A 144,179-nucleotide genomic window follows, 5' to 3' on the forward strand; every position below is an offset into this window, starting at 1 on the left:
ATGAAAAAGAGACACCCTAGAGATATTGAGAGTACCAAGGAGGAGCCCCAACCTTGACTACTTCTGGTGTGTGTGTGTGTGTGTGTGTGTGTGTGTGTGTGTGTATGTGTGCATATGCACATGCATATATGTACGTTGGGGAAAAGACTGAGGCTTACCAGAGGGAAGGCGGTGATTGAGCTGAGTCTTGAGGGAGGAGGAGTTTGAGTAACACTTCAAGTACGGAAGTGAGGTGGGGAGGAGTCATCCAAGCAGGAGAGGTCTGAAAACAAGACCTGGGAGACTAAAGAATGTGTGTGTGCAGAAAGACAAATATTGTGTGATTTCACTTATATGTGGAGTCTAAAACAGTCAAATTCATAGGAGCAGAGAGGGTAATGGTGGTTGCCAGGTGTAAGTAGGGTTGGGGGAGGGGAAAATGGGGAGATGTTGATCAAAGGGTACAACTTTAAGTTATGCAAGATGGATGAGTTCTGGAGATCTAATGTACAGCATGATTATGATAGTTAGCAATATTGTACTGTATACTTGAAAATTGGTAGGAGGATAGATCTTAAATATTCTCACCACCACCCCCCCACACAAGATAACTGTGCAGAGGTGATGGATAAGTTATTTAGCTTGAGCGTGGTGATCTTTTCACAATGTATACATATATCAAAACATCAAGTTGTACACTTTTAAATATATACACCTTTTATATGTCAAAGATATGTTAATAAAGTTGTTTAAAAAATAAAGACGCATGTATAAGGAAAAGGATGCGTGCGGGGGGTGCCTGTTGGGGGTTAATGACGGGAGTCAGGTTTGGAAACATAGTGAGGGAGGGTGAGAAGATGATGGGAAACTACTGCCCAGTTCTAAGAGCCTGCAAGCCACAACTACTGAGCCTGCGTGCCACAACTACTGAAGCCCATGCTCCTAGACCCCGTGATCCACAACAAGAGAAGCCACCATCATGAGAAGCCTGCGCACCACAAGGAAGAGTAGCCCCCGCTTGCCACAACTAGAGAAAAGCCAGCACGCAGCAATGAAGACCCAACGCAGCCAAAAATAAATAAATAAATAAATATAAAAAAATAAGTAGGGGAACTGCTACTGTCAATCTATAAGGGATGGAGGATTTGTGCGTGGAAGCGGAGAGGCAGCAGCTCCAAAGGAGCGTCCTCGGAGTTTGGCGTTCGGGACTTTGGAGGAAATGAAAACAAACCACATCACCCATACAAGTCCTGTGTGAATGCGATGGGACAATAGCCAATAATTGGAAAGCAAGAAAACCATCTTTCAAATAATATAGGTCAGAAAAGCAGTATTTGTTCCACAGTCAAAAACGTTTTTGCGATTAACCAAGATGGCGGAGTAGAAGGACGTGCTCTCACTTCCTCTTGCGAGAGCACCAGAATCACAACTGGCTGCTGGACAATCATTGACAGGAAGACCCTGGACTTCACCAAGGAGGATACCCCACGTCCAAGGACAGAGGAGAAGCCACAGTGAGACGGTAGGAGGGGCGCAATCAGAGTAAAATCAAATCCCATAACTGCTAGGTGGGTGGCTCACAGACTGGCGAACACTTATACCACAGAAGTCCACCCACTGGAGTGAAGCTTCTGAGCCCCACGTCAGGCTTCCCAACCTGGGGGTCCGGCTACGGGAGGAGGAATTCCTAGAGAATCAGACTTTGAAGCCTAGTGGGAATTGATTGCAGAACTTTGACGGGACTGGGGGAAACAGAGACCCCACGCTTGGAGGGCACACACAAAGTAATGTGTGCATCGGGACCCAGGGGAAGGAGCAGTGACCCTGGGGGAGACTGAACCAGACCTACCTGCTGGTGTTGGGGGGTCCCCTGCAGAGACGAGTGGTGGCTCTGTTTCACCGTGGGGATAAGGACACTGGCAGCAGAGGTTCTGGGAAGTTCTCCTTGGCGTGAGCCCTCCCAGAGTCTGCCATTAACCCCACCAAAGAGCACGGGTAGGCTCCAGGGTTGGGTTGCCTCAGGCAAAACAACCAACAGGGAGGGAACCCAGCCCCACCCATCAAAGGTCAAGTGGATTAAGGCTTTACTGAGCTCTGACCGCCACAGGAACAGTCAACTCTACCCACCACCAGAGCCTCCCATCAAGCCTCTTAGATAGCCTCAACCACCAGAGGGCAGACAACAGAAGCAAGAAAAACTACAATCCTGCAGCCTGTGGACCAAAAACCACAGTTACAGAAAGATAGAGAAGATGAAAAGGCAGAGGGCTATGTACCAGATGAAGGAACAAGGAAAAACCCCAGAAAAACAACTAAATGAAGTGGAGATAGACAACCTTCCGGAAAAAGAATTCAGAATAATGATAGTGAAGATGATCCAGGACCTCGGAATAAGAATGGAGGCAAAGATTGAGAAGATGCAAGAAATGATTAACAAAGACCTAGAAGAATTAAAGAACAAACAAACAGAGATGACCAATACAATAACTGAAATGAAAACTACACTAGAAGGAATCAACAGCAGAATAACTGAGGCAGAAGAACGGATAAGTGACCTGGAAGACAGAATGGTGGAATTCACTGCTGCAGAACAGACTAAAGAAAAAAGAATGAAAAGAAATGAAGACAGCCTAAGAGACCTCTGGGACGACATTAAACGCAACAACATTCGCATTATAGGGGTCCCAGAAGGAGAAGAGAGAGAGAAAGGACCAGAGAAAATATTTGAAGAGATTATAGTCGAAAACTTCCCTAACATGGGAAAGGAAATAGCCACCCAAGTCCAGGAAGCTCAGAGAGTCCCATACAGAATAAACCCAAGGAGAAACACGCCGAGACACATAGTAATCAAAGTGGCAAAAATTAAAGACAAAGAAAAATTATTGAAAGCAGCAAGGGAAAAACGACAAATAACATACAAGGGAACTCCCATAAGGTTAACAGCTGATTTCTCAGCAGAAACTCTGCAAGCCAGAAGGGAGTGGCATGATATACTTAAAGTGATGAAAGGGAAGAACCTACAACCAAGATTACTCTACCAGGCAAGGATCTCATTTAGATTTGATGGAGAAATCAAAAGCTTTACAGACAAGCAAAAGCTAAGAGAATTCAGCACCACCAAACCAGCTCTACAACAAATGCTAAAGGAACTTCTCTAAGTGGGAAACACAAGAGAAGAAAAGGACCTACAAAAACAAACCCAAAACAATTAAGAAAATGGTCATAGGAACATACATATCGATAATTACCTTAAACGTGAATGGATTAAATGCCCCAACCAAAAGACATAGACTGGCTGAATGGATACAAAAACAAGACCCATATATATGCTGTCTACAAGAGACCCACTTTAGACCTAGGGACACATACAGACTGAAAGTGAGGGGATGGAAAAAGATATTCCATGCAAATGGAAATCAAAAGAAAGCTGGAGTAGCTATACTCATATCAGATAAAATAGACTTTAAAATAAAGAATGTTACAAGAGACAAGGAAGGACACTACATAATGATCCAGGGATCAATCCAAGAAGAAGACATAACAATTATAAATATATATGCACCCAACATAGGAGCACCTCAATACATAAGGCAACTGCTAACAGCTATAAAAGAGGAAATCGACAGTAACACAATAATAGTGGGGGACTTTAACACTTCACTTACACCAATGGACAGATCATCCAAAATGAAAATAAATAAGGAAACAGAAGCTTTAAATGACACAATAGACCAGATAGATTTAATTGATATATATAGGACATTCCATCCAAAAACAGCAGATTACACGTTCTTCTCAAGTGCGCACGGAACATTCTCCAGGATAGATCACATCTTGGGTCACAAATCAAGCCTCAGTAAATTTAAGAAAATTGAAATCATATCAAGCATCTTTTCTGACCACAACGCTATGAGATTAGAAATGAATTACAGGGAAAAAAACGTAAAAAAGACAAACACATGGAGGCTAAACAATACGTTACTAAATAACCAAGAGATCACTGAAGAAATCAAACAGGAAATAAAAAAATACCTAGAAACAAATGACAATGAAAACACGACGACCCAAAACCTATGGGATGCAGCAAAAGCGGTTCGAAGAGGGAAGTTTATAGCTATACAAGCCTACCTAAAGAAACAAGAAAAAGCTCAAGTAAACAATCTAACCTTACACCTAAAGAAACTAGAGAAAGAAGAACAAACAAAACCCAAAGTTAGCAGAAGGAAAGAAATCATAAAGATCAGAGCAGAAATAAATGAAATAGAAACAAAGAAAACAATAGCAAAGATCAATAAAACTAAAAGTTGGTTCTTTGAGAAGATAAACAAAATTGATAAGCCATTAGCCAGACTCATCAAGAAAAAGAGGGAGAGGACTCAAATCAATAAAATCAGAAATGAAAAAGGAGAAGTTACAACAGACACCGCAGAAATACAAAGCATCCTAAGAGACTACTACAAGCAACTTTATGCCAATAAAATGGACAACCTGGAAGAAATGGACAAATTTTTAGAAAGGTATAACCTTCCAAGACTGAACCAGGAAGAAACAGAAAATATGAACAGACCAATCACAAGTAATGAAATTGAAACTGTGATTAAAAATCTTCCAACAAACAGAAGTCCAGGACCAGATGGCTTCACAGGTGAATTCTATCAAACATTTAGAGAAGAGCTAACACCCATCCTTCTCAAACTCTTCCAAAAAATTGCAGAGGAAGGAACACTCCCAAACTCATTCTATGAGGCCACCATCACCCTGATACCAAAACCAGACAAAGACACTACAAAAAAAGAAAATTACAGACCAATATCACTGATGAATATAGATGCAAAAATCCTCAACAAAATACTAGCAAACAGAATCCAACAACACATTAAAAGGATCATACACCACGATCAAGTGGGATTTATCCCAGAGATGCAAGGATTCTTCAATATACGCAAATCAATCAATGTGATACACCATATTAACAAATTGAAGAATAAAAACCATATGATCATCTCAATAGATGCAGAAAAAGCTTTTGACAAAATTCAACACCCATTTCTGATAAAAACTCTCCAGAAAGTGGGCATAGAGGGAACCTACCTCAACATAATAAAGGCCATATATGACAAACCCACAGCAAACATCATTCTCAATGGTGAAAAACTGAAAGCATTTCCTCTAAGATCAGGAACGAGACAAGGATGTCCACTCTCACCCCTATTATTCAACATAGTTCTGGAAGTCCTGGCCACAGCAATCAGAGAAGAAAAAGAAATAAAAGGAACACAAATTGGAAAAGAAGAAGTAAAACTGTCACTGTTTGCGGATGACATGATACTATACATAGAGAATCCTAAAACTGCCACCAGAAAACTGCTAGAGCTAATTAATGAATATGGTAAAGTTACAGGATACAAAATTAATGCACAGAAATCTCTTGCATTCCTTTACACTAATGATGAAAAATCTGAAAGAGAAATTATGGAAACACTCCCATTTACCATTGCAACAAAAAGAATAAAATACCTAGGAATAAACCTACCTAGGGAGACAAAAGACCTGTATGCAGAAAACTATAAGACACTGATGAAAGCAATTAAAGATGATACCAACAGATGGAGAGATATACCATGTTCTTGGATTGGAAGAATCAACATTGTGAAAATGAGTATACTACCCAAAGCAATCTACAGATTCAATGCAATCCCTATCAAATTACCAATGGCATTTTTTACAGAGCTAGAACAAATCATCTTAAAATTTGTATGGAGACACAAAAGACCCCGAATAGCCAAAGCAGTCTTGAGGCAAAAAAATGGAGCTGGAGGAATCAGACTCCCTGACTTCAGACTATACTACAAAGCTACAGTAATCAAGACAATATGGTACTGGCACAAAAACAGAAACATAGATCAATGGAACAAGATAGAAAGCCCAGAGATTAACCCACGCACCTATGGTCAACTAATCTATGACAAAAGAGGCAAAGATATACAATGGAGAAAAGACAGTCTCTTCAATAAGTGGTGCTGGGAAAACTGGACAGCTACATGTAAAAGAATGAAATTAGAACACTCCCTGACACCATACACAAAAATAAACTCAAAATGGATTAGAGACCTAAATATAAGACTGGACACTATAAAACTCTTAGAGGAAAACATAGGAAGAACACTCTTTGACATAAATCACAGCAAGATCTTTTTTGATCCACCTCCTAGAGTAATGGAAATAAAAACAAAAATAAACAAGTGGGACCTAATGAAACTTCAAAGCTTTTGCACAGCAAAGGAAACCATAAACAAGACGAAAAGACAACCCTCAGAATGGGAGAAAATATTTGCAAATGAATCAACGGACAAAGGATTAATCTCCAAAATATATAAACAGCTCATTCAGCTCAATATCAAAGAAACAAACACCCCAATCCAAAAATGGGCAGAAGACCTAAATAGACATTTCTCCAAAGAAGACATACAGATGGCCACGAAGCACATGAAAAGCTGCTCAACATCACTAATTATTAGAGAAATGCAAATCAAAACTACAATGAGGTATCACCTCACTCCTGTTAGAATGGGCATCATCAGAAAATCTACAAACAACAAATGCTGGAGAGGGTGTGGAGAAAAGGGAACCCTCTTGCACTGTTGGTGGGAATGTAAATTGATACAGCCACTATGGAGAACAATATGGAGGTTCCTTAAAAAACTAAAAATAGAATTACCATATGACCCAGCAATCCCACTACTGGGCATATACCCAGAGAAAACCGTAATTCAAAAAGACACATGCACCCGAATGTTCATTGCAGCACTATTTACAATAGCCAGGTCATGGAAGCAACCTAAATGCCCATCAACAGACGAATGGATAAAGAAGTTGTGGTACATATATACAATGGAATATTACTCAGCCATAAAAAGGAACGAAATTGAGTCATTTGTTGAGACGTGGATGGATCTAGAGACTGTCATACAGAGTGAAGTAAGTCAGAAAGAGAGAAACAAATATCGTATATTAATGCATGTATGTGGAACCTAAAAAAAATGGTACAGATGAGCCAGTTTGCAGGGCAGAAGTTGAGACACAGATGTAGAGAATGGACATATGGACACCAAGGGGGGAAAACTGCGGTGAGGTGGGGATGGTGGTGTGCTGAATTGAGCGATTGGGATTGACATGTATACACTGATGTGTATAAAATTGATGCCTAATAAGAACCTGCAGTATAAAAAAACAAACAAAACAACTAATACTAAACTTTCATTGGGTTATTTGTATGGAAATATGTTAATATAAATGTTTCAGACATTACATGAAATTTCTAAAAATCTTATATTTGTATTTGTATGGAAATATGTATGGAAATATGTTAATATAAATGTTTCAGACATTACATGAAATTTCTAAAAATCTTATATTTGTATTTGTATGGAAATATGTATGGAAATATGTTAATATAAATGTTTCAGACATTACATGAAATTTCTAAAAATCTTATATTTGTATTTGTATGGAAATATGTATGGAAATATGTTAATATAAATGTTTCAGACATTACATGAAATTTCTAAAAATCTTATATTTGTATTTGTATGGAAATATGTTAATATAAATGTTTCAGACATTACATGAAATTTCTAAAAATCTTATATGTTCTGGTATAATGTTCTAAGTAATAATCCTACTTACTTTAAAATGTATATCTCAGAAATAACTAATTTTCTTGTCAACTGCATTATTATGAACTTTCATCAAATCTTTAACCGTGGTCATTTTTAAGTCTTTTGTCATTTACAGACAGTTGTGGGTGTACTCTGATGATTTTGCAAATATGTTCCTATAAAAGGGTTTCATCTTCAAGAAATTCATGGAAAAGACTCTGACAAGTACAGGTTTCTGGTAACTGACTGTACCGCTGAACTGAATGAATAAGCATTTTCAGAACTCTAATGAAAAACTGATGAACTCATAAAAGTGCTAACAAAAGATCAAGATGAAAAAAAAATGAATTACATGGGACTGAGTGTACTGATGAGGATGAGTATAATTTTTGTGACTTTCTGTCTGAATTAAAAAAAAAAAAAATCCCACAAGGACTCAGAGGCAAAGAATATACAAATCAATTTTCACTGCAAAGTAAAGGAGCTGTTACAGTGGAGGATTACTGGACTGAATGTCAATATTATGACATAGTATGAGTGTGTTTCATGTTTGGTAATTGCAATCATTGTTGCTTTTGTTGTGGTCATCCATGTACAATGCTTGGTGTCAGTCTATCCTTGTAAAAATAAAATACAGTGTGTGTGTGTGAAAAAAAAAACAAAAAAAAAAAAAACGTTTTTGCTCCCCTAAAAAAAAAAAAAAAAAATCTATAAGGGATGGAGTGGAGTGAGGACAAGTCTGAATGGAAGGAGATGGGTAAGAGGGTTGTAAGAGAGTCCTCGCACTCTGGGTTAGAGTAGATGAGTGCTTCAATTAGAGCAGGGGTCAGCAAACTACAGCCCATGAGCTAAATCTGGCCCATCACCTGCCTGTTTTTGTAAATAAAGTTTTATTGGAAAAAACCATGCCTATTTATTTATGTATTGTCAATGGCTGCTTTTGTGCTACAATGGCAGAGTTGAGTAGTTGTTACAGAGATTGTATGGCCCATGGAATCTAAAATATTCATCAATACTATCTGGCCCCTTACAGGAAAAATTTGCCAACCTCTAAACTAGAGCAGTGGTTGGGAATGAAGAGAAGTAGATGATTCTAGAGATATCATAGATGGACTTTTAATCTTGTGTTTATGCTTTTTATTTCTTTATTTTACTTCTTATTTATTAAAATTTTCAAACAAGAAGAAAAATAGAGAATAGGTTAATGAATACCCATCATCTAAATTTAAAAGTTGTTAATATTTTGTCGTATATGCATCATCTATTTTTCCCTGGAGATGTAAAGTAAATTAGATAGTTACACCATAAATACATCCATATGAATCTCTAAAAAATTTAAGAACATTTTCTCAAATGGCCATACTGGACTTTACACACCTAACAAAATTAATTTCCTGATATCATGTAATAACCATAAATTTTTAATTTTCTCAGTTATTCCAGAAACACTTTTTCTATATTGTTTATTCAAACCAGGTTAAGAATCTAATTTAATAATAAGAATAACTAACCATTATAAAGCTCTTACTGATTTTCTTATATGGGAATCATGACACAAATGGTTTTCAAGAATTATTTCCTTGAAAACTCATATTTATGCTGAGAAATATATATTATTACTTTTTCAAGCTTACAGACATAAACAGAGAAGCTGCTTTCCCTAAATTATGTAACTAGTAAATGGCAGAGCCTGGACTTGAACCCAAGACTGTCTTCTTTTAAGGGCTGTAGTTTACACTGTATGCTTTAAAGGACTTGGTGCCTGATTGTGAGTTGTGGACGAGTGGGTAGAGGTCAAGGATGAAGCCCAAAGTTTTGGATTGGAGAACTGGGGGCCATTCACTGAAAGAGAGAATTCAGAAAAAGGAGCAGGTTTGGGGTCAGGTTTGAGTTCAGTTTTGAAACTTTTGTGCCTAAAGTACTTATGGGATAGAAATGCAAGTTTTAGAAAGAGCCCTCTAGGGGCAGTGTAGGGCAAGAATAGAAGAAGGCTAGCTAGGAGGCTATTACTGTGGTCAAGAAGAGAAAGGATTGGGGGTCTGGACTAGGGTGAAGGTAGAAATGAATGGAAGGTTTGTGGCAGTTTGGTTCTATTTGCTGAGATGGGAAACACTGGAGGAGGAAAATCAAGAGAAGATCAGAGTGACCAGGGTGTAAAACATGAGGCAGAGACATGATGAGAGAAGAGGTAGGAGACGTGGGCAGCAGTGGTAAGGGGTTTAGACTTTCTTCTCAGGGCATCGGGAAAGTATGGATGGGTTTTAAGGAGGGAATGCAGGATCCGATTTATGTTTTTGCAAATTTACTCTGGCTTCTCTGTGGAAAATGGATAAGAGGAAGCAGGGGTGGAGGCAGAGAGATCATTTAGAAAATGATTGCAGTGTTCCAGGGAAGAGAAGACAAAGACCTGAACTAGAGCAGTGGTGGAGGGGATGGAGAGAAGGGAATAGTTATGAGAGGTGTTGAGACATTATAAACAAAAGGTGCCACGAAAGGGGTTGTGGCAGTTTAACAAGATGGCCACGATTCTTTGACACTCTGCCCATTGATAAGTGGAGTCTATTCCCTCCCCTTAAATCTAGTTGGGCTTGTGGCTGCTTTGACCAGCAGAGTATGACAGAAGTGACACTATGTAAGTTCTGAGGCTTGGTCATAAAAGCCAAACCACTCCATCTTGTTCTCTGGAATACTTGCTCTTGGAGCTGTGAGCCGCCATGTAAGAAGGAAAACTACCCTGAGATGGGCATGTTGAAGAAAACACAGCCAGTGTTTCCTATGGATAGTCCCAGCTAAGTCAGTTCTTCAGCCATTCCCACCCAGGCACTAGATATGTGAGTGATGAAGCCAGCTTGGAGGTGGATCCCCCAGCCCCAGCTATTGTAGCCCCCAGCTGTTCATGTTACTCCACCAGTCATTTGGGTCATGGAGCTGACCCTCAAGCCATCATGATGTAGAGAAGAGCCAACCGTGCTGTCTCCTTTCTGAATTCTTGACCCACAGAATTGGTGAGCATAAGAAAATGGTTGCTGTTTTATGCCACTGAGTTGTGGGGTTGTTTCTGACAAAACTATTGATAATCAGAACAGGGCTAAATATAAAGGTGTATAGGATATGGTCTTTGCCTCCCAGGAGCCTACAATACAGGGAGGGAAGTGAGAAAAATACAAAGATGCAAAATAAAGGAATCATATATGCATGTTAATAGTCGTGTAAGCCACATTTTATGAAAATACTGGGCAAAGGCACTCAATAATAGCAATACTGTAGTACTTTCTGCCAGTGCTTTATAAGTATTTTACATATTAAATAAATAAGGTCTTATGCATTTACTCCTCACAACAGGCCTATGAGACATAACCACTTATTGTGCCTGTTTTTCAGATGAGAAAGATAAAGGCACAGAGAGGGTAAGTAACTTGTCTAAAGTCTCAGCAGTTCAGATTTAAACCCATAGGCTTGGCCTTAAGAGTCCTTGCCTAGTACCCCTATGGTGTATGTCTTCTTTTAGTCATGAGATATTAGTCATGGGATAATAAGGAATCTGAGAACATGTGCTCACGCCCCATGTTATCTTCCATAGGAAATTTTGAATTGGTTTTTCAGTGACAGGGGGATTATGGAAAACTCCAGTCCTCAATGTAATTAAATAAATTACAAGTTCTCAAAATTCCTTTCTTCTTTACCTTTGCATGGATTGCGTCTTCACATTTTTTGTCTGTCTTTAGTTAAAACTCCATGTTTTCTTTCAAAACAAACTTCATTTGACAATCCTCTCAGTTTCTGCATGCACGCAAGGATGAATGGAGTGTTTCCTGAGACCAGCATCCTACAGCTACAAAGCCGCAGCAGCATCTTGTGGCTCCTAAGGAGAAAGGCACTTTGGGGTTATTCCATGCACCTCCTCTTTTGCTGGATCACGCCCGCTAACTTGCCTTCTTAGAACATTCTCCCTGATCCTGGACTTAATTCTATTCTTGGCTCAAAAATATTGTTTGACTTGGGCAGAGTTGGTCAAATACAAATACAGTTACTCCACCAGGACCCCCACTGCTGCTCAACAACCCTTTTGATTAATTTGGATTTCCTAGGACACTCCTGCTCAGAACATTCCAAACTCCCTTGCTTTCTTCACATCTGCAAGCCCACCCCTCACCTCCTATTGTATGAGCTCCCCCTCTACCTCAGCACATCTCGCACGTAACTGTCCTCTCCTCACGTCCCAACTCACCTCGCAGATTGTGCTTCTTCCCTCTGCGTCTCCCTATACCTCTGGGTGTTCCGAACCCCATTGTGTGTCACTACCTTCAAAACCGTGCTTCTCCAGTTACCCCCTTTGTCAGCTATATTTAGTGTCTCCTACAAAATAAATTTTAGAAGGCATAGGTCACCTCTGTCTTGAAACAGACAAGCAATTCCACTCTTCAGGTTAGTGTCAGGTTTATTTTTCTCATTCTCTTTCAACCCCTTTCCGTATATGCTGTATTTCCATATAAGTCTGTTTTATCCCCTCCCCTCCATGCCTCCTTGAAACCTGATTATTAAGCGTTGTACTCTACTTGTACTCTTAGAGGTCCAATGACCTCCCGAACTCCAGTCTACTGGCCTTGTAACAGTCCTTGCCCCCTTGAACATCTTGCAAGCTTCTCATAACACTTCTTCAAAACCTTTCATTCCTTGCAAATCTGGGATTTAGAGGAAGGCTGATTCTCCTCCTTTCTCAATCACAGCACCTTCTGTGATTCCTTTGCCATCTTTGCTCTGCTTCCAGCTATCCCCAGCTGCGGCCATTCCCTGAGATTCCCTTCTTACCTCCGTGGAAGATAGAGAACCCCAGTGCTCAAGACTGAGCGTTTTTGCCGCATTCATCCTCCTGTATCAACTCCAAATCATGTCTGAAACATTGTCCTCCCTTAAAGCTACTTCTCTTCCTAATAACGACTCTGAACTTCAGAGTCGCCTTTGACTTCTCCCTCTTTCTGCCACTAATTATGTGCTTGAGGCATAGAAATCCATGCAAATATTAGCATAAGAAAAAGTAATTAGGAGGCTACACCTGCCACACATACACACAAATCACATAGTGAATTCTCAGAACCAAATCTAAGTGATTTTTGGATTATTTACTGTTTCAGCATAATGTGTGCTCAGGCTTGGATTGTTGAGTGTGCATTAACAGCCCCTTCCAGAGTTATAGTCTGGCATCCTAATAGGGTTACATTGTGGAACAGCCATCTTATTTAATAGTTTGAAATTTGGGATCCTCCTTTCTTCGAACCCAGAAGAAAGCAGTGTTCAAACCATGTTAATTGATGTGTTTTGATCAAGAAGAAACCAAGGTTAGTATGAGGCTTATTTCCACAGTGACTAAGTGGAAGAGTCAACACATCAGTCTTTCCGAGCCCACCATAGAACTCTCATTTCCATTCTTCTATCCAACAACTGACACTCTAAGTAGCTCAGATTCAAATGCAAATGCAAGCACGAGAATGCAGACACTTTGAAATCAATAACATCGTTTTGTCAGGCAATTCATTTAGTATTTCTAAAAACCAGTGAAGTTTAAAAAACAAGGGAGTTGAAAGCTTGCTTTCCTGTTCCTCGAGTTTTAATGAGCCTATTCCTCACTCTGGGACAGAGAAGCTCTCATTATAACTTGTCAATAGAACATTAGCACCCAAGATGGAGGGAGCCCTATGATCCCAGTTAATTTTCTTTCTTTTTTTCCCCATCTGGATATAGTTGAAAAATCTTCTAATGGGAAAACTAGCCATTTATTTGAACTGCCTCTTTCTAAATTGTAGATTCATCTACTTAAGCATAGCATGTTACTCTTGCCATGTTGGTAAAAATGTTCTTGACTGAGACTTTCTGTGCTGAGATATTATGTGCTCATAGATGACGTGCGGCTCTCTCCTCTCTCAGACGAGCTCTGTGAGGCCGCACGAAGAGACTCCAGGCAGCCCGCTGGGCCCTCCGTGCTGCCGGAGCACTTTTATGCCCCCCTCCCCCATACCTCGCCTTAGCCTTTGGAAATGGGGGAAATCAGATTTAGGATTCCGCTTTAGAGGGGCCTTTTGGAGTTAGAGATGAACACAGGGCAAGAGTGGGTAGCGGAGGGAGCAACTCGCCTACGCCCTGAAGTTTTCACTTGATGTTACAGCCCTTGAGACCGTCAACAAATGTGAGACGAAGCAAAGTATAAGTCACCCTGGTTTCCTTTGCTGTGCCTGATAGGTGGTTTCATGTGCTACCATGTTATATGAGTTAGGTTTTGCTGTTTTTAATTATGAGGTCTCATTGACCATTAGGAATTGCTGTGAGGTAACGTTTTAGGAAAAAAATCTTACTGCTTTTTTCTCCATCTACTGTACAGGTCAATCTAGTGCATGTAATAGACCCTTTAATCACATAATGCTCTTTCACTCCCCAGATCCTCTACCGCACACCCACTAGCCAAGCCTAGTATTCAAAACTGAAAGAACCAGGCTCACATTCCGTGTCTTGGTGGAGCAGTCTAAGAGACTTCTAGAAATTGAACTGGATGTCCTTGTTCATTTCCACAAGTTGTTTAAAGTAGAGAAATGATCCCAGAGACTAGAATTTTCATGGTCATTCATATTCTACCAAAAGCCCTATTTGGTTTGGTTTCTAGGATGGTCTATTAAGTCCTGTGGACGTAGCTGCAGTGCATTCACTCAGTAAACACGCATTCAGTTCCACAAGCCTTTTTATGAACATCTGTATGTGTCAGGCACTGTGCTTGGCACCAGGAATACAAAGGAGAAAACACAAGGTCCTCACTCTTTAGGGAGACTGTGTTCTTTCTGAAAGGAAAGATGTGTGAACAAAAAAATTACACTAAGGTGTGCTAAGCATTCAAATAGAAGGAGAAACCAAAAAACTGAGTGCCATGAGGAATAACTAACGAACAAGCCAAGGCTGTCTTGGCTCAAGTTCTTTTCTTTTCCTTTCCTTTAGTTCCTTTTGCCCTCACCAATTTTAGACAATTGCTGGTCAAAGCCCTTTACATGTGTCTTTGCAACAAAAATATCTGATTAACAAAGAGCATCAAATTCATGCAACTAGCCTGCTTAGTGATGCGATATTCTCCACAAAAAATTGGATTATGTTTACCGCATTTGGAGAGGCTTTTTGCTCCTTATGAGACGCCAGGTTCTGCAATGTTAGTCAAAGTTTAAAATACAGCCTGGCAGGATACTTAAAAGCATACTCTTGACTCAGTACTTTCATCTTCTTCACCTCATTCTAGAATCAAGATGGCAATGTGCTTTACAGTCATATAGGTCCGAGTTAGAATTCTGGCTCTGATTCTTGCTAGTTGTGTAGCCCTGAGCAAGTTACTTTGTCCATCAGTTTCTGCATCTGTAAAATGGGGATAATAATAGTATGGGTTAATGTGTGGAAAGGGTTTATCTTTGTGCCTGAGGTATAGTCAGTGCTCAGCAAATAACAGCTCTTACTTTTATAATTCTCTGTCCTTGCTTAAGAAAACATACAAATAAAAATGATACCTGGGTTCTAGTCCCGGCTTTGGGAATAGCCCCATGGTTTGGAGTAAACTGCTAGTGTCTATGTTTCCACCTGCACTATAATGACAGCTGCATTGTCCCTTTCAGTGCTGACAATTTGTGGTTGGCTTATTGCTTGGAGTGACATTGTGAGCTCCCGGGCATGACAGTCACCCTGGATGTCCTGCAGGGTCTAGGAGCACCCTACGTCCTGTGCAGTATCAGGATAATGTTCTGCTCCCAGAAAGAGGTTCCAAAGACGTTAAAAATGATGTCCCAGAAGGCTTGGTAATGATTTGTTACCCAGAGTTTTAAATGGAATATGTAACTGCTGAGGAGGCAAAGTCTTCTATTAACCCCATAGGGGTTCTCTTAACTGTGTAGAACTAAAGAGATTGTCACTCAAAAGAGATCTTAATTCTAGGGTTTATTCAGTTATGCTTCTTTTTCTTTTCTAGCAAAGACGCTGAAAATGAAAAAAAAGGAGGAAAGATCGAGCATTTTGCAATTACTGTTCAAAATTTCTTTGAACTTGTTAACCCTGTGGTATTCTCAGAAGCATTTGAGTGCTTGTTATAAAACTACCCTGCATTTTTATTACACCTTGAGTATAAGCAACTCAGAGCACTTGAGTTGAAATCTCATCCTATCATCATGAAATCTCGTCCTGTCTCTGAGGTATTTCTCTGCAAAAAAGCAAGCACCATGTCAGCCATGAGTCAAATTAGTCACTTTACTCGGCTAGCCGTAGAGGATCGCATTCCAATGACTCTTATCTCTCTAGCCAACACTCCTTGATGTTGTTTGAATTTCCACAAGGTTTGAGGCAAAGGGTCTTGTACACTAGGAATCTATTTGATGACACTCCTCTGTCCGCCCCCTTCTGTCTGCCAGGGTCAGGGTGAGCCGACCCTTATTTGGCTTTTCCTATACCAAACAAGAAACAAAAGCGGGGTAAGGTTGGAGGGTCCCCAAAGGGGGAAGTACCCTGTTCCACTTTCATAATTCAGCCCATGAAGATTACTTCCACACAGTTTTATCCAGAAGGTTCACACATTGAAATAAAGCAACTGAGTGACTGTGCTAGAGCGTCTCTAAAAGGTGTTGGTCCAAGCCGGTTTATTCCCAGGCTGTGTCCTGTGTAGACATTATCTGACTAATTCTTTTTTTTCCTCTCAAAGCTGCTTTCAGGTAACAGCAAGGATGTTGTGATGAAATGCTTATAACAGCCTCAGGACTCAGTCTGATTTCCTCTATCGGTTTGGTTTCCTCTATCGCCATGCCCCACACTCACACTCCATATCCTAACTGGACTGAACTTTTGATTTCTAGGATGAGTTATGCTCTCTAAACAACTTAAGGCACACACACACACACACACACACACACACACACACACACACACACCGTGAACAACGCTTATATTTTAGGTCTCAACTTAAATGTCACTCCAGGAAGCTTTTGTCTCCCATAAATGACTCTGCTCTGTGCTCTATGGTATCCTGTCCTTTCCCCAAACAGCACTGATCATATAGTTATCATTTTGCTCTCTTCCATTAGACTTGCAGGCATTCTGAAAGTAAAGATGTTGTCTACTCAACTGTTTTGCCACCAATGCCTAGTACAATGTGCCACAACTGTCTGTTGAGTAAGTTAAGAGATTGATTGGGTATTTTACTTTCAAATATTTATTTTGGCATTTCACATTTGACCTCATCAAATACCACAGCTTTTGTTAGATAATCACTCAAATGTCTTTAACTGAGTCTTTTAATAAACCATACCTGTAGATTCCTGGTCTTTTGGGACCTTTATATCCTAATCACATCACCATGAATGTGTGATGCAAACATTTAGATCTTTGTAGTCCCTTCTACTTCCAAACTGAAACATATCTCCAGGTTAAACTGCTATGATACTAAATGGTTGCATATCCAGTTCAGATTACAACTAATTTGCCAAGAGAAATGAAAGAAACTGGCTACTAAATGTCATGTGTAAATGCATATCTCTCTGTAGTAACAATGGATCTGAACATTAATAAATCCCCCCACTTTACTATCACGACTACATACCCTGTGATGAATGTAAAAATTTGCAAATGAACTATCCATTTGAAGATGAAGATTTACTTGCTATTGGTTTTGTTGCCTTGGAGTTGACTCTTCCTAGCTTTCTAGAATGAAGATGTATAAAACTTGTTTTTGTATCTAGAGGAATATCTGTTCGTCCAATTATCACTTGACGTATTTATGCTTGTGCATATTGGAAGCAGTTGTAGTATTTGTTGGGCAAAGTGTAAATAGAAGTGGATAAAAATATAGACTCTGAGCTGTATGCTTAGCGTCCATCCAAATCATTCCATACAAAGAGTGAAGAAGAGTTGTTGCACGTCACTACCTGCTCAGCTGGGCCACCAGACCTGGCTTTCTATGCCTCTTACTCCTCATTTCTACCTACTGAAATTCTGACCATCTTTTAAAGATATCCTTAAATTTATCCTCATTAACAACCTCCCTTCCCCACCACCACCATGGAAAGGGATCTCAGTTTCACACAGGAACTCGGAAATCATCTAACTCAGTAGTTCTCAACCTTGGCAAAATGTTAGAATTGCTCGAACGAATTTATAGAAAATACCAAAGTCTGGATCCCACATGAGATCAATTAAATCAGAATCTCTTGGTCTGAGATATAGCCTGAGCATCAGGATGATTCAAAGTATGCCAGATGATTCAAATGTGCAGCCAAAGTTGATAGCCATTGCTCCAACGTGGCTGGATCATGAAGGGTGAGGGCGTAGGGTGGCGGCAAGGAGGAGAGAATGGAAATGTTGGCAAGGCTCAACTATGTAGGCCTTATAATCCCTGCCGAGGAGTTTGGCCTCTGTCCTGGAGGCCATGGGAGCCAGAAGAGGGTTTTAACTGGGAAACAGTGTGATCACTGTGGTGTTCAAGGAATTAAAGTTCTTTCATTTCTCTGAGCTTTCTTTTAACTATCATTTAAGCTGTGAGTGGAGTAGATGACTTCCAACGACCTTTCTCATCTAACAGGAAATTATTGGCAGAGTCATCATTCCTAATAGAAATGCTAGAACTAATGCCTCCTATAAACAGAGACTCTTCATCTTCCCCTAAATACAGGCTTGTGCACAACATAGTAATTCTTTTAGAGGGAAGATTCTTCTAAGGGTTTTTTAGAGGGCATGGCTGCTAACAATCAGCTTCTGCATCACCAAGGAACTGACCTCGATGGGATAGAGGGCCTGTTAATTAGCAGCAAAAGCCATGCAGGCCAAAGCTTACAGGAAGATTTCTCCTTGCTCTGGAAACAGAGACTGGCAGCTGTGGGACACTAGCTCCAGGCTCTTCCCTGCCCTTGTAAGTATGGGTCAAGAGTCCAACGTGGATATTTGTTGAATTGAATTGAACACTGCTTTTTAAAAATCATACTTGAAATAATTATAAGCAGACAGGCCTTTAGTTTCTGACTCTCTAGTTCTTGGCTATATCATGGGTAAGTGAGGCTCCCAGAGAGGTGACCTCTGAATATGGCATTATGTGAGCATGCACATAGAAGCATTTACAAATACTGTCAGTAATTCATAATTGTGACTTTTTGAAGGGCTAGGGAAACATTACCAGCTGTAATAATGGAAACTGAATCTGGCTAAGTTGTCTTCAGTGGCATTTCAGGTCACCCTTCCTAATACTAATAATGCCCATCATTTGCATTGGGCTGGGAAACAGTCTGCTCGGTAGGTATTGTAACTAGTTGCTTGGGCATGGGCAGACTTCGTTGAGATGCAGAGGGGGCCGTGCACGTGGATCTAGTTCAGAATATGCTCCAGAGATCCACGCTGTGTGCATTTAAGTGCTGGAGTCTCATCTCCCCTGCCTTCAGCCAATGCCAGCTTCTTTTTCCTCTTTCAGATTCATAGAAAAACCAGCACATCTGTTTGAAATTATATTTACTTTTCATTGTCATCTGGAAGAAAAGGCTTTTGCTAATGAAACTGGTGAATTAATATGGAGTGCTTGGGACTAAATATGATGGATACTCTCGACAAACACCTGCACCATTAAAGGCAATTTTCTGAGACCAAATGCTGTTTTAGGGAAGATAGAAGCTACTGTAATTGAAGTCTTGGGGAAATGTGACCCTTTATGCCTTCCGTTGCACAGAAATCATCACATGTTGTTATGTTGAGGTAAGCATAAAATTTCAATTGCATTTTGGATCTGAAAATGAGAATGCCCTAGTTTGCCCCCATTTAATTCTCTGGCTATATCAGCTGTTTATCCCTTCCTTTGCTGGGCAAGAAAGAATTAGGGATTAAAAAAAAAAGAAGAAGAAACCACCAGAAACAAGAAATCTTAATCCATGTAATTACTCTAATTGGCTAATGGGAGTCTTTTCTCAATAGCAGACAATTCGTTGCAGTTTACGGACACGTGTTTACATTTCAAGAGGATGCAGTAAGAGGGGTTCACTTTTCTGTCTCTCGCTACATGGATGAGCAGAAAACATGAACATGCGTGGTGCAAATTCTGGGCAAACAGATGCAGCCCTTGAAATTTTCCTCCGAACAACTTATTTTTCTTAAGTTTCCACTCCACTTTTTTTGTTGCGATGATGCCTAATGAAGTATTCCTTAATGGCAGCACCGCCAATAAAACATAAATCAAATTGGGCTCAACATACCATTCATATGCTAGAAAGAGGCAGCAGTGTGAGCTGGCACTTGTTTCCAGCTGTTTTCTTGTCATTAGCTTTTAATTTCAACAGCTACCTACTTGGGCCGCCCCTCTCTTTTCTCAGCTCAGGTATTTGTGCTGTTAGTGTGATTGTCAGTTCTGTTCTGCTTGAAAGGTTTCAGTGTACGTTGCTATGGTTACAGGTGCCAGAATTGGAAAGAAATGAAGGGGGTATCAAGTGTTTGACGTAGCTGTGATGAAGGCTTACTGCTGAAATATTAGCTATTACTTTGGCGGATTCTATGTTATTTGACAATGAATCCATTTTAATAGAATATTTAAATGCATTCTTGAATATATGGTACATCAAAATGGAAATACGGAAAGCTGGATTTAAAGTAAATGAATATTTTAAAACAGTTTTGAGTGTATACCCTATGGGACACTTGGGAACTAAATGAACACTGTTAGTGTAATAGGTAGTATCACCTGAGTAAGTAATATGGGCAATTTTATTAGCTCTCTGCGACTCCTTAGCATACCACTGTCTTCTTGTTTTCTCTTCATTTGTTTTCTTTTTTCCTCAGCAGCAGAGCTTGAATTCTGTAAATTTGGTGTTTTGGAGATGAGTGCTGTAGTTGTTAAGGTACGTGGGGAGACAGGACTGGTTCTGAGGTTCCACAAAAGTCCCTTTTCTGTTTGCTGCTGGAAATGTTAGAGGACAGGCCTGGGGTATTGGCTGTCTCCCTCTTTCCAACGGGAGACACTCAGGAAAGCTGATTACAGGATGTCCCCCTCGATCTTGCTGCGATGCTCTGTGTGCCTGCCTTGCTGTTCAAGATGAGCATCCCTTCTTAAAGCAGTCAAAGATGCTGCCCCCTGTTGCCAGTCTTCCTCCCCAGCCCCCATTCTTTGTGTCTCTGGGGCCTTGCTTCTCTTCACTTCCATGGTCTCCAAGGTGGCCTCCCCAGCTTCCCAGAGCACTCACACCAAGCTTTTCCTGGCCTACTGTGTTTAGTATCCGTCTCCTTTCACTCAGTGATTTGAGGGAATGAAGACCTTTGTTTCTTTTAAAATAATTTTGATTTGAACAAACCTTGGAGCGGTCTTACTGCCTTCGTACTACTCTCTGCATGAGGAAAACCACTGTCTTACTATTCTTGGTGTCTACAATATGCTTGGAATAGAGCATAGTGGTTAAGAACATGGACAGGACATTGGAGCCCAAAGCCTGGATTCAAATCCCAGCTCTGCCACTTACTAGCTCTGTGACCTTAGGGTGATTGTTACTTAACGTCTATGGGCCTCAGTCTCCTCATCTGTAAACTGGGATTAATAATTGAAACTAGTCCATACAGTTTTCGTTATATATATATATATATTTACATATACACACACACACATACACACACACACACACACACACACACACACACACATATATATATATGAAGAGTCAGTCTTAGAATATTAGATAGGCACACATTAAGTAGTATTAAGTAGTATATAAATGTTTGCTTTTATTCAGCAAATATTTATTTTCTACTATGTGCCAAGCTCTGTACTTGACCCTGGGCATAGAATAGAGCAGGGAACAAAATAGATTTGGTCTCATAGAGCTTATATCAAGTGGAGAAGGCAAGCAGTAAGGAAGTAATTACAATAAAGGGTGATGAAAGCTAACAGTTCTCGCAACCCACAGTTTTCAGAACTGTCTAAACATGTCATCTCATGAAAAACACCTGTAGAGCCATGACAAGGAATGCTCTGCTCTCTGAAGTGTTTGGGTCTACCTAGACAGATCCATGAATGAGTAAAGGTAGTGGGCCTTTCAAGAAGAACTCCCACAGACGATTCAGGCTGGAGGGACCGTGTGACTGACAGCAATAAAAGTTTCACTTAAGCCAGGGTCTGGCTGGGACTTTCGTGCTTTTACAAACAACACAAAGGACCTAATTCTCTAATAAGCAGAGCTACCAACAGCAGTCTGTACAATAACTTTTAGAAACCTGACCTTGTGACCCAGAGGCCATCCTGAAACCACTGCACCCGCCTCCCCCGCTTTCCCCCATCACTCAATAAACGTCCAGCCTGATCTATTGTCCTGTCGAAGAGAAGGCCCATGAAATAATTAACAATCCCCTCTCTGTTCTGCAATACTTGCTCCAAACGTTGACCCTTCAGGGGCTCTGGAAAGGCTAAGCGAAGATGATGTTCTTACCAGGTGATTAGATGACAAAGAGCCCGCTGCCAGTCTTCCGGAGCACTGTTGAATGCAGACCGTGCCTCAGCGTTCCTGGAAGCGGCATAATTAAGAGCTGGCCCTTGTTAAAGGACTAACTTCTTCCCACCCTAGAGGCTTGTCTGGTTACAACAGGACTACTAAAAAAACATTGCGACTCTGCCTTGTTTTGAGTCTCTCTATTGAAAGATTTAAAGCTGTGGGTTGTGCTAATGCTTCTAGTTACAAGGGAATGGTTTAGCAGTCGATGTACCACTATGGTAACTTTCTATTGAGAAAAAAAAGCCCTATTATGTAGGTTTGTGGAGCTCTTTGCTTTTAGCATGTCCTTGCAGAAATTTCTGAGCAGTAACTTTGGTGGGAAATAGGAGGGGCAGAGGCTTAGAGTTCTAAAAGGGAAGGCTTGGGCTTTGCTTGGTCCCTAGTGCCAGAACTGAGAAAACTCACACAGGCTGTGGTCAGAGCAGATGGAGAGACTTGGCTGGGTTGGCCTGGAGAATTGCCTGGAGCAGCAGAATGTATCTTAACAGAAGAAGGGAGCCACAGGTCAGAGCCAGAAGGGCGGCATCCACTTTCAGAGCCATAGTCATATGCGAGGCCACAGTGAAGAGTTGAAGCAAAAGATCAGAAGATGAGGATATAAGGACAAGAAGGCAGTAAAAGCAGTGATTAAGAGCATGGCCTCAGAGACAGGCTACCTGTGTGGGTGTAAATCCGGGCTTTGCCACTTCCTTGCTGTGTATGACAGTTACATGACTGTTCTGTGTTTCTGTTTCCTCATCTGTAAAATAGAGGGAGAATAATGCTACGTGCATGTGCCATTCATTTATCTGCTTGGTCTTAGATTTATTTCTCGCCCTTCCCCTGCCTCATAGGATTTTTGGGAGGACCAATAAAGCTTTTGCATATAAAGCATTTGGGATAGTGCAGGCAATTAGTAAGTGCTCAAGACATGGTGGTATTTGAAAAGTTAAGGTCTGAAAAAGAAATATAAGACAGCTGGACAATATGAGCAAATATGATTAAGAGATTAAACATGGAAGCATAGTGACATTGCTATCTACCACCCCTGGGACCATCTCCAAACAGCTCCTTGGACAGATATCTCCACAGCCTGCTTGGGTACCTTTCTGTTGTCTACCACCACACAAAGAAGAATCTGGGAGGGAGGAAGAGATCATTGTCCAAAATACAAGGCTTCTATGAGGGATGACATTTGCCTCTCACTTCTTTGAGGGCACCACCCTCATCCTGTCACTAGAAGAACATATAGGTGGTACAGGCAGCCATCCAAAAACGTTTTTGCCACAGCCAAATATGTGCTGTGAACAAGTTATGTGATGCAGCACTGAACAAAGTACATTAGTTTTTAAATCTGGTAGAACAGAATTTAAATTCCTGTATTGTCACTTTCTCCCCTATAAGCATGGACAAGCCACAAATGTTCTCTGCACCTCAATTTCCTCATCTTTAAAATGAGTGATGGTACTGCTTACTGCATTGTGAGGATTAAATAAAACATATGTGTAAAGCAACTAGCACATTGCCTGGCTTAGAATCACTGCTTAATACTAGATGCCAGTTTCTATCCTTCCTTCTCCTAGAGAAATTACAGACGCAATCATGACCTCTCAGTTTACTTAACGTGGGCTAAAATATCACTCACTCTCTTCCAGTCTGCCATCATATTATCTCCTGTTGGCCGTTGTTCTTCCTTGCTGGTTTACCTCCTTGTCCGGGGCTGGGCTGTTGAGCACATCCGTGTGGAGCTTTGGCAGTGTCCTTCTCTGTCCATGCACTGGCAGAGTGCAGTCTAAATCATCATGTACAGAGAGAAAAAGTGGGCTCGGGCTCCCTCCAGGCCAGTGTTGCTGTCCAGAGAAGCCCACTGGGGCATGGCAGCAGGAATCCCAGGCAGTTCTGACCCTTGAGGTGGGAAGAGAGGGAGCAGAGTGGCACAGAGTAGTCTGCCTTAGCTGGAATAGGACCCCAGACTGTGGCTGGAGAACGTGGAGCGGTATCCATCCTCTAGTGAGGAGGGCTAACAGGCACATGGTCAGGGGTCGTGGCTCTAGCCGAATGGGCTTCCAGTCAGGGTAGGTCTCACTGCCCAGTAGGATAGTAGTATAAGTTCATAACTGACATGATTACATAGATTTACGGATTATGTTCTACATGGCAGTGGATGGGACTTGAGCATGACAGTGCCTGAGCTTAGGGTAGTAAGACTCAGAGTAGGCCCTACCAGCTGGTGGGGCTGAGTCTTCTCGGGCCTCTCAGGCCCAGAGGCTGTGTGGATTGTGCCTATAGCTGCAAGGGCTGGGGGAAAACTGTCTCTCCTGCCAGACCTTCCGTGCTGAACAATCATAGTTTCTGCCATTCCCACAGCCCTGTTCTCTTATACATTACCTTGTTTTCCAGCCCTTGCTAATGGGCCAGCCCTAAGCAGCCAGGTTGTACGCCACATGATCTCGCCCTCACCTCTCTCTCCACCCAGATACTACAGCTTATTGAAGAGCAGGTAGAAACCTGGCCAAAGAGCAGCCATTCATTAAACCAGCCATTCGCCTATGAGGTGGCCTGGCACTGACAACTCTATTCGATAGGAATAAGCTAGACCAGTCGGGTTCTAGCTACAGGAAATATAAAGGGAACTAGATAGCAGTGGGATTCTAAGGTGTGAAAGGCCCAAGTAGAAGCGCTTATGAGGGTCCAGGAGCAAGTTGAAGTCATAAGGAAACAAGAACTATGAGTAGGCTGTAGGTAAGTCATGGGCGAAAATAGAGAAAAGTGGAAGGAAGCCAGATGAAAGTGAGAGAAGCGAGAAGGAACACAAAGATCAGGTTGTACGTGGGTCAGATCAATCACATAGCACCAGAGAAAAAGCCCAAGAATTCCTGCTCTCGAGGTTCCCAGAGGTATCTTAGATCCAGTTCCAGTTATCGTAAGGCCTGGTCATAGTTTGGTCTCTGGATGTGGTGGTTAAGGGATGGATAGCTGTTGTAACAATGAACCTGCCTTCTCAGTGGCTTAATACAATCACCCTTTCTCACTTCATGTCTAATACAGGTGCTTCCAGTGAAGCACCCTTCCACCTGTGCTCACTCAGGGACTCAGGCTCCTTCCGTCTTGTGGCTCTGCACTCCTCTAGGTCCTTGGAGTCCCCTCCATTCAGCTGGTGGATGGGGAAAGAGACCATGAGGAAGGCATACCTCCTTTTTATCCACTTTGTCCTGTAAGTGACACACACTAGCTTCTCCACACTCCCTTAGTGAAAACTAGTTTCATGGCTGTACCTAGGTTCAAGGAGTCTGGGAACTAGAGTCCCTGGCTGGGCAGCCTCATTCCAACAACAGTTCTACATTTTGGAAGGGCAGCGTCAATGTTTGTCAGCTGACCTTCCCTACCACAGTTCTTGGATTCCCTTGAACTCTCTGTTTCCCTTATTGCGCCATATCTATAATATCCTCCTTTTCCCTATCCTCCTTACTTAAGCTAAGCTGAGCAAGTCACTCTTCTTCTCAACTGATGAGCTTAGTTAAAACCAGTGCCTTTGGGAGAGAGTGTCTTTCCCATGGTCAGTGGAAGTCTTTGTACTGTTAGTGCTTCCAGAGGAGAGTTTTGGGGCAGGGAACACGTTCTATTGTCTAGGTCCCTTGTCATCACACCTGAACAGGACAAATGATACTGTCTCTCACTCCCTAAGCTTTCCTGTCATCTTGGGTCCTGTTTCTCATTTCTCCCTTTTGTCTGCAAGTTAGGAACCCGCCAGCTCCGGAGAGATCTTTCACAAAACCTGGGCTCTTCCAGGCATCCCCATAGGATGAGGGGGATTTTCTCTCAAGGTCAGGGAGTACGTAGCATTGCCATATGTATGGGGGTGCTGTCACTCCAAGTTCCTCCTCATCCTATCAAGCTAGGTTTAGCATTCTCTGGAATATGCTCACTTACTTGGGAAAAGCCTAGGGAAACAGACTCTTAGGTTTGATGTCTTATTTGGGTCACTCCTAATTTCATGTTGATATTGGGGATGTCTCTGCCATTTGCATCCTTCTTTTATGAATCAGGCCAACTCTGGGTGGGAAGGAGAAAGAGAGAAGCAGAGGAAGGGCCATGAAATTGAGGTCTGCACCGCTCCCCCCATTGAAGCAGGGGCAAAATTGGGTTGGAGATTCTGTAGCATGATGATTTTTAACAATGTTTTGGATAAAAGTAAACATTTTTATTTTCAAATTGTTTTAAACAGTATCAGTTTAATACTGTCAGTCATTGAAATAATAAAAAAAAAACAGACAATATAAACTAGAAATGAAAAGTGATGAAAATAAGCCATTTTATCATGGAGCTCCATCAGGAAATATAAAGAATATTCCTTTTCTAATATGTATATTTCCAGTTTTAATTTTTTAAGAAGTCTCCTCTTGCCTTTCAGATGACAACCTTGTTTTTATACCCAAAAGCAAAAATCACATTTCCTCCAATAAACTCCCTCCCTAGGGTCACACTAGAGCTGTACCACTTCAGTCAATTACATATTTAGATTTTCTCTGTCAAGTGTGGACTGAATATATGGGCAATGCTGTGCAGTGATCCCAGAGCAGTACAAACACCATTGATTAGAATTTTTGAGCTCCTCTTTTGAGGGTAAACCTAAACTTACTGAGGATTCCAGCCAAGTGGGACAAGCTTAGCATTTGTTTCTGAAGGGGCTTGTGCTAGGACAGGGCCCTACTTGAGGTTTCTGGGAGCTGAGAGAACCATAGAGTGAGTCTGAGCCAAAGTCCTTAGTGGCTATAAAGGGTCATGCCAGGAAAACCAGGTACCAGATGCAAAGTCTAGAGGCGTAATATTAGGGCTGTAAGCCCATGACCAAGCTGAGTCAGGATTCTTGCGGAAGTAAAAGCAGAATAAGACCAGCCTGCAAGGGAAGTAAGAATGGTCTGGGACAAGTCCTGGGATTCATTTATTCATTCAATCATTTATTCACCAAATTTTTACTAAGCATTTATTATATACCATGAATTGTATATGACCTTATTAGCAGTAATGATCAGCCTCATTTGAAGGTGTAGATTTAAGCAAGACAGTCTGAATTTAAATCCTGGCTTAGCAGCTTACTAATGGTGTGACATTAACGTCATGTAACCTTTCTATGTGTCAGCTTCCCATCTATAAAATGAGGGATGATAGAAACCTACTTCATAGAGTTGCAATAAGAATTCTTGTAAAGCACTTTTAACACCTGGCACATGATAAGTGCATCGAGATGTTTTTTAAATAACTAAGATAGAGTTGGAGAGGACCCCTGTTATCAAGTTGAGATGGAATAGATATTGGGCTAAAGGATTCCTTTGTATTGTATGAAGAAAGGCTTTGAAAAGCAAATGAGTGGCATACAGTAGATTTTAGAAATAATTTTTAAACCAGAAAGAGAACATATCCATTTTATTTTATTTATATACATACTTTCTAAAATTTTTTATTGAGATTTAATTGATATATAACATTATATTGGTTTCAGGTGTACATCATAATGATTTGATATTTGTATACAGTGCGAAATGATCACCAAGATAAGTCTAGTTACCATTCATCACAATACAGAGTTAAACTTTAGAATTTATTCTCTTGACAACTTTTAAGTATGCTCTAAAATATTATTGGCTGTAGTCATCATGCTGTATGTCACATCCCCATGACTTATTTACAAGTGGAAGTTTGTACCTCTTGACCCTCTTCACCCATCTTGTCCACTCCCCAAGCCCCTCCCCATGTCAGTCACCATTCTGTTCTATGTATCCATGAGTTTTGTTTTGTTTTGTTTGTTTGCTTTTTAGCCACAAAAGATTCTGTGTCTTACAACAAAAAATAATCACACAGAACTAATAATAAAAATAGAAATAGAAATTGAAAATTCAGTCTAAGGAAAGAAAATCCCTCAAATACCCCAAGCATGAGGGCCAACATAATTGCTGTGGTTGAGCTTCAAATCTGGTTCTCAACTTTTGAGTGGTGAAGGTAAAGAAGGAAACACAATCAGCTGTATAGTTCTTACTATCACTAAGTGGGAAGCATACAAATTCATTATTAGAAACCAAACATTTTTCCTCCAATCATTTTAAAATACATTTCTCACATCAGACTTATCCCTCACTATATGAGGGATAGTAGTTTTGTACAGAGGTACAGAATCAAGCAGATCTGGTTTCATTCCAGCTCCATACTCAGTAACTCTGTGATCTGGGGCATATAACTTAAATTCTTTGAGACTGACTCATCTGTAAAACGTGGGTAATAATAGCTCCTACATCTTAGAGAATTAAATGAGATATATAGTCTTTAACAGTGCCTGGTACATATCAATCCCTCAATAAATGGAAGGTCTTTTTTCCCTCTCTGTTTGCTCCTCTTCTTCCTCTTCCTCTTCTTCTCCTCTCCTGCCTATTTTTAATCTCCACCCCTTCCTCCTCCTCTCCCACTACCTGATACATCATATTTGGAAACCTCTCAATGTTCATTCTGGTGCATATAATACAAAAACAATGACAGCTAACAGATATGGGACACTTAATATGTGCCAAGTACTATTCTAAGCACTTTACATTCCTTGATTCATTTAATCTTCATTTAAAAAAACTAGGCCAATTATGTGCAAAGGGTAAAAACCATGTGAATATTTAAAGGAAAGTGTTTTATTGGAATCCAGTGAAATATCAACAAATAGATGATGTCAAAGGAGTTGCAGGGCTTAGCAGGTATGTTTTATTAACATTTTAACCTTCCCATGCACTTATCTCTCCTTTGGTTAAAAGGTAGAGTGGGAGCCCAAAAGAGAAAGGAGGCCTGGGGTAGATGGCTTATGCCAACTCAGATCTATACCTTGTGGATAATGGCTCTTACTTTCCTTGGCTCTGCCTTCATCGCTAGACCCCCTCACTCAATCACAAGCATAAGACTCAGTAACCCAAACAAAGATATGATTCTAATAGAGGTTTGTATCCTGGGGTCCATCCCTATGACCCCCCTCAGTGTCTCTGCATGGGCTGCAGGGGGTCTGGAAAACTTGTGTTGTTACATATGACCTTGTGTTTAGTCTATATGTGTAGGTTCCTGGGGCGGTTTTTAACATATTCCATTAGATTCCTCAAGAGATCTGTGCTCCCACAATGTCAGGAACTACTATTGTAAAGAAACCAAGAAGACTCACATACATAGTTCAGTCTAGCTCACCAAAGTAGGATCACTCCTTGATGTGGGGGGATTTTCTGGGAGATACTTTGAAACCATATGTTAAGTGTCTTGGGAAACTATAGCAATGATAAGTGGCTAAACAGTAAGGATGTTGGTATTTGGGCATTCTGAGATCTTAATGCTCTCACTGCTCTCAAAACTGACAGGAACATAGGTGTTAGCTGAAGCCATGGAGGTGAAGTGGTGACTTATGAATACTCAACAGACGGAAAAAAGCAGAGAGCCAAAGAAAGATCCCTGGGGAACCACAAATGTTAAAATATGAGTACAGGAATAAAAATGGCAGCATGTAATATGCTTCAGACACTATTATACATGTTTTACCTTTATTAAGGAACTTAATTTTGTGACAACTTCATGAAGTAGGTACCACTATTCTTCCTCTTTTACAGAGGGGGAAATTGGAACACAGAGAAGTTAAGCAATTTGCCAGAGCTCACACAGTAAATGGCATAACTGAGACTCAAACCCAGGGAGTGTGGCACCAAGGTCCACCCTCTTAACCATTATACTATACTTCTTCACCCACTTGATCATTGGAACATATGTTTCATTGGTACCTGTCTCACATGGTAAGTCTTAGCCCATAAAGACAGTAATGAGCCTTCACATATCTTTTGGGTTCCCTTCTGGACCTAGCATAAGCACTTATGTGCATCTAATAGGTCAACAACAAGTAATTGTTGAATGAGTGGCCTGGACTACAGACCCCCTAGGTAGCTACAGACTCATTACAAGTGGCCTATGACCCCGTAAAAGGGCACTGAGCATTGTCTGATGATGGAACAAACAAGATATCCATTACAAATATTGTAATTTTTTAACAGATATGTGGATCCCCTTATTATCTGTAAAATACACATTCATTTTAAGATGTTATAGAATTCCTAGTAGCTTTGTGTTATTATGAATTATCTTAATCAATAGATACTTAAAATATAACTTCTATTATCTGTGATGTTTTTATAGAGTCATAGTATTTTAAAAGTTAGTAGCCACTGAGTTGAGAGCGTGTTAGAAAAACACTTATCAGTCATGATAGGCTGGGTTATTCTGTGACAGACACACTCCAAATCTCAGTGGTTTAAAACAACAAAGACATTTATTGCTCACACTACATGTCACAAGACAGCTGAAGATGCTGTTCTATGTCATCTCACTCTAGGACACAGAATGTTGCAAGAGCGACCATTTAGAATTTTGCCTGTTGCTGTGGCACAGAAAAACAAGGAACTTAAATTTTCTGCTAGGAAGTAACATACATTACTTCTATTAACTTTTTATTGACCAAAGCAAGTCACATTGCCACATCTAAGTTCAGATGTGTGGGGAAGTGTCATTTTACCATGTGCTAACAAGAAAAACTAGAAATATTTTGTGAGCAGTGCTAATAACTCCTATACATGTGGGCTTCACTTTCTACAATGTCTGGGTGAAAAGCAAGTTTGTGTAGAGTCAACTTCCAAATGATGAATGGTATTTACTCTTTGAAGGACTCCTAATAGCTCATGATTTTTGCAATAAAGCAAAGACCCAGCTCATAACGCAAAAAATCAAGTCCTTTTTTAATTTCCATCCTCTTACAGACTTTTAGACTTTTGTGTAGTTTGTGCCCATACACAAATTTTTTAGTAGATGACATGGCAAGACCTCCAGGCAGAAATGTAGTCAAGAAGAAGGAAAAGATGACTAAGAGAAGAGGGAAGCGGCAAAAATGGTACCACTTGTTATGTCATTTACTGGTGTCATCACAGAGTGATATTTGACTCCATCCAGGCAAGGCTGGCCAGACTGTCTGGATTTGCAAGGAGCATCTTTTATGCTTCAGAAAGCAACTTCATACACAGTCTGTGTAATATAGATTTGACTTTTTGAATATTTCTCTGTGTCTTTGCTAGTAATCACAGGAAACTCTGAGGTCTGAATCTATTTTTTTTCATTTTTTTACCTTAAATATTTAAAAATTGAGATAAAATTCATATAACATCAAATTAACCATTTTAAACTGAACAATTCAGTGTCATTTAGTACACTCAAAATATTGTGCCAACACAAACTGTGTCTAGCTGTAAAACATTTTCATCACCCCAAAATGAAACCCCTTACCTGTTAAGCGATAACTTCCATTGTCCCCTCCCTTGGAAACCATCAATTTGCTTTCTGTGTCTATGGATTTACCTGGATAATTCACATAAATGAAATCATTTCATATATTACCTTGTGTCTGACTCCTTTCATTTAGCATAATCTCAAGAGTTATCCATGTTGTAGCACGTACCAGTAGTTCATTCGTTTTTGTGGCTGAATAATATTCCATTGTGTGTTGTACTGTAATAAGATATATATTTGGTTTCTTCCCACAATTCCTGAACATAGAGCTCCTAAAACCCTTGTAATTTCTTTAGTGATGGGGGTTATAGGAGCATCCTACACAGAGCTCCTAAATCCCTTCGAATTTCCTGTTCTAATGAGGCAACTCTTGGTGGACTCCTGATAGCTTCAGGATGGGGGCTGGTCACTAGAAAGACCAAGCCATGATTAGAAGCTTGGAACTTTCAGCCTCACACCCACCAATCCTCCGTGGATAGAAGAGGGGCTGGAGGTTGAGTTAATAATCAATCACACCTATGTGATAGAGCTTTCATGAAAATCTGTAAACTATGGGGTTCTGAGAGCTTCTGGGTGGATGAATACATCTATGAGCCAGGAGAGTGATTCATCCTGACTCTACAGTGACAGAAGCTCCTGTGCTTAACCCGTCCAAACCTCACCCTATTCATCTGGTTGTTCATTTGTATCCTTTATTACAGCGGTCCCCAACCTTTTTGGCACCAGGGACCAGTTTCATGGAAGACAGTTTTTCCATGGACCAGGGTGGAGGGGGGATGGTTCAGGAGGTAATGCAATTGATGGGGAGCGGCACATGAAGCTTCTCTAACTCACCTGCCGGCCACTCACCTCCTGCAGCCCGGGGGTTGGGGACCCCTGGTTTATTATATACTTTAGAATAAACCGATACGTGTGTATCTGAGTTCTGTGAACCATTACAGCAGGGGGGCCATGGGAACGCTTGATTTGTAGTCAAGTCAGACAGATATGTGGGTAATCTTGGGACCCACTACTTATTATTGATCATGTTTATTTTTTTTCCTATTAATATAGTGTATCACATTGACTGATTTTCTTATGTTTGTATTACTTTGCATTCCTGGGACAAATCCCACTTGGTCATGGAGTATAATCCTTTTAATATGCTGTTGGATTTGGTTGTTAGTATTTTATTAAGCATCTTGGCATCTACATCCACAAGGGATTACTTGTCTGTAGATTTCTTGGGGTGTCTTTGGCTTTGGTATCATAGTAATGCTTACCTTATGGAATGAGTTAGGAAGTGTTACTCCCTCTTCTGTTTGGGGGAAGAGTTTGAGAATGATTGGCACTAATTCTTTTTTAAATGCTTGGTAGAATTTACCTATGAAGCCATCTGGTCCTGGACTTTTGTTGTGGTTGGGAGATTTTCAATAACTGATTCAATCTCTTCACTTATTATAGGCTTTGTATATGCTTTATTCCTTCTTGAGTCAGTTTTGATAATTCATGTGTTTTAAAGAATTTGCTCATGTCATCTAGGTTATCTAATTTGTTGGTCTACAATTGTTCACAGTATTCTCTTATAATCTTTTCTGTATCTGTAAGGTCTGTAGTAAGGTTCCCACTTTCATTTCTGATTTTAGTTATTTTTATCTTCTCTCTCTTTTTTTAGTCATTCTAACTAAAAGTTTGTCAATTGTATTGATCTTTTCAAAGAAGCAACTTTTACTTTTGTTGTTTCTCTCTGTTGTTTTTCTATTCTCTATTTCATTTATCCAACTCTAATCTATTGCTTCTTTCCTTCTGGTAGCTTTCAGTTTACCTTCCCCTTCTTTTTCTCATTTCTTAAGGTGTAAAGTTAGGTTATTGATTTGTGATCTTTCTTCTTTTTAATGTAGGCATTTACATCTAAAATCTCCCTCTGAGCTTTGCTTTCACTGTATCACATACACTTTGGTGTTTATTTTTTCTGTTTTCACTCACCTCTAAGCATTTTCTAATTTCTCTAGGGATTTCTCCTTTGACCCCTTGGTTAAGAATATGGTGTTTAATTTCCACATATTTGTGAATCTTCTAGTTTTCCTTGTTATTGATTTCTAGCTTTATTCCATGTGGTCAGAGAAGATATTTTGTATGATTTCCATCATTTTAAATTTATTGGGTCTTGTTTTGTGGGTGTGGGACTTTAGTCCAGTGAAAATTTGGGGTCGTCTTGGTAAAGGTCAACTTGCTAGTAGATATGAAAAATAAACTCACTTAACATGTCTTTTGTACAATCTTACTTTCTAATATCATTGTTTTCATTTGTAACATTGGAGAGGAAGGCATTATCATATGGCAGTTAAAAGCATGGTCTTGAATAAACAGATATGGGAATTAATATTGATTCTGTTATTTACCATCTGTACACTATCTCACTTAATTTTCACAATAAACTTGCTAGGAATGTATTGTTATTATTATTATTATTTTACTTTTGGCTTCGTTGGGTCTTCGTTGCTGCACATGGGCTTTCTCTAGTTGCAACAAGCGGGGGCTACTCTTCGTTGCGATGCGTGGGCTTCTCATTGCTGTGCCTTCTCTTGTTGCAGAGTATGGGCTCTAGGCGTGTGGGCTTCAGTAGTTGTGGCACGCAGGCCCAGCAGTTGTGGCTCATGGGCTCTAGAGCGCAGGCTCAGTAGTTGTGGCGCACGGGCTTAGCTGCTCCGCGGCATGTGGGATCTTCCCAGACCAGGGATCGAATCCATGTCCCCTGCATTGGCAGGCAGATTCTTAACCACGGCACCACCAGGGAAGCCCAGGAATGTATTATTTATTCCCACTCTTACAGATGAGGAAATAGAGCATCAGAGAAGTCTAGCAACTTGCCCAATGTCAGGCAGCAAGCAAGCAGCAAGAATGGAGTTCATTCCTAGATTTCATTCCAGAGCTTATAATCCTCCTATTTAAAAATGCTACCTCCAACATTATAAAGTGATTGCTAGCACAACATCACAATAACTCAGAGAATTAAATAAACTTAGACTCTCTTTACAAAAGTTCTTATAATCTAGATGATGAGCTCAGAATTCCATTCATTAAAATAAAATGAATTATAAATTACTTAAAATTCATTCCTTGTCTTTTGCCCCAAATTCTGATCACAAACCTACCTTTTAATGATAGCTTGTTATCTTCTACTTTTCAATATTTGGTTTGAATCTTGATGAAAAGGTTGACAACATTCTCAAATTAAAGAAAAGGGTTTGGAAGAAATGGAAACTAGAAAAATGGAAAATAATTTCTCATGAAAAGAAAGCATGTCATCTCCCTGAGGCATAGAATACTGTTTTGTAGTTTAGTTATGTCATTAGCCATCAAGCAGTGCTTCCCTGCTGTAAAAATATTCTCTGTGAGCAGTGTAAGTTTAGCTGTTTCTGACTTTGTTATTCTAACTATGATTGACATAAACATTTATTAGCCCGTTACGTGGCGAATAAATAAACAGGATTGTGGAAAGATTGTTGCTGTATTAATTCTGATTTTATTTCTCCATTCTGTCTCCTCTTTTGACTCTTCACCATCCCATCAGAAATAGCTTTAAGTTCGGAAGCTCAACAGTGTCCACTAGTGGGCAAATAAAAGAATAACATGTAAGGAAAACGTATGATATTGAAATTCAGGCAGAAAAGACTTTCTCTAAAGACTACCATATATGTTATCAAAATGACATTTCCAAGTAATGTCCAGATTTTGTAACAGGTTAGAAAATAAGGTTTTCGAGGAAAAAGCTCCGTTCTGTATTTGCTTAATGAAGAAGCCCTTATTCCATGTTGAACTCAGGTAACAATATTAGAAATAGTTTCTAAAATTGCTGAAACTTTTGATTTTCACTATTTGAATATCATAGAAAATCAAAAGTGTCTTTATTTTTGAAAGCCCATCTTGTCCTTAATCCTTACCTGAAATTCCAACTCTTACAGAAATACTTTAAAGATAGTGAAGGCAAATGTATATTTGATCTCCTGGGGCAGTTATTCTCAAACTTTAGTGTGCATCAGAAACACCTGGAGAGTTTGATAAAAATGCAGAAGTAATGAATGCTCTGCTGCTGCCACCAACCACCCCCCACGCCATGTCCCCACTTCAGGACTGAAGAACATATTTCCCCAGATGGTAGGCGTGCTCTTCAGTGCCAGCTTATAGCTGCCAGTACTCTAGGAATTTCCCTCAGTTGAAGACCTCATCCAAGGTCATACCACATTCTCAACATAGGGACATCTGGGTCAATTCACTTCGAAATCTTGAATCCTGACATTCTGTTCCTGCATAAAAGTACATTCCTCCTTGTTAAGAGACAGTGCTTTCCCCTTACTTGACAACAATGCAGAGGCTTCTCCTCATCAAGAAAACATCTTCCCCCTATAGATCTGACCCACCTCACCTTATAGCCTCTAGGACAATAACTAAGGTCACGCACAACATAATTCAGCTGGGGCATGTGGGCTTGCTGAAAGGAGAAAGGGAGTAGACCCCAAAGGAGCTATAGGACTTAGCTAGCATGTACTAGCTACATGCACCAGGAAAGTAAGTATTGGACCAGGTTCTAAGGCATCTATATTATGGAACAAGGAGTGGGGAAATAAAGGTGAATAAGGATGAGTTTAACAATTGGGAACCACTCTTCCAGGACACAGGGTTTAACAACTTGTCAAGGACCCTGGGCCACAGGGTAAACCTGTTGCTAGAATAAATCCTAGAAAGCTGGAGAAAGTGATGGCCCACTCAAAGTGAAGTAGAAGTGGCAGAACTGTCTTAGCAGACAATGGAGGAAGGGATTAAAAGGCATAGAGATGTGGCATCCTAGATATATTTGCATAAGGATAGAAAACTATGTTCCACAGGTGGACCTGAAGGATACTCCATTTACCAAAGCAGTAAGAAGTGGACTGGTGAGAGGTGCATCAGCATTAATGAGAAGTCCACTGGTTGCTCTTCTCTGTGTGCCAGGGTTGATGGTAGGTGAGGCTGTCACAGAACTGAGCTCACTGATGGCAATAAGGATAATAGGATTCTGAAATAATCAACAACAGCTGGTGGAACTTAACTGTCAGAAGCCAGGTAGATGCAATTATCGCAAGGAGCATCAACGACAGAGTCGTAATCAGGGGCTCTGACCATCAGGAGCTGTGGAAATGGTTAATTGAATGCAGTGTTCCTAGTTCAAGATAGATGGACAGCCACGTATTGCTCAATATATAGCATCAGACAACCAAGATGGATGATCAGGAAGTTGAGGACAGCTGCCCTAATAAAAGAGTACAATCCTATGTCTAGTTGCCAGACGTGGGCCTGGTTTCTGACACAGAACGTGTCTGAAGGAGAAGATGGCTCCTTAGGAGTGAAGCCTCTGGAATATCATGGAAATGTATACTGTATTGATTCCTCCAGTCCTTCCCAAAAAGGACACATGACCACTTACCTGGGGACCTATACACTGGGGAAAGATGAGCACTCAAACATTTTGAAGACAATTGGGCACATTGTTCAAGTTAATATTGATATTTGGTGATCCAAAGTGTCACCATGGTTTCATTCTTAGGGACGGGGTATGTGAGGGCCTGATAATAAATGGATACTTGGCCTAGGGCTGCTTCACAGTGAGTACACTAGGACCACAGGCCCACCCATGGATTGTTTCCCTATTTCCAAGTGTATAATTAGAATGGACATACATGGTAGTTGGCAAAACTCCTGTGAGGCAAGAGCACTTGTAGTAGGAAAGGTCAAATAAAATCCTCTAAGATTGATTGATTGATTGATTGATTGATTGATTGGCTGTGTTGGGTCTTAGTTGCGGCACGTGGGACCTTTCGTTGCAGTGTGCAGGCTCTTCGCTGCGGTGCGCTGGCTTTTCTCTAGTTGTGGCACATGGGCTCCTTTCTTGTTGTGGCGTGTGGGCTCCTAGGCACGCGGGCTCAGTAGTTGTGGCGTGCAGGCTCTCTAGAGGTGGTGAATGGGCTCCAGAGCCCACGGGCTCAGTAGTTGCAGCACGCGGGCTTAGTTGCCCCATGGTATGTGGGATCTTAGTTCCCCAACCAGCGATTGAACCGGCATAAATATTAAAAAAAAAGAAAACCCTCTAAGATGTGCCTCCCCACAACTATACTTGACTGAGGCAGTAAAAAAAATGCCATGTTATGGGTTGAACTATGTCCTCCTGTAAAAAACGTATTGGAGTCCTCTCAGTTACCTCAGAATGTGACACTTTTTGATGATGGCATCTTTACAGAAGTAATCAAGTTAAAATGAGGTCATAAAGGTGGGCTCTAATCCAATATGACTGGTGTTCTTATAAAAAGGGGAAATTTGGATACAGAGGCAGACACACATAGATTGAAGACAATGCGAAGAGACACAGGGAAAAGACAGCCATCTACAAGCCAAGGAGAGAGGCTTGGAACAGATCCTTCCCTCACAGCCTCAGAAAGAACCAACCCTGCTCACACCTTGACTTCAGACTTCTAGCCTCCAGAACTTTGAGACAATAAATTTCTGTTGTTTATGCCACTCAGTTTGTAGTACTTTCTTATAGCAGCCCTAGCAAACTAGCACAGGATAGAATTTTGACATCACTGACTCTCAACTAATATTCTCCCATTGTTATACAAAAATTTTTCCTCCTTGTCTTGTAGTAACCTCCTGGTCTAGTCACCATATTCATTCAACTTTCCCAACCTTCTTTGTTGTCCTAAATGCTGTCATTATCCTGTAAGACCTCATTATTCACACAGAAAACCCACCAGAGAGTTCCTGGTCCTCTTTAGTGAGTGACCCTTATTTCTTTAGTGAGTGACCCTTATTTCTGTTTCACTTCAGCTATTCTTATGGTCACCCTGTGGACCTTGTTATTACCAAAAACTTTTCAACCTATGAAATCCTAATCTTAAGTAGCTCATTCATTGACTGCAACACCAGAACAAAAGGTAATCTTCCCTGCTAATTCTAGCAGAAAAGTACCAGGTACAATTAAACTAATACCTTTCTAGATCCCTCATGCCTTCATTCCTGCCATATCTGCTTGAGGGCTGCAGTGAATGGAGAAGGGAAATCCAGGACATCTTAGAGCTTCTCAAGGCTCCTTTGGCTGGCACGACTAAGGGTCCTCCAGTTATTGAATATTCCTTCCATGTTGTCTTGCTCTGTACCTCACCTTGCTCTGTACCAGCCCCTTAAAGGTAAACTGTCTCTTTTTTAAAAATTTATTTTATTGAAGTATAGTTGATTTACAATGTTGTGTTAATTTCTGCTGTACAGCAAAGTGATTCAGTTATACATATATATACATTCTTTTTCGTATTCTTTTCCATTATGGTTTATCACAGGATACTGAATATATTTCCCTGTGCTATACAGTAGGACTTTGTTGTTTATCCATTCTAAATATAATTGTTTGCATCTGCTAATCCCAAACTCCCAATCCATCCCTCCCACCGCCCGCTCCCTGCCCCCCCAGTTGGCAACCACAAGTCTGTTCTCTATCTGTTTTTGTTTCATAGATGGGTTCATTTGTGTAATATTTTAGATTCCACATATAAGTGATATCATATGATATTTGTCTTTCTCTGTGTGACTTACTTCGCTTAGTATGATAACCTCTAAGTCCATCCATGTTGCTGCAAATGGCATTATTTCATGTTTTTTATGGCCGAGTACTATTCCATTGTATATATGTACCACATCTTTATTATCCATTCATCTTATCAATGGACATTTAGGTTGTTTCCATGTATTGGCTATTGTGAATAGTGCTGCTATGAACACAGGGGTGCATGTATCTTTTTGAATTATAGTTTTGTCTGGATATATTCCCAGGAGTGGGATTGTTGGAGCATATGGTAATTCTATTATTAGTTTTCTGAGGAACCTCCATACTGTTTTCCATAGTGGCTGTACCAACTTACATTCCTACCAACAGTGTAGGAGGGTTCCCTTTTCTCCACAATCTCTCCAGGATTTGCTATTTGCAGACTTTTTAATGATGACCATTCTGGCTGCTGTGAGATGGTACCTCACTGTACCTTTTTTTAAATTTATTTATTTATTTATTTTTGGCTGCATTGGGTCTTCGTTGCTGCACACGGGCTTTCTCTAGTTGCGGCGAGTGGGGGCTACTCTTCGTAGTGGTGCCCGGGCTTCTCATTGTGGTGGCTTCTCTTGTTGCAGAGAGCGGGTTCTAGACACACGGGCTTCAATAGTTGTGACACATGGGCTCAGTAGTTGTGGCTCGCAGGCTCTAGAGCACAGGCTCAGTAGTCGTGGCGCACAGGATTAGTTGCTCCACGGCATGTGGGATCTTCCCAGACCAGGGCTCGAACCCGTGTCCACTGCATTGGCAGGCAGATTCTTAACCACTGCACCACCAGGGAAGTCCTGCTCGCTGTACTTTTGATTTGCATTTCTCTAATAATTAGCCATGTTGAAAATCTTTTCATGTGCTTATTGGCCATCTGTATGTCTTCTTTGGAGAGATGTCTAGGTCTTCTGCCCATTTTTCAATTGGGTTGTTTGTTTTATCGTTGTTGAGTTGTATGAGCTGTTTGTATGTTTTTGAAATTAATCCCTTGTTGGTCAAATCATTTGCAAATATTTTCGCCCAGTTCTTAGCTTGTCATTTTGTTTTGTTTATGGTTTCCTTTGCTGCATAAAAGCTTGTAAGTTTGATTGGATCTCACTTGTTTATTTTTGCTTTTATTTCTATTGCCTTGGGAGACTGACCTAAGAAAACACTGGTACGATTTATGTCAGAGAATGTTTTTCCTATGTTCCCTTCTAGGAGTTTTATGGTGTCATATCTTATATTTAAGTCTTTAAGCCATTTTGAGTTAATTTTTGTGTATGGTGTGAGGGTGTGTTCTAATTTCATTGATTTACATGCAGCCGTTCAGCTTTCCCAACACCACTTGCTAAAGAGACTGTCTTTTTCCCATTGTATATTTTTGCCTCCTTTGTCGAAGATTAATTGACCATAGGCGTGTGGGTTTATTTCTGGGCTCTCTATTCTATTCCATTGATCCATATGTCTGTTTTTGTGCCAGTACCATGCTGTTTTGATTACTGTAGCTTTGTAGTATTGTCTAAAGTCTGGGAGGGTTATGCCTCCTGCTTTGTTCTTTTTCCTCAGGATTGTTTTGGCAGGTCTGGGTCTTTTATGGTTCCATATAAATTTTAGGATTATTTGTTCTATTTCTGTGAAAAATGTCATGGGTAATTTGATAGGGATTGCATTAAATCTGTAGATTGCTTTGGGTAGTATGGCCATTTTAACAATGTTATTTCTTCCAATCCAAGAGCATGTGATATCTTTCCATTTCTTTGAATCATCTTCAGTTTCCTTTATTAATGTTTTATAGTTCTCAGCATATAAGTCTTTCACCTCCTTGGTCAGGTTTATTCCTAAGTATTTCATTTTTTGATGTGATTTTTTTAAAGGTATTGTTTTTTTTACATTCCCTTTCTGGTATTTCATTGTTTGTATAAAGAAATGCAACCAATTTCTGTATGTTAATCTTGTATCCTGGTATACCTTGCTGAATTTGTTTATCAGTTCTAGTAGTTTTTGTGTGGAGTCTTTAGTGTTTATATATAGAATCATGTCATCTGCATATAATGACAGTTTTACCTCTTCCCTTCCAATTTGGATACATTTTATTTCTCTTTCTTGTCTGGTAGCTGTGGCTAGAACTTCCAATATTATGTTGAATAGAAGTGGTGAGAGTGAATATCCTTGTCTTGTTCCAGATTTTAGCAGGAAGGCTTTCAGCTTTTCACTGTTGAATATTATACTGGCTGTGGGTTTGTCATAAATAGCTTTCATTATGTTGAGAAAACTGTTAATTCACATTAATACATATGTGAGCTTGATCAATCCAGTGATCTGAATTTGTAAACAACTATACTGAATATTTTAGAGGACAGTGAAAGCTCATGTGTTGTCAAAGAAATGTTCTTATCCCCCTCATTCTTTTTCTATTTACAACACTCTGTTCCTTTGGTATACTCTTCCATCACTCTATGTGGTTTGGGAATAGCTACTGAGTTCCCACTGTGTATAGTTACTGTGCTAGGAAATGAGACTACAGAAATGAGTAACACAGATGTGAATTCTGTTCTCATGAGAAACCTGAAAGGTTTCTGCTGAGATACTTGATGATAGCCTTGTGAGGGTTTTCTTGTATATGAGGAGTTTCTTTTCTCTTGCTGCTCTCAAAATTCTCTTTTTTTCTTTGATTTTTGACAGTTTTATTATTATGTATCTCATTGAAAACCACATTGGGTTGAATCTGTATGAGCTTTATGTAACTGGATGTCCATATTGCTCCCCAGATTTGGAAAGTTTTCAGCCATTATTCATTTTGAAAAAGTTTTCTGCCAATTTCTCTCTCACTTCTCCTTCTGGGATTCCCATAATGTATATATTGTTTCCCCCCAGAATAAAAAATAGAACTACCATATGATCCAGCAATACCACTCCTGGGTATATATCCAAAGGAAACGAAATCAGTATCTCAAAGGGACATCTGCACTCCCATGTTCATTGCAGCATTATTCACAATAGCCAAGATACTGAAACAACCTAAGTGTCTATCAATGGATGAATGGATAAATAAAATGTGGTATATACACCATGGAATATTATTCAGCCATAAAAAAGGAATGAAGTCCTGGTAACAATATGGATGGACCTTGAGGGCATTATGCTAAGTGAAATAAATCAGATAATGACTAATACTGTATGATCTCATTTATATGTAGAAAGGAAAAAGGAAAAGCCAAACTCATAGAAACAGAGAGTAAAAATGTCAGTGTGGTTACCAGGGGCTAGGGGGTGGGGGAAATGGGGAGATATTGGTCAAAGCATATAAACTTTCAATACTAAGACAAATAAGTTCTGAGGGTATAAAATACAGCATGCTGACTATAATTAATAATATTCTATTATATACTTGAAATTTGCTGGGAGTAGATGTTAACCATTCTGACCACAAAAAAAGGTAACTATATGAGATGCTGGAAGTATTAATAACTTGATTGTGCTAATCATTGCAATGTATATATATAAAATCTTCATATTTTTCACTTTATATATGTAACATTTTATTTGTCAATTATACCTCAATAAGGCTGAGGAAAAAAATAACATTAGCTATGCCACAGGCATCATGAGATATTCTGATCAACTTTGACACTTCTTAAAAATATGCTTTCACTCGTTGCCAGAGCAAATTCTAGGCACTTCCAGAGATCCAGCATTGTGAGCATTGAGGTTCTTCTGGGTGGTTCTGATAGACAAAGGATAGATGGCAAAATAATGATCTCCCAAAAAGGTCCATGTTCTAATCCCCAGCATCTGTGAACATATTACTTTTATGTGTCAGTAAGGATTTTGCAGATGTGACCAAGTTAAAGATCTTGGGATGGAGAGATTTCCTGGATTATCTGTGTAGGCCCAATCTAATCATAGGCATCCCTGTAACTGTGAAGTAGGAGAGTCAGAGTGAGAGAGAGATTTGAAAATGCAATGTTATTGGCTTTAAAGATGGAGGAAGAAGGCTGTGAGCCAAGAAATGTGAGCAGCCTCTAAAAGCTAGAAAGGCAAAGAAATGGACTCTCCCTTGGAGCTTCCAGAAGTAACATAGCCCTAATGGCACCTTGATTTTCACCCACTGAGACCCATTTTGGACTTCTGACCTCCACTATTGTCAGATAATAAATTTGTTGTTTAAAAACACTGTTTGTGGTAATTCGTTACAGCAGCAGTAGGAAACTAACAGAACCCCCAAAGATTATGATGTGAAGGCTGCAGTAGTTCTGCCATAGTAACAGAACTGGGACTTCAGCAGGGGAAGCTGAGGATTGGATGAATATTTCTTCCTGATTATCCCAGAAGATCTGGTCTTCTGACTCTTGACAGTGATTCTATTTTGGGGTATGTGTGTGACACTGTGTTCAGTCCTTTGTAATATATTTTGGAGGCATCTACTCTGTATCCGGTAGCACACTGGGCCCTGAGAATATGAGGATGAATCAGACATGATTCTACCCTTAAGGAGCAATCTGTCTCATTTGGAAGTCGATTAAGTAAGCTGGGCATACAATTACATCAGTGTGATCAGGTGCTAAGACAAGCAAGGTCAAGGCCCTGAGGGGGAGGGCCACCTCACCCAGCCTGTGCTCAGTCTGAGAAGGTTCCAGGAGGAAAGGGAAATGTAAGCTGAAGGTTTGATTGTGGGTCAGCAATAGAGAGCAATGTGGGAAGGGAGGAGGCGTGGAAAAGAGACGGAATGGAAAGTAGATATGCCCCTAAGCACCAAGTCAACTGCACTTCTAGTGTGGGAAAAATGCCTCTTAGTTCAAAATCATCTGCTGGCTTTCAGAGTATTTGTTTAAGACTCCAGGCATGTCAGGGAGTTGGGGAGAGAGAGTCATACAGGCATCATCAGATGCAAAGCTAAGTTTTCAGACCATCAAGTCAGGATTCTTGATTGCAAACAACAGAAACAGTCTCTGGTTGGGTTAAGAAAGAAAGGATTTATGGGAAAGATCTTGGGAGTCAATGTAAATGCTGGCAAACCATGGTGGGACAAGACCCAAATGAAGCTCAGTGGTCAGAGCCCCAGCTGTCATAGGAATGGAGTGTAGGTGCTGAGCGGTCAGCCACTTCCCCTGCTGCCCAGTACATAGTGAGTGCTGCGTTGTAGGTTTCCATTCAGGTAAGACCAAGGATGGCAGGGAATGTGGGTAGTAAGCATTGGTTGGCTGCAGTCACTTGAGGGGTTCCTCAAGCTGAGTTCCTCAGGAATGACTTGTGACTGACGGGGCCGCCCAGCCACAAGTGTTCATCTATCCCAGCTATCTAAGATCACATTCCAGGAACCAGCTGGTTCGGGGATGCTCTCATTGCTGCTGATGTTCTTGCTGCTGCTCCCACCATTGGGTAGTTTCCAAAATGCCTCTGTTTCTTTGTGCCGTTTGCTTCAGAAATTGAGAACACTTGATTGGTCTAGTACAGATTATATGGCCGTGACTTGGTCCCACGGGCAGGAAGAGTGATTATCTTGCCTTTTCAGTTTCCTTTATGGGATCTGGAGCCCTGCCGCCCACCAAGACTAACAATGAGAGATTCCCCAAGCATAAGAATGTGATGTGGATGCTAAGTGGTCAGCTGTCCCCTTGCTGCCCCCATATATAGTAAAGTGAAACGCTGCGGGCTTCTAGGCACGTAAGGCCAAGGATGGTAGGAATGTGGATGCTGGCACTATTCACTCTGAGCAATCCCTCAAGCTGAGCTATTCAAGGGTGGCTGGGGCCAGCAGGTTCCCCCTGCCCCAGACACAGATATCCATCTGTCACCCCACCCATGGATGAGGGCTTGGGCTGAAATGAGCTACCAAGTTGGTCAGTCCCCCAGAATCCACTGGTAGGTCCAGCCATTCTCAGTGTGATTAGCAGCCAACATATGCATTGGCAAGTTTGGGAAGTAGACTCAGCCTGGATCAAGGGCTGGAGTGCCCTGGTTCTCTGATGCTGGATGGTTGTGACATTTCTTAGGATCAGCTGTACTGGGACTGTATGCCCCAGGTGATCTGTTCTACATGGTGTCACACAGTATCCACCATGTCAAACATGTGGCATAGGACATAAACTTCCCTCTTCATAGGCAGAGTCATCAGCTGACTCTGTCAGTTATGTTTTCCTAGGCAGTGTCATCAGACAACTCCCAAGTTGACCAAAATCCCGGTGTAATTCTCCCAGTAGGAATTTTAAGGTTGTTAAATAAAAAGGAGAGGTTAGGAACATGGGATTTGGAGTCAGACAGATTTGGGTTTGAATCTCTGCTCAGCCATTTATTAGCTGTGTTATCTTGGGTGTATTACCTAACCTCTCTGATCTTCACTTTCTACATATGTAAAATGAGGATAATCATAATATCTACCTTATAAAATTTTTGAGGGTTAAATAAAAACAGTAATATATGTTAAGTCCTTAGCCTGGTGCTTGGCACATAGCGAGCAATTGTTAGCTATTGTTATTATTATTAACAATGTCTTTTTTTTAAATATATAAATTTATTTATTTATTTATTTATTTTTGGCTGTGTTGGGTCTTCGTTTCTGTGCAAGGGCTTTCTCCAGTTGCGGCGAGCGGGGGCCACTCTTCATCGCGGTGCGCGGGCCTCTCACTGTCGCGGCCTTTCTTGTTGCAGAGCACAAGCTCCAGACGCGCAGGCTCAGTAGTTGTGGCTCACGGGCCCAGCCACTCCGCGGCATGTGGGATCCTCCCAGACCAGGGCTCTCGAACCCGTGTCCCTTGCGTTGGCAGGCAGATTCTTAACCACTGTGCCACCAGGGAAGCCCCCAACAATGTCTTTTTGATCTGTTAAGTACAGCATAAATTTCTTCCTTTCCAGTCCCACCACCACCAAATCATACTTCCTAGGTATCCATAAAGAATTGAGGCTGCTTAAAACAATAGAGGCAGTTTAACTATGTTGCCCCTATTTTTCTTTCTACAGGGAAACGGGACAGAACTGAGGATGCGTCAGCCCTCAACAGCAGAGGGTGAGCAGCTTTGCCCTCCTCATCCAACTAAGGAAAGAAGTTCGGCACCTGCTCTAGAGGTCTGTGTTTTCTCCGTCACTTCCATGTTCACTAGGCTTGGATTAGAAGGCAGCTGTCAGCTTATTTTTATTGCTATGGTAACAAGAGTTCTGTGGAATTAATTATTCACAGAAAATTTCCAAATCTCTTTCTCACGGGGGATGAGGTTAGTTGGCCAAACCACTGGTTCTGGGCCAGGGGTGGTTGCATAAGGGACTGGTTAGGGTCTGGGGTAGGAAGAGCTCATGGTATAGCACCCACTGGCCAAAGCACGTGATGAGGATCTGTGAGCCAGGCACACCGGAGAGCAGATGCAACTTCTTCTGTTCAAAGTGACAGGCACCAGACCGTAAACAGGAGAGAAGGCTGCAGAAGAACCGTCAACAAACTAGGGTTTGGGGGCATTGGAAAGGGACGGGCTTAAAGTGGGAGAAAATCTAAAGCAAGGGACAGGGCTTTGCAATCATCTTGTCCTATAGAAACATGTTTCTGAGTCTGTTTCCCCCTAGACTTTGTGATCCTTGAGCTCAAAGATCTCATCTTCTTTGCCTTTGTCTCCTCAATGCCTGGAACATATTAGGAGCATAATGGTTAAGAATATTAATCTTGGAGCCAGGTTGACTGAGTTTGAATCCCAGCTGTGCTACTTAATACCTTTGTGAACTTGTACAAGTTACTTAACCTCTCTGGGTCTCAGTTTTCTCATCTGTAAAATGAAGCTAAAAGTATTACTTATCTCATAGTGTTATTTCAAGTTTACTATATGCAAACTTGTGATGGGTATGTATTAAGAATCATTTAAAGGTTTTGCATTATTATTGTTATATCATTATTTTTATTATTTTAAAATTCAAAGTCTTTAGTATGGCACACAAGGAGCTTCAGGATGAGACCCTCTTGCTTACCTCTCCAGCTCCCTCTAACACGTTTTCCCTATACATACCGTAATATTTACTGTTCCCAGATCCCACCTGGGTGCTTTATACCTCCATACTCTGCTCACTCTGCTGTCTCTCCCCAGACAGTCTGTGAACTTCTACTCAACTTCCAAAACTCACCTTAAGAGCCATTTCCTCTAAAAAGGACTGCTTCTTTTGTTTTACTCTTGCCTGTGTGAAGAGTTGTCACCACGCATAGGACATCCTTTTACCCATCTTTATGTACATATCTGTCTGTCCACTAGAATATGAGCCACTCAAGGATCAGGTCATAATTCGTCTCTGCATTATAGCACTTAGCACAATGCTTGCCATATATTAGGCACTCAACACACACTTATTCCATGAATGAATAAATGAACAAACAAATGAAGAAAGGAATGAATACATGTCTTGGGTGTGGCTGCAGCTACTTCTGAGATGACAGTGAAAACTAGTGAAGGTGACCCTTGACAGAAAACCTCAATGGACTTGGTCTTCTGCAGGAAGATTTTAGCCTTTGTCGAAAGGGCTTGCCTCTACCTGGATCAGGAGGGAGAGCCTCAGGTTCCTTCCTGATGATGCCCAGAGTGTCTGAGAGACCTGCAAACTTCTAGAAGTTGCTGTGCCTGGACAGGCTTGGAAGCATCTCACTTCGCCATCAGAGTGCAGCAGCTGGCAGCTGCCAAGACACTGGCTGCCACCAATGTCCCTGAACATCAAAGATCCTGGGAAGTGTTAAGCGACTGAGGATCATGGGGCTGTTGTTATCCTTGATATTGCTCAGTGGCAGTATTTTTCTTGGATAAAGTTTTTCCTGAAGTCAAGGTGCAAATTTCTTATACTCAAAAATAATCTGGTTTGGGTCTATAGGTTCCTTAATTGGATGGATCCAAAGTGATAGGTACATTCATGTTGTGGATATGTGTCCTGTGCCATTTGAAGATTGTATCAATTGGAAAACGAATGACACACTCAAAGAGTTTACTTGAAAATCATTGAATGAGGAGAGTAGTCATAGAGTAGGATGGGCAGGGTTAGGGAAACATTATGGGATGCTAAAGCACCAGGAATTTATAACTGTGGGAAGCCCTTCCATCCCTAAGCCCGAAGGGACAAGTGGAAGGAATGGAATTACCAGAACCTGGAGAGAACTTGGAACCATGCAGTAGAGGCTACCAGGCAGGATTTATGGCTAATTATGAATGTAGTCACTGCCAGAAGCATGAGGGAGAGAGATATGTAGCTGCCTTTTTTCTCCTTCCACCCTTATATCTCATTCCAGCACTTCCCATTGGCCAAACTCAAATGAAAGCCAGAGAGCATAGGGGGCCCAAGTTTTGCAATCTGTAATCAGCTTCCCAGGACACAGAGCTGGATGGGAACAGAGACATTTTAGCAGGGTTGCCAGATTTAGCGAATAAAAATACAGGGTGGGCAGTTAAGTTTGAATTTCAGGTAAACAATGAAAACTGTATGTCCCATGCAATATTTGGTACATAGTTATGTTTTTTAAATTATTCATTGTTTTTCTGATATTCAAATTTCACTTGGCATCTGTATTTTATCTGGCAACTCTTAACTGTAGAATAACCAGCACAGAGATGTTTTTGTATTCAGGCTTATGACAAAACAATGACTTTATTACTTTAAACACCTCTGCGTGTATCTCACTAACGTTGAGATTACATTTTTCCATATATCAGAAGAGATGACCTTTGACCCAGACCCCATCCTCACGCCCATCCCCAGATAAGCTCACTGGATCCATTGAGATGAAGGACAATTTCTCAGGAGGAACCTGCTAGATTTTAGTGAGTATGGGAAGACTGCCACATGTGAAGCATTTCAGCCAAATAGCGAATAGGTGGCAGTCTTGATCAATTTATCAAAGAGAATAACATTTGCTCTTTGAAAATAAATCTGTGCCAGTAAGGGGGAAAATTATGTAGATAGCTGAATATAAAATAAGACATTTTGATTAATTTTAATATGACTCAGGATTGACACATTGTACTATAGTGAGACTTCATTTGTGTCTTAATGAGTTGTTTTTTCCTTTTCTGAGTTATTTTTAAAATTCGAACTGACTTTATTCTTGAAATTCCAAGCAGCCATGCTTGAAACTAAAGGGCGGTGGTGAGCCATAAGTAGGAGAACTGTGTGCTTAGCCTGGTAGGGTAGCTTCACCCTGGCTTCACAATAGGGCAGGGTGGCAGAGAAGAGGGTGCATGGCCAATCTCGTGTAATTCACTCAAAAACGTAAGTGCCTGCCAGGGCCAGACATTGAGCTAGGTGCCTGGGGTGCATAGGAGTATCAGGCTCAGTTACTTTCCTCAAGAAGCCTACAATATAAGCTTATAATATAATGAGGGAAAGTGGCATTGGTTAAGCTAGCCAGCTGACTTACATGTATTACTTCAATTAATCTTCACAACAACCCTGTTGGTAGAAGATATGATTGTCCCATTTTTCAAATGAGAAACTGACTTACCCAATCTCACACACCTAGGAAGTGACAAGACCAGGATCTGAACACATATACAAGTAACAGGAGGATGTACCAGTATCAGTGTTTTCTGAATAATTCAATGTGTTTCAGATCAAATGGCAGAGTAATCCGTTTCCTTGTGTATAATCAGAGGAAGGTTTAATGGAGGAATAAGTATTTGAACTGGGTTTTCCTTGGAAAAGAACAGATTTAGTACAATGATGGAGGTAACAAGGTCTAAAGAGTGGCGATTAGGAGAGAATAGCAAGTGGACCGGTTTGATTCCAACATGGCAATAATGCAAGTTGCGGGAGTTAGAGGAACTCAAAAGAAAGTTGGTAAGATAGATTGAGGCCTGAGTTGGATGGGCTTTGAATGCCATAGACAGCTATTTTTTTAAGTAAATATGAGAAAGCCATTGTAACTCTAAGCAGAGTAACAACATGATCAGACTGATGCTTTAGGAATGGATGAATATTTAAGGATGAATTGGAAAGATGAGACAACATGGACATAAGGTCTGTTAGAGATCATTGCAATAGATCAAACAAGAGGGCTGGAAGGAGAGTATTAGGGAAGACAATGCATTGTTTGCCTGGAGAAATCATGGATGAAGTTAGTCTTCAAAACATATAGCTAGTGGGAAGCAGCTGCATCGCACGGGGAGATCAGCTCGGTGCTTTCTGACCACCTAGAGGGATGGGATAGGGAGGGTGGGAGGGAGATGCAAGAGGGAGGGGATATGGGGATATATGTATACATATAGCTGATTCACTTTGTTGTACAGCAGAAACTAATACAACATTGTAAAGCAATTATACTCCAGTAAAGATGTTTAAAAAAAAAATCATGTATACTGAAATGAGTACAAAAGAGTTGTTCTAATTGATGCTAGGAGGCAGAAAGCAGCTGGATAGAAATTGCTCTACATCAGAACATTGTCTTAGTCCATTCAGGCTGCTATAACAGAAGAGCATAGATTGGGTGGCTTATAAACAACAAACATGTATTTCTCACAGTTCTGGAGGCTGGGAAGTCCAAGATCAAGGCACTAGCTAATTCTGCGTCTGGTGAGAGCCCACTTCCTGGTTCATAGATGGCTGTTTTCTCCTGTGTCCTCACACAGCTGAAGGGCGAAGGGATCTCTCTGGGGTGTCTTTTATAAGGGCACTAATCCCATTCATGAGGGCTCCACCCTCATGATCCAGGCACCTCTCAATAGCCCACCTCCAAATACCCTCTCATTGGGGATTAGGTTTCTAGGTTTCAACATATGAATTTTTGGGAGACACAAACAATCTATAGCAAACACCATCATCAGTGATCTGTAAGACTTAAGTCCAGAATGCTGTTTTGAATCCTGTTCTCTGCAACAGCATTACCCAACATGAGTTCCAAAGAACAGTTGTCCCGTGTGCTGATCCAAAAACAAAGAGTTCTAAGATCAAATAAGTGTGGAAAATGCTGTGCATTCTTGATTCTTCTTGGAGGATCACAATACATATCAGCATAGGGAAGGCTCTAAGAATTTCTGTAGCAAGGAAAATAGTTTAACTTTTATTGGCTGATAATTTCCCGTACTTATTTGACCCCAGAACCCTTTTCTAATGTTGAAATCTAGTAACGCCTGGCAGAAATTGTATTTTATGAAATTCATACCAGTGTTATCATCTTCATCTGCGATGCATTCCCTCTGATGGACTCTAGAGAGCAGTCCCTTCTTTCAAACTTAGTTCAAATAAAACTGAATGTCAGTGTTTGGTGGATACCTGCCAGCAGTGACCTCTGCTGCAGCAAGTATTGATCCTGATGTTGACTGCTGGTGTCACATAAAATAAAAAAAAAAAACAAACCCAAGGATGATGTTGATGTCACCACGGTAGATGATGGTCATCAGACTGGGAGTCCAGTTCCCAGAAGTTGTCAATTAGTTTTCTCTTCAAAGATGTTTTCATCAGTTGTTTATTCATGTGAACAAACTTTGGTAGCTTTCTAATTTTTCTCCTGACCCTAGCAGCCTTAATGGTGGTGGAAAACATGTCTGAGTAATTTTGAAGTGTCATTATCTAGTAATAAAACTCAAAATGTTTAGTTAATTTCATCATTCCCTTGTTCAAAATCTTCCTCAGACTCCTATCACAGAAATGAAGATCAAAATTATTTGCATGGCCATCATGGCTCTCCATGATCTGACTCCAGTACACATGCGCACACACATGTGTGTGAGAACACGCACACACATGTGTGTGAGAACACACACACACACACACATACCACTATTAATCATTTATCAATAAGAAGGTCTGCTCTTTCTTGCTTCCTTGTAGTTGTTCTGTGTGACTGAAATGTTCTTTCCCTTGACTGTCAAAATCTCAATTAGCCCCAAGGTCCATATCAAATGCTTCCTTCTCCTAAGAGCTTTCTCAGTTTCCTCCAGTTGGAATTAGTCCCAAGTGCACTTTTTGTACTTTTTACATAGCCTTTATCAGAGATTAAGTGCCAACTAGCTTTGTATGAATCAGTCTTTCCCACTAGATGTCAGTACCTTGAAGGTAGAGAACGTTGTATTAACTTTGGTAATCCCTCTAACCAATTAATCAATCCATCAACAAATATTTGAGTGTCTACTCTGAGCCAGGTACAAAGTCTTACACACTGTAGGGGCTCTATTGACGTTTATGGACTCAAACCACAAGTACTGGAAGTGGAAGTGGGCTATCTGATGCAAGGCCTCAGGAGGTGATTCATGTCACCACCGTCAAACATGCCTGATGGGACCACAGGATAGGTGTTGTTGTGGCCACCCTAGGTGTGATTTCGGTGTGAGAAGCCTCGGATTGCCAGGGAGGCATACAAGAGGAGCCTGCAATTCTGCTGGGAATGCTGATCAAGTCTAAGTGAGCCAAAGAGGAAGAGGGGCATTTGTAATTATTTTACAGATTTCTGGCTTAAGCCAGCCTGGATTAGCCCTCAACAGGAAAGCCTCTGCCATGTTTCTGTAGTTGGACTACCATCTTTACACTGCCACCGTTTCAGGAAAAGGGTGAAGAAGATCAGGGCTCTTGGATTTGGCTCTTCCTTTTTCTTTTCATCTATGGAAACTCTGACCCCAGTTTAATAATAATGACTACCCTGATGGATCAGACACTATAAACACGTGTCTATGACTCTGATAACAATGCTAAGGCATTGTTATTGTTGTTATATTCATTTAACAGATCAGGAGAGTGCAGCTCAGACAGCAAAAGTGCTCTTATACTTTCATCAAGGAAAAGTAGATACATTAGTGAGCCAAGTCACTTTGTGTCTGAATTCTGTGGACCTTTTCACTCTCAGCTGGTCATTATTAATAACAGCTAGCAGGTATGAGTACATGCTATGTTCCAGGCATTCTCACAAGTCTTATTTTATTGTAATCTTGCCAAAAATCCTTTGAGATTCCTTGCATTTTAAAGATGAGGAAAATGAGGGTTAGAGAAGGTCAGCAACTTGTCCAAGGTCATAGAAAAGGTAAGGCCAGGATACAAATTCAAGTCTGTCCGACGCCAGACTTTCCACTCTTATCCGCTGTACTACATGGCCTCATCTTATAATGTGGCGGGCAGGCCTAGGAGCTGCTACCTGAAGGGTAAATATCCTGTTGGTGGAATCTAAGTGACTGTATTCCATACAGAATAGTTCCATGTTAGTGGCTCAGTCTCAACCTTACTTAATGCTCCTCCAAGCCCTCCCTGTACCCCCTTGGGTTAGTTGGCCCCTCTTGTCATTCCATCTGCAGGGTCACTCTGAGCTTCCTTGCCATCGCAGCCTGTGTTTTCCAGGGTTTCATCCAGAGGCAGAACCATTTCCTTTAGCATCGTTAGTGTCTGGGAAAACAAATCCCTTTCCCAGGTTCCTCATCAATTTCCCTGAACAGTATGAGGGTGCTGTCCATAGCACTGAGTTTGTCTCATCTCCTCTGGGCACATAGCTCTGTGCTCAGCTCTCTTTAGGCGCTCCTGATGGGAACAGTCCTTTAAGGAAGGACAGCCTTTCTGCCTTAGATGGTTTCTAAGCCCCAAGCCCTTTCTTAGCTCATATCCCTACGTTTCCTTCATCTGTCGGACCTTGTCTCTTTTGTTTGATAAATATTGGCAGGTTCTAATAGGAAGTGCAGGTGTGAAACCCATCTCAACCACTGGCTTGTTATTTGACCTTGGACAAGTTACTGCCCCTTTTGAACCTCAGTGACGTTATCTGTAAAAGGTGATGAGATGACCTCTAAGGCTCCTTGTAGCTGTGACATTCTGTGTTTCAAACTTCAATGTCAAAGGACAGTACTGCATGAACAGTACTGGGATCTTACCCATTCTCATTTGACTGCCTGGGAAGGGGATTTTACTATAGAGATATAAACTCTTCTTATCCCTCCACCTACCTCCCAAGTTCGCAAATGTGTACCACAGAGGGAAGAAAAAATTTTTAATTATACATGACCCAAGTGATTAGGATTGTCCACAATTAAAACAGTGTACTTGTTGAGAACTTTAGTCATGCCACTGATGGAATGGTTACAGAAACCACTTTTTCAAATTCAAAATTAAAACACAAGTATGAGTGGGACAGAATACTTGAAAAGGGAATTCTCCTGGAAAATCCAGGATGCATGGTCTCCCCTCTGTATAAGACAGAACTTCAGAATTCTGACTGTAGGGTGTGAATTGGACAACAAGGCCCAAGGCCAGACAAGAGCTTCATTACATTGGTGCTGCAGCAGCTGCTGCTACATCTGCCTCTTGTTGCCTTCTGTCACCCCAAAGGAAGTATGTAGCTTTGGCTTGGCCTAGTGGGAGAATTAGGAAGGAATGATGGTCTTTTTCATTCTGTCTGCATTTAGCACACCCACTGAAGGGAAAGTTAGCAACTTCAAACAACACCTTGGTAATGACAAACAGTGAAGTTAATGCAGGCTCTGATATCCCCTGGAACATACTCTGACTAAAACAAAGGGTTCTGCCTCAGAAGGGGGTCCCCCAAACCAAATGAAAGAGCAGTTCCCAAATGGATAGCAAAGTCCAGAGGAAGAAAGAGAAATGAAGGGTGGGGGATGAGATTGTTTACTTGGAATTTGACTGTTCACACTAAGCCCAGCGACCCCTGGGGTCTTGAGCTTACTTTGAAAACACAACTTTGCTAAAAAGATCAGGATTCGATGGGAACTTTCACACTTGAACATTTGCCCAGCTCTTCAGAGAAGTGCTGAAATCAGTGGGAGGGGCTCCAGCACCTCTGTGATTGCAGTCATGGCCAAGCCCAGGCTCTTTGTCCAGGGATCAGTCTTCCTAAAACATTTCCAAGCTCAAGCACTTAAGCTTGATTTGGCTAGGCCTAAGAAATCCAAGCTATTCAAGCCCATGATAGTGCACTGAAGTCACAGTTTATGCAGAAATCAAAGTGGTGGCGGGAAGTATTTAAATTTAGTTGTTTGCTGAATTCTATGTGAGCAGTGTTTGCCCAAGGTTCTTAACATAGAAAAAAAAAACTGAGCTTTACTCTGAAAGGAGGAGATAGGAACAAATAGCAACAACAAAAAGCCTGCTTTCACATCTCTGTGTTTTTATCTTCTGGGATTGAAAAAACACAGAATGGTGATAAACTTGGAAGGCCTCTATAGATGATCTTATTCAACCTCTCAGTTTACAGATAGGGCAGCAGAAGCCCACAGAAGACAAAGGACTTGCCCAGTGTCCCACAGATAGTAAGTGGCAGGATCGAGAGTAATAACCAGGGCTTCTGACTTCCTGTCCTGGGTTCTCTTTGGCTCATGTGTACGTAGCGCATGTATGAAAACCAGGACTTTGGCTATCTAATATTCACTGCTTCCTTCTAGCACCGCCACCCCACCTTGTGATACGGGTGGGAGTGGTGTTGATTATCCTTCCATCCAGTGGAATCTTTGGACTGGATTGTTTTAACAACCACCCGCTTTGTCAGCCTCCATCCTTTCTAGGCTTCCAGCTTCTACTGAAGGGCATCTCACACTCTTCACTGTCACTGAATTTCCTCTCCCTGGCTGGCTGCAGAAGCTCAGTTTTCTCTCCTTGATTACCCTGTTGTCTAAATCCCACTCCTATCATCGTACTTGCACTGGTCTCCTTCTCTTCTATGCATAAGAAGTAGAGGTCAGAGTGAGCCCATAAAACATGTGCTGGCCATCTTGAGCTCAGCAAGTCTTCCCCTTGTTTTTAATGTCATGGCAAATTTCTATGAACAACGCTTTCCCTCATTTCATTCTGTGACTTTAATACTAGGCTCTACATTTACCAAAAAAAAAAAAAAAAAAAATACTCGTAGCACTTCTCAGGAACATTTTGAAGTCCAGCCCCTTGAAAATTCAAGCAAGTACCTTATTCCTTTGTCTTGAAAGATAAAACAAAATAGAATGCTATATTATGGTGTTTAAGAGTAAGTTCCAAAAATAAACTACATCAAATATAGATCAGTAGAAGACAAACAATTCTTAATCAAAGGAATATCTGGATCCTTGTGGATATTATTCAACTAAAAACAAATCCCTTAAAAGAAGAAAGCAAAAGATATAGAGACCACAATAAGCTGTTTCGGTTTCTATCAGTGCTTAAAGGTAGTGGCCACATTTGCATTGTGACCTGACTTATTTGGTAAAACATGTACTTGTCAACTACAGAGAAATGAAAACAACTAGTATTATTGAGCACCTACTGTATGCCAGGTGCTATATTCTAGGTGCTTTGCAAATTACGTCCCCTTTACTCTTCTTGACAATTCTAAAATGTAGATGGTGTTTTCCCTACTCTCATAGGACAAAGCTGAGGCTCACACTGAAAGGTAGAATGACTCTCAGTATTATACAGCTAGTAAAAACAGAGCTGGGACTTATGTGCTTATACTTGGGACACTAATGCTTTGAAAAAGCTAATATCTATTCATAAAGGGGAATTGTAAATGATACTTAGAGTTAAGTGATTCTTGCTAGAATAATAACTCTAAAAGAGTAAAAAATGTTTATTACTTTTCAGTGATAATCCAGTCAGTTTTTTTTTTTATCAGCGCTTACAAAAACTGATCTTAAAGGTTCAGAATTTGTGACAAAGAACCACAAATGGGAATGGAGTCCCACTGTAGTTCATTTAAGGTCTGAACTCGCAAAAGCAATCCCACAGCCAATTGGTAATTGCCTTTTAGAAGACCATGTCCATTTTGGTGAAGCACTCATCCTAGGCAAGTACACAAAACATCCAAACATCTACACTGCACTCATGTGTTTAGATAAGTATCCATAGTGTTTGGTTGTTATCTTGACTTTAAGCAACAATCACAGGTAATGCATAATCTTTTCAAAAACTGAGTTACACTCAGAGTGGCAGGAAACAGTTTGACATCAATATTTAATGCAAGTTTATTGATTTTTTAAAACTGGAGAATGCTCTCATAAGCACTTTCAAAGCACATGTGGTTCATATAGAGTGTTTATGCACCCACTGTTTCCAGAGAAAAGTTCAGGCTGCTCCAACAAACACCTCTTTGGGGATAGTTTTGACAGATCAAAGTAATGTGTGGGAAACCAAGCTCCAACACTAGTATGGCAATCACCAAAGAAAGATGGAATCAGTTCTCTCTGGGTAGTAGTACTTGTGGTCCTAGAGATATTAGCCAAAAGGAGAGGAGAGAGTGTCAAAAATGGAAGCACCAAGTCTAATAGTTTGTATCTTCAGCTCCATCACTCTGGACAGCTTTCCCTTTAGACAGATGTCTTAGATATAGCTAAAGCCTCAAGTTATGTCTAGGTCAGAAGTGGTCTTTAAACACTCTCCAAATACAGGGACAGTTGGACTACCCCTTCCAGCACGTATCATCTTGGTGTGTTTCAATGCATAGTCATGCCATGGGGCGGGACAGAAATCAAATGGATCTTGGGGTCAGAAGGCAAAGCTTTTGGGCATGACAGCAGTGGTAAGCTGATAGGCCTGCCGGGAGTGCTACAGGCTCTAAAGGGGCAGTCCAGAGGTTAGACCCTGAACCCACTGAGGGCAACTTCTAGTGCCTTCTTACTAACTCTCTTCTTGGGTAACAATGTGCATGTGTGTGTGCACACACACTTCTCTCCCACTCCCATTCTCCTCTTTCAGCTGAATCCACCAGAGACCCAGCCTGTTGTCCTCAGTCATTTAAATTTTTTTTTGTTCTGAGGTTGTCCCCTCCTTCCTCTGTCTCACCTTTGCATGGATCCTCCAATTCCTTGTTAAACAGATTTTCCGGATTTTCCCTCACTGTGCCACTTCAAATATTCAGTTCCATTATCAGCCCAGGTGTGCCCACCTGAGGCTCAGAAAAGATTATCAGCAGGTGGATCACATCTGCTAATATTTGGGTTCCTTCTTTAGAAGGACTGTGTAATATCTGAAGCTATTCCAAAATGAGAGGGACTGCTTCAGTGGGCAGTGAACTACCAGAGGCGTTAAAGCAGAAGAGGTGATTCCTACATTTGATGTGAAACTGGACTTAGAGATTGTTAGTCCCTACCAATGTGTTTGTTTGTTTGTTTGTTTTGTAAATTAGTTTTTTATTAGAAAATTTAGAAAAATTAATACACACACTATTCAATTGTTTAAACAACTCTAATCAGTGGTACTATTAAACTTCAAAAGTCTGAAAGATTTCTTTTAACTATATTGGTTTTATGATGATTCTGGTGATTTTATTGCTATTTCTATTTTCTGATTCTATTTGTATTAGGAAGAAATGAAAAATTATTTTTATTTCATGTTTATGGGTATTGGATTTTTTTCCCCATAATCCCCCTCCAACTTTTATGTTTTTATTATACTAAATCTAAAATTCCATACCTAAACACATTTTTCATAAGTATTTTTGCCGATTGTAGTGTATTTTTATGGTTATTAAAATATAATTTATTAAATCATATGTGCTTTTACTGAAATTTTACAAATTAAATACTTCATATTAGTTTTAAAAATTATTCTGGCTTACTTTCTTAGAGTATAATTCCCACAGGATTCTCATATGAGAAGAAAATTGTTTGTTCTTGTCACCTTTATTATAAATGTCCATATTGTTCTTCAAAATACTTGTGCTATATTACATTTTCACCAGTTATGAGATTAAGGTCCTGTCTAGCTGTCTGGTGTTGAGCATTTATTACCATTTTTAGAATCCATTATTTCAAAGAAGATTGATATGCCATGACATCATTTCCTTTAATTTCATTTTCATCTAAGTTTGAATATATTAATTTGATATACATTTTATTTTATTTTATCTTTTTGATGATTAACTGATGATTTTTTCTAAATAGACTATTCTAATTTTTTATTACAGATTTTGTGCATCTTTGTTTTTTGGGGTTTTTTTGTTTTTTTAATTTAATTTTTATTTTATATTGGAGTATAGTTGATTTACAATGTTGTGTTTGTTTCAGGTGTACAGCAAAGTGATTCAGTTATACTTATACATTCTTTTTCACATTATTTCCCCATATAGGTTATTACAGAGTATTGAATATAGTTCCCTGTACTATATAGTAGCTCCCTGTTGATTATCTATTTTATATATAATAGTGTGTATATGTTAATCCCAATCTCCTAATTTATCCCAATGTTTTTCTTTGAGGATTTCACCCTTTTGAGGATCTGCATAAGGAAGTGATAGAAAGGCCAGACTTGCTTGAAAGAGCATTGAGAAAGTGGGAACTGGTGGCAAAGTAGAGAAGAAAGGCAGAGATGTTGTAAAAGAAACTCTTGGTGTAGCTGCATTATCTGTTTGAGCAACTACTTTTGGGGGAAGGAGACAGAGGTGCTGCCTTCATCTCTGCTGAAGACTTTTCTTGCCTAACAAGCTGGGCCTATGGGATGGGATAGAAACTAACATTTGTTGACTACTTTGTATATACCAGACACCTTGCTAGGCGCATTATTTTTTTTCAGTGCCCGCAGCAATGCTGAAAAATAGAGTCACGTTTATGTTGTGGACGACAAATTTAAAATTCAGAAAGGAGGAGTTCACTTGTCCAATGTTTCCTTCTCAATTACAGAGTTGGAAATGCAATCTAGGCCTGTGTGACTCCGCATCTCTGCTCTATGCCCAGCACTGTATTTCCCCTTCATTCCTCCCTGCCAGCTCCTCTTAGGAATTTCCTCGTGAGCACAGTCAGAAAAGGAAGAAAAGGGTGGGAAGCATTTTGTCATTTTCTTGGCAATCCCTCTGATTTCTCAAAGTTCCAAGCTGAGCCGGGACAAAGTGATGGGTTTCTCATCTCGTTCATCCTTCAGTCACGGATGAGATGAGCAGGGTGAAACAGAGTCTTCAAAGGGGACCCTATAATGAGCACTCATCACAGCGATACCCATGATCACCAGCCCTTGAAACAGTCCCCTGCTCTGCCTTGCTTCTTCCAGGGGTAGCCTCCTAGGAGATGCTGGCAGAAAGCAGCAGGCTGAGTACCCACAGCTGACCTTGCCTGATGCATGGTTTTCAACTATCCCCAGACTGCTAGGCTCTGGAGTATTTTACTCAGGGTATTAGTGTGGAGCTTCCTGTGCTCCATTTGAGTGACACCCACCCCCAAGCTGTGAGCCAATGTGGCAATGCCTTTGCTGGTACACACCCATGCCCCTGAAGTAGCTGAAGCCTAAAGACTGTTTGAAGACAACTTGCCCAAGGATTCCACATAACCAGTGTTGTGGCCAGGCCCCGTTGTGGCCAGGTCCTGGACTGTCCAGGCCCTGGACTGGGGAATGGACTGCCCCAGTAGCTGAATCCAGCTTTGATCCAAACTTTGGACCCCAACTGGATCTCAGGACAAAGAAAGCACTTTGGGTGTTACTGGTACCACAAAGAGTACTGATGATATAGTCCCAGGTAGCAGAATGGACCTTTAAATGTGGGCTGATGGAGAGGTTGATTCCTTAATATAATCCGTGAGGCTGTTGGAAGTCTTATCTGCTTCACAGTGTCTATATTTCAGGCAAGACCTGACTGCCCCATCTTCAGCCATTCTTTTGGGCTAAGGAGGTAAGGATTTGCTAAATACAAATCAATCCCACTGTCTCCTAGGCACATGGTGATTTACCCCATGTGACAGTCATTGAAGCACTCCACAAACACATATTAGGCATTTACTACATGCCAGCGAGTGTGCTGTGTGCTGGGGCCAGAATGATAAGCCACACAGGCATGATTGCTGCCCTCTGGGAACTTGCAGTCTAGTGGGGCAGGCAGATTTTAACTGAGTGATTATGAAAAGTAAGTACACAATTGCCAAGAGGCACAGAATTGGAGAAAGGGTAACCATGGAATCTGACTTGGGCTGGGTATCTCTGAGGAAGTGATGATCTTGTTGAGACCCTAACAAGGTTTCAGCCAAACAAACGAGTAGGGAGAGGAGGTTTCTAGGCCAAGAGAGCAACATGTGTAAACAACCAAGGAGGGGTGTTTTCTAAAACCATATATGTATTATTTTTTAAAATAGAAATCTTAAGTAGAACTGTACTATATAAAATAAACAAATCAGAGCTGCTCCAGCTGAAACTGAAATGGGGCCTAGGCCACATCCACCTGGCTCAGCCTGTCTGTCATCCCCCTAGTCCCACGCCCCCATAGATAATCCCATGGAACACATTTTAAAAGTACTCGAATAGAGCACTAGTATAGAGGAATGTGTTGGAGTCAGACATACTGGGTTCAAATCCTGGCCTATAAGTGTGTGATTTTGAGCAATGTACTTCATCTCTCTGAGTTCCATTTCTTCATGAGTGAAAGATGAATACTAATACCTGTCTCACAATGTAGATATGGGGATTAATTCAATTTAGAGATTTCTCAGAGTTTAGTTCAGCAACTGGTATTAAGTAGGCCCTTGATAATGTTTGTTCTCTTCCCTTCCTCTTCCCTTCTCAGGCACACCTTCCATTCTCTGCCCCAAGTCCCTCATCCCTTCACTGTATCAGTCAGGGTTCCTAGTCACAAGCAACAGAAACAAAATCTTTGACTATTCTAATCAGAAAGGAATTTATAAGAAAGGTTATTGGGTAATCCCTAGAATCACAGAGAGGTCTGGAGAACCAGGTTTGGGGTTACATAACCAGGAGCAATGGCTGAAATCTCACTGCAGAAGTGATCAAGTGAGAATACTATTTTTGCTACTGCCACTGAGCACACTGAAGATTGCCACTGCTGCCCCTGGAACTTGAGCTTCCTATAACTGTCACCACATCTTCAAAGAGTATTCCTCTCTGTCCCATAACTCTGGGACAGGAGTGTTTGGTGTGTGGTGTCTAAATGACCTGCCCGTGTAAGGGCAGCCGGTAATCTTGTACAGTAGGAGATGGCTTTGTTTTCTATTAATACTCATAAGGTAGGAGAAAATCCCCAAGCATAGAAGTTGGTGTCTGCATTTTGGCAGTGTAGCGGATGCTACAATGCACTTCCCAGAACCATTAAACAATTACTCCTCATTTCTCCATTCCCCCTTCCCCAGCCCCTGACAACCAACATTCTAGTCTCTGTCTCTATGAACTTGAGTAATCTATTGTAAAATAAAATTCATATTTTATGGCAAGACAAGAAAAATCTAAACATAAAACTTCTTCTCTGCCCTTTGGCTTCCTCTCTCCCCCTACTGTGCATTGTGTATCTGCATTATACATCGACCAAACCTCCCCCATTTAGAGGAAGACTTGCTCAACCATAAAGAGCAACATTCTCCTAGCATCAACAAGGCAACTCCTTAAAGATAACATTCATTCTTGATCGTGTAAGGGGCCATATGACCCACCACGATGGCGCTTAGATATGGATTATGTAAATTGTCAATAATATATCTTTTGATGTATAGCCCTCTGTCTCAAAAAATTTATATAAACTATGTCTTGACTTCTAACAGGTGGATCAGTTCTCAGAGCTTTCTGAGATGCTCTTCCCGGGTTATAATCCTCAAATTTGGCTTGAATAAAGTTTTCCAGTTCTTTCTTAGATCGACCAATTAATTTTTCATTGACACTATGCACCTCATATAAGTAGAATCATACAATAGATGTCCTTTTGTGTCTGGCTTATTTCGCTTAGCATAATGTTTTCAAGTTTCACCCATGTTTTAGCACATATCAGTATTTCATCCTTTTTAAGTCTGAATTATATTCCATTTTGTGCAAGTGTGTGTATATATATATATATTTGTTTATCCACTCAAATATTAGTGTACACTTTGGTTGTTTACATTTTTCGGATACTGTATTCAATTATTCAATGCTGCTATAAACATTAGTGTACAAATACCAGTTTGAGGCCCTTCTTTCATTTTGAGTTATTTTGAGTTAGTTCTTACTGGTTGTCCTTGGGATTACAGTTAACATGCTAATTTATAACAATCTCATTTGGATTACTATCCACTTAATTTTAGTAGCATACAAAAACTTTGCTCTGTATAGCTCTATTCATTCCTCCTGAATGAATGACTTGTCTTTAGTATTTCTAGGAGGGCAGCTTTGCTAGCAGTGAATTCTTTCAGTTTTTGTTTATCTGGTAATATCTTAATTCCTCCTTCATTTTTGAAGGAAAGTTTTGCTATATATAGAATATTGGGTTGACAGTGGTTTTTTTCAGCACTTTAAATATATCATCCCATTATCTCCTGGTCTCCATGGTTTATAATGAAAAAAATCAACTCTTAATCTTATTGAGGATCCCTTATAGTGAGTTGCTTCTCTCTTGCTGATTTCAAGGGTTTCACTTTGTCTATAGGTTTTGACAGTTTGACTATGATGCATCTAGGTATGGATCTTTCTGAGTTTTTCTCACTTGAAGTTTGTTGAGATTCTTGGGTGTGTAAGATAATTTTTTTATCAAAACATTGTTTCTTCATATTTTCTTTTTGCCATTTTCTCCTTCTCCTCTGCTTCTGGGACTCCCATTATACATACATTGGTGTGCTTGGTGGGTTTGCATAGGTCTCTGAGGCTCTCTTCCTTTTTCTTAATTATTTTTTTTCTGTTCCTCAGACTAGATAATCTCAACTGATCTATCTTCAAGTTCTCCATTCTTTCTGCTGTCTGCTCAAATCTTCTGTTCATCTCTGCTATGGTCTGAAAGTTTGTGTCCCCCTATAATTCATATATTGAAATTCTAACCTCCAAAGGTGATGGATGGTCTTAGGAAGTGGGGCCTTTGGGAAGTACTTAAGTCATGAAGGTGGGATCTTCATGAATGGGATTAGTGTTTTCTAAAAGAGGCTCCAGAGAGATGCCTAGCCACTTCCACCAAGTGAGGATACAAAGAGAAGTCTGTGATGCAGAAGAAAGCCCACACCTGACAATGCTGGCACCCTGATCTTGGACTTCCAGCCTCCAAAACTGTGAAAAATAAATTTCTGTTGTTTGTAAGCTACCAAATATTTTGTTATAGCAATCTTAATTGACTAAGACAGAAAATTAGCTCTGAGAAGTGGGGGTGTTGCTGTAACAAATACCTAAAAATGTGGAAGCAGCTTTGGAACTCGGAAATGGGTAGAGGCTAGAAGAGTTTGGAGGTGCATGCTAGAAAAACCCTACATTGCTGTAAGTAGACTGTTAAAAGCATGTGTGGTGGGGGCTCAGAAAAAGAAGAGGAGAGCTATAGATAAAGCCTCAATCTTCTTAGAGAATAAGTGGTTGTGAATAGAATGTTCATAGAAACATGGATGGTAAAGGCCATTCTGATTAGGTCTTGGAAATGAGGAATATGTTATTGAAAACTGGAGGAAAGGTGGTCCTTATTATAAAGTGGCAAAGAAGTCATCTGAATTGTGTTCCTGTCCCAGTGTTTTGTGGAAGGAAGAACTTGCGAGTGATGAAATTGGGTATTTGTATGAAGCTATTTGTAAGCAAAGTGTTGAAGGTGAAGCTTAGCTTCACTTGAATGCTTACCGTAAAATGCGAGGAAGGAGATAGGAAGGAATGAAGGAAGGTTGTTGGACTTATTAGATTTTATAGAATAGGACTATAAACTATTCACCTGTGAATGTGTGTATTCTTCAGGACAAAGTAAGAAGGACTTCAAAGATGGTTCAGACATCATCAGGGATGCCTCCTCAGTTTCAAAAGGAGGCACCATCACCTGGGTTTCAAAAGATCAGATGACCCTACTCAAAGTCGTGTGGATCAGAGAACTGTGGGAGTAAGACCGCCCTTGAGACATCAGACCAGTAAAGCCACAGGCATGTGATTCCAGCTTGGGAGAGCTCCCATGTGCACTGCAAAGAAATGGGGACAAGAATGCCCCAATGTGTCTGGAAGGGAGTACCCCTGCCTCAGAGGGGAGAACATGAAGGTAAAGAAGATTATACTCTAGCCTTAGATTTAATGTTGTTATAATGGGGAATTGAGAAGGCCACTTTAATGCCCAAGACTGAAAATTCTTCCAGAAAATGACTGAGACAACCCTAACATATCATCTCTAATTGGCCTTCAGGTTCTGCACAAACAGTAAATAAAGGCAAGGGCAGAGTTGTAAACAGACTGTCTAAGAACTGAAGTGCTCAGTAAAGAACGAATCTTCAAAGACTGAAAGAGTATGTTTTTTTTTCCTTTTTTTTTTTTTTGGCTCCAGGTGTTTAAGGTAACAGGTAACTTTGTCAAAATACAAGCTGACCATTAAGGTAACAGAACTCAGGCCTCAGTGAAAATACATGACAAAGAATACAGACTTTACAAAAATATTTTAGAAAAATCACTAGACAAGCAAAGAGCAACAACCCACAATAAGCAACAACAGCAATACCTGGGAAGAATCTGATTTCCAGAATTGCCACATTATAATATTCAAAGTGTTTAGTTTTTGACAAAAATTATGACGTATACAAAAAATGAGAAAAAATGGGCCATTCATAAGGAAAAATGAAATTAATAGAAACTATGCATGAGGAAGCTGAGACATTGGACTTAATAGACAAAGATTTTAAATCAACTGTCTTGAATATGCACAAAGAGTTAAAGGAATCATTGACAAAGTACTAAAGGAACCAGGAGAGTGATTTTTTTTTTTTTTACCAAATAAAGAATATCAATAAAGAGAGAGAAATTATAAAAAAGAAACCAAATAAAAATTTTGGAGCTGAAAAGTACAATAATTTAAGTGAAAAATTCATTAGAGGGTTTCAACAGCAGATTTGAGCAGGCAGAAGAAAGAGTCATTGGACTTAAAGATACGTCAATTGAAATTATCCAGTCTGAGGAACAGGAAGAGAAAATAATTTTAAAAATGAACAAACTCTAAGAGAACTGTGGAACACAAGCAAAAATACCAACATATGCATAATAAGAGTCACAGAGGAAGGGGTGAAGAAAGAATATTTGAAGAAATATGGTCAAACTTCCCAACTTTGATGAAAAACAAAAATCTACACATCCAAAAAGCTCAACAAACTCCAAACAGAATAAACTAAAAAAGATTTACACCAAGACACATTATAATCAAATTATCAAAAGACAAAGAAAGATTTTTTTAAACCAGCAATAGAGAAATGACTAATCATATACAAAGCATATTTAATAAGATTAACATCCAATTTCTCATCAGAAGCCATGAAGGCCAGAAGCAGTGAGGTGATATGCTTCTCAGTGAAGTGCTGAGAGAGAGAGAAAAAACTGTTCACAAATAAATGTATATCCAGTAAAACTACCCTTCAAAAATGAAGGAGAAAATAAAACTTTCTCAGATTAACTAAACTGAAGGAGTTCATCACTAGCAGACTTATCCTACAATAAATGCTAAAGGGAGCCCTCCGGGATGAAATAAAAGGACACTAGACAGTAACTTGTATTAGACAGTGGAAAAAATAAAAACAGTAAAGTTAGATGCATGGGTAAATCCACATGCAAAAGAATCAAGTTGATGGATGTTAGCTGAACCTATTATGGTAATTATTTTATAATATATGTAAATCAAACCATCATGCTGTACACTTTAAACTTATACAGTGATGTACGTCAATTATTTTTCAATTAAACTGGAATAAAGAAAAAAAAGAATGAAATTAGACCATTTCCTCACACCATATACAAAAAGTAACTCAAAATGGAGCAACAAACTAAATGTAAGGGCTAAAATTATAAAATTCTAAGACGAAAGCAGGAGTAAATCTTAGTGATCTTAGAATTGGCAATGGATTATTATATATAATACCAAAAGCGTAAATAACAAGAGAAAAATATATATATTGTACTTTATCAAAATTTAACACTTTTTGCATCAAAGGATATTATCAAGAAAGTGAAAAGACAACTTAAAAATTGGAGCAAATGTTTGCAAATCATATATCTAACAAGGATTTAATTTCCAAAATATATAAAGAACCCCTACAACTCAAAGACAAAAAGAAAAAAAATTAAATGAGCAAAGGACTTCAATATGTAGTTCTCCAAACAACATATATAAATGGCCAATAAGTACATGAAAGATGCTCAACATCATTAGTAATCAGGAAAATGCAAATTAAAACCATAATGAGATATTACTTCACACTCATTTATTCCTTGTGTGAATGTAAAATGCTGCAGTCACTTTGGAAAACAGTTTTGTGCTTCCTTAAAATGTTGAACATTGAGATAAAATACAACCCAGCAATTCCTTTCCTAGGTATACACCCAAAATAATTGAAAACAGGTATTTGAACATAGCCTTGTACAGAAATTTTCATAGCAGCAACTATTCACAATAGCCAAAAGGTAGAAATAAGTGTCCATCACCAGATGAACAAATAAACAAAATGTGATATATCCATACAATGAAATATTATTCAGCCACAGAAAGGATTGAAGTATAGGTACATTTGTGATGGTTAATTTTGTGTGTCAACTTGATTGGGTCATGCTAAGCATTATTTTTGGGTGTGTCTGTGAGGGTGTTTCCAGATGAGATTAGCACCTGAATCAATAGACTGAGTAAAGCAGATTGCTGTTCCCAATGTAAATGGGCATCATCCAATTCATTGAGGTGCCTGCATAGAACAAAAAGGTGGAAGAAGGGAGAATTTGCTCTCCTCAGCCTAACTAAACTAGAAAGTCAGTCTTCTCCTGCCCCTGGACTCAGATTTACACCATACTCTCTTTGTTCTCAGGCGTTTGGACTTAGACTGAATTATACCACCAGCTTTCCTGGGTCTCCAACTTACATATGGCAGATGATGAGACTTCTCAGCCTCCATAACTGCTTGAGCCAATTCCTCATAATAAATCTCTCTCTATATATATAGATGATAGATAGATAGGAGATAGAGGTATATACCTTCTATTGGTTCTGTTTCCTGGAGAACCCTGACTAACACAACATGTTACAACACGGATGAATCTCAAAAACATTATGCTAAGTGGAAAGAAACAGTCATAAAAGATTGCATATTATATGATTCAATTTATATGAAATATCTAGAATAGGTAAATTCATAGAAATAAAAAGCAGAATAGTGATTGTCAGGGGCTCTGGGAGAGGGAAATGGGGAGTAACTATTTAATGGGTATGGGGTTTCCTTTTGGGGTGACAAAAATGCTTTCAAACTAGATAATGATGATGGTTGCACAATAATGTGAATGTGTTACCAAGTCCAAGCTCACTCCACTCACCGTACAACAGGCCAATAAATCCAGAGACAAGGTGTTGAGGCAAGGAATAGCGACTTTATTTGGAAAGCAGGGCATCTGAGAAGATGGTGGACTAGCGTCCCAGAGCACTATCTTATGGGGTCTGGATGCTAGTTTCTTTTATAGAACAGAGAGGGGGAGGAGGTGAGGAAGTAAAGTAAAAAGGCCATTCACAGATGGGCAGGGTCAGAATGTCTCCTTGTGAGCTGAACAGAGGCACTTTAGTTCAACATTCAGGCAGAGGGGCAGGGTTCCCTGAGGCAGGCCATTATGTATGATTATAATAACAAGAGCAACGAAAAACAAAGGTTAAAGTAAAAGAAACAGATCCAACATGGAGTCAGATTTTGCTCTTCCCTGTTACAAATGTACCAAATGCCACTGAAATGTACACTTTAAAATGGTTGACTCTGTTATATGAATCTTACTTCTATAAAAAGAATTTTTTAAAAGGCAAATTTTGCCTCAGTCTGACCAATATTTAATAAGAACCTGTTCTGCACCAGCCCTGCGATGGGCACCTGAAAGCCTATGATCCATATTAGAAGCAGAAACTGCTTTCCAAGGTTTCCTAGAGGAGGAACGCACACATGTACATACACTGAGACCTTTAAAATATTGTGAGGCAAACTAAGGACGCCACCAGAATACGCGGAGGGCATGGGAGAGTAGAACTGGGAGGTTGGTGAAAAGGGCTGCACGGAGGAGATGACACTGGAGCTACCTCATTCGAAAGACATCTTGATGTGGTAGAAAGAACATGGGCATTGAAGTCAGACTATGTAGGTTAAAGTCCTGCCTATTCTAGCTGCATAATTGTGGACAGGTACCTTCATTTATTGGAGGCTTTGTATCCTCATTGTAAAATAGAGATATTAATAACCCCTACTTCCTGGGGTTGTTTTGAGGATAAGATGAGAAATGCTAGTGAGTACTTAGTTGAGACAGGCAGGTGTGTTGCTCCTTTACTAATCTAGCTCACCTCCTCTGTTTAGTCCATTGCTCTACAGGCTGTGAAATTACAGCCTTCCCAAGAGGTGAAGGGGTTGGGGTAGAGGTAAGAGCAGGCAAGGTGATGTTATTTAAGAAGTCTTCCCCTTTCAGAATCTCAGAGAGGACTCGGGAATTTCCACTAATTTCCTTTACCACCTAGATTTGTGTGCAGCCCCTAGGAAAATGCTGCACCCTAGGAGTCTCAAATCCAGTATGTAGATGGTTTCAGGGGGAATTCATCTTTGATAAGACTTTAAGTCCTGTAGGCGCCCTCTGTGTGCTGCTCTCTTACTTGGTATGCTGATAGCTGTCTGGTGATTTGGACCCCAGTAACTCTGGGGCACAGGGTCGCAGTGTCTGATTTCAGGAAAACCCCAATGTGCTACCCAACAGCACATAAATAGATTAAATGAATTGTTCAGCCATAACCTTGCATCTAATCATTTCACTGCTCTTTGCTTTGTAAGCGTTTTTCTGTCCTGAGGAACTAAAAATGATGCAATAGCCTTGGCTAAAAACAAGTGAGCCAGCTGAGTAGCTCTTCATTTGCATAGCGGCTCCTCCTTTCTTCGGGGACAGTGCAGTCTGAGGTTGCTGGTGTCTGCACAAAGGCAGCAGCTGACAAGGCAAGGGAGGTAGAGGCTGATTGTTTAATGGCATATATTTTTATAGGATTTTTAGGGGTTTTAACACATTAGCTGCCCAAATTGTTTAAATATTTTTATGCAATAACTTACAATAAAAATATACTCTCAACCAAATGGTTAAGTAAACATCCCCACCCCTGCACTGCTTGGCTGGGTTCTAAATAACTTGGGTATTTTTGCCTACCAAATGATTAAGGTAAGTTTTTCTTCAAAGATTGAACCCTTAGGATTTTAGGTAAATGCTCCTTTCACCTTTCTTGTGGTATACTGTCCCCCTCAATATCCACTACAGTGTGGCCCATACACTGCCACTGTGTAAAATAACTATTTTATCAGAGCAAATGAATATGATATAGTGGAAATGGCACCACTCCAAAAGTTAGGAATCTTAGAGACTCTTTCCTACTAACTAGCTGTGTGACTCAATGTATTTCTTGACCTCTCTGTGCCTCACACACTAAAGGTCATATCAGATGATCTCTACAGTCTCCCCAGATATATCATTCATTATGAACCTGGTAAATTGCAAGTACATAATCACACATTCTTCTATCCAGTTTGGCTTGCCTTGAAAACATTGTTAGTCCCATCCAAGTCCTCCTTGTTCACTTATTGGCTTACCAGCACTTACAGCCTAACCTGTTGAGTCATCTACTCCTTCCAATTATTTTCTGATCCTTTTACCCTTGAGGAAGCAAGGTCCTTGAACTCTGGGTCCTAGGTTGTTTTTTGCTACTTGTTTGAAATATGAACTCTTTTCTTAAGAGCAACCCGAAACTGGAGTGAGCCATGTCCCTGAGAGCTATTCCAAAATTTCCCCAAACTATCTTTGCACTGACCTGGCCACACAGAACTTGTTCTTCTAAGTCTTCTGCCTAATGATTCATTTCTTCATAATCAAAAAAGCTTTCTTTATTCTGCCACCAAAAACTCCAAGTCATCGCTTGATCTTTCTCAGACAAGCAGTAGTTCTAACCATTATTTCACCCTTAGGTTGTGTGTTGATCACCTGCATATATTGACACAAAACTTTTTACATTAGCAGTCCTCACATGTTTCTTTTTGGGGTGACAAATATGTTCTTCAATTAGATAGCATGAATGTTGGTTCAATCTGTGGATATACTAAAAACTATTGAACTGTATATTTTAAATGGTAAGTTTATGGTAGGTGGAGTATACTCAATTTTTAAAACTCTATAAGGTAAAAAGCTTGTTACCACTTAAAAAAATGCTCAAGCTCTGGAGCCAGAACAGCTCAGATTTGAATTGCAGCCTTTTCACTTACTGGCTGTGTGACATTGAGTAAGTTACCAAATATCTTTGAGCCTCAGTTTCCTCACATTAAATGAGGAAAATCATAGGGTCCACAGGCAACGCCTGTAAAAATCTTAGATTGGTGTCTGGTATATAATAAGTGCTTAATAAATATGAACAATTATCACTGTCTTTAACCCATAGTGGTGTTATGGGAAGTTGGGAGTCCCATCCTCTGAGTCCTTGGAAATCCTCTACTGTTCCACCTACTCTTGCACCATATTAACTGGGTTTAATACTCTGATATTTACTGTGAAGAAGGAAATTAGAACTCTAGTTGTTTTTACCATCTATATTAACATTTTTGTAACTATAAAAATCTAGTTTCTTCAGCAAACTATTATAACGCTGATAAATATGCTCACTCATCCACACTATTCTTTTAAAATAGACTTGATTTTATTACATAAAATAAAATACACATATTTAAAGTGTATACTTTGACGAGATTTGATTAATACATACACCCATGTAATCACCATACATTCACAATAGAGAGCGTTTCCGTCATCCTAAAAAGTTCCATTGTGTCTCTCTGCAGTCATCCTAACCTTTACTCCCGGCCCCAGGCAACCTTTAATCTACTGTAAATAATTATAGATTATGTTTTCCCTTCAGTTTTGTATAAATGGAATCATACATTTACTCTTTTGTATCTGTTTTGCTCAACAAAATGTTTTTCAGGTTTATTCATGTTGTTGTGTGTATGAGTAGTTTGCTCATTTTTTAAATTGTAGTATAATTGCTTTACAATTTTGTGGTAGTTTCTGCTGTACAGTGAAGTGAATCAGCTATATGTATACCTATATCCCCTCCCTCTTGGACCTTCCTCCCACCCACCCCCATCCCACCCCATCTAGGTCATCACAGAGCACCGAGCTGAGCTCCCTGTGCTATACAGCAGGTTCCCGCTAGCTATCAATCCTACACATGGTAGTGTATTTACGTCAAGCCTAATCTCCCAATTCATCCCACCCTACCCTTCCCCCGCCATGTCCACATGTCCGTTCTCTATGTCTACGTCTCTATTCCTGCCATGCAAATAGGTTCATCTGTACCATTTTTCTAGATTCCACAAATTTACATTAATATATGATATTTGGTTTTCTCTTTCTGGCTTACTTCAGTCTGTATGACAGGCTCTAGGTCCATCCACCTCATTACAAATAACTCCATTTCATTTCTTTTTATGGCTGAGTAATATGCCACTGTATGTATGTACCACATCTTCTTTATCCATTCATCCGTTGATGGACACTTAGGTTGCTTCCATGTCCTGGCTATTGTAAATAGAGCTGCAATGAACATTGTGGTACATGAGTCTTTTTGAATTACGGTTTTCTCAGAGTATATGCCCAGTAGTGGGATTCCTGGGTCGTATGGCAGTTCTATTTTTAGTTTTTTAAGGAACCTCCATACTGTTCTCCATAGTGGCTGTATCAATTTACATTCCCACCAACAGTGCAAGAGGGTTTCCTTTTCTCCACACCCTCTCCAGCATTTATTGTTTGTAGATTTTTTTGATGATGGCCATTCTGACTGGTGTGAGGTGATACCTCATTGTAGTTTTGATTTGCATTTCTCTAATAATTAGTGATGTTCAGCATCTTCTTATGTGCCTCTTGGCCATCTGTATATTTTCTTTGGTGAAATGTCTATTTAGGTCTTCCACCCAGTTTTTAATTGGGTTGTTTGTTTTTTTGATATTGAGCTCCATGAGCTGTTTGTATATTTTGGAGATTAATCCTTTGTCCATTGCTTCATTTGCAAATATTTTCTCCCATTCTGAGGGTTGGCTTTTTGTCTTATTTATGGTTTCCTTTGCTATGCAAAAGCTTTTGTGTGTGTGTGTGTGTGTGTATTATAGGTTTTATTTTTTTCCCCTTTTTTCTCTTTTTTTTAACATCTTTATTGGAGTATGATTGCTTTACAATGGTGTGTTGGTTTCTGCGTTATAACAAAGTGAATCAGCTATACATATACATATATCCCCATATCTCTTCCCTCTTACATCTCCCTGCCTCCCACCCTCCCTCTCCCACCCCTCTAGGTGGTCACAAGGCACCAAGCTGATCTCCCTGTGCTATGCGGCTGCTTCCCACTAGCTATCTATTTTACATTTCGTAGTGTATATATGTCCATGCCACTCTCTCACTTCGTCCTAGCTTACCCTTCTCCCTCCTCGTGTCCTCAAGCCCATTCTCTACGTCTGCGTCTTTATTCCTGTCCTGCCCCTAGGTTCTTCAAAACCACTTTTGTTTTGTTTTGTTTTAGATTCCATATATATGTGTTAGCATATGGTATTTGTTTTTCTCTTTCTGACTTACTTCACTCTGTATGACAGACTCTAGGTCCATCCACCTCACTACAAATAACTCCATTTCATTTCTTTTTATGGCTGAGTAATATTCCATTGTATATATGTGCCACATCTTCTTTATCCATTCATCTGTCAATGGACACTTAGATTGCTTCCATGTCCTGGCTATTGTAAATAGACCTGCAATGAACATTGTGGTACATGACATTTTTGAATTACGGTTTTCTCAGAGTATATGCCCAGTAGTGGCATTGCTGGGTCGTGTGGTAGTTCTATTTTTAGTTTTTTAAGGAACCTCCATACTGTTCTCCATAGTGGCTGTATCAATTTACATTCCCACCAACAGTGCAAGAGGGTTCCCTTTTCTCCACACCCTCTCCAGCATTTACTGTTTGTAGAATTTTTGATGATGGCCATTCTGATTGGTGTGAGATGATACCTCATTGTAGTTTTGATTTCATTTCTCTAATGATTAGTGATGTTGAGCATCCTTTCATGTGTTTGTTGGCAATCTGTATAGCTTCTTTGGAGAAATGTCTATTTAGGTCTTCTGCCCATTTTTGGATTGGGTTGTTTGTTTTTTCGATATTGAGCTGCATATGCTGCTTGTATATTTTAGAGATTAATCCTTTGTCAGTTGCTTGGTTTGCAAATATTTTCTCCCATTCTGAGGGTTGTCTTTTCGTCTTGTTTATGGTTTCCTTTGCTGTGCAAAAGCTTTTAAGTTTCATTAGGTCCCATTTGTTTATTTTTGTTTTTATTTCCATTTCTCTAGGAGGTGGGTCAAAAAGGATCTTGCTGTGATTTATGTCATAGAGTGTTCTGCCTATGTTTTCCTCTAAGAGTTTGATAGTGTCTGGCCTTACATTTAGGTCTTTAATCCATTTTGAGTTTATTTTTGTGTATGGTGTTAGGAAGTGTTCTAATTTCATTCTTTTACATGTAGCTGTCCAGTTTTCCCAGCACCATTTATTGAAGAGGCTGTCTTTTCTCCATTGTATATTCTTGCCTCCTTTATCAAAGATAAGGTGACCATATGTGCGTGGGTGTATCTCTGAGCTTTCTATCCTGTTCCATTGATCTATATTTCTGTTTTTGTGCCAGTACCATACTGTCTTGATTACTGTAGCTTTGTAGTATAGTCTGTAGTCCGGGAACCTGATTCCTCCAGCTCCATTTTTCTTTCTCAAGATTGCTTTGGCTATTTGGGGTCTTTTGTGTTTCCATATATATTGTGAAATTTTTTGTTGTAGTTCTGTGAAAAATGCCATTGGTAGTTTGATATCCCCTGCTGCTTTTAATATTCTCTATTTATCTTTAATTTTTGCCACTTTAATTACAGTGTGTCTTGGTGTGGTCCTCTTTGGGTTGAACCTGCTTGTGATCCTCTGTGCTCCCTGGACCTGGATGTCTGTTTCCTTTCTCAGATTAGGGAAGTTTTCAGCTATTATGTCTCCAAATATGTTCCCTGCACCTTTCTTTCTTCTCCTTCTGGGACCCCTGTAATATGAATTTTAGTACACTAGATGTTGTTTCAGAGGTATCTTCAATTGTCTCCATTAAAAAAAATTTTTTTTCTGTGTAGCTTGAGTGATTTCCACTATTTTCTTCCAGTTCACTGATCTGTTCCTCTGTATTATCTAATCTACTGTTGATTCCTTCTAGTGTATTTTTTTTGTTTCAGTTATTATATTCTTCAGCTCTATTTGGTGCTTCTTTATATTTTCTAGCTCTGTTAGAAACTTCTAACTTCTCACTGTGTTCATTGATTCTTCTCCCAAGTTGTTTGAGTGTCTTTATGATCATTACCTTGAACTCTTTTTTGGGTAGATGCTTATCTCCACTTCACTTAGTTCTTCTCCTAGGGTTTTATGTTGTTCTTTCATTTAGAACATATTCCTCCATCATCTCATTTTGCCTAATTTGCTGTTTTTATTTCTATATATTTAGTAGGTTGCTTACATTTCCCAATTTTGGAGAAGCAGCCTTCTGTAGGAGACATCCTAAGAGGCCCAGCAACACACCCCGCTCTGGTCACCAGAGCTATATGTGCTATGTTTGCCCTCTGTGTGTGTCCTTCTTTCATGGCAGGCTGACTACTCTGGGCACACCGGTAGGCATGGCTGGCCCCCAGTCTATTTGGTTTGGTTTCACTAGGTCCCTACCTAGTACAGAGGCTGCTGGCAGCTGGTGGGCAAGGCCAGATCCTGGCACAGCTGGCTGCATGGCCGGGGAGTCCTGGTCCTGATGCTGGCCCACTGGTGGGCAGAGCCGGCTCTTGGGTGGCTCGCTGTGGGGAGGGCGTCCCAGAGCTAGTGTCAGCCTGCTGGCAGGCAGGGCCATGGCACAAGGGGGTCTCGGGTTTGTGTTCACTTGTTGGTGTGTGAGGCCAGTTACGTACATGGCTGGCTGTGGAGTCCAGGATGCCTCAGAGCTGGTGTCAGCCCACTGGTGGACAAGGCCAGGGCCTGAGCTTTCTGGTGGGCAGGGCCAGGTCCCAGGGCAGCTGAAGCCTCTGGGGTTTCTATGGCAGTCAGCCTGCTGGTTGGTGGGTCTGTGTCCTTGCCCCACTAGCTGCTTGGCCTGGGGTGTCCCAGGACTAGTGCCAATAGGCTGGTGGGTGGGGCCAAGTTCCAGCACTAATATGATAAAGGGAGGATTCCAAAATGATGCTTACCAACACAAGTGTAATCATGGTAGAATGAGCTCCCCAAAATGGCTGCTGCTAATGTCTGTGTTCCCAGGGTATCCCAGTTGCTTCCTGCCTCTCTGGAGACTGTCCAAGATCAGCAAGTGGGTCTTACCCAGGCCCCATTCAAATTATTCCTTCTTCCCTGGGTCTTGGAGTGTGTGAGATTTTGTGTGCACCCTTTAAGAGTAGAGTTTCTCTTTCTTACAGCCCTCTGGCCCCCCTGAAAGTAAACCCCATTGGCCTTCAAAGCCAAATGTTCTGGTGACTCTTATTCCCAGTGCAGGACCTCCAGGCTGGGGATCCTGATGTGGGGCTCAGACCCCTCACTCCTTGGGGAGAACCTCTGCAATTGTAATTATCATCCTATTTGTGGGTCACCCACCCAGGAGTATGAGTCTTGACTATATCATGTTTCCGCCCTTCCTACCCATCTCATTGTGGTTCCTTCTTTATAACTTGGTTGTAGAAGATCTTTTCTGCTAGTTTTCAGGTCATTCTTATAAATAGTTGCTGTGTAAATAGTTGTAATTTTGGTATGGCCATGGGAGGAGATGAACTCAGGGTCTGCTTATTCTACCATCCTGGCCACTCTTCTCTGCCTTCCTTTGGATTTCTGGAGTTTTTTTTTAATGCTTCTATTTTATTTCCACTGTTGGTTTATTTTCTATATTCTGAGCCACGGCTCTGGCGCTGGGGGCAGGAGTGACACCCATGCTCCATGAGCAGAGTGCTAGGTGAGAGCAGCAGCCTCTAGTCTCCTTGGTTTCCTTCTCCTGGTGTGGAACCTCTGCCCTACAAGCAGGCTGGGTTAATGGCAACCGTGGTTCCAGTATTCTTGGTATGCCATGCCTGGGGCAGAGCCTCCAGCCTACGAGTCAGGACTGGGTAGAGGTCATGACCTCTCCGCCACCTCAACAGGAATTTAGCCTCTGCAACTTGGAGCTGGAAAGGATGAGAAATGCTGGTAGCCTGCTGTTCCCAGGAAGATCCTGAAGGGGAGGGAGCCCTGTCCTCTTGACCACGTGCACTCAGAGTGGAGCTTCTGTCACCCTGATCTGAAAGGAAGAAGGAGGGAGTAAGTCATGGCTCACATGCCATGGACTCGCTCTGCTTTTACTGAGATTTCATTTATTTTCTTGAATGTATGTTATTTCATTTGCTGTTTGCCTTCACAACCATTTCCAGACACTTTAAGTGGTTTTTTTTTTCTGTTTGAGAAATAATCTTCACCAGTATGGATGTTTCACTGGGGAAAAGGTCCACAGAGCTCCTTACACTCCCATTTCATATGTCGGACTCCTATTTGTTTACTTGTAAAAATATTGTCCATTTTCCTCCTTACTGAGTTTACATTTTCTTTCAAATACATGAATATAGTTATAATACTCTGTTCCCTTTCTTGTAGTTCTGTCTCACTTATTTCTGAGTCTTTTTCTATTGAGTCATTTTTCTTCAGTTGATGGGTCATATTTTCCTGCTAGTACAGCTAGGCCATGTCCAGTCATATTTTATTGTAGGCTGAATAACTGTGGTTCAGTTTGATCACTTTGAGGCTTTTTAAAAAGTTTTATAAGGGAAAGTCTAGAATAGTTTTTACTCTAGAGATAGTTTAACACCGCTATGAAGATGTGATCCTTCTGGATTTTCTACTGAATGCCCTAGTGATCAATGAGGATTCTCGACTCTGGCTTGTTGGAACCCACATACCTCACATGTGACCTCTGATGACTGATTAGCTCACAACTTCTTGGTTGCACTTAGCTTAGTCTCAAAAAGATTCAGTGTACCCATGTAGATTTTATTGTTCAACTAATAGTAAAGGGAACCCGTCTGATATTTTCTGTAGCTTTTTATTTCTGTTAGCTAACTACTTTCCAGAATTCTGCCCTGAAACTCCCAATTGTCTCAGCCTCCCTGAACTCCAGCTCTATCTTTTCAACTCAGTGAGCCCACTGTGCTCTGTTTTTGATCACCCTGCTTACTCTGTGATCCAGAAGGTTTTACCAGATAGAAAGCTAGGGTGATTGTAGGATTGATCTCATTTGTTTCCACTCACTCAGGAATCATGGTTCAATGATACCTATTATTCAATGTCTAAAATGAGTTTCATATACCTTGTCCAGTTCCTAGTTTTTATAGTGGTTACTGAAGTCCATCATGGCCAGAAGCAAAATCTTGAGATCTGTTTGTTTTAGGCTTTGCTAGCATGAATCTAGAATATACTCTAGATTTTACTCTTGGGCTAGTTTAGAGCTTCCTAGATTCACTACTAAATTTCCACAGTGTTCAAGGAAGTCTCTGTTCTAGCTGGTCAGAACTCGAATATCTTCCAGCCTTATGTGAGTTCTGGGATGTGTTTATAGCTCTTCAGTAGTTGTTTCCTCACTAGTAGTTGCTCTTTTCCATGCCTCATGGAGTTTCTCCCGGTGCATGCAGTCTAGTACTCAGCAACAGTCTTAAGGGGACCTCTAGGTAAATTGATGAAGCTCTTTCTCTTGAGAGCTCCATCTTTTCTAGTATTCTTCTCAACAGATTCCAGCTGCCTCAGTGTCCGTAAACTCTGGTCTCTGTCCTCAACTCAGAGAGACTACTGTGTTCTGCTTGGAATCCTCCTCCCTATGCCTCAGTTCAGAAAGTGCCCCCTTGCCCCAAACTGGGACAATTGTAGACTTTTCTCTCAGGCATTACAGCTCTCACCTGCCTATTGTCCAATATCTAAAGCAGCTATTTCATATATTTTTTTCTGCTTTCTAGTTGTTTATGGCAGAAGGATAAGTCCCATAACCAAATACTTTATCATGACTGGAAGCCACTAGTCCATTTTTATTTCATTTTTTATTAAGTGATATTTATTTTTCTAATCAAATGTGGTCAAGGCATAGTTTATAACTTCCATTCTCTCTATAAAATTATGATCTAGTTTAAAAGCAAGATTTTTCCCCTTGAGTAATTGGGGGAACAAAAACAGTTTCACTCTAATTGATGGTCATCATCAGAAAAAAATGTGTCCAGAACATTGGGCTGGTTATTTTGTCTGCATAGAAATGTAAGGAAAAGGAAAGTTATAGTATGCTTTAAAACCTTCTCAATTCATTGGTAAAAAAATACTTTCTAAGAATTTTTTTCTAAAAATAAGTTTATGTATGTAAAATATTTTATGGAGAACAAGAGGAAAAGGGACATGAATATAAATAAATCCAAGGTTAGTTTAAAAATTAATTCCAGGGCTTCCCTGGTGGCGCAGTGGTTGAGAATCTGCCTGCCAATGCAGGGGACACGGGTTCGAGCCCTGGTCTGGGAAGATCCCACATGCCGCGGAGCAACTAGGCCCGTGAGCCACAACTACTGAGCCTGCGCGTCTGGAGCCTGTGCTCCGCAACAAGAGAGGCCGCGATAGTGAGAGGCCCGCGCACCGCGATGAAGAGTGGCCCCCGCTTGCCACAACTAGAGAAAGCCCTCGCACAGAAACAAAGACCCAACACAGGCAAAATAAATAAATAAATAAATAAATAGCGTTCCCTTAAAAAAAAATTAATTCCAGAACTCTTTCAAGATTTTAATGGCCTCAAATGTTCTTTTGTGATGAAGCTGTATTCTCAGAGAGAATAAGAGCTGTGTAACCAATTGGGTTTAGTGTTTTTACTTGAAAGCCAGGAAGTGCAAGTTGAAAATTAGTGTTCAATTACAGTAAATATATCATTTATAGTTTCTGGTAAAATGAACTGTCAGTTTTCTCTGTGTACTTTCAAATTTCTGGTATTATTATTTTAAGGGCCATTTTATACACACACATTTGAAACTGCCTCAATTGCTTATTTTGAATTATGAGAGGTACATTAGAGCTCAATAATAAAAATGATAAAAATTAAGAAATACATGAAATGGGGCATACCTTCAGTTTCTGAAAGGTAGGAAAGATTTTACATATGATCATTTATTTATAGTTGTCTATACTCACTCTTTCTACCTCTACTTCATCAATTCTGGAGCTCACCACTTCACTAAACATGCTCTAGATGAAGTCCGTACTGAACTTTGTATTGCAAGATCCAACAGACACCCATGAGACCTTATTTTCCTAGATCTCCCTACAGTGTTCAAGGCAAATGACCGCATTACTCCTTCTTGAAACTCTACTTCCTTGACTTCTAAAATACTACTCTCCTGGTTATACTAGTTTAAATTCTCAGACTGCTTCTTTACTATCTATTTTTCAGAGTCTTTACTGGCTGATTAAACTGGTTTGCCAGAGATCCATCATTGGCTCACTTTTCTTCTACATATACAGACTCTTTGATTGCATTTACACGGTTTCATTCTTAGCTATATGCAAACGATTCTCAAAGTGAATAGTGCAGTCTTCTTGCCTAAGCTCCAGATGTATATGTAGCAGAATAAAGAAATTTCACATGGGAGTGTTTACAGACTTCTCTCATTCACCATCCCTCCAAAGTAAATCTTGTAACTGTCATCTAATTTCTCCCCTCCTCTTAGTATCCTAAAAAGGGACAATTATTTCTTGCTGGAACAGAGGCTGCTTATGTACCTAATAAAATTTTGAGGGGTGGAGAAGAGAAAGAAGACCGAAAGCCAGGAAGGCTGGGGGAAGAAAAGTGTTATCTCCACCTTGGGGAGTGCAAGAGTCTTAGGGACTTTGTGGTTTTGTGGTATAAGATTAGTTGATCAGAGAGGAAAGAGGATTTAAACAAGGATTGCTGTAGATTGTGTATAGGGATGTCCTCTAAAGTCTTTAAAGAAAAGCAAATAAATTAGTTTTGGCTATTAAATAATGATTCTTTAAATCCCACTTCATACAGAGACTGAGCCACATGCCTTCCTCTATCAAGACTTATTATCATTAAACATATGAATATCTAACAGTTAATGGATTTCCTTATGGGCATCTTAGATACAATGTGTCCAAAACTGAACTTGTCCAAAACTTATATGCAAAGCTGAACTCAGTAGCATGTAAAGTGGTTAAGAGCACGGATTCTAGAGATGAACTCACTGAATCTGAAGCTTTTCTACATCACTTAACATCTGGATGATCTTGGGAATATTCCTGAATCTATCTATGCTTCAGTTTTATCTGTATAAGGGAGATTATATAAGTACCTACCACAGAGGATTATTATGATGATTAAATGAGTTAATATTTGTAAAGCACTTAAAACAGTATCTGATGCTTACTAAACAATAAATGTATTAAATGAATAAAACACAAATCTTCATCCTCTCCCTCACTTTCAATCTTGTCTTCTTCCAGTGGTCACCATCTCAGTGAATGAAACCACCATGTACCCAACAGCCCATGCCATGCCTTGACCTTTGCTTCCTCATTTCTCACCTCCAGTAGGCTGCCAGATACCGTTAATTATGTGTCCCCAATTATTATCTCCTACTCCCGGAAACTGTCAGAACATTAATTCATAATTTCTGTGCTGGGCACTAGGAATACAATGAACAGATGGGCGAGACTTTTCTTCTCATGAAATCTGTGGTTTAAAAGAGGAAGACAGTACATATAAGACCATGCCACTCTCTCACTTCGTCCCAGCTTACCCTTCCCCCTCCCCGTGTCCTCAAGTCCATTCTCTACATCTGTGTCTTTATTCCTGTCCTGCCCCTAGGTTCTTCAGAACCTTTTTTTTTTCTTTTAGATTCCATATATATGTGTTAGCATACAGTATTTATATATACTACCAAATGTTAAATAGATAGCTGGTGGGAAGCAGCCGCATAGCACAGGGAGATCAGCTCGGTGCTTTGTGACCACCTAGAGGGGTGGGATAGGGAGGGTGGGAGGGAGACGCAAGAGGGAGGAGATATGGGGATATATGTATATGTATAGCTGATTCACTTTGTTATAAAGCAGAAACTAACACACACACACACAAATAAAAAAATAATAAAAGAGGAAGACAGGCATGGAACAATTAATTACAAATGTTAGGTTTTCTTCTAGGTAATATGGCTATAAAGATGGTTACTTGGTCCCTTGAGGAGTCCAGAGTGTATAAGAGAAACTGACACATAAAGAGAAAATTTCAGATTACAATTGTGTGATTAGCGTTCTAGTGGAGAGATTTGCGAAAGGCAGTGGGAGTTCTGTAGTCCGCACAACCAGATCTTCTTCAGTGGGAAGTCAGGTAGTTCTTCCTAGGGAAAGTGACATTTTTTTCTACTCTGGAAGGAAATTAAGGAGTTTATTATATGGCAAAGGAAGTAAAGACCATTTCAGGGGTAGGAAATAATATGTGTAAAGGCATTCAGTCATAAAAGTGTTGTTTTAAAGAGAAATATGATAAATTCAGTAGGACTGGAACATAGAGATAGAAGAAAGGGGATGACGGGAGAAGCTAGGTAGGTTAGGGTTTGATGGTGACAATCTTTCTGACAGGCTAAGGAGTTTAGCCTTAATCCTCAGGAAATAGGCACTACCAGAAGATTCGGAGCAGCAGGATGAGGTGATTCTACCAAAATTCTTCCTTGATAAAACAAGATTAAGTCAACATTACCTTATTCATTTTGCAAAACTGTAACGTTTCCTAGAAATTTTCATTTGATTAAGCCCTTATAAAACTCCTGAAACTACTAATTCGGGCTTATAGAACTTACACTGTAAACTCTTCAGGTTTTATGAAAAAGAAAATCAAGACCAAGACCAAACAACAAGTTGATCTGTTCCTTTTCCTCTGCTCCTGTTGACTCTCACATTATTTGTTCTCTCCTTAAATGTTTCTGATTTCTCACTTTATTGTTTTTCAGTTTTACTCATTGACTTCCTTTCCTTCCCATTCTCAGGCCTTAGATCTTATCACATCATTTCCTTAATCCGTCCCCCAAATTCCTTATCTCATAACAGATTTCACCATCAGTAAAGGATACCATTTGCTTAAATCTGAAACCTGGGAGTCATCTTCAACCTGTCCCACTTCTTCATCCCTCATACTGCATTTATCAGTAAACCATGCTGATTCTGCCTCCAAATTTACACAAGTTTCCAAGACCACTTCTAGAAGTAGCTCATATGATACTGCATTTTGTAGACACCATTTCATTTCTTTGATTTTTCTGGTAAGTGGATAGGGAATTTTCCAACTCTGAGCTTCCAGAAGTGCAGTTTTATTCCAGAGTTCTCACATCAAATTTTCTCCAAACCTATCTTCCAAATATCCACTGCAAGCACCATGGTTGCCAATAGCATTTAGAGACCCTGACCAGATCTGGGATAATGTAGACGAATTGCTTAGTCATGTCTATGGATATAAGAACCTTACAAATTCCATCCTCTTTCCTACTCCAAGAACCAAATTCCTTCACCTGGATTTATGGTGGATGAATCCAAACAGTGATTTTCCAGTTTCAGGGGGGCTCAGAAAAATGTTTATTACTTGCTATGAACTTTTCCCACCTATTTAATCTTGCAAAACTTTGTCTTGAGTTTCCAATATTTTCCCTGTATCTTCCAAAGCTAATAAATACCAGTTTTAAAAAAGGAAAAGAAACCAACCATAGCTTCTGTTGGTACTTGGCAGGAAGGGGCTGAAATCGAGGAAAAGAGAAACTGGATGAAATTGCAGGAGAGAAAATTTACAATAAGCATCACACGAAGCTTCCTGGAAGTAAAGTCTGTTTGCTGTAGAGTTGGAAAACGTTGGAAGTACTATCCCTAGAGATAGTGGCTGAGGTCTATGGATGAAAAACAAGATGTAAATAGTATTCAAAACAAACCCATTTAGATAGCCATTAATCCATTTGCTTCACAGGATCTGTTTATCTCAAATGTATGAATATTCCATAACAACATCAAGAAAATTGAGCTTAGTACTTAGGACTCAAGTTGCTCACCTTACAAAGAGTATCTATGACACACTAAAAATCATTTTTGTAATAAAACTTCTGTAAAGAGCCACAGGGTTTTAGAATGTTAGAACTAAAAGGATCTACCTTAGAGTGTCTGGTCTACCCTGTCATTTTCTAGATGGGGAAACTGAGGCCTAAAAAAGGGAAGGGACTTGCTCAATGGAAGACAGACAACTGGCAGAGCTGAACCCAGGGCCCTGCGCGTCCATCTCTTTTTCTCTACCTACTGGCCACATGGGCACATATTTGTAATTAATGAGAATACTTTTTATTTGTTAAATTTACAGAATTTTAAACTATTGTGAGAAACAAACAATAAAAGAGGAAAGGAGCTACAATCCCTGCAAACGCTTTCTTCATTAGACTTCAAATAATAGCCCCCCTTTTCCCTTTATTCCAAGGCCTTATGGACAGTTGATTGCTGAGCGTTTTTTTTAACCCAGTCTTGTTTTGCTTTATTTCATCCTTGATTGCATTCAGCTTCTCTCTCCAGCAGCCACTTCTTAACTGCTACCATTTTGTAAGCTTCCCTGCTGCTCTAAGGCTGTCATTGTGACTGATTAATTTCATTAGCACAATGATGCACTTAAGCAGGACTAACTCATCTCTTTTGTTTTGTGTTCTGTAGTACACATCACAGACAGAGTATTTGCAGGAGGAGATAGCTGCTTAGATGCCAGATGAGAAGAGAAAAATATAAGGACCTTTGCTTGTATTTCTTTAACTAAAATGTTCAGTACCTCCTGGGTCCTTGAGGAACCCAGCTAAGGTGTTCATCTACACAATCAGAATCCTATTGTTTTGCAAGTGCTTTGCTTATCCTGGCAGTTGGGAACATGACTTTCAATCTATCATTTGTCAAGTGAAGAGGAGAAAGAAGGGCACTAACATTTATTTAACATCTACCAAGTGCCAGACACTATCCTAGTAGACCTTTTGTCATCAAATGAAATGCCTGCTTCACAATGATAAATCCTGTGCTGCTCAGGAAAGCTTTTTAACTAGATGTACAGTTCCCTAAAATCATGTCACCGTTTCAATTGCTGGCTTCTACCCATGCAAGTTAACCCTATTAAAAGATGAGAAATGGGAATGAGATAAAAACCCAAGATTTAGACGTGAGAGCACTAACACAGAAGCCCTCCTCCTCAAGTAAACTGGACATAAGTGAAAATAAGTTTATTATTGCTTTCTGAAAAGTTTGCAGACTTCTCAGAAATATGGTACAGGAGAAAACATTTTGGGCTGAAAGACCAGGGTTCTACTCACAACTCTGCTGCTGACTAGCCTAGTGATACTGAATAAGGCCCATCCTCCCTCGGGGGCTCGGTTTCCCCCCATGAAAAGCTGTGCCTTTTAGAGTTCTTTCAGAAGTCAAATGGCAGAGATTGTGGAGTTATGATTTGGAGAAGGGTTGCGAAGCTAGCAGTACTCTGAGCTTCCTATCCCTGCTTTAATCAAGGCACCGCTTTTTGTATATCTTTTAGATAGTGGGGTTCCAAGAAATATTTCATGTTAACAAAGATTTATATGGCTATAAAAGTTTGAAAATCATTTGATTAGATGATGTCTACTGTTCTTTTCAGCTCTGAGTCCTGCGGGTCTCTGATATTTGTGAATCCAGCTGTTGATTGCCCAGCCCTTGAGGCTACAAAAGGGAGCTAAGATTCTAGAATATTTGCTTTCACTTCTAACTCCATTTGTTTTCATTCTTCTGCTCTTGAAAACCCACTTTAAATAAACTGGCCTTGCCACTGTTTATTTCATAAAAAGCGCATCCTAAACCATTATTGTTTGATTATTTCTTTCTGGAGAGAAAACAACACCTTTGTTTCTCCTTAAGAATAATCACATGGTTTAGGGTAAGCTATATGTTTTTTAATTAGAGATGGGGAAAAAAATCCAACCGTTGCTGAAATTGTTTGGGGAGAGGCAACAACCTTTCCAGACAGTAAGCCCTGGAGTGAGAGAATAGACTCTGATATATTGACTCACCAACAGAGTGCCAAATTCAAGATCCCCTTGATCATTCATTCCTATATGAATCCCAGGTATGCCTCTGAGATTTCCTTCATATTTTACTGTAGCGCAAGCCAGAACAGAGAGACATTCATTTGGTATTATTATCATCAGCCAAACTTGATCAGAAAAATATGGGCCTGGAGTGTATGTTTGTTCAACAACCTCCAGGTTTTTCTAGCCATTCCAGACCCAGAGGGCTCCAAGGTCTATATTCAATGACCAGGTTATCTTTCCCACAAATCCTAAACTGCTCCTCTCTTGGCTAAGAGAATCAGTTAGAAGTTCTGGTGCTTTTCCATCAAGCCTGAGTGCAAAATTATTTTAAGACAACCTCTTTTTTTTAAATTTTTTTAAATTTTTTTATTTTTTAATTATTTATTAATTAGTTATTTTTGGCTGTGTTGGGTCTTCGTTTCTGTGCGAGGGCTTTCTCTAGTCGTGGCAAGTGGGGGCCACTCTTCATCACAGTGCGCGGGCCTCTCATTATCGCGGCCTCTCTTGTTGCGGAGCACAGGCTCCAGACGCGCAGGCTCAGTAATTGTGGCTCACGGGCCTAGTTGCTCCGCGGCATGTGGGATCCTCCCATACCAGGGCTCGAACCCGTGTCCCCTGCATTGGCAGGCAGATTCTCAACCACTACGCCACCAGGGAAGCCCCCTACTATTTTTTATAATTATTGATGTACGAAACTTTACCAGTTCTCTTTATTTCTTTATGTGGATTCAAATTATTGTCTAGTGAAGGATAAGTTTGCTGTGTATAGAATTCTTGGTTGATGGTCATTTCTTTCAGCACTTTGAACATATCATCCCACTGCTTTCTGGCCTCCATAGTTTCTAATGAGAAGTTATCTGTTTAATTTTTTTTAATTATTTTATTGTAGTATAGTTATTGTACAATATTATAATGTTACAGGTGTACAATATAGAGATTCACAATTTTTAAAGGTTATATTCCACTTATAATTATTATAAAATATTGGCTATATTCCCTGTGTTGTACAATATATCCTTGTAGCTTATTTTATACATAATAGTTTGTACTTCTTAATCCCCTACCCCTATATTTCCCCTCCCCCTTGCCCAAGGTCAAACAGCTCAAAATAGCTGAGCTAGAATTCAAACACAGTTTGGTCTGATTCTTAACCATATGCATATCTCTCTAATGTAATGGCATATTTCCGTGCCTGTCTTTATCACTGTAAAGTAGCCTGTGTGCTCCCAGAAAGCAAGAGCCATATCTTACTTGTTTCTGCATTTTCAGCACTGAGCACAATCCCTAGTACATGGTAGGCTCTCATAATGCATGTTGACTGACTAAATAAATGAATAAATGTTTGCAGCAGACAGAGGCTTGGCTTGGGGCAGATGTAGGCACTGGACTGAGGCAGATTACAGAGGACCAGCCTATGTGGCAGAACACCAAAGAAGTCTAGTCAGGAAATACTTCATCCAAGATAAATAAATTCTGAAATCCAACCCAGATCACAAAACTTGCTTTAGTAGTAGACATGCATTCAGAATTTTACCTCAGCACTTCAGAGGTGAAAGAAAACGTGTAGTTCTTCAATCATTTGAGGAAGATACATTTCATATTTCAAATCTGTCAGTGGGTTTATGTGCTTTAAGAGATATGTGACCTCAAAGCTAATCCTTATCCTCTTGGCTTAGAATTTCATGTCAAGCTAAATTTGAAATGCCTTAATATAATTCTGTGGAGGCCAGAAACCCTGAAAAACATTCTGTTTCTTATGGCTTAAATGTTGAAGGTATTATCCTTCTAACATGAAGTTTTGGGATAAATTTAGGGTCTATGAAAGCATAGGATTAAGAGGCTGGGGACAGCACAAATGGCTTGGCATTCATAAGCAGAAGGGTACATTGGCCTCTGCCCCTGAGTAAAGGGTATGTGTTTTTACCTTTCTGAATATGTCAGACATGGTGAGACTTGAGCCATGTAATTGCTGCAAGTTGGAAATACCTTGGGTACTTTGCATGTTGCCTCCAGTGACATGTGCCTGTATCTTTGGGTTCAGAGATTTAAGAGACTAAGGGTGATCTGCCTCAGTGAAGAAGGCAGACATGAGAGGATTTGGCCAAATTGCACTGTCCGAACCTGGCAGCACAGTATGTCCACACGTACTTGCATTCTACCAAACTTTCTTGATCCTAACTCTGGGAATCACAATATATTTCACAGAGTCATAGCATGTCAGATCTGGAAAGGGCCTTAGGGGCTATCTAAACCCATCATAGCTGGATGGAGAAACCGAGCCCCAGAAAGGGGAAATGATTTATCCAAGGTCTCAGAAATAGTACATGCTAGGACTAGAACCCTTTCAGTCTGTTGTTCTTTCTACTACCCCAAAGTATCTCCTTGGAGAGAGAACAAATCGAAGAAAGTGTATCTCCTAGCTTAGTGAGTGGCACCACAACTTATGGCATTCCTATTCTTTCATTGAATCTTCCTGGCTAAATAACATCTGGAAATGTTCCCACACTCTGCTTCTCTGGTCCTGCCCTAGAGCTTCTTTGTGCTACAAAAGAAAATCTTGCTACAAATTCATAACCCTCAATCTCAGCTGGGTCGTTGACACTTGTTGGCCTTCATTTTTGCTTGTCATTTCTTTCAGTGATTCTCCCCAAAATTTCCTAATGCCTTTAAGTCGCTTACTCAACCATCAGCAGATGTTGTTGCACTATTTCACTAGTAGAATTAAAGTCGTCAGACATGAGTTTACCCAGCTTCTTACTCCTCCACTTATACTATATTTCACCTACACCCAATTTTTCTCCTTTCCTCCATTTTCAGTGGAAGATGTATTCTTTCTCCCATTCAAGACTATTTCCTTACCCTGGTTCTTGGTCCCAGCTTCATCTCCTCTTCTGAGACCAATTAGCTACTCTTTATTCTATGTCTTCATGTTCCCTTTCTCTCTACTAATTTCCCCACTGTCTGCCTGTTTGTCTGTCTATCATCTATCTATGCATCTATCTCTTTGTGTACACATGTATGCACATATAGTTAAACAATTCTCTTTGCAAAACAAACAAAAATTCCCAAGAATTAACAGCCCCCATAATAATCACCCTATTTTCCCCTTTCCTTTTAAAACCATGCTTCTTGAAACAGTATTCTATGCTTGCTTTCTCCACTTCCTTACTTGCCATGCAAGCCTCATTGCAATGTAATTCGGCTTCTGTTCTTACCACTTCACTGAAAGGATCCTTACCAAGGTGGCCAATGATCTCCAAGTTTAAAAATACAAGATACCTCTCTATTTTTAACTTATTGGATCTCTACTATATTTGAAATTGATTTCTACTCGCTCCTGGTTTTAAAACATTCTATTTCCTGGGTTTCCATAACACTAGTTTTGTTTTTTTTCTCTGTCTCTCTGGCCACTCATTTTTAGTCTTCTTCATCAGTTCCTTCTCTCCTTTTCCATTAAACATTGATGTGATTCAAGCATCCCTCCTTGGCCCAATGTTTTTCTGTCTTTACATGCTTTTACATAATCATATCCTATGGTTTCAATGACAACTAGGATGGCCAATGACACCTAAAATAGGATATTCTGGGGACTTCCCTGGTGACACAGTGGTTAGGAATCCCCCTGCCAATGCAGGGGACATGGGTTCAAGCCGGGAAGATCCCACATGCCACAGAGCACCTAAGCCCGTGCACCACAACTGCTGAGCCTGCACTTTAGAGCCCGCGAGCCACAACTACTGAGCCTGTGTGCCACAACTACTGAAGCCTGCACGCCTAGAGCCCATGCTCCACAACAAGAGAAGCCACTGCAGTGAGAAACCCGCCCACCGCAATGAAGAGTAGCCCCTGCTCACCACAACTAGAGAAAGCCTGCACGCAGCAACAAAGACCCAATGCAGCCAAAAATAAATGAATAAATTTAAAATAGGATATTCTGCTCAGACCCCTCTCCTGAGCTCCAGATCCAAATTTCTAACTGCCTGTTGCGTGTCTCCAGTATCTTTGTCTAAATATGACCCTCACTGAACTCATTATCTGCCATCATTCTCAGTAAACTGCATCACCATCTACCCAGGCACCTAATAGTGCAACCTGAAAGTGATCCTAGACTCCTTCATTTTCTTCACTGCCTACCTTTTCCCCATCCTTTGTCAATCACTAAGTACTCCTGATTTTATGTATTAAACAGTTTTCAAACCTTTTTCTTCTTCTTTATTCAAGCTCTTTTCTGTCCTAGTTCAGGCCCCCATCATCTTTTGTCTGTACTACTGCAACTGCCTCCAAACAGCTCTTCTTGTTTCTTGTGGTCAGGATGATCTTTCTAAGACACAAATCTGACCACTACACCCCCATATTTAAAACTTTCAATGGATACTCATTATCTAGAGAATAAAGGTTGATTCTTTTACCATGGTTCACAAGGTTCTTCATAATATGGTCCCTATGTGACTCTTCAGCGTCATTTCCTATCATTTCTCACTCCCTCTGTATGGTCTACTACTATTAAACAACACATCATTCTATGTAAATACTGTGCTGACTTAGACCTACTGTACTTTTCTTTCCCACCTTTCTTCATCTAGAAAATTCCAGCACACCCTCAGCAATAAGTTCTTCTAGAGGATGGGCTATATACTCCCCTTCAGAATTTCCATAATATCTATGTAGACTTTTAGCAAAACACATGCCATATTATATTGAAATTATCAGTTTATGTGTCTATCTTCTCTATTTGACGATAGGATCCATGAGGGCTGGGCTTGTGTATTATTAATCTTTGTATTTCTGTGTTTGGCATATAATAGGCACTCAATAAATATTTGTAAACTATTTAATCATATTAATCACTCAGGATAGATCCCTGGATTCTACTTAGACAACTCCCTTTCATTCATCTTTCTACATCTAATCATTCACCAACTTCTAGAATATTTCTCCAACCTGTCCTTTCCCCTCTATCACTACAACAACTGCCTTACTTCTGGACTTCATATTTTTCTGCCCACACTATTATAAAAATTTTCTTACAGGTCTTTTCCTCTCCAGTTTACCCTCTACACTGCAGCCAGACTAATCTCTCTTACTGGCACATTTAACCATGTCATTCATTTTCTTAATATTGTTTGATACTTTCACTTTTCTCTTAGGACAAAGAACAAACACCTTAGTCTGCTTTTCAGTGATATCCTCTCCTTTTATTTTTTTGATGCCTCAAAACTTTTTTAAGTTCCCTAGTCATATGAATCTATGTCATGCCACTGTGGCTTTTTCTATGAAACTCCTTCTGCTTAAAATGCTTTCCCTCACCCTTGTCCCCTGAGAAAAATACCTACTCACTTGAGATATTCAAGACTGGTTAACTACTATATTCTCAGCATCTAGAGTAGTGCCTGGCATGGAGCAGGTGCTCAATGAATTTTGTCCAGTGAATGAATATATGAATAAATATAGGTGATATTTCAGCTTAGGTACCATACAAAGACAAGAGGAAAAAGAATTTGAGGGGATAATGAACATGGAGTTGGGAAGTCTGTGAGATCACAGGAAATAATTCCTCTGGTCTCAGAGAGTTTTGAAGAAGGAACAAAGGTGAAGAGATAATTATGGAATCAGACTAGTGATCTATTTCATACACCAGTCATACAACGCTGGTAGATGAAAATGAAGTAACTTTTATATTCTACTGTCATTTCCCCTTCCCCCCACACATGTATCCCATTTCTTTTTTCCCCTGTGGTAAGTACTCCTCAGATGGCTCAAGGAAAGGGACTTACTATGAATTAGATCAATCAACTTGCTTTTGTAACATTTGGTAAACAAGCTGCATGGAGAAAATAGAATGTTTAATACAGGAGGAGAGTAGGACCAGGGCTATGTGTTGAATCTTGGCATGGGAACTGGGCCATGAGCAAATCTCAGTGATCTTTGGATGGAGCAAGAGGGCATACAAAAGCACAGAATGGATTGGGTGGAGGAAGAGAAGGCTAAGAGTAAGATGAGAATGCATGAGAATGAATCATAAGTAGAGTTACGAACTTGAGTCTAAGATGGTTTGAGCAAACGGGGGAAATGAAAGTGCTTCCAAAAACCAGAATTTGTACAAAACAGAGCAGACAAGAAGAAGAAAGAGAAAAGGACTGAAAAGAGGCCTCCCAAGTGGCCATTTAGTCAGGACAGAGACAGGTTAGTGTTGAAACAAACCTGCTGCATGGTGTATTAGTTTTCTATTGCTGCTTAATAAATTACCACAAACTTAGTGGTTCTTAAAACATACACATTATTTTTTTTACAATTGGAGATGTCAGAAGTCCAAAATTAGTCTTGCTGGGTTAAAATCGAGGTGCTGGCAGGGCTACATTCCTTCTGAAAGTTCTAAGGGAGAATCCACTTTCTCGCCTTTCCAACTTCTAGAGACTGTCCACATTCCTTGGTCCATGGCCCTCTTCCTCCATTTTCAAAGCCAGCAACATCGGGCCAATTCTTCTCATACTGTCACCTTACTGGTTCTCTCTCTTCTACCGCCCTCTTCTACTTCTAAGGACGCATGTGGTTATGTTGAGCCATCTGGATAGTGCATCTCAAGGTCTGCTGATTAGCGACCTAGGAACCTTCATTCTCCTTTGCCACATAACCTAACATAATCACAAATTCCGGGGATTAGGACATGAACATCTTTAGGGAGGAGGCTCATTACTCTACCTCCCACACCTGGCCTGCCCAATGCAACATGAAGACCTGAAGATGAGCCATAATCAGGGAGAGAAAAGTCAGAAGTTAACTTTCATTTTCCTGAAGGCTGCTCATGCTGAGCAGAGGCTCAAAACATCCCTTGGGCCTGGCCCTGAGGCATCTCTTAAGCACTAGGTAGCAGAACTTGCTGGACGGAATACCAAGACCAGCAACTTATACGCTTGCTCTGGGAGTGCAGATGGATGGATACCTGAGGTTCAGAGACAGAGTTAGTCTCAGAGTTATATCCCCCCAGAGCCAGGGATCTGATAGATCCCCCTGAGACCCTCTCATATCTTGGCAGGGGTTGGTAATGCCATCACCATCCCTTGAGACTCCAAGCTTTTATTTTTCTCCACTTTTAATGGAAAAAAAAGCAGTGTTAAAAGAAAGCATCTGACCAAATGATCTGTGGAATTACTATGGCTGCTCCTGCTGACTGCAATCACCCAGAAACAATTGAGCTGAGCTCAAGAGGAAGACAGTCTATGCAGAAAATCTTTTATCAGATTGATTTTTTTCATTGAGTATATTGTGTATTCTGCCACCCATAATTTAACAGGGTCCAATGTTCCCATTTTGATAGTCATCTTCATACTCATTACAAATATAATAGTCTTTTCTAAATCAGCACAGAAATAGAGGGTTGACAGGTTAAGTGAGGACAGAAACATGAAATTGCCTGACCCATATGAAGTCTTGGGTCAAAGGGACACCCCACTTGTTAGGTTTACTTTTAGTTTCAGCATTTCAAAATGCATTGCCATATTAATTAGAACCTGAAATGCCAAATTATGCTCAGAAGCAGCACATTACAGGAACAGAGATGAAAGAAGATTCCTATAAGAGAAATGACCTTCTTTTTTTGCCTTTTAAAAGTAAACAAAACAGAAAAAGGACAGGGTTTGGTCAAAGAAGCAGAAGCACAATGAGTGATACAAAATAAGGGATTTATTACAGGAATGTGATGTTATACTCTTGTAGGATCTTGTTACGCCGTCTATGTAAGGCTGTTGCTTCTGCATCTGGTGTCAGGCATGAAGTCATCAAGTTCAGCAATGAGGGAGGAGAGATGAGCATGGAGTGGGGAGAGCAGGGCCAAACTGAAACCTATGAGGACAAACTGGAATGTATGGGAATCAAAGGGAGTACAAAGTAAGCTACAAGAGCAAAGTACAAAGGAAGTTACAAGAGCAAAGAAACCTGCGAAGACAAACTGGAATCCATGAAGACAATTTGGAACCAATATCCCTCTCTCACCACCATGAACTTCAAAGATGTGGATGACCTACAGGTCTCTACTGCATGAGCCCATCACCACTCTTCATTGTCTGCTAAATGAGTCCCTTGGTCAGAAGCAATGCTGTGTGGAATATCATGAGGGGGAAGAAGATGCTGATAGTGGCTTTGGCAGAAGTACTGCAGGCATGAATGGTAAATCCATATACAGCATAAGTGTCTATTCCAGTGAGAACATACACTGCCCTATCCATTAATTCAAGTAGTCCAGTGCGGTCATTCTACTGCCTGGAAGCTGGCTGATATCTCTGGGGAATGGTGCCATATTAGGAGCTCACTGTCGATCTCTATTTTGGCAGGTTGGACACTAGGCAGTGGCTGGAGCCAGATAAACCTTGGTGGGCAGAAGTCCATGTTGCTCATGTATCATCTCCAACCCTGTCACTAACTACTTTCTTCATGATAAGTAATGAGAAGAGTAGCTGGGGAAATAGGCTGGCTGGCTGACTTCCACAGAACAGATAAACTTATCCATCTGATTATTAAGATACTTCTCTGCTGAGTCACTCTTTGAGAGACATTCACTTGGAACACACATATCTTCACACTCTGTGCCCATTCAGAAAGGTCTGTCCATATACTTCTTCCCAGGTCTTGTCACCATGTTTCCAATTTTATTTTTTTCAATTCCCTGAACATCCAGCCAAACCATTAGCCAAGTTCATGAATCAATGTAGACCTGTGCCTCCAGCCATCCTTCCTTTTAAGCACAATGAACAAACACTTGCGCTGATCAAAGTTTTGCCTACTAGGAGGATTTCTCTTCACAATTTTTTTTTTCCAGGGCCATCCAGAGTGAGGCTAGAGTGGTGCATCTGTCAACTTTTGGGTGGCGCCTGCACATTGTAAACTGAGCTCAAGTTTTGTTCTTTTTCAGAAAACTGGTCATAGGTGACTCCCCATGAGATCATAGATGCGGGCTGGGAGAGAGAAGATAGTGTAGCAGTAAGAAGGACCATGGGCATCTGGGCCACTTGCTCATGCCGTTTACTTGTGCCTCCAAAACTTGCTCGACTCTGAGCAACCCGAACGAACTTTTTGGCTGACCCAGTATATACCTTCCACTTGCTGCTGTGCAGGACCAACTTTGTATGTCAGTGGGTCAGACAACATCCGATTTATGAGTGGCAATTTAGGTCACATAGCAACTTGAAGATCTCCACTGGGGCACAATAGCAAATAAGAAGCTATTTATCAAAAGGAGAATGCCTATGGAGGATGGCGTTTTTCTACTCCCAAATTGTAAAGGTGTATACTGTGATTCGCCAACAGGGGCCTGACACAAGCTCTATACAGCATCTCTGTCTATTACTGACACTTCAAGCACCATCAGCTCTGTCAGGTCATGTAACCTAAGTTGCTGTGTAGCTTGCATAGGAGTCTGAACCTGATACAGAGTCTTCTCTTTTTCTGAGCCCACTCAAAACTGGCAGCCTTTTGGGTTACTCAGTAGATGGATTGGACTCAAACTAGGACTGAAATGAAGACCCAAATGTCTCCAAAATCCAAAGAGGCCCAGTATGCATTGTGCCTCTGTCAGCAAGGAATATGTTGATTTGTTCCAACAGGGAAACCACGTCTGAAAGAGCAACTGTAATTGGAGTTACAACTTGATTGAGTTTATGATAATACACTGTCATTCATTCCCCATGCTCACTCTGCCTTCTGCACAAGCTAAACAGACGACTTGGTTGGGGAGTGGTAGGTAGAGGCAGTTTTAATGGCTTCCACTTGTTATTTCCTACCCTAATAACCCTCACTCCACAGATGATGAAACAGGGATTCAGCCAGTTGCTCAGTATGTCTATTCCAACGATGCATTTGGAACTGGAGAGATAACTACAGGGTGGGATAGAGGACTCGCGGTCCACTGTGAGGTAGACCTGAGGTAACACTCTCCTGAAGACCTGACCTACAAAAACCCCTATTCTCACTGGTGGGCAGCAGTGGCATTTTGGATCTCCAGCAGTTAGTGTCATTCACAGTCAGTGTCCAGTAATCCTCCAAATTTCTGATTATTCCCCTTTCCTCGATGCACAGTCACCCCGATAAGTGGCCACAGGTCTCTTTCTTCACCTTCTCCAGTGCACTTAGAAGCAACCAACCAAACCATTATGCTCCCTTTCTTTTCGCTAAAATGTTGACATTATGACAACAAGTACTTGGTCCCCCCAAATCTCGTCCTTTATTACAGGTGTCTACAGGTTATGCTTAAGTAGCTGTTTACCACTACCTAACATGGACTGAGTGTTCCTGGTATCTCTAGAGACAAGATAACTAGTGCCTTTTGATCTCATCAGTTCCTAAAATCAATTATAAATAACCTAAAAACAATAAAGAGAATCTATCCTTAGGGCTCTGTGGTTACCCTGGAACTACTTCTGGTACCAAATTCTGCATCAGCATTTGATCAGAGAAACAGACTACTGGGGAAGATATAGAATAAGGGATTTATCATAGGGATTTGACTTTTGGCAACTCTGGGATTCATGTAAGCGGTCTATGGCTCTTGCTTATCAATCTAGTGAGGGTATGAAGTGAGCAGAGCCAGCAGTCAGGAAGGGAAATTGAATGTGACATGGGGGATAGCATGGATAAACTGGAGCTTCTGAGGACAAATTAAAACCTGTACTTTTTCTCACCTCTTCCACACTTGATGGAGACTTGCAGGATGAACTGATGCCCTTTACCATAGGTGCAAATGCTCCTGACTCAGGGCTCAGAGAAGCTGAAAGCAAAATCCTGCAGGAGCTGGAGGAGCTGCAGTCCTTGCTGCTGCACCACAGCAAGAAGTTAAGCCAGATCAGTGACAGTATGGCTGAGCTGCAAAATACCTGGTCCTGTACTAAATTTCAGAGCATAAGAACAGTTACTACTTCACTTCGGCCTTCCCAGTCTCATGTAGATTCCTCCTGTGGAAAAGCCTAACCCAAAACCACACAGGAAGAGAAATTCAGGGAAAAGTAGATTCAGCCTTACTAAGTTCACACAGTACTAAGGCACCATACTATACATGAAGCCAACAAACGTTTATCAGGCTCTTCCTATGATCAAGCTTTGTGCTGGGCATGGAGGATATAGAAATATGAGACACAGGCCCTGATGTCAAGAAAGTTCACAGTCTAAAGATGGGGGGAGACAGTTATGTCACTATGTCACAGTATGTGCTCTGACAGATATCATCTAGAATCATAGGAGATGCTCAATAAATATTTGTTAAATTACTGTATATGATAGAAGTATACACAGGTGCTATAGTAATGCAAAGTTAGGGGGGGTGGCTAAAGTAGTCTAGAAGTACTGAAAGAAAGGTATACTGGAAGAAGTAATTCCTGAACCAGCTCTTGAAGACTGGGTTGAAGTTAACCAGGTTAAAAAGAAAGAGAAAGAAATTCTAGAGAGAGGAAAGGCATGGGAATGAATTAGCATAACGTGTTTGGGGAAACAAGTGGAGCATTGAGAGGCTGGGAGAGGTGGAGAGGGACGCAGGTCAAATAATGAAGGACTTGAATCACATGTTAGGGAGTTTTGACCTCAGTCTTTTAGCAATGTTCTTCTGGTATTGTCAAATTATTCTGCTTCAAGAATGTTTTGGCTATTCTCGACTCTTTGAAGTTTCATATAAATATAAGAATTAGTATGTCAATTTTCATTTTTAAAATGTTATATTCCTCCATTTATTTAGGTATTTTAAAATTTTCTCTCAATAGTGCTTTGTAATTTTCTGGTCTTGCCCAGCTATTAATTTTTTCCTTAGTATTTTATGTTTCTGATGCTATTGTAAATGTATATTTTAAAAATTTCACTTCCTGATTGTTTGTTGCTGGCTTATGTGGAATACGTTTTTCACATTGACCAATGGCCTTGCAAAATTCACTTATTAATTCTCATACTTTGTTGAGTCTTCTGTATTTTCTTTGTATACATCAGATAATTTTCAAATACTAACACTTTATTTTGTTTTCTTTTCCAGTCTTTATACCTTTATTATTATTTTTAACTTGTCTTTCTGCATTGGTTCCTGTCTCCAGTGTAAGGTTTTATACAAGTACTAATATACAATATCCTTTTCTTGTTCCTGATCTCAGGGTGACAGGTGGTGGGAACCTTAAATATTTTACCATTACCTAAGATGCTTGCTGTGAGCTTTTATTGGGCAAATATTCCTTATCAGATTAAGTATGTTCCCTTCTCTATACAATTTGCTAAGAGGGTTTTTTCCCTTAATTTTGAATGGATATTGAATTTTAACAAATGCTTTTTCAGTATCTGTTGAAGATATCATATGATTTTTCTCCTCTTCTTCTGTTAATTAGGCAAATGGCATTGATTGATCTTTGAATACTGAACTATACCCCTGCATTCTGGAATCAACATCACTTGGAAATGTTATATTATCTTTTTTTTTTAATCACTTGGTTCAACTTGATTATTGTCGCAGGTTGGGTTCCCTAGGAAGCAAACTCTAAGATAGAGTTCAATATGTAGAATGTTTATTAAGGGATACCTTTGGGAGCAACACTTGTGGAATGGAGGGGAAAGGAATAGAGATGGTCAGAGGGAGAAGTCATGATGTGATGAAGCCCAAGAACCTCAGCTGATGCTATGGAAAGCTCTAGAGCTAGAATGGCCCTTCAATATTGTGTTGAGGATATAGAGTGTTACAAGAAAAGAAGTCTGTCTCACTCTCTTCTCAGCTTTAGCAGATTACCACCCCAGTATGGTAATCCGTATATCTATAGGACTAGCCAGCAGAGACACTGCACTTTTGAAATAAATCCAGAGCGAGCTCCATGAGGGTAGGGAGCAGAGTATCTGGCTACTCTTTCCTTCTGGATTTGAGTGTCAATCCAACCATCCGTGCCCCTCTTCAAAAAGAAATTAAAATTTCTGCTACTCCATTTCCAGAGCATTCTATGAAGGGCGCACACCTTTTTGAAGTTATTTCTGCTTTCATTTCAAACTCCATTTCTACTGATGTGCACAGTGAATATGCCAGCATTGATATTTACATTTAGTTATTCTCACCAGCAGTCAGAATGCCAGATGTCTGCTCACACACAGTTGAGAAGCTTTCCACTCTTTGCATCCCACTTTACTTTCTTAATCGCAGTAGATCTAAGAACAGTAACAAGATGCTGATGCACTAGTCGTTAATTCAATGTATTTAATTGGCAAGATGGTAACAGAACATCTAGCTCAGAGGGCAGCCAGAGCCTTAGAGGAAAGTCTTAACTCAAGAGCATTTCACGAGAATCAGTGTCTTACTTTCCACCACCACCTTCATGCCAATAATCTATAAATATTCTTCAATAGCTCTTCCTGCACATTCAGAATTCACTCCATATCTTCAACCACCTACTGGACATCACACACCTCAACATTACTACAAACTCAGTGTTTTCAAAACCTAACATCACCCTCTAGCCCAAATCAGAGTCCCCTTCTAACTTATTCCTGTCAATGGTACCACGATCCTTCCTGATATCTGGCTCAAGATTGTGTCATGCTTGATCCCTTCATCCCTTCTGCTTCATTCTCACACTCAAACCATACCTACATGCTCTGAAATCCTTGAGCCTGTATCTCTGAGCCCAGTCTCTACCCTCTTTAATCTATCCAGATACTGCTGTCAGATGAATCATTAAGTATCATATCAGTTGGCTCCTCTGTGAAATAGACACTAGTTGGAGTTAGGAGTTCAAGAGCTTTATCAGGAGTTGGGGGGAGTAATACCTGTAAGAGATAAAAATGAGAAAAAGCAGGACTGGGCATGAAGAGCATTCAGACCATGACACAGACCTGATACTTGCAAAGGGAAGAGGGAGAGGACACAGAATTTGGGCAGGGGATTCTTTAGACCACAATGCAGATCTAGCAGTCTTGGCCAAACCAACATGGAACTGTGGAGCAAATACTAGAAGAGTCCTATATTGAGCGGAAATGGCCAGGCCTTAATACTCCTACCACACTAAGTCATTGAAGTCCTACCACACTAAGTCACTGCCTGGGGAAAACATGCCTCAGATCAAAAGTTAAAGAGGTCCCTGAAAGTGCTAACAGCAGGAGGCTGGCAGCTAACTGCATCCCTTGCAGCTGAATGGCAAGCTCTGTGGAAGGAAAATCTAGGCAGCGCACTTCCATGGCTGCCCAAAACATATTTTTCATTTTATTATAATTCCACTTAATACCTTGCTTAAGTTCAAATTTATTTCTAGCTTTTTAAGATCTCCACAATTTTGCCTATTGAAAATGCACACTTCTGACTATGGTTCAACCATCAGAAAAATATGTATCAAAGCCTGCTCTGTGCTGAGGAAAAAAAGTGACCAAGACACAGTATCCCTGCCATCAACGAGTTCACAGTCAGTTATGTGAGACAGTCAAAAATGGATAATTACAGTGAAATGTGGAAAGAGATAGGAATAATTGACTGGTTTCTTTAATGATGTTGGACAAATAGGAGGGATCAGTATTTCAAGTGGACGGACTAACATGTGTAAAACATGGAGATGTGAAAGAGCCTGGTGTGTTTGGGAAGTGGTAAGGAGCTCTATTTGACCATACATGGTATGATGGGGATGGGTGGGAGCAAAACGGGGCTTAATAGTGATATCAAGTGCAGTTCTATGTCCATAGCTGTAAGGATCCTGATGATGAAAATGTAGGGCTATTATTAGATTATGAGGCAAGGATATTGCAAGTATATTATTCTCTGAAATGTGTCAACTTCAATGATTACTTCTTGGTGGCTTAAACATCTGGTTCCCTTCACTTTTTACCCAGGCAACAGTTCTATCTTTAGAATTTGCAGTTGCTCTTCATAATTTTTTCCATGCAAGAATAACAATGCATTTCTTTTTATCCTGCATGTCGTGGCTGAATGAAGACATGAGTCTGAGCCACCATCCATTTTGTGAATAATGCTGCATAGTCAATGGAGAATCTTATGGTGGGGTGTGTGGAGATGTGTATATATGTGTGAAAGGATGTAGGTAAGGAATACACAGGTGTTCAAGGAAAATCATTTTTATAATGAGTCCATTATGAAAAAAATATTGCAAATTGCCTGTTGATTTACATAGCTCTCAGATCAACTGAGAAAAAATTTTTTTTCAAATTCTGTAAAGCTTTCTGATGTGCATTCACTCTAAATTTGGAACTCATTCTTAGTTTAGCAAACGTCACCCATGCCACTATCTACTATTTAGATGATGGTAGTTCAGTCAAATCTTGAAATGAGAATATTCAGGTATCATTCCCTTCTGAAAAAAATGATCAGAAGTGTTCATTTTGGCCAAAAATATGCAGTTTCTGTGAATATAATTTTGAACTCAAATTACTCCTAAAAAAGGAACATATACATGCTCTATTATTTCCAGAGATAATGCATTTTACTGTCAAGACTTTGACACATCTTAACAATTCAACAATTTATTGTTCATTTCAAGTTGTTGAAGTGTGAATAGACTGCTAATAGTCATCTTTCTTTTCACTGAATGTTGACACGACCTTAAGTTTTTTCTGTTGTTTCTATCCATTTCCTTATTTAACCATATTTAATTCTATCTTGCCGATGATTTTTTTCATAAAATTTTAGAAATATTTTGAGATAATTTTATTGCATCATATCAGTGACACATGATAAACTTTCCTTATTACTGGTGATGTTAGCATCGATCATTTGGTTAAGATGGTGTCTACCAGACTTCAGGACTGCTAACCTGTACCACTGTGAGAAAAGAATACCAACTAGAGTAGGATATGTATGTATAGCTCTTTTTGCCTTTATCCTTACAATATCCAGTCAGCTCCATGTTTTACCCACCCCTTTCAGTAAGTTATGTCAGACCTTTGTATTAAGGTTAACCTCATTCGTCACAGTTTGCATTCAATCCCAAGATCCCTAATATCCAGGTTACTTTCCATTAAAAAAATAAATTCATACAGTTAAGTTCTTTCTTTGTGATGTACAGTTCTATGGGTTTTTATAAATGCATAGAGTTATGTGTACATCACCACACTGCCATATAGAACAGTTCCATTATCCTAAATATCACTTCATGAGGCACCTCAGTATCATCTAAGAACCTCTAGCAATGCTGATTTATTTTCCTTCCCTATAGTGTGGCTTTTTCTGGAATGCCAATTTAGTCTAACTTCTTTTGCTTGGTAGCAAAATGTATTTTAAATTTATCCGTGTTGTGTGAATCAATAGGTCATTCTTTAAAATTGCTGAATGGTATTCCACTGTATGATGTCTCACAGTTTGTGTATCCATTCACTGTTTGAAGGACATCTTGGTTATTTCCATTTTTGGGCAATAGTGACTAAAGCCGATATAACATTTACATCCATGTTTTTGTGTGAATGTAAGTTTTTAGTTTACTTGGGAACATATCTAGGAGTAAGGTCGCTGGGTCATATGGTAAGTGCATATTTAACTTTATAAGAAATTGCCAGATTGTTTTCCAGAGTGAATGTACCACTTTCCATTCCTACCAGCAATGAATGAGCATTCCTCTTACTTGGCATTCTCCAGGATCATTTGGTACTATCAGGTTTATTTATTTTAGCCATTTTAATAAATGTGTATGGGTATCTCATTGTGCTTTTGATTTGTGTTTCCCTAATGACTAATGATTTTGAGCATCTTTTCATATGCCTATTTTCCATTCATATATCTTCTTTAGTGAATTGTCTGTTCACATTTTTTGTCCAGTTTTTATTGGGTTGTTTCTTTTCTTAATGTTGAGTTTTAAGATGTTTTAATATATCCTGAATACAAGCCCTTAGTATCTGATATGTGATTTCCTTCCAGTCTGTGACTTACCATTTTATCCTCTTAACAGTTTCTTTCAGGGAGCAAAAGATTTTTTAAGTTACATTTTTTATACTGTGATCATTGTAGATTCGCATGTAGTTACAAGAAATAATAGAGATCTTGTGTATCCTTTACCCAGTTTCCCTCACTGGTAGCATCTTGCAAAACTATAGCACAGTGTCACAACCAGGATATTGATATTGCTATAGTCAAGATAGAGAACATTTGAACTATCACAAAGATCTGTCATGTTGTCCTTGTATAGCTACACCCACTTCCCTCCAGACCCCACCTCTGGCAACCACTAATTGGTTTTCTACTTCTATAATTTGTCATTTCAAAATTGTTATGTAAGTGGAATCATACAGTGTGTAAGTTTTGGGGATTGACTTTTCACAAAGCATATTTCTCTGGAGTCTTCCAGGTTGTTGTATCAATACTTCATTTTTATTGCTGAATAATATTCCATTAAGTGGTGTGGATGTACCACAGTATAACAATTCACCCATTGTCCATTGAAGGACATCTGGGTTCCAAGTTTTGGCTTTTACAAAGAAACCTGTTATAAACATTTGTGAACAGGTTATATGTGAACATAAGTTTTCATTTCTCTAGGATAATTGCCTGAGTGCAATTGCTAGGTAATAGGGTGGTTCCATTTTCAGCTTTTAAGAAATTGCCAGACTGCTGGGTTCCAATTTTTGGCTATTATAAAGAAAGCTGTTATAAACATTTATGTACAGGTTTATGTGTGGACATGAGTTTTCTTTTCTTTGGGTTAATTACCGAAGAGTGCACTTGCTAAGTCATATGGTAGCTGCATTTTAGGTTTTTAAGGAACTGCCAGGCTGTTTTCCGTAGTGGCTGCACCATTTTACATTTCCACCAGAAATGTATGTGTGACACAGTTTCTCTACGTCTTCACCAGCACTTGGTGCTGTAACTATTTTGTTTTTTACTTTAACCATTCAGATAGGTGTGTGGTGATATTGAATTGGCATTTCCCTAATGTCTGACGATGCTGAGCATCTTTTCAAATGCCTATTTGCCTTTGATATATCCTCTTCAGTAAAATATCTTTTCATGTATTTTGTTCATTTTCTAATTGAGTTGTTTGAATTTGTTTAACTATTGACTTTGAGACTTCTTCATATGTCTAGATATTAGTCCTTTGTAGGATATGTGGTGTGCACATTTTTTCTCCCAGTCTGTAGCTTATCTTTTCATCTTCTTAACAAGGTCTTTCATAGAGCAAAAGTTTTTATTTTGATAAGGTCCAATTTATCATCTTTTCTTTTATGGATCATATTTTTTATGTCAAGTCTATGAAATGTTTTCTTAGCTCTAGATCTTGAAGATATTCTCCTATGTTTTTTCTAAAATTTTAATATTTTTATGTTTTACATTTAACTCCGTGGTATAGTTTGAGTTAATTTTTTCTAAGGTTTGAGCCTTAGGTCAAGGTTCTCTCTCTCTCTCTCTCTCTCTCTCTCTTTTTTTTTTTTTTGCTTCTGTATGTTCATTTGCTCCAGCACAATTTGTTGAAAAGCCTATCCTTCCTCCATTGAATTGCTCTTGCACCTTTGTCAAAAATCAGTTGAACATATTTGTGTAGATCTACTTGTAGGTTCTTTATTCTATTCTATTGATATATGTGTCTGTTCCTCTGCAATACCACACAGTCTTGATTACTCTAACCATATAATAAGTCTTGAAATTTGATAAATTGTTTCTTCCCACTTTAATCTTTTTTCAAAGTTGTCCTAGATATTAAAATTCTTTGTCTTTTCATATAAATTTTAGAATAATGTTGTCTATATCTACAAAAAATCTTGCTCAGATTTTGACAGGAATTGCATTAAATGTGTATATCAATTTGGAGAGAATTGATATTTTTAGTATGTTGAATCTTTCAGTCCATGAACATGATATATCTCTCTAGATAATGTAGATCTTTGATTTCTTTTACCAATGTTTATAGTTTTCAGCATGTCTTGTATCTATCTTGTTATATTTGCACATAAGTATTTTTTGCCAATTGTAAATGCTGTTGTATTTTTAATTTCAATGCCCATATTTTCAACGCTATTATATAGATATACAACTGATATTTGTATGTTTATCTTATATTCTGTGATCTTGCTGAAATCACGTATTAGTTCTAGGACCCTTTTTTTTTTTTTTTTTTGTAGACTTGGGATTTTCTATGCAGACAATCATGTCATATGAAAATGGGTCAGTTTTATTTTCTCCCTTCAGATCTGTATGCCTTTTCTTTCCTCTACTTGCCTTACTTCCCTGGCTAACAATTCCTGTGCTATATTGACTAAAAGTGCTAAAAGTACATATCCTTATCTTGTTCCTGATTTTGGGGGGGCAGTGTGAGTTTTTAATCTTTTGCTGTTAAAAATAAAGTTAGCTATAAGTTTTTCTATATGCTCTTTATGAAGTTGAGGAAGTTCCCCTCTGTTTATATTTTTTCTAAATCATTTTTCATGAATGGGTTTTGAATTTTATCAAATTATTTTTCTGCAACAGTTGATATGATAACGCAATATTCATCTTTAGCCTGTTAATGTAATGGATTGCATCAATTGATTTTAATTGTTGAACCAGTCTTGTGTGATCTGAAGAGCAAAAGTTTTTACTTTTGATCTTTAAATGTAATTTAAAATTTTTATTTTTGAAAAAATCTAATTTTTTTATGGATTGTGCTTTGGTGTTCTATCTAAAAACTCATTGCCAAAGTATCACAAATGTTCTTCTACATTTTCATTGAGAACTTTTATAGTGTTATGTTTTGCATTTAATTCTACAATGCATTTTGAGTCAATTTTTATAGAGATGTAAGGTCTGTATCTACATTCCTTTTTTTCTTTTTGCATATTGATGTCCACTCTCTCTAGCATAATTTGTTGAAAAGACTGTCCTTTATCCACTGAGTTGGCTTTGCACCTTTGTCAAAAAATTAGACGAATATATCTGTGTGGGCCATTACTGGGCTCTGTATTTTTTTTCCATTGATTTGTGTCTGTCCTTTCACCAATGGCACACTGTCCTGATTATTATAATTTCGTAGCAGGTCTTGTAATCAGGTACTGTAATTCCTTCAACTTTTTTCAACATTGTTTTAGCTATTCTAATATCTTTGCCCTTCCAAATAAATTTTAGAATCAGTGCCTTGAATATAAGTTTGAACTCAATAAGAGTGTGCTTATTTAGTAATGACAGCAACTACAATTCATTGAGTGCTTACTATATACCAGGAACTTAAATCATTTAATTTTCACATTAAACTTATGTGATAGGGGACTAATTTCCTTCCTAATTACACACATATGAACATTGGAGTTCAGAGTGGTTGAGTATCTTGCCCAAATTCATGCAGCTTGTAGGCACTTGATAAGATCTAAGCCAAGGTGTTGCAAACCAATATAAGGCAATTTGGTAGTTCAGCAATTGTTAGGTTATTTAAGGAAATATTGTAGGCCCTATGATCTTCCTACCTGGTGGGAAATTTCAAAGAATGCAAGTCTCAGGCATATACAGCATTAATTAGTAAGCAGGCCCAAATGGTCCTGCCACCTGTTCCTGAAGACTTGGTGAAATCCCACTGTGTCCTTGGGCACTGGGCCAGTTCATAATTTATTGCCTCTCAGCTCCAAAATCATCTTTCTTTGCCTACTTTATGACAATAGAGTTTGACCCTGCAAAATACATTTCTCCTTTGCTACTTGTTAAGCTCTGCCAATAGAGGGCACTGGATGGAGACTGCAAGGTGAGAGCTAGAAGAGATTTTTCTTCTTCCGGTGTGCTGTTTTCCATGTCGTAACAAGCAGATCAGCGTGTGGGGGGTCCCAGCAGCCTTCACAGTTCATCGGGGGGCTCCCTCTGGGAAGTTTCTTCATCTCCAGAGCAGCAGGCTGCTCTGACACTCCAGAGGTGGGCACCCTCTGGCAAGTTTCTTTGTCACCAGAGTGGCTGCAGCGCTCACAGTTCTCCAGCAAATGCCCCCCGAACCCCAGTTTCTTCATTATCACAGAAGTGCAGCGTGTTTCTGTGGCAGCTACCACCTCTCCTCAGAAATCTGAAGCTCAGCCTTGCAGGGGCTCTGTCTCTGTTTCTAAGTTCTCTTCCTGCTCACGTATCCCTCAGCATTTGCTACCTCTGTACACCTTGGAATCTCCCTTACCCCTTTTAATAGTTAACTACCACTTACCTAATTAATCATTCTTTACGTTAAAATTTCCATGTACAAATTACTAGTTTGAATTCTCTCTCATGACTGGACCTCCTGGCACTCTATCAATTGCCTTACATAAAAGGGTTTTCCCAAGGCCAGCACAGTGGTATCCTGACAGCAGGAACAGCCAACTTCTAGTCAGATCATGGATCAGAGTCCTCCTTTTGTAGCAGCACTCTGGACCAAATGAGGTTCATTCAGGACTTACGATGATACTCTTCATGGGTTATTAGACCTCATTCATTCAAGGATGAATGAACTTATATAATCTTTTTTTAATTGTCTTAATATAATATCGATATTTTATTGCATTTTCTACTTTTTTAAAGTGAGAAATCATTTTTTTTTAACTTTTTGTTTTATATTGGAGTATAGTTGATTAACAATGTTGTGTTAGTTTCAGGTGTACAGCAAAGTGATTCAGTTATACATATACATATACATATATAATCTTTCTACTCAATGACGTATTTTGAACAACATTCATTTTGTCAATGATTAACTTTCTAATACCTTTTATGCCAATTAACAGTCTCTGGTATAGATTTGGATAACACTATTTGAAACACTTGCTCTAGCGCACTTTGGACTATAGACCCCTGATTTAGGGTCCTTCAAATGCTTAAAGCTCAGTAAGCAGTCCTGGAGTGTGGATTCCTGATCAGGAAACTTTATATGGTAGCAAATTACCCCTGGGTATAGATTTAATGCTACTTTACATACTCGTGTACATCAACCTGTTTATACTAAAATATTTTAAAATAAATCACCATAGCAAATCTGCTGTTTAACACTATGCTTGACAACATATGAGATATCACAATGACTTAATTTATCTAATCTGGCTAAGAACAAGGCCCAGTTCTGCATTATTCTTTGTCTATAGCAGTGGTCTATAAACTACAGCCCAGTGGGCTAAAGCTGGCCCAAAACATGTTTTTGTAAAGGTTTATTGGATCATAACTGGGCTCTATTCTTTATATATAAACTTTGGCTGCTTTTGTCTAAAATGGCAGAGTTGAGGTGTGCTGGAGTCACAAAATCTAAAATATTAACTGTCTGGCTCTTCATAGAAAAAGTTGACTATCCTCTGGTCTAGAGTCATGTTTAAGAAAAAGATACTGATTTTGATTATTATTGTAAGAGAACTGAAAGCTAACAGGTTTCTTTGTTGAAGACTGGAAGGAATAATAGTGAAATCATAAGTGTAGATTTCATTCATTTCCTGTTCCCATTATCAATAAGTAATTTAAAAGCTCTAAAGTGATACAACATACTAGGTCTGGAAAGGCCTTAGAGATAGTGCGCGCCTTCATTCTCAGAAGTGAAAATTAATACTCAAAAGGATCTTACAGAGAGACAGTAGTGACATGCAGCTTGCTGACTTTATTTTTTTTTAACATCTTTATTGGAGTATAATTGCTTTACAGTGGTGTCTTAGTTTCTGCTTTATAACAAAGTGAATCAGCTATACATATACACATACATATATCCCCCTATCTCCTCCCTCTTGTGTCTCCCTCCCACCCTCACTATCCCACCCCTCTAGGAGGTCACAAAGCACCGAGCTCATCTCCCTGTGTTATGCGGCTGCTTCCCACTAGCTATCTGTTTTACATTTTGTAGTGTATATATGTCCACGGCACTCTCTCACTTCGTCCCAGCTTACCCTTCCCCCTCCCCGTGTCCTCAGGTCCATTCTCTACGTCTGCATCTTTATTCCTGTCCTGCCCCTAGGTTCTTCAGACCCACTTTTTTTTTTCTCTTTTTTATATTCCATATATATGTGTTAGCATACAGTATTTGTTTTTCTCTTTCTGACTTACTTCACTCTGTATGACAGTCTCTAGATCCATCCACCTCACTACAAATAACTCAGTTTCGTTCCTTTTTATGGCTGAGTAATATTCCATTGTATATATGTGCCACATCTTTATCCATTCATCTGTTGATGGACACTTAGGTTGCTTCCATTTCCTGGCTATTGTAAATAGAGCTGCAATGAACATTTTGGTACATGACTCTTTTTGAATTATGGTTTTCTCAGGGTATATGCCCAGTAGTGGGATTGCTGGGTCGTATGGTAGTTCTATTTTTCGTTTTTTAAGGAACCTCCATACTGTTCTCCATAGTGGCTGTATCAATTTACATTCCCACCAACAGTGCAAGAGTGTTCCCTTTTCTCCACACCCTCTCCAGCATTTATTGTTTGTAGATTTTTTGATCATGGCCATTCTGATTGGTGTGAGATGACATCTCATTGTAGTTTTGATTTGCATTTCTCTAATGATTAATGATGTTGAGCATTCTTTCATGTGTTTGTTGGCAATCTGTATATCTTCTTTGGAGAAATGTCTCTTAAGGTCTTCTGACCATTTTTGGATTCAGTTGTTTGTTTTTTTGATATTGAGCTGCATGAGTTGCTTGTATGTTTTGGAGATTAGTCCTTTGTCAGTTGCTTGGTTTGCAAATATTTTCTCCCATTCTGAGGGTTGGCTTTTCGCCTTGTTTATGGTTTCCTTTGCTGTGCAAAAGCTTTTAAGTTTCATTAGGTCCCATTTGTTTATTTTTGTTTTTATTTCCATTTCTCTAGGAGGTGGGTCAAAAAGGATCTTGCTGTGATTTATGTCATAGAGTGTTCTGCCTATGTTTTCCTCTAAGAGTTTTATACTATCTAGCCTTACATTTAGGTCTTTAATCCATTTTGACTTTATCTTTGTGTGTGGTGTTAGGGAGTGTTCTAATTTCATTCTTTTATATGTAGCTGTCCAGTTTTCCCAGCACCACTTATTGAAGAGACTGTCTTTTCTCCACTTATATTCTTGCCTTCTTTATCAAAAATAAGGTGACCATATGTGCGTGGGTGTATCTCTGAGCTTTCTATCCTGTTCCATTGATCTATATTTCTGTTTGTGTGCCAGTACCATACTGTCTTGATTACTGTAGCTTTGTAGTATAGTCTGAAGTCCGGGAGCCTGATTCCTCCTGCTCCATTTTCCTTTCTCAAGTTTGCTTTGGCTATTCGGGGTCTTTTGTGTTTCCATACACATTGTGAATTTTTTTTGTTGTAGTTCTGTGAAAAATGCCATTGGTAGTTTGATAGGGATTACATTGAATCTGTAGATTGCTTTAGGTAGTATAGTCATTTTCACAATATTGATTCTTCCAGTCCAAGAACATGGTATATCTCTCCATCTATTTTATCATTTTTAATTTCTTTCATCAGTGTCTTACAGTTTTCTGCATACAGGTCTTTTGTCTCCTTAGGTAGGTTTATGCCTAGGTATATTATTCTTTTTGTTCCAATGGTAAATGGGAGTGTTTCCTTAATTTCTCTTTCAGATTTTTCATCATTAGCGCATAGGAATGCAAGAGATTTCTGTGCATTAATTTTGTATCCTGCTACTTTACCAAATTCATTGATTAGTGCTAGTAGTTTTCTGGTAGCATCTTTAGGATTCTCTATGTGTAGTGTCATGTTATCTGCAAACAGTGACAGTTTTACTTCTTCTTTTCCGATCTGGATTCCTTTTATTTCTTTTTCTTCTCTGATTGCTGTGGCTAAAACTTCCAAAACTATGTTGAATAATACTGGTGAGAGTGGGCAACCTTGTCTTGTTCCTGATCTTAGTGGAAGTGGTTTCAGTTTTTCACCACTGAGAACGATGCTGGCTGTGGGTGTGTCATATATGGCTTTTATTATGTTGAGGTAAGTTACCTCTATGCCTACTTTCTGCAGGGTTTTTATCAAAAATTGGTGTTGAATTTGTAGAAAGCTTTTTCTGCATCTATTGAGATGATCATATGGTTTTTCTCCTTCAATTTGTTAATATGTTGTATCACATTGATTGATTTGCATATATTGAAGAATCCTTGCATTCCTGGGATAAACCCCACTTGATCATGGTGTATGATCCCTTTAATGTGCTGTTGGATTCTGTTTGCTAGTATTCTGTTGAGGATTTTTGCATCTGTGTTCATCAGAGATATTGGTCTGTAGTTTTCTTTTTTTTGTGACACCTTTGTCTGGTTTTGGTCTCAGGGTGATGGTGGCCTCGTAGAATGAGTTTGGGAGTGTTCCTCCCTCTGCTATATTTTGGAAGAGTTTGAGAAGGATAGGTGTTAGCTCTTCTGTAAATGTTTGATAGATTTCACCTGTGAAGCCATCTGGTGCTGGGCTTTTTTTTGTTGGAAGATCTTTAGCCACAGTCTCAATTTCAGTGCTTGTGATTGGTCTGTTTATATATCCTATTTCTTCCTGGTTCAGTCTCAGCAGGTTGTGCTTTTCTATGAATTTGTCCATTTTTTCCAGGTTGTCCGTTGTAGTGGCATATAGTTGCTTATAGTAATCGCTCATGATCCTTTGTATTTCTGCAGTGTCAGTTGTTACTTCTCCTTCTCCATTTCTAATTCTATTGATTTCAGTCTTCTCTCTTTTTTTCTTGATGAGTCTGGCTAATGATTTATCAATTTTGTTTATCTTCTCAAAGAACCAGCTTTTAGTTTTATTGATCTTTGTTATTTTTTCCTTCATTTCTTTGTCATTTATTTCTGATCTGATCTTTATGATTTCTTTCTTTCTGCTAACTTTGAGGATTTTTTTTGTTCTTCTTTCTCTAATTGCTTTAGATGTAAGGTTAGATTGTTTATTTGAGATGTTTCTTGTTTCTTGAGGTAGGATTGTATGCTATAAACTTCCCTGTTAGAACTGCTTTTGCTGCATCCCATAGGTTTTGGGTTGTCATGTTTTCATTGTCATTTTTTTTTAAAGAAATTCACGTTCTTTTATTTACTTATTTATTTATTTATGACTGTGTTGAGTCTTCGTTTCTGTGCGAGGGCTTTCTCTAGTTGTGGCAAGTGGGGACCACTCTTCATCGCGGTGTGCGGGCCTCTCACTATCGCGGCCTCTCTTGTTGCGGAGCACAGGCTCCAGACGCGCAGGCTCAGTAATTGTGGCTCACGGGCCCAGTTGCTCCGTGGCATGTGGGATCTTCCCAGACCAGGGCTCGAACCCGTGTCCCCTGCATTGGTAGGCAGATTCTCAACCACTGCGCCACCAGGGAAGCCCTCATTGTCATTTGTTTCTAGGTATTTTTTGATTTCCTCTTTGATTTCTTCTGTGATCTCTTGGTTATTAAGTAGTGTATTGTTTAGCCTCCATGTGTTTGTATTTTTTACAGATTTTTTTCCTGTGATTGATATCTAGTCTCATAATGTTGTGGTCGGAAAAGATACTTGATACGATTTCAATTTTCTTAAATTTACCAAGGCTTGATTTGTGACCCAAGATGTGATCTATCCTGGAGAATGTTCCATGAGCACTTGAGAAGAAAGTGTATTCTGTTGTTTTTGGATGGAATGTCCTATAAATATCAATTAAGTCCATCTTGTTTAATGTATCATTTAAAGCTTGTGTTTCCTTATTTATCTTCATTTTGGATGATCTGTCCATTGGTGAAAGTGGGGTGTTAAAGTCTCTTACTATGATTGTGTTACTGTCGATTTCCCATTTTATGGCTGTTAGTTTTTGCCTTATGTATTGCGGTGCTCCTATGTTGGGTGCATAAGTATTTACAATTGTTATATCTTCTTCTTGAATTGATCCCTTGATCATTATGTAGTGTCCTTCTTTGTCTCTTGTAATAGTCTGTATTTTAAAGTCTATTTTTTCTGATATGAGAATTGCTACTCTAGCTTTCTTTTGATTTTCATTTGCATGGAATATCTCTTTCCATCCCCTCTCAGTCTGTATGTGTCCCTGGGTCTGAAGTGCGTCTCTTGTAGACAGCATATTATGGGTCTTTTTTTTGTGTCCATTCAGCCAGTCTATGTCTTTTGGCTGGAGTATTTAATCCATTCACATTTAAGGTAGTTTTCGATATGTATGTTTCTATTACCATTTTCTTAATTGTTTTTGGTTTGTTATTGTAGGTCTTTTCCTTCTCTTGTGTTTCCTGCCTAGAGAAGTTCCTTTAGCGTTTGTTGTAAAGCTGGTTTGGTGGTGCTGAATTCTCTTAGCTTTTGCTTGTCTGTAAAGTTTTCAGTTTCTCCGTCAAATCTGAATGAGATCCTTGTTGCTTTAAATGAGATCCCTTTCATCACTTTAAATATGTCCTGCCACTCCCTTCTGGCTTGCAGAGTTTATGCTTAAAGGGCAGCTGTTAACCTTATGGGGATTCCCTTGTATGTTATTTGTTGTTTTTCCCTTGTTGCTTTTAATATTTTTTCTTTGTATTTAACTTTTGATAGTTTGATTAATATGTGTCTTGGCATGTTTCTCCTTGGATTTATCCTGTACGGGACTCTCTGCACTTCCTGGACTTGATTGACTATTTCCTTTTCCATATAAGGGAAGTTTTCAACTATAATCTCTTCAAATATTTTCTCAGTCCCTTTCTTTTTCTCTTCCTCTTCTGGGCCCCTTATAATTCGAATGTTGGTGTGCTTAATGTTGTACCATAGGTCTCTGCAGCTGTCCTCAATTCTTTTCATTCTTTTTTCTTTGTTCTGCTCTGCGGTAGTTATTTCCACTATTTTATCTTCGAGGTCACTTATCTGTTCTTCTGCCTCAGTTATTCTGCTATTGATTCCTTCTAGAGAATTTTTAATTTCATTTATTGTGTTGTTCATCATTGTTTGTTTGCTCTTTAGTTCTTCTAGTTCCCTGTTAAATGTTTCTCATATTTTCTCCATTCTATTTCCAAGATTTTGGATCATCTTCACTATCATTACTCTGAATTCTTTTTCAGGTAGACTGCTTATTTCCTCTCCATTTGTTTGGTCTGGTGGGTTTTTGCCTTGCTCCTTCATGTGATGTGTGTTTCTCTGTCTTCTCATTTTTCTTAACTTACTGTGTTTGGGGTCTCCTTTTCTCAGGCTGCAGGTTCGTAGTTCCTGTTGTTTTCAGTGTCTGCCCCCAGTGGCTACGTTTGGTTCAGTGGGTTGTGTAGGCTTCCTGGTGGAGGTGACTGGTGCCTGTGTTCTGGTGGATGAGGCTGGATCTTGTCTTTCTGGTGGGCAGGACCATGTCCGGTGGTGTGTTTGGGGGTGTCTGTGACCTTATTATGATTTAGGCAACCTCTTTCCTAATGGGTGGGGTTGTGTTCCTGTCTTGCTAGTTGTTTGGCATAGGGTGTCCAGCACTGGAGCTTGCTGGTCATTGGATGCAGCCTGGTCTTACCGTTGAGGTGGAGATCTCTGGGAGAGCTTTCACCATTTGATATTACGTGGAGCTGGGAAGTCTCTGGTTGACCATTGTCCTGAACTCGGCTCTCCCACCTCAGAGGCCTGACACCCTGCTGGAGCACAGAGACCCTGTCAGCCACACGGCTCAGAAGAAAAGTGTGAACAAAGAAAGAAAGAAAGAAAAAAATAAAATAAAGTTATTAAAATAAAAAATATAAAAAATTGTTAAAAATTAATAAAAAAAGAAAGAAAGAAAGGAGAGAGCAACCAAGCCAAAAAACAAATCCACCAATGGTAACAAGCACTAAAAACTATACTTAAAAAAAAAAAAATGGACAGACAGAACCCTAGGACAAATGGTAAAAGCAAAGCTATACAGACAAAATCACACAAAGAAGCAAACACATACACACTCACAAAAAGAGAAAAAGGAAAAAAATATATATATATAAAAAGGAAGAGAGCAACCAAATCAATGAACAAATCTACCAATGATAATAAACTCTAAATACTAAACTAAGATAAACATAAAACCAGAAACAAGTTAGATGCAGAAAGCAAGCCCCAAGTCTACAGTTGCTCCCAAAGTCCACCGCCTCAATTTGGGATGATTCGTTGTCTATTCAGGTATTCCACAGATGCAGGTCACATCAAGTTGATGTGGAGATTTAATCCGCTGCTTCTGAGGCTGCTGGGAGAGATTTCCCTTTCTCTTCTTTGTTCGCACAGCTCCCAGGGTTCAGCTTTGGATTTGGACCCACCTCTGCGTGTAGGTAGCCTGAGGGCGTCTGAAAGGACGGGGTTAAAAGAGTGGCTGATTCGGGGCCTCTGGCTCGCTCAGGCCAGGGGGAGGGAGGGTTACGGAATGTGGGGCAAGCCTGCGGCAGCAGAGGCCTGCATGACGTTGTAGCAGCCTGAGGCACGCCATGTGTTCTCCTGGGGAAGTTGTCCCTGGATCACGGGACCCTGGCAGTGGCGGGCTGCACCGGCTCCCGGGAAGGAGGTGTGGAGAGTGACCTGTGCTCGCACACAGGCTTCTTGGTGGCGGCAGCAGCAGCCTTAGCGTCTCATGCCCGTCTCTGGGGTCCGCGCTGTTAGCTGTGGCTCACACCCATCTCTGGAGCTCCTTTAGGCAGTGCTCTGCATCCCATGTCCTCGTGCACCCAGAAACAATGGTCTCTTGCCTCTTAGGCAGGTCCAGACTTTTTCCCAGACTCCCTCCCGGCTAGCTGTGGTGCACTAGCCCCTTCAGGCTGTGTTCACGCCGCCAACCCCAGTCCTCTCCCTGCGATCCGACCGAAGCCGGAGCCTCAGCTCCCACCCCCCCACCCCCGGTCCGGCAGGTGAGCAGACAAGCCTCTCGGGCTGGTGAGTGCTGGTCGGCACCGACCCTCTGTGCGGGAATCTCTCCGCTTTGCCCTCCGCACCCCTGTGGCTGCGCTCTCCTCCATGGCTCTGAAGCTTCCCCCCTGCCACCCCCATCTCCGCCAGTGAAGGAGCTTCCTAATGTGTGGAAACTTTTCCTCCTTCAGAGCTCCCTTCCAGAGGTGCAGGTCCCATCCCTATTCTTTTGTCTCTGTTTTTTCTTTTTTTTTTTTTGCCCTACCCAGGTACGTGGGGAGTTTCTCGCCTTTTGGGAGGTCTGAGGTCTTCTGCCAGCGTTCAGTGGGTGTTCTGTAGGAGCTGTTCCACGTGTAGATGTATTTCTGATGTATTTGTGGGGAGGAAGGTGATCTCCACGTCTTACTCCTCCATCATCTTGAAGGTCTCCTGCTGACTTTTACTTAGTACATTTCTCTTTGCACTACACAGTGCATCTCCAACTGGAATATCTACCCCTTGAAGATATACGAAACCATGAGAAAGAAATATGGTGCATCTCCACAACTCCACCATCTCCTAGCCTTACGATCTCAGACAAGTTGCTTAACCTCTCTGTGTCTTAGTCTGTCATTTGTAAAATAGGTTGTTATGAGTTAATAATCCAGGTGAAGTGCTTAAAACAATGCTAGGCATTATTTAAGCACTCATTAAATATTCGATATTATTACTAGTAACCTCAAAGTATTTTCCTTATTATCATTATTATTAGTCCCAATTATACTTGAAGATTTGAAAGGAAAAAAACTTTAGAAATTTTAAAACAAATATGAACATGTTATTGACTAGATTGTGAGATTTGTGTGAATTTAGAAGATAAAATATGAGATCTCAAAGCAATATATTATAGTCTGCCCTCTGTGGGGGAATTTGGCTGGGAAAGTTGGAGAAGCTCTGTGTGCTACCCTGCTGTCTCTCATTCCTGTCTGGCCACAAGTCCTCTGACTCCAGACACTGTGTGACTCCTGCTTCACTAGAGGGGCTTCGTGGCTCTGATAAATCTACATTTCCCTTTGGAGCTTCTTAGGGAAAAGCTCTCTGTAACTGTTAAAGTGAGCTGACTGAAAAATTATGACTGTAGTTTTCCAAGAAATTTGCCTAATGAAGGAACTCACATAGAATTTTGCACTTTAACTTAGGAGTGATGCAGAACTATCCCATTCTTCTTCTGGTGCTGGTCTCTTAATTATATACTGCAGGGGACACACAGGGTGAATAGGTAAGGCCCCTTGGGCCCATTATGCTAACACAATGTAGGGAATGAGCTGCCTTGTTACTGCTTGTTCCAAAAGTTCTCATTAATGTGATTAATATAGATAGAGCTGTCAGCTCTCATTTTCACTAAACAATAAAACAAACCTAACCTTGTACCTAGGAGGCTAACAGCTGAGAGGCAGATGAGACAAATTTGGGATCTCACTAAAATCGAGTATATTATGATTTTCGAAATTAGAAACTCAAAATATATTGCATTAACATGACTAAGTTTGCCATTTGACTAAGTAAGTCACAAATTGATCAGTTTGGGGGAATGTCTAGACATAGCCTTTAAAGATTGGGACAAATTATTTCCCCAAAATATTTCCCCAAAATATTTTTTGATATTCTAGGAAGGATGTGAGGGTAGGAAAAATATTAATATTGCAGAAATCTCTAAATGTGAACACTTCCAGGAAACACTTGGATAAAGCAATTAGATAAATTCCTTGTGAGGGGGTGGGTATAAAAGCAAACCAAATGAATGTTTGGGGTTGTAAAAAAGGGCCTGTCATTTTCTGAGAACCCAGGATGCATTAGGTGAAATGCTAGAAGCTGAGAATGTAGTGCTAAATAGGGAAAATCTTGGTCTTGACAGAGCTCCTATTTAAATGGAGGAGAAGAGAAGAAAGTAAGCAATTCTGCAGCTCAGTCTAATAAGTAATAAGATAGAGGCATCCTATGGGAGCATACCATGGAGGAGCACCTAATGAGGCTTGGGGCTAGCAAGGGAAGTCTTCTTGGAGAAGGCATCCCTTGAACTAATTTTAAAGGGGAAATAGTGAGGGAAAGTATAGGCAGATTTACATCGGAGGCAAGAAGACTCCTGGCAAAGGAGGATGGACCTCAAAAATTTGAAAATAGAATATGATGCAGCAATTTCATTTCCGGGTATATATGAAAAGAATTGCAAGCAAGGATTCTAACAGATATTTGTATACCCAGGTTCATAGAAGCATTATTTACAATAGCAAAAATGTTGAAACAATCCAAATATCCATCAGTGGATGAATGGATAAGTAAAATGTGGTATATACATACAATGTAATATTATTCAGCCTTAAGAAGGAAGGAAATTCTGACACATGCTACAACGTGGATGAACCTTGAAGACATAATGCTAAGTGAAAGAAGCCAGACACAAAAAGGCAAATGTTGTATGATTCCACTTGTATGAGGTACCTAGAATAGTCAAATTTATAGAGACGGAAAGTAGAATAGTGGTTACCAGGGTCTAGGAACAAAGGGAAATGGGGAATTGTTTTTTAATGGGTACAGATTTTCAGTTTGGGAAGATGAAAACGTTCTGGAGATGGATAGTAGTGATTGCACTGTAGTTGCAGAACAGTGTGAATGTACTTAATGCCTCTGAACTGCACACTTAAAAGTGGTTAAAATGGTAAATATTGTGTTATGTATATTTACCACAAAAAAATAAAAGAAGGGACGGAAATACCAATGTCTTTCCCTTTTGAGATTAAATGTTGTTAGGACATTTTTGATGTTTGAGATGAAATGGTCCCAGCTGAGATCAGTGGGCAGGTACAAAGACCAACAGTCCCTTAAGGAATAATTCATCATGGGGGGAATATGGAGTTTGGACTGGCCATCCAGGCTCAGCATTTGAGCCTACACTCTCCTTTGAGAGAAGAGGCTGCTTGCAGCATAGTATGTTGGGAGGCTGGAAACTGCTCCTGGCCTTGCCTCCCACGTACTGTAAGTATGCTTTTGGATTAATGGCTATATGAGAGTGTATGAGTATAAAACAAAAAGCCCAGACCATGGGTGAAGGTGTTGAAAACCATAGCTGATCATAACTCCAGAGGAGAGAATTTCCTCTTTTATCTTCCTTCTCCCGACCATGGAAGGTTACGGCAGTAGTAGCAGTGAAGCCATCACAGTGATGAATAGGTAAAAAATCGGTATGTGGGATGGTTTACTTTTAACAGTGTATCTATGTGAGCACATTTGCTGGTTCTGTAAGGTGCTTAAAAGAAGTGGGGTTGGCCTAATGGAAAACATGGTGGTAGTAATGCTGATATTTTGGTGGTAGTAGTGGTGTCAAGTCTCTTTGAAATTCCTGAGTATGGATTTATAGTCCTTTGCATGATGGCATAGTCCAGCAGGGCTTCCCAAAGCAAGAAAGTTCTGGTGTAAGTGGTAGCCTTCTCCAGTGTCAAGGGGGCTATCAGATTTCCAAGTTAAGAGGCCAAGTGGGAGCTACCAGAAATGAGGAGTGGGCTTATCCCAGTAGAGATGACCCTGTGGTGGAGAAAAAAGGGTTCTCATGGTGACAAAATGGGTGCTGAGTAATTAATTTTACTTTTAAAGACAAGTATGTGATCCTAGATTGGTAAAGTAGTGCATAGCTGTTACTAAGAGATGGACGGGGTTAAAAAAAAGAAATTCTAAACCAAAAATGCAACATTTATAAAGTCATTTGGTCCTTCAAACAATCTCATGATGTCTGCATTATTATCCCTCATGTGCTGTTGAGGGAACTGAGATTCATCAAGATTAAGTAACTTCTGAGGGCAAGCATCTAGTGAGTTGGTGGAACAGGAATTCCAGCTCAGATGTTGAATTCCAAGGTCTTTGCTCTCATCACCACAGTGTGTGACTTCCAGATATAATATCTGGCTGATGAACCCAATAAAAAATATATCAACATTTTAATCTTCATCCAGCAATTTTGACACTGTGTAGCCATAAACAAAGGCAAGTTTGCCAAGAATCTGACAGACTTACCGGGGCTGCTAACAAGCTTCCAAGTCCATCCAAATCGGGTGACACTCAGATAGCAAAATGAGTAAAATTTGAGAACCCTTACTTTTCATACAATCTGTAGAAGACACCTGGTAATTTGCAAGTCATCATTAACTATCTTTTTATGTATATAAGGCCTGTTTCAAAAAAAAAAACTCCAGAACTCAGTGCCTGGCACGTAAGTGTTATTCAATAAATATTATAGTTAAATTGAATGAAAACAAATCCCTGCCTGCTCCCACTATGTCTATACAAAACAGTATTTTGAATATATTTGCATTTTTAAAAATCCCATATTTAATGAAAAACACCTGGTTCATTGGACTTCAATTTGATGATTTTTTCCTTCTTTAGTTGGTGCTTTTATCATTCTGTAAAAACTGCCAAAACTGGTAGGGGGCAGTGGCTAAGTAAATCAAAGAAAGGAGGCTACAGCCAGATGAAATCAAGTTTGCCTATGCAGTTGAGGAGAAAGCTTTCCGTATGCAGCTCTTGTAACGTTTCTAGGTACACTTTATCCAGGACAACTGTCTCTGAGGCTGTCAGGATTTGCCTTTTCCCTTGGACGTTCATCATGGCAAAAAAGATTTTCCTTCCTAAAAATAGAGGACTAAGGTGGCAGCGATGTAATTTAGTCTTCTAGCCCAGTGCCAGTACCACTTTTGATGAGAAACTGTTTCTACACAGCACTCCACAGACACTTTGGGAGAAATGCAGTGGTGCCTGGGGGGGCTGTGGCATTAACAGGTTCTACCCATCAAACATTCATCCAAATTGTACTTTCTCTATATGAGCACTGGAGGGAGATTTCTGTATACGAGCTTCTGATTGGCTACTTCAGAGTCTATTTTGAAGGTTCAAATATCAAACAAATCAGAACCTTTTTCAACTGGAATGGCCAAAAAGAGGTGCTTATTTAGGCCCTGATTAGTTTCAGATCAGTCACTGTTTTCCTTCAGGCAGCCTCTTCTCTCTGGTATACTGGAATGATGTAGATCTGTTTCCGGCATCCTCTTCTAAGGAAGAGCAAAATTAGGTGATAAACTGGCTTAATTTTGAGAAACTTTTTCGGAAAATTCAAGCAAATGCTAAAGTAGAGAAAATAATATAACAAATCCCCATATATTCACTCTTCCCTCTACTGGATTATTTTAAGGCAAATCTTAGACACCAAACCATTTTATCCATAACTACTTTAGTATGTATCTCTAAAAGAAAAGGATTTCTTTTGTAAAGCATAATCACAAGACCATTAGCATGCCTAAAAATGTAATGATAATTCTTTCATATCACCAACTATCCAAGTAGTGTTTATATCTGGATGAATTTGATCAAGATTTTCCTTAACCATAGTTCTTTTTCAAAATTTTAGAATATTTTTTATTGAGGTAACATTGGTTTATAACATTATATAAGTTTCATGTGTACAAAATTATATTTCTGCTTTTGTATACACTACAGTGTGCTCACCACCAAATATTTAGTTTCCATTCGTCACCATACAATTGATACCCTTTACCATTTCACCCTCTCCCCACCCCTTCCCCTCTGATAACCACTACTCTGTTCTCTGTGTATCAGTGTTTGTTTTTGTTTTAATCTCAGTTCTCTTCCAGGTCCCTCTGGGGATTTTCTCTTACTCCTCTGAGTTCAGTTCCAGTGATGTATATATATACAATATAATGAGGAGAATTTCATTCATCAGAAATTCTCCATGAGGAGAGAGCGAGAGAGGAATTATGCCTCCCAAGCGGCTTTTTGCCTTTGTCTCCACCGTGATCAAGAGCAAACCAGGGGACGTGGAGCCTCCAGGTTCTCTGGATTTCTGTTGGTACAGTGGGGCCAGTGGTGGGAGCACAGCACTGATAGCCATTCTGGGGTACAGGTTAGGGTTTCCATATTTAAAAGTAAAAACATGGGACACCTCATTAAATTTGAATTTCAGGTAAACAGCAAATAATCTTTTAGTATACATTTGTCCCAAATGTTGCATGGGACATAATATAACAATAAAAAAGTCATTGTTTATTTGAAATTCCAGTTTAACTCTGTCCTATATTTTATCTTACAACCCTGAGACAGGTGGTAAAATGGATTTGGCACAGAGGAAAATAACTAGAAGTGCTCATGAGAACTTGGTTTCTTGTAGAGTTGAGAGTGCTTGTAGGAGCTGAAGGGCATAGGAGAAATGGAGGGGACAGGAGCTTTTAAAGGTGTTTTGGAGGTTAATTGTAGCATTTTAAATGTTTTTTGAATTATTTGAGTAAAACTCGGAATTATATTTTTAAATGTAATTGATTGCTGAGTTATATTTCTTTGAATGTGACACCACTCTGAGACTGAATCACAATTCTGAGTGTGATTTTTTTTGTCTCTCCAGGTGGAATTGGGCTCCCTCACAGTGGTTTCTGGGATAACCTTCTATTTTTGCAGATCCATAATAGGGAGAACGAGAATATTTTGATATTTGCCTAGACACTTTTAAATGCTCTCATTCTTTTCAGTTTGCTCCACATTTCTAGCCCCTGCCACTAAGTTGGAATAGTGTGCATGGTCTATTTATTCAGTGGCAAAAGGAAAACTTTAATCTGATTTCCATTTCTCCTATTCTGAAACTTGAAAAGAGAAAGTAATTAGTATAAAAGCACCAGGCATGACACCTGTATAGTAACTCACTAGCAGAACCTATTACACTAAGTCCCCTACATACCAAAGAGTTCCATTCTGAGAGTGTGTTTGTAAGTCCAATTTGTTTGTAAGTCCAACAAAGTTAGCCCAGTTACCCAGCTAACACAATCGGCTACACTGTACCAGCTACATCACCTCTGCTCTTACACTTGCTTCCGGACATCCAGGGCTTGAAATAAAGATACTGTACTATTGTACTCTATACAGTACTATACAGTAAAGTACACAAAAGCACAACCACTTGTAGAGGATGCACGCACATGACAATGAACGCCAGACAGGTGAACTAACTTATGTGATTGGACATGCAAACCCACGTTCACATCTTTGAAAGTTCACAGCTTGAAGGTTCGTATGTAGGGGACTTACTGTACAAGATGAGATCTAGAAGAGCCATTTGGCCAAGATCTGAAATTCACAAATGGCCTCAAATTTAGGCTTTTGACATAGTTTCAAAAGATACATACAGGTACATTGTGTGTATATTAAATTTTTAAAGCACCCCAATTCTTATAAATATGTTTTGGCACTTCTTAATTTTCAGTATACATGGAACCTCAAAAAATAGAAACAGTAAAAAAAAATGTGTCTCAGGACTCCCTTCATTTCCAATTGGCTCTGCTCATTGGTAATGAAGAAAGAGCATATGTGATTTCTAAGTCTTTGCATACACAGTACTCTACAGTTTGCAAAAGTCTTAGGTGTAACTCTTCATTTGTATATTATTCCACAGTTTACAAAGCCTTTTCATATTTGCTTCCATATCTGATTGGGTTCCACAATAGTTCAGTGGAGTAAGCATAACACAGATGTGTAGATTAAGAAGTTAAGCCATTTGCTCTTGGTTATATGGCTAATGGGTGGCAGATTCCATACAAAGACCCAGTCGTTTACTTCCTAGCTGATTTTCCCATTGTACCACACTCTCTTGGGTTCCAGCTTAAGAAAAATAACATATTTCATACACATATTCTGCCTGCTAGCTCTATTTGACAATAGTAGACTTAGATGTTGGATAATTGCATTTTAATTTTTCCCTTATTTTAAAGACTCCCTTTCCCAACAGAGGGCCATGAAAATGAAATACGTCACGAGTAAAGCATTTGCTAGCCATTTACTCTTTGGAATATTTTTAAGACCTTTGCTTCATTATGAAATACCAAGCCAATGCTGAATGCCATTCAAAATGAAAAGTTCATCATTTTTCTGGCCCTGCTATCTTCAGTATAATTGAAAGCAAGAATGATGCAGAAATTGAATAAACTTATCTAGGGAATGTACCTGTTTTTCATATTTTTATGTCACTTATCATGACTTTAGAAAGAGTGAAAGACTTCACCAATGGAATGGGTGTTTTTCTAAAGCAAACTTTTTAGTTTGGGTAAGAGAGTTTTAAGGAAATAAAATAATAAATTAACATAAAATGCTCTTGAAGAAATGATGGAATTTTTCCAAAGAGCTGATTGTGCCTTTAAAATTCTTTTCATATTTGCATTTCAATCTGAATGCCCATTGGAGTGTTAAAAGTTAGTGAGTGACGATTCCAGCTCATGGCAGTGAGTCTCCGGTTCACAGCATTTCAGAACATCATCTGTCACTGCCAGGGAAGAGACAGTTTCTTACACACTAGTACGCAAATACATGATTAGAGCCCTCTGAATCATTATCCACTGAATTAAGGCTTACCTCTCTGGAGAGAGAAAACGAACCCCACTAGTTATTTAGTCCCCAGCCAGTGGGAACAGGGATAGGATGATGAAGAGCTGCCATAGAATTAATAAACACTAATGGTAGTTGATTGGAGTGGGTGAACTGTAGCAGAGGGACACTGTGGAATGTGGGTTGATTATGTTGAGCATGGGACTAACCAACCACTTGATTCCAAATTTGAACTTTAAAATCATGGTGGAGAAGGAAGAAAGAACACTGTTAAATTCCTTTCCTAGCTGTATGGTCAACATCAGTCTTGACTGGTCCTGGTGGTGGATAAATAGGCCTCCATTTCTTAGGGAAGGCATATATGTACTTTAAATGCGTTCCTAGTTTTAAATTTGGCCTCGGTCCTCTATTGAAATATCCACTTAGTCATCAGGATGTTACCAAGGAAGGAAACAAAGTATAATACTCTTTTCCTCATTATTGAAAGGATAATAGTGATGCCCAATATATCACGGATAGAGGAGGAAATTGGATTCTATTCCTAATCCATTGTTAATGACCTAACTTCACAAAAATACTTAGTCTTCATCATACCTACTTTTGTGTTAATTGTGGAAGCAATGAGGTAACTCTTCCTGTAAGAACCAATTATCCTACATGACACCTTTTAATTCTGTAATTCATTGATCCTCCTGAAGTTGAGAATTCGAAACCAAGTTTGGCAGTGAGCAGTTAATTATAATGGTCTTAGCTTAATGGCTAGAGTGAAAGCTTGGAAATATTCAAGAATAGAATATGTAATCATCACAACTGGATATAAATGTTTATCTGACTTTAAGGACTAGGCCAACTGATACCTCTGGTTTATATTTCAAATATTTATTGAGCACCTATTATGTGCCTGACACTTGTCTGACTGTATATATACAAGTTTTGTAGTGGGGAGAGGAATAAAAAGCACCTGCTTGAATTGAATTAAATAAACCATGTGAAAGAAGAGCAGGAAGGTTGAATCTTGTCAAAAAGCAAGGTGATTTGCAAACCACCAGTAGTATTCAATCAATCAGTTGTTAACTGGTTATTTCAAAATAACTGAATGCAACCAGTTGACTTAAAATCACAAACACTGTGAAGGTCAACTGGTTGGTATAGAACTACCCTACTTCCATTCTAGTTCTTTATAGCATTCCTTTACATTCCAAATAAAGCAGGAAATGTCTTTTTGACCAGACTACAAGGTATAAAATCAGAGTTTCAAAGTTTCTGGTGATTTTTGGAAAACATATGCAATACATAAATATTCTATCTCAATGGGAAGTATACTTTAAGCTGAAATGCTTCATTACATTTGATTTTGCTTATTATTAAAGTATAATTTTCCTGTTGAAATACTGAAGTTAATGTATGGAAATAAAGATATTTCCCCAAGTGACCTAACAAACACTGATTTAGGGCCTACGATGAGCTCAGCACTCTACTAGGTGCTGCATACTGGAGAGGATAATTTCCCTTATTGGTATTTTACAGTAACCAGTTAAACGGAGTATCTGGGCTGGTATTTATTATTATGTTTTTCAGATAGATAATGGAGAGAGAAATCACCATTCTATTTAATAGAGAAAAGAAGTATAATAACTTTGAAAGTAGTTTTTCCTTTTAACAACTCCTAATTTCTTTCTGAGAAGGAAGAATTAATTTAAGAGGCCACAGGTAATAATTCTAACAGATAGCTGTCACATATCTTACTAGGAAGAGCTCATTGGGCTGGACCTTGGAGTTGAGCATCAAAGAGGACCTAGGATATATCCATGCTAGAAAAGAGTACAAAACCTTAGGTCTTGGAAGGGCATTAAAAGCTCATTTTTCTAACATCGTTTCACAGTTCAGGGAAATTGAGGTCCAGGGAGAGGAAGAGACTTGTATGAGATAATGCAGCAAGTTAGTTCACAGGACAGTCGGACTGCAACCTGAACTTCTGCTCCCTAGTCCAGTACTCCTTTAGCCAACGCACAGCACCCACAGTGGTAAAACCCAGATAAATCTGACCAGTGTGCTAAGCTCTTCTGACTTGTTGAAGAAATGAGACCACACATCTGTGACCTATAGCATCTGTATATTATTTATTCTTTAAGAACTCTTCAGATAGTCATTTTTACATTTAGAATAACTGGCTCACTGTGTGCTAGGTCAGGAAGTCGCTGGAATGGGAAAATGCTAGAGAAGAAGGAAAAGGGTACGATCTCAATATCTGAAAGAGAAACCTCTTCTTTTCCTTTGGGTTATGGCATTGGGAATTTATCAACAGGGGAAATACAAACACTTAAGAAATTGTGTTCTCATTCTCTCCTGCCAGACTTGTTCACAAGGAAAATCCAATCTTAAATTTCTAGACATTCCTCTGGATTACCAAAGAACCAGAAACAGCCTTGGTGTTCTTTTAGGTGCCAGGAGAACAAGTCCTTCAACTTTCCAGCCAAAGGTTTCCAGCAATGAAGGGGAAATAAAATAACTCACTCTGATGAACATCAAGTAAGTGCTCCTTCTCTGGGTAATTGGCTTCCTGGAAGGTGAATCAGAGCTCATTTAGCAGTCCAAGGCCCAGTGAGTCCTGGCCAAGGGAAAATGAAATGCAACACATTTAGTGCTAAATTAGAGACAGGATCCACAAGCTGAGAGCCCACACAAATCAGAGACATGAGTCACAAAGTCTGTGTTGTTTAGGGCAAATTGGCCCTGAAGACAAATAAAAAATCAATCATTAATTTTCACGCTCTGCTCTTGATATACTTTTTCATTTGAAGGCAATTACTATTATAATAACAATGACACCTTATAATTTTACTTTGTAAAGTGCTTTCCTGTCTACTCCTCATAGCTTTAATTTCTTTAAGTTCAAAGGTAAAAAGTATGATTTTTCAAAATTGACACAAAATGACAATTCAAAGAAAATCCAAAGAGATAATAAAGCTTCAATTCTATAGTGCCTAACCTAGAGTGATTATGTTTAAACCAGTATGAATGACATTTATCAGGTAGAATCCAGAAATTTTTATGAGTAATTTGTGGTGATGCTGGCTGAGAAAACATAATATGTAGCCTTGTGAATTGTGGTATAAAGGTTAAAAGTAGCTTGTATGTTTGTCAAGGGTACATCAGTTCAACAGTCAGCAGTAACTGAGTACCTCCTAGTCAATTGTCACATGTGCTAGATTCTGAAGTTTCAAATTTGAATAAGACATTGCCCATGCCTTTGAGAGAGGAAGGGCATTCTCAGTAGAAAAAAATACCTGATACAGAGGCCCAGACATATGAAACAGCATCCTTTGTCTGATGAAACAAAATAGCGCACTATGGGCAGATCAAAAAAGGGTGGAGAGCATGAAGGAGTAACAAAAGATGAGTCTAGGGGCTTCCCTGGTGGCGCAGTGGTTGAGAATCTGCCTGCTAATGCAGGGGACACGGGTTCGAGCCCTGGTCTGGGAAGATCCCACATGCCACGGAGTAACTAGGCTCGTGAGCCACAACTAGTGAGCCTGTGCGTCTGGAGCCTGTGCTTCGCAACAGAAGAGGCCACGATAGTGAGAGGCCCACGCACCGCGATGAAGAGTGGCCCCCGCTTGCCGCAGCTAGAGAAAGCCCTAGCACAGAAACGAAGACCCAACATAGCAACCAATCAATCAATCAATCAAAAAATAAATAAATCTTAAAAGCAGAAACCTACCACTTAAAAAAAAAAGAAAAAAGAAAAAAAAAAAAAAAAAGATGAGTCTAGGGCCAGATCTCGGAGACACTTACGGGTTAGGCTGAGGCATACAGACCTCAAGCCTGAAGACAAATGGGCATCACTTAGGGGCTTTAAGATGGAGAGTGATATGAGCTGATTTTTCTTTTGCAGAAAGGCCTCTTAGGTGACCTGTGGATGAGGGAAAGGAGGGAGTCCAAGTTTGGACCTTGTGATAATAATCCGGTGGCAAGATGATGAGGACTTGGGCTATGACAGTAGCAAATGGAGATGAACAGGATGTGCTTGGTATGTAAAATCAGAAAATATTGATGATTGAATATAGCAGGGAGGGGTGAAGGAAAGGGAAGTATTGAAGCATTAAGTTAACCCAGTAAGTGCTACCATGTCCAAATATCAACTACCTTAACCCCCAAATCTACTCCCCACCTCAGTCTACCCTGTCTCAGTAAATGACGACTTCATCTTTCCAGTTACTCCACTTCAGACTATGAAATCATCCTGGACTTCTCTCTTCTCATTCCCCACATCCCATGTGGCAGTAAATTTTGTTGGTTCTACCTTCAAAACATACACAGAATGTGACCATTTCTCACCAGCTCCACTGCTTCCACCCTATCCCAAGCCCTCATTATCTCTCACCTGGAGTACTACTATAGCCTCCTGATTAGTTCCCTTGCCCCTACTCCCACTCCAAAGCATATTCTCCAATAAACCAACCAGAGTGATTAATTAAAATATAAGCCAATCTAATCAAGCCATTATTTCTAATTTCCAGTTTACAAAAATACAGAAGATGAAGGAATAAGTTAAATGACTCAAAAAAACAATCAGACAAAGCTCCGCAGGATAACTGGCTCAGGCTCTTCAGTAAGTTAATGTGATGGGAAAAAAGTATGGGGGTGGGAGAGCTTTCTACATAAAACGGTATGTAAGAAGCTTAACAATCAAATGCAAATATATGAGCCTTGATTTAATTCTGGTTTAAACAAAACCACTATAATAAATTATGGGGACAGTTAGGGAAATATAATTATCAGCTGGGGACTAGAATTGTTAGTTTTGGTAGATATGATAATGCATATAGTGATTACACAGGAAAATGTTTTTTAAAGAGATTTATAATGAGCATTTTGGGATAAAATGTCATGATATCTATGCTTTAAAATACTTCAACAAATAAAGTATACCCGAAGCAAATATGGCATAATGTTAACATTTGTTAATTCTAGGTAACGTGTATATGAATACTTGTTGTGTTATTCCTTTTTCTTTTCTGTGTATGTATATATATATATTTTTTTCTCCTTCCAGTTTCATTGAAATATAATTGACATACGGCACTATATAAGTTTAAGGTGTACAGCATAATGATTTGACTAATGTACCTCATAAAGTAATTACCACAATAAGTTTGGGGAACATTCATCATCTCATACAGATAAAAAATAAAAGAAATCGAAAAACATATGTTTTCCTTGTGATGAGAACTCTTAGGATTTACTCTCTTAACAACTTTCATATATAACACACAGCAGTGTTAGTTCTATTTATCATGTTGTATATTGCATCCCTAGTACTTATTTATCTTATAACTGCAAGTTTGTACGTTTTAACTTTTGGCCCCTTTCATCCAATTCCCTCTCCCCTCACCCCCCACCCCCACCTCTGGTAACCACAAATCTGATCTCTTTTTCTACGAGTTTCTTTGTTTTTGAAGTATAATTGATCTACAACACTGTGTTAGTTCCTGGCACACAACATAGTCATTCGATATTTCTATACATTTCAATTATTTTTAATTTTTAATTTTTAAATTAAATGTATATTTAAAAATTTTTGTAAGTCAAGAAAAGTAGGTCATATCTGGTACTCCTTAAAAAGCCTCCAATGGCTTCCCATCCCACTCAGAGTAAAATTCAACATTTTAACCATGATCTGACCTTTACTATCTCTCTGATCTCATCTTCTACCACTCTTTCCCTCACTGACTCTTTTCCAAGAACACATGTCTCTTTGCTAAGTACAGTCCTGTCTCCTGGCCTATGCATCTGTTTTTCTAGTTGCCTGGATCACTCTTCTCTCAGATGTCCACATGACTCAAAGCTTCTCTTTATTTGGGTTTCTATTTTCCTTAATAGTGAAAACTTCCCATACTACCCTTTAAAAACATCCCTTCCATCAATTTTCCCTGTGCCTGTACCCTGGTTTTATTTTTCTTCTTAATATTCATCACCACCTGACATATAATATGTTTTGTTTGTTTATTGTCTGCCTCTCTCCACTCCACCTCAGCACACACTAGGATGTAAGTTCAATATGAATAATAGTTTGCCTGGTTTTTTCTTATTGTGGTCCTCAATGAATGGACACAGATGGAATAAATATTTGTTGAATCAAATTACAGGTAGGAAAAGCTGGTTTGGTGGAAAGACTAAATTAACTAAGTTTAAGGTGTGTTGACTTTGAGGACCTGTAGCATATTTAAGTGAAAATGTCTTGTTCTCTATTTAGCTTGGAGAAGTTGTAGTTGAGATTTTAGGGTGAGAAGATAAATAATTTTGCATGTGGTAGTTTCCATTTGTTCATAAAAGAAGGAGGTATTGTTATCAGTTGAAAACAACACATGGGTGAAAATTAAAATCTTGGAAATTGATGGTCTCTTATTTTGTGTACTTTTCTAAGTGAGGAGAAGTGACAGGAAGAGAGCCAAGTTTAAAGTCTTTGAGAACAGCAATATTTAAGGGGCAGACAGACCAAGAGGAGGCCATGAAAAAAGACCAAAAAGATATGAATAGAGATAAAGGAAAACAACAAGGAAAATCTGGTGTCATGTAAACTAAGGGAAATAAAAGAGTGTTTTTAAGCTTTTCTTTTTTTTACTGAAGTATAGTTGATGTACAATATTACATAAGTAACAGATGTACAATATAGTGATTCACAATTTTTAATTTATAGTTATTATAGAATATTGGCTATATTCCTTGTGTCGTACAATATATCCTTGTAGCTTATTTTATACATAATAAAATATATTATTTTTATTAGTTTTCTTACTCCCCTAATCCTATATTGCCCCTCCGCCTTCCCTCTTCCCATTGATAAGCACTAGTTTGTTCTCTATATCTGTGAGTCTGTTTCTGTGTTGTTATATTCACTAGTTTGTTGTATTTTTTAGATTGCATATATTTGATATCATACAGTGTTTGTCTTTCTCTGACTTATTTCACTCAGCATAATACCCTCCAAGTCCATCCATGTTGCTGCAAATGGGCACTTGGGTTATTTCCATATCTTGGCAATTGTAAATAATGCTGCTATGCAACCTAAGTGTTCATCGACAGATGAATAGATAAAGAAGATAAGATAGATATATACATATATATATATATATATGTATATATATACAATGGAATATTACTCAGCCATAAAAAGAATGAAATAATGCTATTTGCAGCAATATGGATGGATGTCGAGATTATTATATTAAGTGAAGTAAGTCAGACAAAGATAAATATCATATGATATCACTTATATGTGGAACCTTAAAAAAATTATACAAGTGAGTTTATTAACAAGACAGAATCAGCCTCACAGACATAGAGAACAGACTTGTGTTTGCCAAGGAGGCGATAGGGGAGGGATGGATTGGGAGTTTGGGATTAGTAGATGCAAACTATTATATACAGAATGGATAAACAACAAGGACCTACTGTGTAGCACAGGGAACAATATTCAATATCCTGTAATAAACCGTAATGGAAAAGAAAAAAATTTGTTTAATTTAAATAGAAGAAGAACTACAACCTGCAGCCTGTGGAATGAAAACCACAATCACAGAAAGATAGACAAAATGAAAAGGCAGAGGACTATGTACCAGATGAAGGAACAAGATAGAACCCCAGAAAAACAACTAAATGAAGTGGAGATAGGCAACCTTCCAGAAAAAGAATTCAGAATAATGATAGTGAAGATGATCCAGGACCTCGGAAAAAGAATGGAGGCAAGGATTGAGAAGATGCAAGAAATGTTTAACAAAGACCTAGAAGAATTAAAGGACAAAGAGACAGAGATGAACAATACAATAACTGAAATGAAAACTACACTAGAAGGAATCAATAGCAGAATAACTGAGGCAGAAGAACGGATAAGTGACCTGGAAGACAGAATGCTGGAATTCACTGCCGCAGAACACAATAAAGAAAAAGAATGAAAAGAAATGAAGACAGCCTAAGAGACCTCTGGGACAACATTAAACGCAACAACATTCGCATTATAGGGGTCCCAAAAGGAGAAGAGAGAGAGAAAGGACCTGAGAAAATATTTGAAGAGATTACAGTTGAAAACTTCCCTAACATGGGAAAGGAAATAGCCACCCAAGTCCAGGAAGAGCAGAGAGTCCCAGGCAGGATAAATCCAAGGAGAAACATGCCAAGACACATAGTAATCAAATTGACAAAAATTAAAGACAAAGAAAAATTATTGAAAGCAACAAGGGAAAAACGACAAATAACATACAAGGGAACTCCCATAAGGTTAACAGCTGATTTCTCAGCAGAAACTCTACAAGCCAGAAGCGAGTGGCACGATATATTTAAAGTGATGAAAGGGAAGAACCTACAACCAAGATACTCTACCTGGCAAGGATTTCATTCAGATTTGATGGAGAAATCAAAAGCTTTACAGACAAGCAAAAGCTAAGAGAATCCAGCACCACCAAACCAGCTCTACAACAAATGCTAAAGGAACTTCTCTAAGTGGGAAACACAAGAGAAGAAAAAGACCTACAAAAACAAATCCATAACAATTGAGAAAATGGTAATAGGAACATACATATTAATAATTACCTTAAACGTAAATGGATTAAATGCTCCAAACAAAAGACACAGGCTCGCTGAATGGATACAAAAACAAGACCCGTATATATGCTGTCTATAAGAGATGCACATCAGACCTAGGGACACATACAGACTGAAAGTGAGGGGATGGAAAAAGATATTCCATGCAAATGGAAATCAAAAGAAAGCTGGAGTAGCAATACTCATACCAGATAAAATAGATTTTAAAATAAAGAATGTTAAAAGAGACAAGGAAGGACACTACATAATGATCAAGGGATAAATCCAAGAAGAAGATGTAACAATTGTAAATACATATGCACCCAACCTAGGAGCACCTCAATACATAAGGCAAATGCTAACAGCCATAAAAGGGGAAATCGACAGTAACATAATCATAGCAGGGGACTTTAACTCCCCACTTTCACCAATGGACATATCATCTAAAATGAAAATAAATAAGGAAACACAAGCTTTAAATGACAGAAGAGACCAGATAGATTTAAATGATATTTATAGGACATTCCATCCCAAAACAGCAGATTACACTTTCTTCTCAAGTACACACAGAACATTCTCCAGGATAGATCACATCTTGTATCACAAATCAAGCCTCAGTAAATTTAAGAAAATTGAAATCATATCAAGCATCTTTTCTGACCACAATGCTATGAGATTAGAAATCAATTACAGGGAAAAAAATGTAAAAAACACAAAGACATGGAGGCTAAACAATACATTACTAAATAACCAAGAGATCACTGAAGAAATCAAAGAGGAAATCACAGAACACCTAGAGACAAATGACAATGAAAACATGACGATCCAAAGCCTATGGGATGCAGCAAAAGCAGTTCTAAGAGGGAAGTTTATAGCAATACAATCCTACCTCAAGAAACAAGAAAAATCTCAAACAATCTAACCTTACACCTAGAGGAACTAGAGAAAGATCAACAAACAAAACCCAAAGTTAGTGGAAGGAAAGAAATCATAAAATCAGAGCATAAACAAATGAAATAGAAACAAAGGAGACAATAACAAAGATCAATAAAACTAAAAGCTGGTTCTTTGAGGAGATAAACAAAACTGATAAACATTTAGCCAGACTCATCAAGAAAAAGAGGAAGAGGATTCAAATCAATAAAATTAGAAATGAAAAAGGAGAAGTTACAACAGACACAGCAGAAACACAAAGCATCATAAGAGACTACTACAAGCAACTCTATGCCAATGAAATGGACAACCTGGAAGAAATGGATGAATTCTTAGAAAGGTATAACCTTCCAAGACTGAACCAGGGAGAAATAGAAAGTATGAACAGACCAATCACAAGTAATGAAATTGAAACTATGATTAAAAATCTTCCAACAAACCAAAGTCCAGGACCAGATGGCTTCACAGGTGAATTCTATCAAACATTTAGAGAAGAGCTAACACCCATCCTTCTCAAACTCTTCCAAAAAATTGCAGGGGAAGGAGAACTCCCAGACTCATTCTACAAGGCCACCATCACCCTGATACCAATACCAGACAGAGATACTACAAAAAAAAAAAAATTACAGACCAATATCACTCATGAATATAGATGCAAAAATCTTCAACAAAATACTAGCAAACAGAATCCAACAACACATTAAAAGGATCATACACCATGATCAAGTGGGATTTATCCCAGTGAGGCAAGGATTCTTCAATATATGCAAATCAATCAATGTGATACACCATATTAACAAACTGAAGAATAAAAACCATATGATCATCTCAATAGATGCAGAAAAAGCTTCTGACAAAATTCAACACCCATTTATGATAAAAACTCTCCAGAAAGTGAGCGGAGAGGGAACCTACCTCAACATAATCAAGGCCATATACGACAAACCCACAGCAAACACCATTCTCAATGGTGAAAAACTGAAAGCATTTCCACTAAGATCAGGAACAAGACAAGGATGTCCACTCTCACCACTATTATTCAACATAGTTTTGGAAGTCCTAGCCAAGGCAGTCAGAGAAGAAAAAGAAATAAAAGGGATACAAATTGGAAAAGAAGAAGTAAAACTGTCACTGTTTGCAGATAAGATGATACTATACATAGATAATCCTAAAGATGCCACCAGAAAACTACTAGAGCTAATCAATGAATTTGGTAAAGTTGCAGGATACAAAATTAATGCACAGAAATGTCTTGCATTCCTATACACTAACAACAAAAATCAGAAAGAAAAATTAAGGAAACAATCCCATTCACCATTGCAACAAAAAGAATAAAATACCTAGGAATAAACCTACCTAAGGAGGTAAAAGACCTATACTCAGAAAAGTATAAGACACTGATGAATAACATCAAAGTTGACACAAACAGATGGAGAGATATACCGTGTTCTCGGATTAGAAGAATCAACACTGTGAATGACTATACTACCCAAAGTACTCTATAGATTCAGTGCAATCCCTATCAAATTACCAGTGGCATTTTTTACAGAACTAGAACAAAAAATCTTAATATTTGTATGGAAACACAAAAGACCTCGAATAGCCAAAGCAATCTTGAGAAAGAAAAACAGAGCTGGAGCAATCAGACTCCCTGACTTCAGACTATACTACAAAGCTACAGTAATGAAGACAATATGGTACTGGCACAAAAACAGAGATATAGATCAATGGAACAGGATAGAAAGCCCAGAGATAATCCCACGCACCTATGGTCAACTAATCTATGAAAAAAGGAGGCAAGGGTATACAATGGAGAAAAGGAAGTCTCTTCAATAAGTGGTGCTGGGAAAACTGGACAGCTATATGTAAAAGAATGAAATTAGAACGCTCCCTAACACCATACACAAAAATAAACTCAAAATGGATTAAAGACCTAAATGTAAGGCCAGACACTATAAAACTCTTAGAGGAAAACATAGGCAGAACAGTCTATGACATAAATCACAGCAAGATCTTTTTTTACCCAGCTCCTAGACTAATGGAAATATAAACAAATGGGACCTAATGAAACTTAAAAGCTTTTGCACAGCAAAAATAAAGTATAAACAAGATGAAAAGGCAACCCTCAGAATGGGAGAAAATATTTGCAAACGAATCAACAAAGGATTAATCTTCAAAATATATAAACAGCTCATGCAGCTTAATATAAAAAAAAACAAACAACCGAATCCAAAAATGGGCAGAAGACCTAAATAGACATTTCTCCAAAAAAGACATACAGTTGGCCAAGAGGCACATGAAAAGCTGCTCAACATTACTAAGTATTAGAGAAATGCAAATCAAAACTACAATGCGGTATCACCTCACACCAGTTAGAATGGGCATCATCAGAAAATCTGCAAACAGTGAATGCTGGAGAGGGTGTGCAGAAAAGGGAACCCTCCTGCACTGTTGGTGGGAATGTAAATTGATACAGCCACTATGGAGAACGGTATGGAGGTTCCTTAAAAAAACTAAAAATAGAATTACCATATGATCCAGCAATCCCACTCCTGGGCATATACTGAGAGAAAATAATTCAAAAAGAGTCATGTACCACAATGTTCATTGCAGCACTATATACAATAGCCAGGTCATGGAAGCAACCTAAATGCCCATCGACAGATGAATGGGTAAAGAAGATGTGGTACATATATACAATGGAATGTTGCTCAGGTATAAAAAGGAACAAAATTGGGTCATTTGTAGAGACGTGGATGGACCTGCAGTCTGTCGTACAGAGTGAAGTAAGTCAGAAAGAGAAAAACAAATATCGTATGTTAACGCATGTATGTGGAGCCTAGAAAAATGGTACAGATGAACTGGTTTGCAGGGCAGAAATAGAGACACAGATGTAGAGAACAAATGTATGGACACCAAGGGGGGAAAGCGGCGGGGGGTGGTAAAAAAAAAATAGTGCTTCAAACAAAATGGCGTAGAACAATAGAAACTGCTTGGAACAATTTGACAATAAATGAAATCTGAAAAAATTTTTAAATAAATAAATAAAATAATGCTGCTATGAACATTGGGTGCATGTATCTTTTTGAATTAGTGTTTTTGGTTTTTTCAGATATATACCCAGGAGTGGAATTGCTTGGTCATATGGTAGTTCTATTTTTAGTTTTTTGTGAAACCTCCATACTTTTTCCACAATGGCTGCACCAATTTACATTCCCACAACAGTGTATAAGTGTAGAGAAATAATAATTTTTAAAAGAGATAGAGACCAAATGACCTAGCATTGGCCAGGCAAAATAAAGATAGTCTCCTTAAGTATGACATTATGAAGGCCAATGGAGAAAGGTTAAGTGGAGTGTCAGAGGCTTAATTTCAGGAAGGAATGAGAAATATAGAAATAAATATTGAAAATAGGTTATTCTTTAAAAAAGATTTGCTAAGTAGGGAACCAGTAACTTGGGCAGTGGGACTGGCTACAGCTCAAATTGAGTGACTTTTCTTTAGGATTAGAAGGCATTTAAACATATTTATATGCTGAGGGTGAGTGGATAATAGAGAGAAAGAAATTAAAAATCAAATACTGAGAGAAAACATAAGAAGGAGCAAGTCTGAGGAAGAAACAACAGGTGGCACAAGAGGCAGACCTTCAGTAGAAGAGAGACACTCCTGCTCATACAGTAGGGAAGAAGAATGGATGGGTACAGAGAAATATCTGTATGTGGACAGTGGAGAAGATGAAGGATTTCATCCCAGTGGACTCAGTATTGATGATATACGAGTCTCTGAGTGTGAGGGAGTTGGGAATTGGGTAGAAAACTTGAGTAGAGAGGCAAAGAATTGGAATAGTCACTGTGAGAAATAGGAAAAAATTAATAATAGGTAAAGGGATTGATGTGTGCTATGAAGGATTCAACTGAGGTGAAAAATCAGGGATCTGTCGAGGCATTCGTCTGCACAATTTTCTGAGATTTTCTTTACCAGCCCTCTGGTTCTAAAAATGAGGAAGGAAGATGGTGTAGGGCAGGTACAACAGCATCGGGGAGTATTGTGTTGTGGTTAAAAGTGAAGGTTTTAGTCACAGACATGGCTTTGAGTCCTGCTTCTGCTACTTACTAAGCGTGTGGGCTTGGGCAACCTACTTATCCTCTCAAAAACTTAAGTTCCTCATCTTTAAAATGGAGGCAATAAAAGTAACTACCTGATAGGGTTGGTAAAATTAGATAGAAGAATCGATGTAAATTGCCTGATACTTAAAAGCCTTCTTTAAATATTAACTAAACACAAAAGGAAACTAAAACAGGAGTGAGAGGGAGTTGAGAGGGCTGATGAAACAGAAATTCATGGTATTGACCATGGGTTCCAGGCGGCATTGGGAAGAAAGTGAGACTCTGAGGGGCTGCTAAACTGGAAGCAAATAAAAGAATCAAGGGAACAGAGTCTTTTAGTAAGTGTGAAGAGCAGTAGTAAACGGAGTGAGAATATATGACAGGTAACTCTGAGACTGGTATTAACATTTGAGATGTAAGAGATGGAACATTTCTTGTTAATTACAAATCCAGGTCGTGGTCTTACACACTCAGTATTGATGATATAGGAGTCTTTGAGAGTGAGGGAGTTGGGAATTGGGAATTGGGTAGATATTAAGGGATGCTACCCCTTTTGTGAAAGGTCACCAGGGTCTGATCATTCACCTTTGAGCCTTATTTTTCTGGAATGATGGTGATGATACTCTCATGAAGAAATTATCCAGCTCATGTTACCTAAACGTTCATTAGCCTTTTTGATAAATCACACCTTAAATCTATTAATTTAGAATGATAAATAAAAGTTACTAGGAATCTGAAAAGTCCCTGTTAGCCAAATAAGCCCTGTCTCCTTCCAGAAGATCACAAGATCTAAAGGAAGCTTTGTGGATATTATCCTGGTTGAGGGAGGATGCAGGAAGGTCATAAGCTCTTCCTGACAAATGAGTGTTCGCTCCACTCCAACTGCCCCAAACCAGGTGTTAAGTGGTCAAGGCACTATCTTCCTGGACATAGCTGGTGACACTGACAAGGGCACCCTCCAATTATCCTTTTTCTGGACTCTGACATGATTGTTCTACAACTGGTACTTGCCATTACATCATCCTTCCCATTTTAATAGATTTGTAGAACCTCTTATCACTTTCAAGTTGATAACTTATTTTACACTGATTGCATTTAAGGTTGGCTGCTTCCTAGGAAGACACTTTTTAGTCTTATTAGTAATATATCATCCTGCCGAATGGGTAACTTCGGGGACGGTTTCCAATAGCCAGCTGCTTCCACTCACAGACAAGTTTCAAGAAGAAAAGATTCCTTTTCAGATCGTTTCCTATTTTGCCCCTTTTACTCTTTCACATCCACTTTGGTTCTACAACATCTTAACTATTTTCAACCTCTGGGAGACTGTTCATAAACCAGTCAAATAACTAGAGTGCATACTGCTTATGATGTGTAGTTTTCCATAAAAGTCATTGTCTGAAAATTTGTTTCAAATGTCAAAACATAAAGCATCCAAGTTGTAAAATGTAAAATAAAGAAGTTTAAATTTTCAGATGAATCTTTACTACACAACTTTCATTGGGAAAGCCTTTCTGCAGAGAATATATCAATTAACACCAAATCATCAAATTATTAGAGATAGCCTCAGACAATTTCTTCATTTTATACTTAATGAAACAAATCCACAAAAGTTAACCTCCTTTCTCAAGGTCATACAGCTAGATCAGTTGCAGTTCAGGACAAACAGGAGTGTTCCTATGGCTGTTAAAGTTATATGTGGGGGAACTTGTAACTCTCATCCTCTCCTTCAAATCAGTGCTATCTAACTTTATATGGAAGATCAGTCCTTGATCAATGTTATCTAGTGAACATCCATTTATTAGGAAAAAATCATGCCATTAGTCATCTTGAACATGGTAATTATTGATACCCTCAAACTCACTTTTAAAGGAGTCTAAGAGAAAAGCAGGTGAAAGGGGTAGATGCACTGACATATGTATCACATATGGTTTTGTTGATTTGGAAACACAAGTGTACACATCTCATTATGTCCAAACCAGAAGTCAAGAGAATCTTCACAGGCTACGTGAACTTTTGCACAGATCCAATATTTAGGAATAAAGAGTAAAGATAACACATTGCTCCAGGAGTATATGAAAGAAGCTTTGTTGACATGGATTTTGATTGAATTAGTCATTCAGGCTGTGCCTGATAAATGCCACAATTGCTGATTTCATCAAAATGTATGAATCAAGACACCATTTAATTTTATCTAACTGAAGAGGAGAAAAGGTTGCCTTTTTTTTTTTTTTTTTTTTTTTTTTTCCTTATTGCATTTTATTTTTTATTTTTTATTTTTTTAAACATCTTTATTGAAGTATAATTGCCTTACAATAGTGTGTTAGCTTCTGCTTTATAACAAAGTGAATCAGTTATACATATACAATATGTTCCCATTTCTCTTCCCTCTTGCATCTCCCTCCCTCCCACCCTCCCCATCCCACCCCTCTAGGTGGTCACAAAGCACCGAGCTGATCTCCCTGGGCTATGCGGCTGCTTCCCACTAGCTAGCTATTTTACATTTGGTAGTGTATATATGTCCATGACACTCTCTTACCCTGTCACATCTCACCCCACCCCCTCCCCATATCCTCAAGTCCATTCTCTAGTAGGTCTGTGTCTTTATTCCCGTCTTGCCACTAGGTTCTTCATGGCCTTTTTTTTTTTTTTTCCTTAGATTCCGTATATATGTGTTAGCATACTGTATTTGTTTTTCTCTTTCTGACTTACTTCACTCTGTATGACAGACTCTAACTCCATCCACCTCATTACAAATACCTCCATTTCATTTCTTTTTATGGCTGAGTAATATTCCATTGTATATATGTGCCACATCTTCTTTATCCATTCCTCTGTCGATGGACATTTAGGTTGCTTCCATGTCCTGGCTATTGTAAATAGAGCTGCAATGAACATTGTGGTACATGACACTTTTTGACCTATGGTTTTCTCAGGGTATATGCCCAGTAGTGGAATTGCTGGGTCGTATGGTAGTTCTATTTGTAGTTTTTTAAGGAACCTCCATACTGTTCTCCATAGTGGCTGTATCAATTTACATTCCCACCAACAGTGCAAGAGGGTTCCCTTTCCTCCACACCCTCTCCAGCATTTATTGTTTCTAGATTTTTTGATGATGGCCATTCTGACCGGTGTGAGATGATATCTCATTGTAGTTTTGATTTGCATTTCTCTAATGATTAATGATGTTGAGCATTCTTTCATGTGTCTGTAGGCCATCTGTATATCTTCTTTGGAGAAATGTCTATTTAGGTCTTCTGCCCATTTTTGGATTGGGTTGTTCGTTTTTTTGTTATTGAGCTGCATGAGCTGCCTGTAAATCTTGGAGATTAATCCTTTGTCAGTTGCTTCATTTGCAAATATTTTCTCCCATTCTAAGGGTTGTCTTTTGGTCTTGTTTATGGTTTCCTTTGCTGTGCAAAAGCTTTTAAGTTTCATTAGGTCATATTTGTTTATTTGTGTTCTTATTTCCATTTCTCTGGGAGCTGGGTCAAAAAGAATCTTGCTGTGATGTATGTCATAGAGTGTTCTGCCTATGTTTTCCTCTAAGAGTTTGATAGTGTCTGGCCTTACACTTAGGTCTTTAATCCATTTGGAGTTTATTTTTGTGCATGGTGTCAGGGAGTGTTCTAATTTCATACTTTTACATGTACCTGTCCAATTTTCCCAGCACCACTTATTGAAGAGGCTGTCTTTTCTCCACTGTATATGCTTGCCTCCTTTATCAAAGATAAGGTGACCATATGTGTGTGGGTTTATCTCTGGGCTTTCTATCCTGTTCCATTGATCTATATTTCTGTTTTTGTGCCAGTACCAAACTGTCTTGATTACTGAAGCTTTGTAGTATAGTCTGAAGTCAGGGAGCCTGATTCCCCCAGCTCCATTTTTCGTTCTCAAGATTGCTTTGGCTATTCGGGGTCTTTTGTGTTTCCATACAAATTGTGAAATTTTTTGTTCTAGTTCTGTGAAAAATGCCAGTGGTAGTTTGATAGGGATTGCATTGAATCTGTAGATTGCTTTGGGTAGTAGAGTCATTTTCACAATGTTGATTCTTCCAATCCAGGAACATGGTATATCTCTCCATCTATTTGTATCATCTTTAATTTCTTTCATCAGTGTCTTATAATTTTCTGCATACAGGTCTTTTGTCTCCTTAGGTAGGTTTATTCCTAGATATCTTATTCTTTTTGTTGCAATGGTAAACGGGAGTGTTTTCTTAATTTCACTTTCAGATTTTTCGTCATTAGTGTATAGAAATGCAAGCGATTTCTGTGCATTAATTTTGTATCCTGCTACTTTACCAAATTCATTGATTAGCTCTAGGAGTTTTCTGGTAGCCTCTTTAGGATTCTCTATGTATAGTATCATGTCATCTGCAAATAGTGACAGCTTTACTTCTTCTTTTCCGATTTGGATTCCTTTTATTTCTTTGTCTTCTCTGATTGCTGTGGCTAACACTTCCAAAACTATGTTGAATAATAGTGGTGAGAGTGGGCAACCTTGTCTTGTTCCTGATCTTAGTGGAAATGGTTTCAGTTTTTCACCATTGAGGACAATGTTGGCTGTGGGTTTGTCATATATGGCCTTTATTATGTTGAGGAAAGTTCCCTCTATGCCTACTTTCTGCAGGGCTTTTATCATAAATGGGTGTTGAATTTTGTCGAAAGCTTTCTCTGCATCTATTGAGATGATCATATGGTTTTTCTCCTTCAATTTGTTAATATGGTGTATCACATTGATTGATTTGCGTATATTGAAGAATCCTTGCATTCCTGGGATAAACCCCACTTGATCATGGTGTATGATCCTTTTAATGTGCTGTTGGATTCTGTTTGCTAGTATTTTGTTGAGGATTTTTGCATCTATGTTCATCAGTGATATTGGCCTGTAGTTTTCTTTCTTTGTGACATCTTTGTCTGGTTTTGGTATCAGGGTGATGGTGGCCTCGTAGAATGAGTTTGGGAGTGTTCCTCCCTCTGCAATATTTTGGAAGAGTTTGAGAAGGATAGGTGTTAGCTCTTCTCTAAATGTTTGATAGAATTCACCTGTGAAGCCATCTGGTCCTGGGCTTTTGTTTGTTGGAAGGTTTTTAATCACAGTTTCAATTTCAGTGCTTGTGATTGGTCTGTTCATATTTTCTATTTCTTCCTGGTTCAGTCTCGGCAGTTTGTGCATTTCTAAGAATCTGTCCATTTCTTCCAGGTTGTCCATTTTATTGGCATAGAGTTGCTTGTAGTAATCTCTCATGATCGTTTGTATTTCTGCAGTGTCAGTGGTTATTTCTCCTTTTTCATTTCTAATTCTATTGATCTGAGTCTTCTCCCTTTTTCTCTTGATGAGTCTGGCTAATGGTTTATCAATTTTGTTTATCTTCTCAAAGAACCAGCTTTTAGTTTCATTGATTTTTGCTATTGTTTCCTTCATTTCTTTTTCATTTATTTCTGACCTGATCTTTATAATTTCTTTCCTTCTGCTGGCTTTGGGGTTTTTTTGTTCTTCTTTCTCTAATTGCTTTAGGTGCAAGGTTAGGTTGTTTATTCGAGATGTTTCCTGTTTCTTGAGGTAGGCTTGTATTGCTATAAACTTCCCTCTTAGCACTGCTTTTGCTGCGTCCCATAGGTTTTGGGTCGTCGTATCTCCATTGTCATTTATTTCTAGGTATTTTTTGATTTCCCCTTTGATTTCTTCAGTAATCACTTCATTATTAAGTAATGTATTGTGTAGCCTCCATGTGTTTGTATTTTTTACAGATCTTTTCCTGTAATTGATATCTAGTCTCATAGCGTTGTGGTCGGAAAAGATACTTGATACGATTTCAATTTTCTTAAATTTACCAAGGTTTGATTTGTGACCCAAGATATGATCTATCCTGGAGAATGTTCCATGAGCACTTGAGAAAAATGTGTATTCTGTTGTTTTTGGGTGGAATGTCCTATAAATATCAATTAAGTCCATCTTGTTTAATGTATCATTTAAAGCTTGTGTTTCCTTATTTATTTTCATTTTGGATGATCTGTCCATTGGTGAAAGTGGGGTGTTAAAGTCCCCTACTATGATTGTGTTGCTGTCGATTTCCCCTTTTATGGCTGTTAGTACTTGCCTTATGTATTGAGGTGCTCCTATGTTGGGTGCATAAATATTTACAATTGTTATACCTTCCTCTTGGATCGATCCCTTGATCATTATATAGTGTCCTTCTTTGTCTCTTGTAATAGTCTTTATTTTAAAGTCTATTTTGTCTGATATGAGAATTGCTACTCCAGCTTTCTTTTGATTTCCATTTGCATGGAATATCTTTTTCCATCCCTTCACTTTCAGTCTGTATGTGTCTCTAGGTCTGAAGTGGGTCTCTTGTAGACAGCATATATATGGGTCTTGTTTTTGTATCCATTCAGCCAGCCTGTGTCTTTTGGTGGGAGCATTTAATCCATTTACATTCAAGGTAATTATCGATATGTATGTTCCTATTCCCATTTTCTTAAATGTTTTGGGTTTGTTATTGTAGGTGTTTTCCTTCTCTTGTGTTTCTTGCCTAG

This window comes from Balaenoptera ricei, chromosome X, assembly GCF_028023285.1.
Source record: "Balaenoptera ricei isolate mBalRic1 chromosome X, mBalRic1.hap2, whole genome shotgun sequence".
Classification (NCBI taxonomy): Eukaryota; Metazoa; Chordata; class Mammalia; order Artiodactyla; family Balaenopteridae; genus Balaenoptera; species Balaenoptera ricei.